A 144,179-nucleotide genomic window follows, 5' to 3' on the forward strand; every position below is an offset into this window, starting at 1 on the left:
GGAAATTGGGGAAATAAAAACCAAACTTTCTTGGAAACTCCAGAAGATTTCAATGTCAGGCACTGTTCTTAGTACTTTGTGTAGATAAACTCATTTAATCACCCAGGATAACCCTGAGACATGAACTATCAACATCACTTTACAGGGTAGGACACCAAGCTCCAGAGAGGTTAACTCACTGCTCAGCATCATGCTGATGATTGGTACACGGAAGAGCCAAGATTCAAATACAGGCAGTCTGGTTCTAAACACAGAGCTCTTTGCTGTTAGGCAGTACTTCACACCGAAGTGTTAAACTGATGCTTATATAATTTTCTCTTTCTTCTTCTTCTGTTTGCTGTTTTTTCTCATCTAATTTGTTGAAGTAAGTATACGAATATGAGAATTAAAGAAATATTGAGAAAAAAGAGGGTGCTTCCAAGAATCCAAATACTACACATATTGTTAACGGTGAATGAATGAATGAATGAATGAGTGAATGAAATGATAGCATAGCATGGAACATAGAGTCAGCTGAGCTGAGGTCGCATCCTTAACTCCCAGTTTTTGACTGTGAGACCTTGGGCAGGTTACCTAACTCTTTTGAGCTTCAGTTCTTTAACTGAGTTGGCAATAAAAATACTAACTTCATGATATTGATATAATTATACATAATAAATACAAAATATTTGGTATAAAATAAGTATATAAAAATATCATTTATGACTTTGTGAGAGATAGAGGATTGAATTGTATCCTAATTGAAGCATTCGCTCTATTTTGAAAATCAAAATGCAAGTATTCAGTAAGGTTTGACTCCCCTACCTGCTTCCACAAGACCCCCACTTCTGTTTTTACTATCCTAATATTTTCAGAGACTGTTTTGATTATACTTATTATGAAACCAAACAACTCTGTTCTTTGTATTTCAGAGATAAACTTGCAAACAGTCCTCCTGTCCACACCAAAAGTATTGTTTTAGTAATATTAAGAATGTCTCAGTTGGAAGAGGCCTAGAATATATGAGGAAGACTTGTGCAGGGGCATGAGGGAGATTGAAATGAGACTAGACAGTCTTTTTAATCTGGTCATTCATTTTCCTGTAAATGTTCTCTCTGTCAGCTATCTATCTATCTATTGAATTTGTTATAGCCATTTCATTACATATTTATGTAATATTTTAAATTTTTATCAAAGTAAAGCATATGCATGGTTTAAAGAGTAATACAGAATGCCTTACAATGAAAAGCCAGTCTCCTGTCCTAACTTTCTCCATTTCCATTATAGCCTTTCCTAAAGAGTCACTTTAAAGGTTTTAAACTGGTACTGATTTTCCTTTTTGGGGGGGATTACCACCATATTGTTAAACAACATATTTGTACATCTAGTTCTTATTTATTAATTTTGGATATTGTCAAAGACTTCCTACTATGGGAAATGCAGATATAGCTTACTTGTATAATTTCCTACACCTTTACCCAATATAGTTTTATCACTACTTTTAGTTTTTACATTGTCTTTTTAATTTTAAATAATACATTTTATATGTATTTCTTGATGCTTCAACCACATATAATATCATTTGATTTTACACTGTAGCTCTCTTCCTATCTTTCATCACCCAAACAGTAGTCTTTGTCTTTCTCTTCCCAAAATTGATAAATTGCTTTTTTAATTCATAAAATTAAGTTTATATATTTTTAATAAGCTGAATATGAAATTTATAATCACTAAGGTTTTAAAATTGTAACAATGCATATATTATTTATTGCACAACTATAATTATATTTCACCTTGTATAGCTTTTAGTTTTTCCTGCAGTTTCCCATTGCCTTTCTTTTTCCTTGAATTATCTTTTTTGTCTCCAGAAGTTTTGTACATTTTCAAGGATGGAATCAAATATTTGAAAGCTACTATTTGTCTAAAACCTCCTTCCATGAACTTTCACATTTTTTGCTCTAATATTGGCAAATTTATCTCCAAGTTGTCTGTACAACACATAGGCTGAGACAGCCCTTCATTATTTTTTGAACTGTAGTCAATGTTCTCTGCATCCGAGCTCATGTCATTCTTTTTTGGATCACCCCTCCTCACCCATTTTGCTCAAGTTATCTCCTAAGGCAGAGCATATGGAAGACAACTTTTCTGAGTCCCTCTTGTCTAAAAAATATTTTTTGTTCAGTTTTCACACTTTATTGATAATTTGGCTGGTTGTAGAGTTCAAGGTTTAAGATATTCATTCTCTATCTTTTACTGTGGCTGATTAGGAGACTAATTGACTTTGATACTTATTCTTTGTAAAGGTTCAGGGTTTTCCCCATTATGTAAAATTTCCTGTAGCTGAGAGCCCATAGATAGAGGCTGACAACTCCGTTATTACATTAAGAATTTATTAAGGGACTTACATACTAGGCATGTCTCAGAGGGCGGTGAGGTGACATGGATATACTATGCACCTTGTGACAGGTGCTAGGGGTTATATAGGACAGGGCAGAATGGATGAGATACTAGGGCAAGACTCACCACAGGTAATGGGAATAACAGACTGCATGCTTGTCCAGGGCAGGGCAACGACCTATTCCAGGAACCAGCACAAACCAGCTCACTATGAGGCATAGGGGAGGGGTTGACCAATCATACAGTCTTTTAAGGTATTTGGAGATGCAATGGCTGTTCTGTCTCTATCTAACCCAGTCTAGCACAAGGTTTCAGCAGCAGTTAGATCATGGAACAGTCACTCTTCCATTCCTTCTCTTGAAGCTTTTAGAGTCTTCTTCTCTCTATCCTCAGTGCTCTGTAATTTTAAAATAAGGTGTCTAATGTGAGTCTTCATTTATTCATTGTTCTGAACATTTAGTGGTTACTTTATAATTACTCGTGTCCTTCAACTCTAGTTGCCTTTTCTTTTTTGTTTCTGAAATTCTTGTTAGTTGGGATTTGGCTTCCAAGATTAACCCTTTCTTCCTTGCATTTCTTCTGTAGTTCCATTTATTTTCCTATTTGTTTTACTTTCTTTGAAATTTACTTAATTTTATTGTTCAGCCACTCAACTGATTTTGTAGCCTGAAAATCACATTTTAAATACCAAGAACACTTATTTATAATTTCTTTTTCATAGCATCCTATTCGTTTTTAGAGCAACCTGTTCTTATTTTACAGATATATTGTTTTCTAATCTTTCTGTGGAATGAATTAGAATTTTTAAGGATTTTGGTGGTGGTGTTCCTGAATTATGTTTCCTTCTAGGTGTTAATGTCTCTCTTTTCCCATTGCTCTTTATGACAGGCTTTCTTGTCTTTTTTTCATTCATGCTGTTGGCTTTTGTCAAAAGATTAGAGATACTTGGTTTCTGCTTATAGCTAGAAAACAGTAAAATGGCAGACTGGTAGCTCTCTGAACACAGGTAGGGTCTTATTTACTGAAAATTCAATTAACAAAATGTGATTGGAAGCTAGTCATTTTACTGAAGATCACACACTAACCATAACTTAGAGATCTTTGTTCTTGGGTGCCAATGCCACCACCAGCTTTCCTGATCCAATTCTGGCAATTTCTATAGAGAAGGTCCTTCATTATGTTTGTCTGAGAAACAGTAAAATGACGATACTCTCTGTATTGGAGTGGGGGCATTGATCATTTCATGCACAATTAAACACCTGTTTTTATCACACATCTCTCTTGTATCCATCTCACACTTGTCATTTCTGAATTCTGAGACTGACAGGGTTCCATGGGTGAGATTGGCCCCCTTTGTCTGTAATCACCTGGGCACATGTTCTAGGTAGTGGCTGATTTTTCCCTGGTTCATCAGTTGTCACTCTTCCATCCATTTTTCAACTCCCAAAACTTTTTCAAAGTCTCTTTTGCTTTTAGACTCTTCTAATGTTCTTTGTTCTATACCTTTAAAAGATGGTTTAAAATTTTTTATTACTGTTTTAGGAAGATCAAACTGCCCTATTGAACTAGAAGCTTTGTTTAAAAAAATTTAAACCTTTTTATATTGTTTATACTTTATTTCTGTTACACCTTATTTATTGCTTTTCATTGGCAGTTTCTTCTTAATCATGAACCTGAGTTTAATTTACAGTATAAGTACTGCATGCTAACTGATTGTGCCACTGGAGCTCCTAATTTACAGTATAAACTGAAAAGAAAGTCAGTTTTAAGACACAGTGTTTCGTGAATTGAATAACCAAACATAACTCTCTCCTTTTCAAACTTATGCTTCCTAATATGAAATGGATACAAAATGTTTATTTTTAGGGGGTCCTATGTTAGCGTTAAGAGCCTAGAAAAGACAATGTTGAATTTACTGAAATTTATTTATACTACACATTTTTTCAAAAGCTACTTTAAGAAACTAGAAAATCCTACTTGTTGCACAAGCATACACACCAACAGCTGGCATTCCATTACTAGATGTAAGTTTGATTACCAACAAACACAGAATCTTAGATCCTTCCTCAAAAGTATCTTCAATACTCTCACAATAGTCACAGCATTATACTTGATACTACAAATAATTTACAATCTTTGACCCTAATTCATCTTTTCACCTTATTGATCAGCTCCACAGGGATTGTGGTCATATCTATTTTTCACCTCTTCATCTCCAGTGCCTAGCACAGCTCTTGCACATTGTGGTCAAGTGTTATATACGTCAAGTAAACGCTGAACGAAGTATGTGTCCAAACAAGGTTCTCAAACTGATGCTCAGATTTGGGAAATCAGATGTATTAAGACATATTAGGAACAAGACTCTGCAGAGTGCAATAAATGTCATAGGAGGTCACCTGAGCAAGTGAAATAAAAGGCATTCAAAGTAGAGAAAGGTTGCTTTAAGCCAGAATGATTGCAATATCCAGTAGAAAACAAGGAATAGGATCTTGATGGGTTAAAATGAAAAGGGAAAAGCTTTACATGGCATAAAGGTTTAATTCAAAATAATATCCAGTTTATAGAATGTTTGCATTCATTCAATACATTTAACTTTAAAATAAACATCTAACTTACAGAATTCAAAAGTAATAATTTCATAAGTAAGCACTGAAGGCAGATCAGATTTTCTTTCTTCGATCAATTTTATAGTTTCAAAATATATTTAGACATAAACATTTTGGATATAAAACGACATTCTTGAGGCAAAGTTTAAGAGTTTCATATCATATCTGCTTGGCCTTGGAGTTGAATTAAAATATAAACTAATTCAATACATAAATGTCCCTTACTTATGTTGATTGTCTCTTTTGGAAATAAGGACAGATGTCTCTCATTCCTGATTGTTTTGACGATATCAGCTTGTAGCTCTTAGATTTTCTAAATGAAAATAGAATGCCTGGATATTTAACATTCTGTTTACAAATTATCCAGGTGCTTGCACTCTAATCAAATAAACCACAAAGTGGATCAGACAGAACTAAATGAATCTGGCTGAAATTCCAAAAATAGAGCATTGCCTGGGACAGACTGTAACACTCAGGGTGGGTCGGTGCACATACCTGAAACAGTGTTATCCGGGCACCCTTCAGAGCAAGTCTAATTTTCCTGATAAGAGAAAACAGCATCTCAAAAAAAGATAGGGATACACCTATTTGGAGAAAGAATGTAAGCAAGGAAAGAAGGGAGAAAATAATATATGATGAAATAATGTAATAGACAAGCACTCTTACGTTCTTTACTTGGATTAGTTCATTTAAGGAGAAAAGAGAAAGAAAGCAGCAGGGGGAAAGGGGGGTAGATATTTCTGATTTTAAAATGACACCACCTTTCCACTGCTGTCCTTGAGGAAGTACGATAAACTGACTGAACTGTCTTACCCGACAGTGGCTCTGAAGTTTTGGATCTGGTCCGAAATGTTTTGCTTCATATTTTACATGATAAAGGAGGCATTTACAGGTGTTCCCTGGAAACTCCACCAGGACAGCCAGGTGGGGAGAAATTCTAATGCCTTTAGATAGTGGGGTGTTGGGCACTCAAATTAATTATATTAATAAGTTTCAATGAAAATTCTCTATTTCTTACAAATGAAAACTGGAAAACCAAGTTGTTTTTAAGTTATTTATGAGCTATCCTATAACATGCTAAGTCTTCTTCTGAAAGGTGCAATCATGCTCTGAAATAGAATGAATGATCAGTGGCCTAGTGGCAAAACACACGCTGCTGAGGTAAGAGTCTTGGAAATGTAGACTCACCTCAGCTCTGGAAAGAATCACCTGTGTGAGGTTACCACACAGATGAAAGTTTTCCAGATACCATTAGTGTTGCCAGATACTCACATACTAGAGAGCTGCTAAATGCCCTTCCCCCACCCAGGTTATGCCTTTGAACTGACTTATATGGATTTAGCTTTGTTCTGATTTAAGATTGCTTTCTCCTTAATAAAATAGCTGAGATCAATGACTCTAGTTCTAAAGAAATAAGGTTATTGTGCCATTCAGAGCATCACATGAAGGAGCCCTGTGCTATTCAGGATGCATCTTGGCTGTGTAAATTCATTTTAAAAGGCAAAATTATACACGTGCTTTAGTGGAACCCCACATTAAAAGTCAATGTCTAAACCACCTGGTTATTTTAAATTTCAGACTGTGCTATATTTTTCCTATTTTACATAGCAGGGCTTACTGTTGCTCTAAAACATGCAAATCAAAGTCCAGCAAAATAATACAAGCTAATGGCAAAGCAGAAATAATTAAATATGCTTCTACAAAGTTTCAGCCTCTCTCAAAAGCACCAACTTTTTAAATGTTAGTCTCTTGTGTATCTCAAAGGGACTATACGGTCATTTTCTCATTTTAAGTAAGTCACCTTGAAAACTTTTAACCTACTTATTTTCAACTCCCCATAAACCTATGGCCATCCATACACAAAATTAAGAGACCAGTTGTCAGTAGTATTTTAGACCAATAGTTTTTAATTCTAGCAAAGCCAAATAACAGCAGAAGGCAGCTTTGAAGTTTGCAGCATTGCACAAACTGTGTTTGTGGCATACAGGTGCTGCTGTTAGTGAAGGAGTGTCTCTGGGCAGGAACACTCAGAACCCCCCATGCGTAAAGGAGCGGTACCTGGGAAGATTATGAGAGCATTTGCAGGCTGAGCACAGTACTAAAAGCTCTTCTGAATCGTGCCACTGTGGCTTGAGTCAGTAACAAATTGAAGCACTTTATAAAATTTGTAGCTCTTCAATAATTTTGAATCACTTTAAAGTTCTCACACTCCAAAGCATAAAGTCTTTCTTAACCACTGCAAATGCGTAAAAGCCACATCGTCGAAATGACAGTAATCAACTTCAATTTTAGGTGTGAAATTGTTTTGTTTTTTCTTTGTTTTTGTTGTTCACCAATTGCAATAATAATAATAATAATAATAATAATAATAATGGTCATAAGGACACAATGTACAAAGTCTTCAATTTTCAACAGCACAAAGTAATCAAAATTCTAAAAAAAGTTCTCAGATGAAAAAATATTTGGTTTGATATGATACCTTAAAGGTTGTGTGTGTTTCATCTGTCCAGGATCCCAAAATGAACTGAAAGAAGCCATTCCATACGTGCAGAGAAGACTCTGCTGATGCAAACCTTTGGGAATGCCATTAAAATAACACGAATCATATTGTCAGGGCAAGTAAGAGAAGGGATGGCAAAGGAAATAGATTACACACTTCATAGTGCTTGAGTTTGTGAGTGAAAATAAATTTTCTATGGTTTAAACCACTAACTGAAGAGAACTAAAACATTGTCATTTGGACACAACTTTCAAATTTGCTTTTATTTAAATTATTGAATTGATCTCACTCAGATTAGGCCCTTCTAGCTAATGGATCCTATCACCCCTGGTTCAGATTTGTTTACAACCAGACCAAATAAAGTCACATTTTAGTTTCTAAATGAAGGGGTCACATCAGACTAATGCAATAATATTTTCTATTTCTTCGGACAGTTGGAAATTATCTCAGTAACATTCTGTCTAGTTTTAGCACAACTCAAGTTTAGTGCACTTGAAAGCATTCATTAAAAATGGACATATCCACCTGGCTGGTGTGGCTCAGTTGGTTGGAGGGTTGTCCTGTAAACCAAAAGGTCACAGGTTCAATTTCTGGTGAGGGCACATGCCTGGGCTGCTGGTTTAGCCCCAGTAGGAGCATGTATGAGAGGCAAACTGATCAATATTTCTCTCTCACATCAATGTTTTTCTCCCTATCTCCCCCTTCCTCTCTCCTTCTCTCCCCCTTCCTCTCTCCCTAAAACATGTCCTCTGATGAGGATTAAAAATGAACATATTCTTACAAATTTGAGGCTGCGGTGACACGTATCACTTCTGTTCAGCTCTAGCTCTCATTAGCTGATAGAACCAGTCACATGGCCCCACCTGGCTTCAAGAGAGCTGGGAAGTGTGTGGGGGGGGAGGGCACTTACATATTTGGTAAGCAGTAAATTATCTCTGCCACCAGTTCTACCCAAAACAGCAGGTGCACCCCACTGTTCAAGACAGAAGGTTACTCTCAAGTCTCAGGTAATGATTCTTTATCAAACATAGCATGAGGTAAACTTTGTTTCTCCTACCTGTATATGTACTTGGTATATTTTTCTCCTCTAAAAAAAAGAACTCAAACCGTAAGGACAAAACACAAGCTTTTATTCTTTTGAGTTCAATGTGCAATGGACTGAATGTTTGCATCTCCCACACCCCCATCAATTCATGTTGAAATCCTAACCCTCGGTGTGATGGTATTAGTGGGCAGGGCCTTTGGGAACTAATTAGGTGATGAAGGGGAGTCTTCACGAATGGGATTAGTGCTCTTATAAAAAAGACCCCAGAGAGCTCTCATTCCCTCAGCCATGTGAAAAGATAGCAGAGGACAGCAGTTTGCAACCCAGAAGACAGCCCTCACTACAAAAATTTGACCATGCTGGCACCCTGATCTTGGACTTCCAGCCTTAAGGGCCATTAGAAATAAATTTCTGCTGTTCATATACAAACAACCCAGTCTTTGACATTCTGTCATAGCAGGGATTCTCACACAGGGGAAACTTGCCTTTTTAGGAAACAGCTGCAAATGCGTGCAAGGGCTTTGCTTTTGTTTTTAAGTTATTCCAAGTTTTGTGGGTAAGGGGGGAGGCCATGAGGGCGTTGGGAGGCTCTGATAACAATAGTCAGAAAAACAAAATATCTTACAGCAGTTGGGACAATCCTATAACAAAGAATTTCCTGTCATTCTGACTGGTGTGGCTCAGTTGGTTGGGTGTCATTCCACAAAACAAAAGGTCACTGGGTCGGATCTGGACACGTGCCTGGGTTGCGGGTTCTGTTCCGGGGTGGGGGGGGCATGTGTCTCTTTCACACTGATGTTTCCTTCCCTTTTTCCCTCCCTCGTCCTCTCTAAAAATATTTAAAACCTTACAAAGAAAGAACCTTCTGCTAAAAGATGTCAATAGTGCTTCAGTTGAGAAATACTAAGCTAAACAAATACAAATCTTATAAAATTGAAAACACTTACTTTTTGAATATCCTTCGGATGAAGCAGAACACTACCTATCATATACTCAGAGAAATGCAGACTAGTCTGTAAAAAGAGATGAAACACAGCAAGAGGTAGGAGGAAGTGGAGACCGAAGTTGGTAACATCTTAGGTTAGTTTTTATTGAGACATTGAAAAAGTAATCTTTGATACCTTCTTTCTGGATGATTCAGTCCTCAAAAGCATTAGTTGGGGTGAGAAAAGCATCCATTCTGTGGGGAGGGACACCCTCGTAGTTGGAAATATAGATTGCTGGATATGAAAACCTATATAACTGTAAATGTTTATGTATGTATATTTGTGTGTGTGCACGCACATGCGTGTGTGCACACTTAGGTATTTCATAGCTCTGTCCACTGCCCATTGAGGGGGTCTGGGAACAATGACAATCCAAAAGCAATAAACACACATAAATGTTCAGCTTGTGGTTTTCTTTTCTTCTTTTAAATCCTCACCTGAGGATATGTTTATTGATTTTTTAGAAGGGAAGAGAGAGAGGGTAGGGAGGAGGGGGAAGGAAGAGGGAGAGAGAGAGAAAGAGAGAGAGAGAGAGAGAGAGAGAGAGATGGAGAGACAGGTGAAACATCTATTGGTTGCCTCTTATATCCAACTGACTGGGGATCGAACCCGCAAGCTTTTGGTGTACAGGGTGACACTCCAACCAACCAAACCACCAGACCAGGGCTTGTGCTTCTTAAATAACATTCTCCACTTTAGAAAACTGGGGTTTCCTAGAGAAACGACTGATTCCAGATTAGGTGAAGTGCAAGGGGAGTCTGGAATGTCTTACTGTGCCAGCAAGCAAAGAAGTGCTCAAAGAATGATGTGGATTTTCACGTCATTGAAAGAACTTTCAATGGCAAAATGTGGGACAATTTAAGCATCAAAATAAATAATAGTAACTAATAGCAGCCCCTTTAATAAACATGATTTCATATGATTTAAATTAATAAATGGTAAGTTTGGTGAGAACTAAAATATTTACAATTTCAAGGCACCTCTCCAAAAAATACTTACTACAAAAGGATGAAGACCATTTTTATAGTGGCAGACACCACCCTAATCAAGGGATTAAAGTGAACATCATCAATAATTATGTGTTAGCTGATAGGAGACAATGAGAAAAGCAAGGTGTCACTGCTGTGGTAATCTTGCCAAAGTTAAATAACTTACGTTTACTCATAAGGAAACATCAGGCAAATCCAAACTGAGTCACCCTATAAAATAAATGGCCCGAAGTCTTCAAAAACGGTTAAGACCATAAAAGCCAAGAACAAATTAAGGAGTTATTTCAGATGGAGGGGCTGGAATAGACAACTTGATTTAGTGAATGAGTCTGCAGTGAATTACAACAAAGGCCATTATTGGGGCAACTGGCAAAAGAAGACTGTGGTTTCAAGTTCAGATGGGAGTCATGTATCAGTATGAAATTCTTGATTTTGATGGTTACATTGTGATTACAAGAATGTCCTTGCTTGGTATGAAAATACACTAAAGTATTAGGGAGTTAAGGGGCATTCTGTGAGCAATTTACTATCCAATAGTTCAGCTAAGTTTTTTTTCTCTTAAAGTCCTTTGTTCTGTACTTGAAAGTTTGTTGTAAATTTAAGATAGCTTCAAAATAACTATGATATTATTAATTTTTTTAAGGGCTTGCTGTAAAACAGGCTACTTGTTAAGTTCTAGGGATATAGTAGAAAAAACTTAGTTCTTGCCACCTGGTGCTCAATCTGACAGGGAAAACAAGAGTCGAACAAGTAATTAGAAGTGCAACAGAGGAAGCTGTTCAACTGCAGAGAGTGAATGAAGCCCCCACCCCACCCCCCAGCCCTTGAGAAAGTGACCTTTAAGCTAAGGATGTGATGATGCACAGGGCTAGCTGGGTGATGGGTGAATGAGTGTGTGGGGGGTGGCAGAAGTGGGGATTTTGGACTTTGGCAATAGGATAATCTCTACTACGATATCGCTGTCCAAAACTCACTAGACATGCAAAGAAACTGACTACTGATGACATCATCTATCAATACCAAAGGGCTTTAAAGTATAGATACTAATAGTATAAACTTTAAAACATGTGAGGGGTAGATTAAATTTTGAAAAAAAATGTTAGTAACACTTTGATTTTAAGGTCCCCTCCCTCAAATTCAACATATTTTCACTTAGTCAATTATTGAAACATTGCTGTTAGTTTTTGAAACTACTTTATACTTGAGGAAACTGAGGCAAATGACTTGACAAATTCATATTTTTAAGATTAATTTATTGTTCTATTACAGTTGTCCCATTTCCCCCCATTGTTCTCCCCCACCCCACCCACCCCTCCGCTCCCCAACAGTCAATCCTCACCCTGTTGTCCATGTCCATGGGTCATTCGCACTAATTCCTTGACTAAACCCTTCCCCTTCTTTCCCCACGTCTCCCCCTCACACCTTCCTCTGGTCACCGTCAGTCTGCTCCATTTCCGTGCCTCTGGTTCTATTTTGCTCATTTGTTTTGTTCATTAGGTTCCTGTATTAGGTGAGATCACATGGTATTTGTCTTTTGCAAATTCACATAATTTTTAAGGTATAGGGCCAGGACCATGTCCTTAATTTGTTTTCAATTATTTATTTTTAATATTATTTTGTATTAGTTTTGGACATATAGCGTAGTCGTTAGGCAATCCTATACTTTACAAAGTGTTCCCTGCTATTTCCAGTACCCACCTCACACCAATATTATTGACTATATTCCCTAGGCTGTACTTCACATCCGTATGACTATTTTAACTGCCAATTTGTACCTTGTTCTTAATCTTTTAACTCCTACTCCAATGCTTTCTAAAATTATTTGCATTGAAACTGTCCACCATATTCTCATGGCATGAAAAATATATTTTCATTGCAGAAACAAATATATTTACAAAGTATGAATAATACTGAACACTCAGTAAAAATATAATTATTTTGTCTAATCAGTGTCAACTTACTTTTTCTCACTATAACCTTACTGTCTTCTATCCCAGATCTTTTAGTTTTTAATGACTATTCTACTTCTAGAAAATTTCAGACCTTTCCTTTTGCAATTCACTCTCAGGTGTAAATGAGCTCCAAATTCAATGTTTCTTAACCTAGTTTTAGTTCCAGATCTCTGAGAATTATGAACCACTTCCTCAGAATATTAAGACAAAAACATTTGCATGGCGTTTTGAGCTTGCTGAGCACTCTCCCTTCTCAAGATCGTTCATGTGCCCCAGCTTATGAACCCCTGAATTTCTATGTGTCAGCCACTGATGATCCCAATTTTATTTTCATGACAACCCAGTATGGAAGGTTCTGTTACCTTCATTACACAGCAAAGGAAACTGGACCATATCAAGTAGTATAGCTGGGATTTGAATCAATGTGTCTTACTTTCCCTAGATCCTTTCACTCACATAGTCTTCCTTACAAGACCCTTAACCCCCCTAAATTCAGCCTCACAATACATCCAATCAGCTTCCTCCAAATGCCAAATCTTTTAAACATTTTCCCACTCATCTGAGAAAAATCAAGCTGCAAACTTCTCAGGAGGCTTATAGAATTATTTTTTAGCGATCTTCTTGCTATGTGTTTTTGGAGGCAGCTTCCTAAAAAACAAACTAAAAGTTCACTAGTAAGGGACAGTTCCTTTGTCCACAGCTTCTGTAACTGTGGGGCTGATGATAAAGAGGAATGTGGTTGGGCAAGGCTTTCTATGTTCTCAGTCTCCTGTCCTATTTACCTCCTGGGTGACAATGAATCCTCACCTCTAGAACTGTTCCTGTTCCTTTCATCCTCTCTCAGCACCAAAACTCGAATTATATGGTAGTCAGGCAGAATTTTGGAATAATATAACTGAAACTGGAGAGATGAAAACATTACTCCACCCAGGCAGTTACTTTTTAAAGATATGTATGTCCAAATGTGAAATAAAATTTTTACCTCCTTGTACTTCTCTGCACCAGCAGCCAGATGAACAAATTTATTATTGTTTGTCTGTTTAACTAACTGATTATTGGAGCAGACGGGAGGATGCATTAAAGTCCCATTAGATTAATTAAACATGGGCACATACAGGTTTGGTGGGTCCTGAAACAAACAACTGGGTGACTCTTTTTAAGAAAAATATGCAATTATGTATATAAAATTAGGTTAAAAATAAATAGCAACTTAAGAGCCACATCAAATCACAACCAATACAATGTTGAAAATATACAGAGATCAGAAAATAAAATAAAATAAATTTGTTAGGTGACATATCTCTGGCCCAGAATCTCATGACATGATGCTGTATGAATCAACACAGTGGGAGTTAGGTATATTCTAAGTCCATTCTATACAGAGTGACAGAAAAATACATAAACATACCTCACGAAACCTGAATGATGTGTGCCTGTAATTCAACATCCCTTGGCTGGATACTCCAGCCACTCCAATACCATCCAAACTCAGGAGTCAGCCATCTTAACTGAAAATTTTGCAGAATGTTAACATTGGAAGAGATCCAAGAAAACAGCAGCTACGCTTTTCTTCATTTTGCCTAGCAGCAAATTATCTTCTGAAATGATCGCATAGTGTTTGCCTTGGGGCTGTGGTCTCTGCTGTTAAGATTGTCACTCACTTTTTGCAGGATAGAACTCATCCCTTCCTCCACTGTCTCTAATCGGAACCCACCTCTAGATTCCTCTAGCTTTGTCTCTGGACAAATGTATGCTCTATACTTTGTTTTCTGCTCTGTGTTTCATTAGCAACTAAAGAGATAGAAGAGTTTTAGGAGAGACTGAGGCAGATCATCTATTTCCGCCCATTTATCTTATGATGAGATCTGGTGAATTCAAGGTGGTATGGCTGTAAACACCCCTCCCCTTTATCTTATTAATAAGGAACCCTGCTCAAAATTTATTATCTAGATTTCCCAGACTTCTAAAATAGTGGTTTAAATAGTGTTTGATACTGCTATCCCTATATCTATGATTCTAGAATACCTTTTCCTTCCAATATTATTTCAATGGCTAAGTTTGAAGTTCCTCTCTTATTACTATTGACATTGATAACTTCTAGCATCTTAGTTTCTTAACATCCAGTCACTCAGCTACACAAATTCCAACTTTCAAGGCAGACTTGTCCTTCATGAAGTTCTCTCTAAAAACAGAATGTGCATTAATCCCTAACAAAGCATTTACCACACTGTATGGCAACCATGCCTCTCAACTAGTTGAGCCACTTTAGGGCAAAGACTCTTGCTCACATTTAAATGCGCATCACACATTATAGTGGCAAATAGTAACCACCACATGTTTACTGAGAAAACTAATGCAGATTTGAATGAAGGGTACCTATCACTGAAACATACACTCATATTATAGAGCTATGACTATCAATGAGAACAGCTGGAACTTTGCCTTGCTTTTTTATAATAGCAGTTGTAGAAGTTGACAGAGGTTTAAATTACTTTCCATAACCTCAGAAGTGGAACTTCCAACTCTTGCAATTTAGGAAGAAAACACCCCAGCTCACTGTACCCTAAAACAAAAACCCAAGATAAACCTCTTTGGGTTCCATTATAAACAGATTTCTATCACTTACCTTCTGAATCCATTGCCCTGAAGCTCTTCATTTTTTACTTCAATGAAAGGAAAAAATTGATGAGCTCTTTTCTTGGATTCTGGACTTTGGAAAATCCTAGCATTTCCTTTTAACAGTGGATACTAGATGAGGTTAGGAAATCTTTGCTTTTATTTTACTGGGTTGTTCTGCTTTAATTTCCTTTGCTCAAGGTTGCCAAAAGTATCCGGAACCCATCTAGACTTTAAAATATATGTGGAAGTATTTTAAGAGAAACACCATACATTTTGGCTCTACCCAGCAGGAGTAGCAAATTTCTGAAAGTTTTCAGGAAACGAATTTGTCAATGCTGTGTGGCTCTCTGACTTTTTGATTTCAAGGCCCAATAAACAACATTTTATTGTAGTACTATAGTACATCAAATCTACTATTAGTATCATTTCAAAGGAGAAAATATCCTAACATTACAAACTCCAGAAACAACCTTAAAGAACAATCCTTTCAATTGTATCAATTTAGCTTCATGAAAACATGTCCTATTCTCCTTATCTTGCTACAGAAGAGCAAATACTCCATTACATTCACAGCCTATGAGCTCTGTTCTAACTCACTGAGCATTCCTGGAGACTAATATTTACATAATTTTAATAACCTGTAGATAAAATTCACATGTATTTTTGAAAAAACTTTTTCTTTTAAAATGGCTTTAAATTTACAGAACAATTGCACTGTCCAGAGTTCTGTATACTATACCTAGTGATTCCTATTAACATCTTTATCACAACTTATAAACTAACTTTGTTCAGATTTTCTTAAGTTTTTACCTAATGTCCTTGTTTTATTTCAGGATACCATCTAGGCTAACACATTACATTTAGTCATTATGTCTCTTTAGTCTCCTCTAGGCTGTTTCTCAGAATTTACTTAAAATTTTTTTTTTTTCATATTGTTAAAAGTTCTGAGAAGTACTGGTCAGGTGTTTTGTAAAATCTCTCTCAATTGCCATTTTTCTGACGTTTCCCTGACCAGACTCGTGTTAAGGGTTTTGGAGGAAAACCACTGAGGTAAAGTGGCATTCTCAGCACATTATATTAATACCACTTACTGCTGATGTTAATCTTGATCATTTGTTAGGTTTCTCCACCATAAGTAAGGTTAGCTATTTTTTCCCCTTTCCATACTGTACTCTATGTAAGAAGGTCACTATGCATGTGTTACTATCCTGAGTAGTATTCCACTGTACACATATATTAGTGAGTTTACCTATTCTACTATTGATGAACGCTTGGGCTATTTCCAATTTGGGGCTATTATGCATAAAGCTGCTATAAATATTTTTAAGAAGTCTTTTTGTGTTTACTTTGGTAAACACATAATAGAATTGCCGGGTTCTTCGTTAATTGTATTTTAGTGTTATAAGAAACTACTAGAACTTTTCATAAAGTGATTTTATCATCTCCAATGTAGCTGTACCACACAGTGGAACTCACAAAGTTCGAGAGTTCCAGTTGCCTCATATCTTTGTCAACATTTTAGTGTCAGAGCTTTTAATTTTAGCTATTCCATTGAGTACACAGTGGTATTTCATTGTGGTTTTAATCAGTATTTCTCTGATAAATGATATTCAGTTGACACATCTTTTAAAATAATATGTGAATGGAAGCCTGTCGCTGAACAGACTCTCAGTGGGGAACAAAAGGTCTCAAGTAAGAAGTTAAAACCTGAAGTGGGGACCTTCCCCTTCTAGCCAAGGTGAAGTTAACGGAGAATGGATGTAGTTTTCTATCTTACAGAACTAAAAAAGTGGACAAAAGTACATTAAACAAATTTTCAGATATTGAACAGGCAGCACAGAACAATGATCCCTGAAAGAAGGAAAATTATTCATGAACTCGACTGTTCCAGCTTTCTGACTGAAGTATCCAAGCCATAGCAGAGAACTGAAACTGTGCCCAGTGGTTCCCGAGTGGAGACTGTGGTGGAGAAGAGTATCAGAAAGAGAGATGCAGAGAGAGAACTCTAGAGATTAGCAGAATTCTGATCAACAAATGCATCTTGAGGAGATTACCCAATGTTGAAGAAAGAACCACCAGAAAGAAACAGGCAGAACAATCCCCAGGACTCAAATAGGGGTGGGAAGAGGCACCAGCCAAAATGAGAAAACTTTCCAATAGGTGGGGCACTGCTGGAGGACACAGAAGGGTATTTATTCAGTAGTGGGAAAAAAGTAGTTCTTGTCTTCAAAACAAGCCTCAAAAGAATCAAAACTAATCTCCCTAGGTCTATACGAAATGAAACAGAGAGAAGAAAAAAAACTGGAAAAAAACGAAGACTGTCAATGAATTGTGGGACAAATTCAATTTAATAACAGACAAAAATCTCTTTTAAAAAATTGCTTTACAAGTCAGCAACAAATACAGCTGAATAACTACAAATACGGTACTTCTAAATTCTCAAATGGAATGACAAGACCAGAATGCTAAAACTGAAATCCATTACCTCTGCCAAGAACTTTAATATTCTCAAGCATAATCAATACTTGAAGCAAAAAAAAAAAAAAAAAGCCCTACTATCGAATTTACTGCATATGCCTGACTATATAATTAGAAAGCTTTTTATGTTTAATCCAGTTAGTGCTATTACTTAGTATTTTATTTTTAAAAATATTTTATTTATTTTTAGAGAGAGAGGAAGGGAGGGAGAAAGATCGGGAGAGAAACATTGGTATGTGAAAGAAACAGATTAGTTGCCTTTCATACACACTCTGATCAGGGACCGAACCTGCAACCCAGGCATGGAACTGGCAACCTTTTGCTTTGCAGAACAATGCCCAACCAACACAGTCGCAGGTCAGGGCTATTTTATATTTTATGTAAGCATTCTACCTTTTAAGAATCTCCCACCCTTTTCTTTCATCACATTCTTCTGTAAAAGGGCTGTCAAAAAATTATTGTAAAATACAATAATATAGTAAATATTAGTCAGTCTGTAATTCAACCTGGGATAAAATCCAAACTCAGTGATCTGAGAACTTCAATACACTAGTACAAGAATAAAAGAAAACTGTAACAAGAAGGATCACCATATAAAAATTGCTAGATGTGGAGTACCTTCTATTGTGCTTTTTGGTCAATGTTGAGTGTCTCTCTAAATTTCTTGCTTGTTCTTTTTTTTTCTCTTATATATTCAGAACAAGCCCTTTGTCTCATGTTTTGCAAATATTTTATCTGGCGCTGTGACATCTTATTTTGTTTTTTGATGAGCAGAAGTTTTTAATTTCTATGGAATCTTTTATTAATAAAGTAAATTTTATGGTTGTTGCTTGTGTTCTAAGAAATTTTTATGGATTTAGCTTTTACAATGAGGCAAGTGGGCACCTCTGAATTAATTTTTATGTATAGTATGATGTAGGGATTGAGGTTCATTTTTAAACATGTGGATATCTAATTATTCTAGTGCCAAGTGTTGAAATGACTGTTTTCCCTATTGTTGCAATATTGCTTTCAAAATTTTACTAGTTAAGTTTTTAAAATTAATGATAAAACATTTAATGATTTAAAATTTAAATAAAATACTTTGGTATGTTTCTATAATTCAGTCCTTTTTCTGATGTTGATATTTGGTTTCAACAGACTATTCAGTTGACAGAGTATCAACTTTAGACATCAGTCAACATCAAAAATAGGTATGTGGGCCACCTACTATAATAATAAAAATTTAAATATGTGGAAAAAATTAATTTAATGCTTTAAGAAATTGTCAAAAATAGAAAAGAACAAGTAAATACACATAAATACAACTATAGTAATTCATATACCTTATCATTGCTATTTATTGGGGGTAATTCTAACATGGTTTCATTTGTTTAGTTTTTTAGAATTTTCTGTTCATAAGTATAATTGTTTTATTGTAGAATTATATTAAAAATGCATTCCAAATAAACAAAATAAATGCTAAACCTAATTTCTGTAGAGTACTATTTTAAAAAATACATCTCACTGATTTATAATACTTCAGAAATGGGTATTTATATACTCAAATTGTGCCATACACTTAAAATGCTAAAGTTGTCATAATTTGTCCTCAGCCATGTTACCCTCTGTGTAATTACCTTTGTTTAACAGATTATCTGACAGATTTAAGAACGATGAGTAAAATTTGTCTGCCAAATGGAAACACTGTATTGCTCTAGGGTCTTACAACTCTTCTAAAACCCTTTGAATCTTTAAAGGTTCTACTGAAATAAAAGAAAATGTAAAAAAGTACAAATTAATTTAAAAAGCACTTGACAGAGAAAATATAAAAGTGGACTTGTGAGATTATATTTGTGGCACGTTTTACTATTTATTAGCAAACAAACAGCACTTAACTCAATGACTATAATCCTTCCTATAAAATAAATAAACAGATAGGGGAATATGTAATATTGTCTATCTTTTAAAAAATTCCTTAAGGGATCTCACAAGTAGCAGATTCCAAGCAATCAGGGTGTTTTGTTGACCAATGAACTATAGTGATATAAGAAAACAACAGGGGGCTTCTGGCCAAGGTGGAGGTGTAGGCAGACATGCTATGTCTCCCTCACAACTAAGAAGGTATACCACTACCTCAAAACTGAAGACAATCAGAAGTTCCAGAAAATCGAGCTGTATGAAGTCCAACAAAGATATGAAGAAGAAATACTCATCCAGACAGGTAGGAGGGGCGGAGAGGATAGGGTGTGGAAGTGGCGGTGGTGGCAGCAACGCAGTGGTGATGGCAGTGGTGCTGGCAGCAGCTGTGGCCGGCCAGTGGAAAGCACAGTCGCACATTAAAAAAAGTAGTGAGGGGCACCTGGGGAGTACCCCTAGTACCAGACCAGATGGCATAGCTCATGGTTCCAGCACCAGTGAAAGTAAAGCCTCATTGCTTCTGACTGTGCAAACCAGTGGGAGTTGGGGTGGAAGAAGAAACCACTGGTCTCTCAGCAGAGTCCACTTATTTAGAGGCCCCCCCAGTGCTAGAATGTTGGCAGACCCACCCACTCTGGGAACCACAGCGAGGGCAGCAGCTAGAGAGGCACCAGTCCCATACAAGAAGTGGGAGAAAAGGCTGGAAAGGAAGCAAGTGCTGAGCAAGCAGTATTGTTCCCTCTCAGACCCCTCCTCCACATACAGCACCAAAACATGGTGAAACGGGTCACCCCACTGACAATACCTAAGGCTCTGTCCCTTATAATGTAACAGGTGTGACAGCTCGTACCTAAGATACAGAGGCAAACCCAGAAAGCTGTCAAGATGAGGAGACAGAGAAGTATGGCCCCAAAGGGGGTGCAGATCAAGATTCCAGTGGGAGAACTAGGGGACGAGGAGATAGTCAACCTAACAAGTGAAAAGTTCAAAACACTGGTGATAAAGATGCCCGCAGACTTGACAGATACGCTTGAGTATGGCAAACACAGAATGGAAGAAGTGAGAGCTATGGTAAGTGAAATGAAGGAAAATCCACATTAAACCAATGGTGAAGGTAAGAGAACTGGGGTTCAAACCAATGACTTGGAACATAAGGAAGAAATAAAATCAACCAGCACAGGGTGAAGAAACAAGAACTGAAAAAAACGAGGAGAGGCTTAGGAACGTCTGGGACAACTTTAAATGTGCCAACATCTGAATCATAGGGGTGCCAGAAGGAGAAGAGAAAGTGCAAGAAATTAAAAACTTACATGAAAGAAAACTTCCCTATTTTGGTGAAGGAAATAGACATATACAAGTCCAGGAAGCACAGAGAGCCCCCGACAAGCTAGACCCAAAAAGGACCATATCAAGATATATCAATTAAAGTGCCAAAGGTTAAAGATAAAGAGAGAATCTTAAAAGCAGCAAGAGAAAAGAAGAGAGTTAGCTACAAAGGGGTGCCTATATGACTATCAGCTGATTTCTCAAAAGAAACTTTGCAGGCAAAAAGGTACTGGCAAGAAGTATTTAATGTGATGAAAAGGAAGGACCTACAACCAAGACTACTCTACTCAGCAAAGCTATCATTTAGAATCGAAGGGCAGATAAAGTGCTTCCCAGACAAGGTAAAGCAAGAGGAGTTCATCATCACCAAGCCCTTATTAAATAAAATGTTAAAGGGACTTAAGAGAATCAAAATTATGAACAGTAAAATGACAACAAACTTACAGCTATGAACAATAGAACCTAAAAAAAAAAAAAAAAAAAAACAGAAAGAAACTAAGCAAATAACCAAAAAACCAGAATAGGAACAGAATCATAGGCATGGGGATCATTTGGGAGGGAGAAGGGGGAGAAATGGGGAAATGGTGCAAGTGTTAAGAAGCATAGTTGGTGGGTGCAGAATAAACAGGGGCATGTTAAAAATAGTACAGGAAAGGATGAAGCCAAAGAACTTATATGCATGACGCATGGACATGAACTAAGGGGGATGAATTGCTGGAAGGGGGTACTGGGCCGAGGGGAGCAAAGGGAAAAGAAATCGGGACAACTGTAACAGCATAATCAATAAAATATACTTAAAAAAAGAAAAAGAAAAAGAAAACAACAGTATGAAGGTCCCCGTTTCCTTCACAAACCACCTTCTCAGTGGGACGTTCCTTTAATTCTCTACTGAAAATTTTAACTTTATCCCTATCATCCAACTTCACGTTCCCCCTTTCCCTGATTAGCCCCACCTTCCTTTCACTCACGAGATCTTATCACTATCTAATATATCTTATATTTTACTCATACTTATCTTTGTTTAGTATCTGCATTTCCTCACTAGAGTTTAAGTTCCTGGAGGGCAGGGATGTTGATATTTTGTTCACTGTTGTATATAAGGCAGTCTTTGGAACATTATAGGCACTCAAATATTTTTTAAACAAGTAATAAAATGAATACAAAACTTTTCCTGGAGAAAACACTCCTTGTGAAGTAATTTTAACCTTGAGGCCAAAAATAGGTATTCTGTTTTTCTCATGCTAACACCGACAGAAATCAACAGCCAATTTAGAAATATGTGTAAACTGTTTATTTAACATGATAAAATCGAGGCAACAATGATAATTCAGTTCCGTTAATTAGTATGGGATGAATCCTAATAAGTACAAAAAGTACCTAATTATAGGCCGAAATGGGACGAGAAGAGATGTTTCTTGAGTCTTAACATTCTATTAAATTATGCTGCTACTTTATTTTAGAAAATGAAGTATTTTGCCAAATGAAAGAAAGGAGGGAAATAACCCCGTGTACGTAAAAAACAGAAAGAAAAAAAATGGTAGAGAAAAATAGAAACTCTCTGACCCATGAAAGATAGGCCCATCCAACATAAACAGTGTGTAGGTTAAAGGAGTCCCTTAGTAAGAGAAGACAGGCATAGGGACAAGCTATATCCGGCTTTTCTTTTTCTTATAAAGCAAACAGAAAATAGGTGAAAACGTTTACCATTTTAAAGAAGAGAAAGATTAACATTAGCCTTCTGACCATCATTAGTGTTCATGTCAGAATATTCATGGTATGTAACCAGCTCAGCTATAAACCGAGGTATGGGATGAATTGGGAATTAAAAGATGAAATTGTATGACTATCTGAGACACTGGGTACAAGGCCCTAGGATCATAAGTAAGTTTAAGTATGATTCTTTAAGCCACTAAAGCTCTGTGAAGACACAAGATGATCCACATTCAAAAATCACTTAGCTTTATTTTGCTGAATAGAGCCATATACCATGATAAAACATTTTCAATTATGAGATGGCTCAGAAAGTGTATATGAATTCAGAGAATATTGAGACCTATGCTTTACAGTACTGAGAATTTAATCTTTCATTTGAAAGAATAAAGTCTATCCAGTGAAGTTCCAATTATAATTTCATAATAAATTCTACTTATTGCTTCCTGGACCTATCAATTCCATTAATGGGTGAATATCTTTTCTGAATCATAACTCAAGAAATGCCAGTATTTTATCAATGATATTTATATCAGAAACAATAAGAGAATAAGTCCATTCTATTTGGATACACTGGTCATTTATACACAGCAACTGGAATTCTGGGGAAAATACCAAAGATAATCAATATGCATACAGATATTAGGATAAAGTAATATGCTTTTCATTTCAGAAAAACCAATGGTGGTAGGAGGGAGAATAGAGTTCTAAATTTTATAGTGCAGTGGGCAGGGAGGGGCAGGTGAAATGAACAAATTATCAAATAAAATTCCACGCATCATACAAAGTGAAATTATAAGGATTACTAGTTAATTTAGAAAAAAATATAATAAAAGTAACTCTCCATTGAAGCATATTACGTTGACTGGAGTCTAATATAAAAAATAAAAGAATTCTACTCAGTTCTACTTTAGGCTATTAAAATATAATTTGGAATCATTTCGCTATATATACATATATCAAATAATTATGCTGTACACCTTAAAGTAATACAATGTTAGATATCAATTGTATCTCTATTAAGAATATTACTTGGTTTACATAAAGTACAAACACCTTTTATACTTAAAGAACACAATTCTTGGTACAAAGACCAAATGCATAAATAAACCAACTAGTAGTTATAATCATCTTTTTCTTCTAGTTTGCTTTGAAAGGCTAAAGAAAAACAAAACAAACAAAAAAAACCTAAACTAAACCCATTACCGAATGTTCAGTTATCAAAATAGTAACTTTAATAATAATTTTTAAAATATACACTAGTTCTTTAATAAAACTGGTTATACCAGGTGAGATTTTTTCAAGTCCAACATGTGAGGACTTTCAAATACAAAATAAATGTTATACTTTGCTGTAATCTTATTATAAGATACTTATTTTAGTGATGCTAATCTATTTCAAAATATATATATGGAATGCTTCTTCTGAAAATACACATGGCATAATATCATTAGGCTATATCCACAATTTATTTCAACCAAAGAGTTTTTTATCTAACTTAAGCACTTATTATTCAGTCTTTAAAATATCAGCTATTTCCAAAATATTTAATCTACACCAAAATAAAGAAATTTGCTGTACTGAGATTATTTAAAAGTGAACCACACACTTTGAAAATAATTTCAAAACAAGTTTTTCAAAACTGCTTTCAATAGTAACAACAGCACTAAAACATAATATATTGCCTCTAAAGACAGTTATATGGAATTATATTTATTTATAAATTTTAGTATTTGTCAAAAAAAGAGATCTGTTTATCTAAATTAATTCTCTTTATAACGGTAACCTTTCACTTTGGGTGTTAGATGTAAAAAGCATTACAAATAATTTTATTATTTTTTATATCAAGTTTCTTTTAATTTTATTTAAAATTTTTCAATCAAATCACCTCAATTTCTGAAGCATAAAATACAAATTAAACATTTCTAATTCTGGACACTACAAATATAATACCAGTTCTATTTAACACAAATTTAAATGATATCTGCAGATTTGTTCAGAGTGGGAAAGAATCTGATTTTTTTAAATGACGGAAAAAAATTTTCATTTGGAAGAAATCACCTAAGTATTTATAAAATATAACTACTCTCACACAGGCAACAGAAATAAATTGCTTGTTCAAATAAACTTTCAAAATGTATTTTAATTTCATTCCAAAAAGAAAGAAAATTTCTAGATACAAATACACCTCATTCAATAATGTTTTAACATACATTCAGCAACTTAAAACATTATAAGGATCCAATATGTTTATCTTTCATAATCTCAATATATTATATATTTAATATATAATATATACAATACATACAGGTAGTCAGCAGGATTACAAAGTAATTTTTTAACAGTCTGATCAATACTGATAAATATTTTTAATTATTAAAAAGAATCATTTAGGATCATAAAATAAAATATGGGAGGCCCACACCTAACAGCAAGATTGCAAATATTCATATAGCCAGTCATTTTCAGAGATCTCTCAAGTTGTATAGAGTAAATTTTAAAACAATATTCTTGCTACTCTCAAGCAGCAGTACTTGTAAATATTAAGCATGTACATCTCCACTGAATTTAAAAATATTACGCAGCTTTCCTTACTGTAATATACAGTAGCTATTTCTTCCCTTCTGTTGGATTTTTTTTATTATTATTGTTTGAAGAGGGACTAATGTATTACCAACAGAAGCAACTTTTAGCTCCTTTACCTCCTCTAGAACATGGCTCAGTTTAGAGTGTTCTACAGGCAGCCACATGAATATTAACAGTACCTTAATACCATTAAGAGCAATCAATAACTGGAGTCATATAGAAAGTTTCAAAGACTTTTTCAGAGGTTTCTGTAAACCAAGGTAATCAGATGTATTACCCTTCTAGATAGCCCTCTCACATCAGTTAATACAAGGAGTTAAAATTTCCAACGCCACAGTATAGCACTTAACAATCTATTCTGTAATTTTACATATTATATCATTTATTCACCCTGAGAACACAGAGGAGGCATTTCAAACAAGATATTCTGATATGTTTCTTTTTTCCTGTGCATTTGTTTCCTTCTGGTTTTTGCCAGCCCTTCAAGGGCACAAATATTTGAATCCAAAGTGTGACTTGGATATCCTTTTTTTGTTAACTGAGATTCATGCCACAGTGAGATACTGGTGATAGAAAAGCCCAAAAAGGCTTGTAGTAAAGAGACAAGCAGCAATCCACCAGGTAAGAAAAGACAGAAGTCCTCGGAAGAGCAGAGGAGTGAAAATGTTTTTTAAGCTGCTCAGTGCCACTGTTATTTGTGTAACAGTTACCTTCATCTTCCCATCAGCAGATGGTGATTCAGAATAAACAGAATGGGAGGGTAGACTATTATCCACTGGCAAGGAAGAGATAGATTCTGGATAAATGCCCCAGGAATGATTACCTAGAAAATTCAAGACAAATAAAACTTGAAAAGTAGCGAATTCCAAGGTTTCTCATTAAAAGTAATAAATTCTTTTACTTATATTTGAAATTAAGAACAAGACTTTTAGTGGCACAACAAATCATTTTATGTTAAAAATAAAGAAAAATAATAATCTTCTGACATACTTGGAAAAAGTTCATTTAACTTGACCAGACTACATCTGGCCTCATCAGTGAAAGTACACATAAAAGCTACAAGTCTAATTTATTTTTAATAACTGCACTAAAATCTTCTAAAATAATAAAAACATTTTTCCTTATTTAATACATGAATCAACTACCTCTACTAGAGTGACAGGGACAGACTCAATAACTTCTTAGAAATCTTTTCTTCCTCTATAATATCAGAATAAATTTCTTTCTCAGAAACTATGTATGAGTTCACTGTGAGAGGCTATTAATAGCTTCTAGAAATTTTTCCATCATATACTTTCCAATGTTGGATCGGATATGAATCACATAATTTACAATTGAGCAACTCCTTTATGTTCCATAGATTCATAAAATTTCCATCAGCTCTATGGTCTACTAAGACCACCCAAATAATATTTTTAGTTTCTTTACTTCTTAAACCCCCACATTGGCATCGAGGGATATAATAAATACAACGATGGACAGTTCTTGAATAACATCACACAGGTACTTGAACTTTGGTAAACAGACTTACAGGAGAACTTTGTTCTCCCATGGAGAAATCTTTACTCTTTCAACATAAGTTATCTAAGAAGCAGAACTCACCAAAGGATTCTGTAATTCATATAAGTTTACAAGTACCTTGTAATAATTTAAATGTTAACCTCTAACAAAACCTTAAGTAGTTCTTTTATAACATAAAATAACTAAGATCAACAGTGCTCACTGAAGTTATTCAATAAATTTGGGAATTAAGCTTTAGTCAGGTTACAAGTAAAGTAGAACATAAAACCACATGGACATGAGTTTTCAGACTCAAAATGAGGAATCAACTTCTAAAGCTAAGTTTCCCACGTTTCCCTCATCAAACTTTTAAAGAGAGAAATGACTTTGAGAGGCATATTTCTTTGTAGGTAACGAGAAGCATTATTAACTAAAGGTAGAAAGTAAAACAAGTTTCCCAGTTGCCAGGGCATGCCTACCTAGAGTTTTCAAAAGCAGAGTTGTGTGAAGCAGCATTACCAGAGGCGCCACATACTGCAGGGCAATGACGCAAAGGTAGTAAAAGACTCGAGCCACCTGCAACCGACAACATACTTAAGTGTCTAGCATGGCTGACATGTCATGAGTGAATTAAACTTTCAAATAATTGTCAAACTGAATTGTTTAAAAGATAAATAATACCTTCATGGAAAAGAAACTAAATGGTAATAAGTTTATACTTAAATGCCCCCAAACTGATTTCAGAAAGGCTCAGTTAGATGTTTCTTAAAATGCAAAAATATTAAAATGATTTCCTTACAAAGTTCTTACGTGATTAGTATAAATAGAAGAAAATAACCACTAAAATTCAAATGGTATATATCCACTTACATTTCAAATATAAAACAAAATGATAAAATCTCTAAAGACAGACACCTTAAAAAATCAAACTAAATAACAGTAACAGGCAGAGTCATATATGGGCATAAAGCCCTCATAAATAAAAGAATTAATTCCCCATCCTCTATGAGCATATTCAACTATGGTCAAATTATAAAATATATGAAAGGAAAAACATATATATTTTTTATTAAATATATAAAAGGAAAAACACTCCTGATTTATAAATGAGAATCAAAAACAGGGTCTTTAACACCAAATCTCTAAAAAATAAGAAGACATGACAGGTTACAGGTCCAGTTCACTACAATGGCAGATGGATTCCTAGCACTTGCCTTCTCTGAAATCCCCATTAAATTAAATATTTGTTTCATGCTCAATCCTTAGAATAATGTTAAACGGAATAAATGTAGTTACTAAAATTAATATTTTCTACCCTTTAATTCATAAAGGCCGGACAACATATTAAAATGTCTTTCAAATCAATGAGGGCATTTCATTTTCGCAACAGGAGACACACCACAGCTTTACACCACACGACTGTATGATACTTAAGGCACTTAAGGCAGGAAGAGGAATGAAGACCCTTTCTTCACTTAGCACCCAAATCAGATCAAGGTCTCTTGATGTCTGTATAAAATCATCCCATTTATTTACAGTAAAATATTATAAAATCAAATTACAATCTGTTAAAGGAAATCAATTTTTTCTTACAACGTAATATTTGCTATTTTTCATTTTAACTATAGTATAAAACTTACCATTTTCTGTAGCTCAACTGTACTTATTCGCCCTGCTTCTTTCTTCATCTGATCCACACATTTCTGGGCTAAGTTTAAGTAAGCTTGCAGGTGACTGCGCATCATGGCCAACCGCAAAGCACACAGCAGAATTATTAACCAGAGTCGCAGAGTATCGAATGTAGCTTCTGTCATTCTACAGATCAAAAAGTTGACATGGTGCTCTCAAAGATCATATTATGCTAGCATGCTAGTTAATGTTCACCATATAACTTATACTTAGCTACAGTTGGAGATATAAAGCAAAAGTATCCCACTCTGCCATAGACTTACCTATATAATCCTTTCACTTGCATAATAAAGCCAGATAGACAAATGTATCATGGCAGTAAAGTAGTAATAAATACTTAAAGCAAAAAGTAGAGCAGTACTTGGGATCCTTTTCTCTATCTACTCTCCTCAACGGGGGAGAAAATCGGCTGTGAAAGGAAAAGAGAAGTTGGGTGCTCTTAAACTGGAGGCTGCCTGTGGAACTAAAAAGTAGGTTTACAGTTGTTCATGTGGAAAATAATACAATAAATAAATAATATAAGAATAAACTCTGTGTTTTGGGTGTTCACAACCGTAAACGTACTTTTACCCCACCCTGTTATGGTTAGAGTTTTCTCTGATCATATATATATATATTTGGATAAGATCTTCCACTCTGCTGAGTTATTGTTTGGGATCATTGGAAAAATCAAGGTTCTGATACATTATGAAGAAATAAGATGCTTCAGATTCCTCTTAAACAAGTCACTTAACCTGCTCTGTGCTGAAAGCTGGCTCAGTTTCTAAGCAATTTCTCAAGGCTAAGGTTAGGACTATAGGTGAGATGTGACCTTGGAGCATTTTTTTCAGAAACTAGACTCCCAGTGAGGATTCTTTAGAGGACTTTAGAAAGAAGAGGTAATTTCTGATGTTCTTTTGAGGTTTCATGTTCACAAAATACCATGGTTTCTGCTTTGATGAAGGATCATATTGCCATTTGAAAATAATGAGTAGACCATGCCAGGCATCTATTCTAATTTCTAGCACATATTGGATACTTAATATATGTTGAAATGTGAGAAGTGATCTGCCAGGTCGGATCTGGAACATACAAAGGTCCCCCTCAAATTTTTAAGACCATGAGGGAGGTATGGTTGACTTTAAAAAAAAAAACACATGGAAAAAGGTAAAACACCTTACAGCACTTTCCCCCCAGACAGGAATCACCCCTTCTTCCTTCTCTCCAGTTTAAGCACCCAGAAAAGGAACTATAACTACAATATAAGAGAGCTTGCCTGGGGATATAAAGTTGAAACAGGAAACAGAAAAAGCAGGGATTATGTGAAAGCATACAGTTTTGTATGAACCATTTATGAAATGGAGGTCAGAAGTGGGAATGGAACAGAGGCTTTATTATGTACGCTCTCCTTCGGTTTCCTTTTTACAAGGTCATAAGAGCACATGGACATAAAAATCCCAGTGGAAAAGCACTGCTGGTTAGGAAGAATAAAGGAGTAACATTTTATCCACACATTTCCATTATACTGAACAACGAGAGTAAGGAGACAGACATCTGAGACTGACAGAACACAAGCTGCAAGGCCACCCACAGCGTGTTCCCTGGAGCTGTGCAACCAGGAGGCTTGACTGTAGCATCTTGAAGACAGGTATTACACAGACTTTGAGGGTGACAAGTAATGGGAATGAAGGGAATAGAATAAAGTAGTGAATCAAAAAATATTCTGAGTTCAAAAGTTCAGGATTTATGATGATAGTCACTAAATAGTACCTTCTAATTCAGATTATTTAACTAACTTCATAAAGATTTGGTAAATTGATCTAATGGGGTTTCTCAGGAAGGAGGCTGAGCTGGGATAAAATATATAGGTAAAGAACAGGTAGAAGACATTTCTCCAAATTCCTGAAGTTATTCTAGGTTTCACTGTATATGTTCTCTTTTGATTTTCTTCTTATGAACTCACAAGCACACTCAAACTGCCCACCCACATTTTATTATTTTGATGTTAACTCAAAACACACGGATGGATTTAAATATATTTTCGGGTTGAAACTGCATTATAACCATTTTTGTTTCTGACTACAAATAAAGACATTTTGATAACCATTTAGTTCATGTAACAGGTGATAAACCTGTCAGTTGCTTTCTTCTTCATCTCATTTTCTTTGATTGAAGGGCAATCATTCTTTCTCAACCTACCACGTGGACTTCAGATTTTAAACAAAAATTAAAAATCACCTCTGTCTAATCATTTAATGTAATGGTCTGACAAGTAAGAGAATAGGATGGAGCAGAGACAAGACTGTAATTTAGTTTGAATTGCTTATAAAAAGGGTCAGATATTGGGATGGAACAAAGAAAAAAAGTTATAGGAAGAGGATCCTCAGTTATCATGTACAACGCATTTTTCTAATAATTTAATAAACACATAAGGGAAAAATTCTTTATCCCCATTTCCTTGAAGCATAGTTTTTGCTACTAACTTGCATGAAGTTTAGTTAGGCTGAGTGTGGGAAATGAATGTTGGTATAACCACTAAATGCTTTATATGTAACAAATCTGACTGAATAACCTTAGCCAAATTATTTAACTTCTGAGGCCATTACACACAGAATTACTACAAGAATAAATGAAATAACATATGTAAAGTATTGATACCTAGCATAATAACTGGTGTATAATGAACACATCATAAATGCTGATTTCCTGTTTTCCTAATTAAACTAAGGCGAATATAAAATCTGAGAACATAATAACAGGAGTGTAAAATACAACTTCTAAATCAAACTTCTAAAAAGACTGGGAATGCTTTTGGCATCAAAGATATGAGTTAGAAGTTTCTGAGATTTTGCCTAGAACTCTACAATTTTTAGGATATACTTTCTATTTTTTTTTTCAAATATAAGCAAAAGTTTATTCATAAAGTTACAGAATAAAAGAAGTAAGCTGAGGAAGAAGTGAGCCAGCTGGGCTGCATGGGCTCAGCAAACAAGATACAGAGGCAAAAGAAGGACCCACGGAGCTTAAGAGAAAGGCAGACAGACAAAGGTAATGTGCCTGAAGAAAGAAGAAACTGGAAAGGTGGGGGCATGCTCCAGAGAGAGCAGAGAGAGAGAAAGAGACTTTTAAATACCTATTGAATCTGTCAAGTTAAAGTTATCAGTAAGGCTTACTTGTGTGGGAAAATAACATTACAACTTCTGTGGATACTTCTTAGTTCAATAAGATTAACTCTTTTAAAAAAAGTTACAGTGATCACTGAACATATACTCTTAAGACAAATCTGTACCAGGATCTAAAAGAAATACATAACATAAAATGCATACTGGAGTCAATGACTAGTCAAGGTTTCTATTTTAATCTTGATGAGGCAAAGCAGGAGAAGGAGCATTTATTAAGCACTTACTTCCAGCTGGTTGTATTACATGTGTTCTCACATTTAATTCTAATAATAACTTTGTGAGGTAGATACTATTATCTTCATTTTTCAGATGGGGAAACAGAAGATCAGAAAAGTTAAATACTCTCCTTCGAGTGATACTTTTACTGAAGAGCAGAACTGGGGTGTAAACCAGCTCTATATGAGTCTTTCTATTACTCTAATTTAGTCATTTCACAAGGCTAATGAGTTAACATATCAAGTACAGTTATTAATGCCTTTTAATAAATTGTTTCTATGTTTCCTTTACCATCTTCTTATGTTAAAATATAGTTGTCTAAATGGGAAAATTGGACCTAATATTAGATAATAATGTTTAAGGCATTATCTTTAAATTTTGATAGGTGTGATAATATTGTAGAAAAATGTCCTTATTTTTTAGAGGTACATACTAAGGCATTCAGGAGTAACAATATTACAGTATTCCCTCTTATCGCGGGTATTATGTTCTAGACACCCCCTGCAAAGTAGGAACCTTACATTTATTCTACACTCTTAAACCTACATAACTTTAACAACATACGTATACAGTACTGCAAAATCCCACAATTTAGCAAAAAATCTGCGATAAATAATTGAATATATTTTTAAAAATCCTGCGATACAGTGAGGCCACGATAAGTGAACCGCGATATATAGAGAGGGACTACTGGATATCTCTAACTTACATGAAAAACTACATCAAAACAAAACAAAAAAAAGGGGTAAAGAAAATATGGAAAATGTTAATAACTAATATGGGGGCTTCATATATGAATTTCAATTTATATTACTTTTTCCTCCATGATTTTCACAATTAAAAAAAAAGAACTGCATAAAGCATCTTTAAAACAGGCACAATAACAAAAGAAAAATGTCAACAACTGGACAATAAGTAAAAAAGCAAAAAAACTTACAAGTGTATGAAATAATGTTAATGCAGGATAATAATCATCCACATTCATGAATAAATATTACAAAGAATTAAATGATGACCTGTAGCTTTAATTTTATAACACATCTGTTAGCACTTCTATTGTTTTAAAAATGCTGCCCTAATGTTCTCCTTAAAAACCTTAAATACAGTATAAGACACTTCAGATTTTGTAAGAAACAAAAATTAGCCCTCAAATACCCATACTTACAAAGGGACACTTTCTTTACCCAACGGTGGGTTCATAATGTAGTCTTTGGTAATTGGTTTTACCCAGAGCAGAACCATAAATAAAGGTGCCAAGAAGTTGATATGAAGTAATGTTCTGAAAGTATATAAGAAATAAATATAAAAATCCATAAACAAAATGCACTAATAAATTGCAGAAACTTGGGACTTACAAAATAAAGGTAAAAACTTATTTTCAGTATTTTACATATTTAAGGATCTACTGTCACCCTTATTTTATATTTATCATTATCACTCAACAATTATTTGAGCCCTTATAAAACTTCTTCATTGTCTTAATTTTTCAGATAAGAACATTTATATACAGAAAAGTTAAATGACTTGCTCAAGGCAACATTACAGGTTAGAGGCAATTCCAGCACTAAAATCTAAATCTGTTTACTTCTATTCTGTATCAACAATGCCCTCCTATCTGCCTGATTCTTTAACTTTACATAGTCAATGAATCCAAAGAATTTTCAGTATACAGGAATCCTCTTTTGATACTTTTCAGTGTTGCCAAAACAAAATGCCTCATTATTTACAAGTAAGAGATAGAAGGCAATATAGCAGATGAACTCTATTGCAACAACTTATAATTGAGGAACCTCTCAATATGTAATGATCATGTATATTGTTTTAAGTTGTTAAAATCATAAAGGATTCACATATTTTTATTTCTTCTTAAGAGTATTACAAACATACATGAAATTAATTTCCCTATCTTTTACTTAGGAAATTTACATTATTCCTAACAAGGCAATACACCTGAATGCAGAAAAAGGTTTCAGGTATGAGCTATAACTTCACTGTCAACTGTTGTCCCAAATTTGTACCCTGCAGAGATCAATGACTAGTAGGGAATTTTTCTTATTTTAGAAAAAAAGACAAATCCTTCAGATTATTTTATTACCTTGTACTGTTTTCACTATCATCCGCGCTGAAGGGCAAAACTGGAAGGTTTTAAATACACACACACACCCGTTTAAAATAATCACTACAGTACAAATGACAGTAATCTATGTGTGGAAACAGGGCTGGGTCTGGGAACCATAAACACCTGACAGAGAAAGGTGAAACTCTGGTTCTAAGCTCTGGCATTAGAACAAGTACTAGTACTTGGCCACGGGGATGAGGAGAACGTTGCTCTTTGTGCCAGTCATACTACACTCACAACAGAAATAGCTTGCCCACACCCTTGTACCGGGCAGAGTGCTACAACACAATGGGGGTTAGGGGGTATAATAAACTGAAAATAACTCCAAATCAGCAAAGTGAAAAATCTTAAAAAGAAGCCATGTTTTGCTGAAAAGAAAACTAAAATGTGCCTCTACCCCATCCCAAACCACCACTAAATGTTTTATATCTTTTTACAAAGTGATTCTTTCATCCCACAGGCTGGGTAAACCATCCGGTGTGGGGGAAGAAAGCAGCAGTATTAGGTATGCAGTGTTGCTAGGGAACACTCTAGTATTGAGGAGCAGCCCACAGCAGTTTCAGTAGCTGGTGAAGGACTCCCCTCCACCCACCCTTTCAGTTTATTTAAATAGTAACACTGGGGTTAGTGGACTGAAATGTGCATGTAGAGAAGGGGGAACCAGGTTTTGTTTTAAAAGAAGCCATTAGAGACACGATGGTGAGAGAAAGGCAGGACATAGCCAAGAACATGCTGAGCAAAAGGAGAAGGAAAAAGAGGGATAAAGGAGTGTGTACTGGGAGGTGAGAATAAGCAAACACACACAATGCATATGTAAACGAATGGAAGTAAGGAAAAAGCCCTAAACACTGTCAAAATTAAAACAAAGGAAAATGACATAGGTAAGAGAAATATTAATGTAAAAAGACTGGAGAATTGGCATCATTAAGTATGAAGTTTTAAAGAGCAGAAACGTTAAGAAATGATCACTCAGAAACTTAATGACTATACATACATATATCAAAAAGGACTATTCTCAATTTGGGTTTCTACTGCAAAACAAAAAGATGAGACGAGAATGTGGATGTGCATATGTTTGGAGATATAAACCTGTCATGCTGCCAAGGTGGTGTCTATAGCACCAAAAAAAAAAAACTATGATGACCACAAAAAATATATAAATAGGCTTTGAACTATATATATATATTTTTAAAATATTATTTCTCCATTTGAGAACTAAAATAGAATGATAGTTAAAAATAGTCTATGATATTTGACATTGTACAGTACTAACAATCCCAAAGTAAAACAACGTATCATTTTAACGAGTTGTAGTTGTACAAAACACCTCTTATGTAAAGATTTTACTTTAAAAATTTTTAAATATTTTAAATAAAAATATTTAAATAGAATTGTTTACATATAAAATTTAAATATTCCATCGATCCTTAGTTCAGCTGTAGAGATAACAATATCATAAATTGACCTAAGTTAAAAAGAATTAACATAAATAATGAATTTCCATTTTAACAGGTAAAGCAATTTAGCAATTGATGCTATATTTTTTAAACACAGGACTTAAAATTTAAAAGAGTAAAAGAACTTGCTTATAGTAGAAAGAGGAAGTAATGTGACATCAAATAGTTATTCATCAATTTTCAATACAATATTTATGATTTCATTACAATAATATACCTTCATTAAGATGGAAAACATATATTTATCTGCATGTGCTTATGTACATTTTCCGCTTACTGTGTAATTTTTTCTGTTGCCAAATTCAGGGCATCCAGATGCATTTGAGCCAGGCGTAATCCAGGAAACGTCAAAAAAGCCCCAATGAGTGAACAGAAAATAGCCAGGAAAAATTTGAAAGTAAGTTTTGAAACGGGACCCCTAAAAACAAAATTTTTTTAAAAGCTGATACATTTTTAAAATTAACCTTCTTGGAATTTTTCTTTCTTCTTTCTAATTAATTACTCTTTTTAAAAAAACACAATAATAACAGTAATACACAAACAAAAACTTCTACAAAAAGATTATGCTTATTCAATTATCTATAATAGACTTTAGTGAACTATAAACTAAAACAGGCATCTCTTTAGCTATATTTGTAACAATCCAACCACATCTTCAACACAGAATTTGATATAAACTTAACTTTAACCTCTAGTGGCAGAAGAATTAAATAAAATCCAGGTAAAAATCTATGCAAGATACTAACTTCATACAAACATAAAAATTACAAGAAAGAATATTTCAGTCCTTACTTAAAAAATAACTCTTTTCACTGATTAAAAACAAAGAACCACTTAAAGTAAATTTTGTTTACTAAAAATAGAAATATTTACATTAAAAAAAGAACTTACTGAGATTCTAAACCTTGCTTTTCAAGAAACTGCATCGCACTGTCTGAAAAATTTGTAAACCCTGTAAGGGAAAAAAAATTACTCTTAGGTACAATACAGAATCTTTCTGTGGAAATAAAATGCTAAAAAACAAAGCATCTTAAATTTTGAAGTGACTAGTATAGCTCTTTCATGTGCTAATTAGTATGCCATAATGCAATAAAATTTGGTAATTAGCAGGAACAGTCTTTGAAAACCAACCCTTTGATATTTGCACAATTCATGAGTGTGCATAAAATTTGCATTAAGATTTGGATGCTTATATGAGTAAACTTCAGCATTACAGAAACTCATTTAACAATAAGAAAAAAATGGAATGAGCAGCATTTCTAAAGAAAGGTAACAAAAAACTAAAACAACAAAAAGAAGACCTTACTTAAGAATAATAAAGGTTAACTATAACATTACAGAATATGCATCTCCACGTAATTTTAAAAACTTATCTGATATAAAACTTACTTGAATATCGAAGTCAAACATATTAACACTAGATAAAGCAAAACTGATTTTTAAAGTTGTATGAATTACCTGTTTCAAGCCCAAATTCCAGATAGTTTTCTGTTACAATCAAGACTGCCATTGCTTTCACGAAGAAAAAAAATCCAAAGGTAACACAGACAGATCTTTCACCACCATCTTTTACTTTAAAATAGTGTGTAGTTAATGAAAATAGAACTTTGCTGCAGAAGGAAAAGTTCAGGAAAAAAACCACAAATAACTTTGTGGGAGTTAAACACAACCATCTTTACAGGACTTGAATTCCAATAAAATTTGACCACAACGTTTACTTTGATTCTACAACATGCTTATCTGCAAGGTGCTCTTTGGAAAGAAGTGAAAAAAAGAAGGAAGGAATACAGGACATAAAAATGAAGCAAATCTAAATGAGGTCCATAACATTTATAATTAATAAAAAATGCATATGCACAGACTAAGTTGTAATTAGGGAAAGATGTATTTTTAGATTTTCTGACTCAAACTTCACTAGGAGGTTATTATAGTAATTTTTTGACATACCTTATCAGTGACATGAAAAGCTAAGGTAGAGGTTATGTTAGGGAACTATCTTTTATTAGGTAGGTTTATTAAGTAATTTATATTTAAACACACAAATCACAGAAGCCATCTATAAATCATTCAATAACTCAAAATTTGAGAATTCCTAATACCCACTGATAAGCTGTGATACAAAAACCAAGTATCTGGTTTACCATATGACAGTAGGATTAAAACAAAAAACAAATTTCAGATGAATACTCAAAAACACAACATGAATTCTAAGAAGCACCAACAAAAAATAGGAGTCACAAAAATGGGGAGACAGAGAAACAACCCCCCATCGAAAGGAAAGGTAGAATCCCCAGAAAGAGTGCTAAATGAAATAGAGGGGAGCAAACTATCAGATATGGAATTCAAAACATGGATTATGGAGAAGTTCAATGAGCTCAGCGGAAACTACAAGGAACTCCAGAAAAACTACAAGGAGCTTACTGAGAATTACACCAGCATGAAAAAGGACATAGAAGCTATCAATAAGAGCCAAGAGGAAATGAAGAATACGATCTCTGAATTGAAGAACACAGTAGAAGGAATTAAAAGCAGGCCAGAGGAAGCAGAAGACTGGATCAGCGAGCTGGAGGACAACGTAGACAAAAACTCCCAGACAGTGCAACAAAATGAAAAAAGACTGAACAAGACTGAAGAGGCTCTAAGACAGCTGCAGGACAACATGAAACGTAATAATATCCGTATCATAGGAATTCCAGAAGGAGAAGAAGAGCAAGGGATAGAAAACCTCTTGGAAAAACTAATGACAGAAAACTTCCCTAACATGAGGAGAGAAAGAATCATGCAAGTCCAGGAAGCACAGAGGGTCCCAATGAAGATGAACCCCAACAGGCCCACTTCAAGACACATCATAACTGAAATGACAACATTCAAAGACAAAGAGAGAACCCTAAAGGCAGCAAGAGAGAAACAACTAATAACATACAAGGGAGCTCCAATAAGGCGATCATCAGATTTCTCAGCAGAAACACTACAAGTCAGAAGAGAATGGCAAAAAATATTCCAAGCAATGGAAAACAAAGGCCTACAACCAAGAATACTCTACACAGCAAGACTCTCATTCAAAATGGAAAGTGAAATAAGGAGTTTCCAAGACAAAAGAAGGCTAAAAGAATACATCTCCACCAAACCAGCATTCCGAGAAATGCTAAAGGGTCTGCTTTAAGAAGATGAAGAAACAGAGAGAGACAGAGAGGAACACGAGTACAAAGGGGGAAAATGACAATGAATAAGTACTGAAAGAAAGAAGGAACTTCTACCATTTGCAACAACATGAATGGAACTAGAGAGAATTATGCTTAGCGAAATAAGCCAGGCAACGAAAGAAAAATGCCTTATGCTGTCACCTATTACGGGAAACTAATGAACAACACAAATAACTGAGCAAAATTGAACCAGAGGTATGTAAACAAGGAATAAACTAACAGTAACAAAGGGGGAGACAGGAGGGAGAGTAGGGGGTAAGAAGGGGAAGGGTCTAGTCCAAGAACATGTATAAATGACCCATGGACATGGACAACTGGGTGGGAACTGAATGTGGGAGAAGGAGGGGCAGGGTGCAGGGAAGCAAGAGGGGGAAAAAAGTGGGACAACTGTAATGGAAAAACAAACAAAAAAAATTTTTAGTGGGGGAAAAATGAAAATATAAGGAATGGAAATGCAAGTTCAGTGAGTATTAGAAGAACAAGGATTTTCCTTCACACTGTATATTTTTCTCCCTATCTGATCCCTCCAGAGTTTGGCATTCTAAAGAAGTAAGTAATGACATAAGTTTCTTTGCATAAAACTAGTAAGACCAGTTAATAGAGTTTTTTTTTTTTTTTTTTGACTAAGACTTTGGAATGTCATGCCTAAAGGAGACATGCTTGGGATTTGGTTGTTACTAAAAAGCCCTGAGGAACTGGGATTGACTTTCAAAGGTAATAAAAGTCCACGAGATAAAAGGCCTGGTACCTTGGATGGATGCGCGGTCCATGGCAATCTTTCCAGGGAAGGAATGAAGGTTGTTTTCCTGAAAGATGGCTAGAAGGGACCTTAAGGCACAATGGAAAACCTGAACGACTTGGAAAAGACAGGTGTTTACAGGCAAGGCTGAATGCCAGGTATGTGGTTCTGCTTCTGTGCCTTGAAGGGCAGACTGAAGGTCACCCTAAATGTTCCTTGCGTAAGTTCCAGCAAAGCAGAACTAAAGATCATAAGTGATCATTTGCTGCTCTTGTTGTGTTTATGCAAATGAACAGGATAAATTAAAACTGGACTTAATGCAGTCCCTTTAATGACAAGGAGGGTAATCTTAGGGAGAAAAATCGCGATTCAAGGAAAATCACAATGCTCAGTGGTAGACTATAAAGTAGTGCAGCTAACAGTCAAAACAAAAAACAAAAAAACACACCATGAAGACCTATTAAAAATTTAAAATACTTTTTTAACTTCATATGAAAATATTAAAGAGACCATTCTATCTGAACTCCCCCTCACTGACTGATCAAATCAAGATCAGATCAGTGAATGATCTAACCTAGAATCCAGATTTCCATTATGCCAAATAGTTCTCCTTAAAAGCAAAACCCACCAAACAAAATAAGGTGCTTTGCAAAATAAAGAAAAAGAAATTACACACACATACATACACACACATATGAAAGCTTCTTTTACATAAACTAAATGTCAAGCATGGAAAATAGTAACAACTGTCATGTACTACTTACTAACTGCTAAGCATTACCAACTAACTTTTCATTCTTGCATTAACCAACTCTTATCACTACTTCATAGATTAAAAAGAAAACTCTGGCATAGACAGATTAAGTAACTTACTAAAGATCACACAGCTAGATTTGAGGCAGTGTTTTTTTTAAATCTAGCCTGTCTGAATCCAGAGTCTGTTCACTTAAATCCTTATTCAGGAATGGCTGGGCAAGGACAAGGACATTAGTTTTTACTTCTTCAAAGGAAGCTATCCTTTGTTTTAAAATAGTTAACATAGTAATTTCCATTCTCTATTACTAAATATTACCTAGTATACTGGATATAAATCTAGATTCCCACCCAGCTGCTTCTAGCTATGGCACCTACCCTAAGTTAGGCAACTTGAAGGTATTAAAGATAGATGACTTTTTGGCATTTTTCAAATGAAACTTAAAAATGGAAATAAATCACTACTAGAATGTAAACTCCATATCAAAGATTCTTGTCTCTGGTTCACTGCTGCAGTCAGAGTACCAAGAAGAGTGCCTGGCACACAGTAGGTACTCAAACAATTGATAAATAAATTTTGCTACAGAAATAATGTTTTACACAGTAGTTTAGGTAAGCTGAAATAGTACTAACTGAATGCTTTAAAGGTAAATAGGCCTTTTGGCATTTTGAAGAACAATATCAAAAACAACAGTTTCCCTGGGACAATATACTCAAAGTAAAAATAATATAGGAAAGGTTTTAGTCTAAGATCTGTTTTTATCATTGGTAATAACGAAGATACAAATTATCTTCTACTCCTGGTTATAAGTTTAAAGGATTTCTGGGTTTTACAAATGCTAAGACTTTGGTAGCTATGTCCCCCTTTAAAATGTCAACAAGAAAAAAAATACAAAGTACTGCCTTGGTTGGCATAGCTCGGTTGGCTGGAATGACGTCCCATACACCAAAAGGCTACCAGTTCGATTCCTGGTCAGGGCACTTACAGAAGGCAACCATTAGATGTTTCTCTCTTACATTGAAGTTTCTGTCTCCCCCCGCTTCAACCCTCTCTAAAAATCAATAAATATGTCCTCAAATGAGAATTAAAAAAAACAAAATCAAAAACAAAGTACAGGAGTAGCTCATTATTACCCATATACTCCTGGGGCAACCAGGCCCTCAGAACAGTGTGTGATGGGAAGTATCTTCATTAACCTCCTGTAGTCAAGCACCTCATTTTTCAGTATCATTGCTTTACCTGCTCAGTTAATTCCACTCTTACTAAACTTCTTATCACACAAATCTCTCTGCTTTTTCTTAAATACCATGATATAAGATAAATATTTTCCATAATTACTCATTAGCAGTAACATAATGTTCCTTGAAAAGAGTATGGTCTTATGTGTTACACTATAGACCAAATGAACACTCATGAGCTAATCTTGCCTCCCTCCCCCAGAGGGGTCAGTTAGTTTCTCTTAAAAATTTTTTTATTTCCATGTATTTTAGAATACAATCTACATGTGAGTTGGAGGTACTACCTAAAAATTGCTGCACTAGGAAGTGGTTTCAACTTTTTAATATATTCATTAATAGACTATTATAATGTTACTTATAATGCTAGATTTTATAAAGTACCTTATTTGCTTCTAAGACAAAACAAAACTAGATAATGAAAAACTAGAGGTCATTTGATTAAGAAGACCTCTGCATGTTTTCATATTTGCTATAATGAATAGATGCTTTAAGATACACATAACCAAAAATCACACATCTAGAGCTTCGGTGTGCTTCAGCGTACACCTTCTGAAGATATTTACCTGGTATGTTATTTTCAGTGTAAATGTTTTATTATAGTTACCATAACTCAGGTTATACACACACACATACACACATATATATATATATATATATACATGTGTCCAGTATTTGAACAAATTACCTCCTTAGTATAAGAAATAACACTAATAAACAAGAAAATGCTACTGGTTTACAACTATTACCCCCACCAAATATTCAACAGCCTAACATAGAGTTATCTTGTCAATTTAACTCTGCAGTACTCTGGTTATAGAATAATACAGAAATCTCAAACTTTACTAAAGTAAAAAAAGCTAATCCACAGAGTATAAGTTTTCCCTAAACATATTTGTGAATCTCTTCCTATTTTGGCTAATAGCTACTAAATCATTCATATGCAATAACAGTATACTGCATCACTGCAGCAGTTGGCATGATTTTGTAATATTAAGCTTAAGAACGATTGTCAAATTAACAGGATATCAATTTCCATTAAAACGATTACTGGGGGTTTAACAAAGCACATTTATTTTCCATGTCATTTTAAGATACAATGAGAACTTTTAAAAACTTCTCCACAACTTAATCATTGCATACATCCTACTTCTATTTTTATCCTTTTCTATATGAATATAATTCATTTCAGAGTTTCTGCATACTTGCTCTCATATCAAAAACAAACACTAGTAGTCTCTAGTTGCTTCAAGTAAAAAGACTTTCCAAGGGGAAAAAAAATTATGAAGACCATATATCCAAGAGAGGATTCTGACAGTACTCAAGACTCTCCAGCCAGGACCTGCCCTACCATCAGTGCAAACCCATCCCATTAAACTAGGTGAAAATACATGGATTGTAATGACAGGAGCCAGCTGCGTATGTAGGCAGAAAAAAGGTTACAAATCATTAACCTAAACTATTTTGCATAATTTAAGCTTTTGTAATAGTTTTCTAATTAACCAAGATAATAAATACATTGTATTTTCAATTTACATTATGATTTTTCAGCAATTAATAAAGAAAAAATACAAAGTTAAAACTTCTCTGCTAAAACTTTCTAACTTCTCAGAAGAAAACACATGACTCTATTTACACAATTATTTAAAAATTAAGCAATTTAAAAAGTATAACCTCATTGTATTTATGATTAATAAGTATAAAAAATATTAAAAAACAAATAACAAATAAAAAATATGGTTTTTATATATAGGACTACTGCAACTTTTCCTCATGCAAATAGGAGTCTTTGTTATAATGATGTAGAGAATCTATCTCTGAGCACCAAGTTTCCTAAGAAAGCAAGTTAAGAACAATTTCACATTCTTAAACTTCATCTGACTTTCAACATTCAAGATGCAATTTATGAAACACAAAACACTATTTAAGAAGAGTGGTAATGAGAGTCTAGAATACAGGTACTCAAAATTTTCCCTTTAGGATATTCTAAATGTTCCTTACTTATTTCTTCTCTAGAACTTAAAAATAAAGAAATAAAGCTGGTGGTTCCTTTTACTAGTATCAAACACAAAAGGTTCATCTCTTTCTTGGCATTCTAAGGAAAAGCTTACATATTGGGAGACTAAGGAAAAAGAAACTAAAAAACAAAATATAAAAACTCCAGAACCACTACTGAACTGCTTTTGAGACTGAGCTGATTTCTTTCATAGCCTGAGGGCCCTACACCAGGTTGGAAAAACACTGCTTCATTTTTACTGAACATGGGTACTAGAATCTATAAAGTTACAATTTCCAACTCATTCACTTACACTAAAAAGCAAAATAACATCTTTAGTCAAAACTGATATCAAATGACCAAAATGCAATTTCTCAAGATGGTATACTTACCATCTCCTAAATGTTAACAGCTGTACACTCTTGAGTCATTATCTATTATCAGAACTACCCTCTTCCCTTCCATCTACCTAATTAGGTTCAGCTCTACATCCTTCACGAAATTTACCTTTCCCTCTCCATCCCAGACCATTACCTTCCTCTTCTAAACTCATAACACTTACTAATATAATTTACTTGCCAAGTACATCATACTGTAGTGTCAAAGAGTTGTAAAGAAAGCATTCTCTTGATCTAGACTGCCTGGAGGAAACTTGGTTCTACTCTTACTATGTGATCCTCCACCTGAAGTTCATTAATCTTTCTTTGTTTCCAATTTCTTTACTTGTAAAATGCAACTAATACATCTACCACCTCAGAGGGCTGTTTTTGAAAATTATAGATCTTAGTAGTTCTCAGCAATAACTTGATGTTTTCTATATTGAATAAAATACCAAACTTCTAATATCAAAAAGTAATACAGAAATATACACAAGGACAAAAAAGCTAAGTTAATTTCACTTTGGATACAATTCTTAATTGTGTTTAAATCTTTAACCTTTCCCATGAAAATGTATTGTAATTTAAGAAGTGCAAGATTCTACAAAACACAGTAGCATAGTAGAAGCTGAAAACAAGAGCTATGAGTTGTCCTCTATGTCAGTAGAAATTGGACTCCCAGCACCCCACTCCTATTACTTTCCTGTGTAACAAACTCCACTCTAACCCCAGCACAAGTCTAAGACTCAGCCTCTGAAGAAACCGAATTAGAGGGACAGTTGAGTCTGGATGAAGGCAACTGTACTCAAAACAGAACTCAAGTGAAAGTCAACATACTCAAAGGTATATTTACATAAGAAACACGTGCAACAGACTTATATACTCCAGACAGGAGATTAGAGACTCTCCTCTACAGAAACTGAAGGTCCAAAGAAAAAACCAATAGGTGATGACATTATGGGCTACCTAAAACAAAAGCAGCTTCCGCATTACCAAGTCATTCTGCAGTGAAGCTAACCAAGCCCTACTTACATAGTTTCCAAATTACTTGTTAGTGTCTGACTCTTAGATATGAAAGGAAAGCCAAGAATCCCCAGACATTAGAGCGGGGACCAGAAAACTTGTTCTGTAAAGGACCAGAGAGTAAATATTTTAGGCTTTGTGGGTCATATACAGTCTCTGTAGTATATTCTTCTGTTTTTTTGATTTTTCTAAACAATCCTTAAAAAAATTTTAAGCTATTCTCACATCAAGAGCTGTACAAAAACAGGGATCTGTCCAGACACAGCAAGCCACAGTTTACCAACCCCTGCGTTCCAGCACATCTTATGTAAAGGACAAAGAGAAAGAGCAAGAGCGGGTAAGTAACTTAGAGAAAAGAGAGATGACAAAGGCAACAGAATGTATCTCATATAGATACACACATGTTTTTTATACATAATCTAGATGAGATACATCTATGTTTCATAAAGCTAAAGAAAGATAAATTGACCTCTGGAACACGCACAAGATGCTACGGAAAAGGAATGGATATAAAAAATAAGCTCAGAAAAATTAAAAACAGGACATAAAAAAATTTTAAAACTATTTTTGGAAGATAAAATTGAGGAAAAATTACGTCAGGCTGAAAGGGTATTAAAATGAGAGGATCAGTCCAGGAGGTAAACCATCTGACTAATGAAAGATAGAGAAAAATGGCGTGGGGGAGATTACAGAAGGAAAGAAATTATCAGACACAGGAATAATTTCCTAACTCAAAGTTTCTAAATAAAAGAGCCTACCAAAAGCTCAGCATAAAGAATGAAAAAAAATAAAAATAAAAAAAATGAAAAATCCCAATAAGACACATGACCATAAACTTTCAGAAACCAGTTAAAAGTAAAAACTTCCTGAGAGGAAAAACAATGCCAACCAAGTCAAAAGCAAAGGTTAAATATCATGACATTGTATATTTTTAAGAGCCACTTTTGAGGTAGAGGACAATGGAGCAATGTCTTCAAAATTATGAAGAAAAATACTGACAACTTAGGGAGTACAGTATTTAAGCACTTTCAAAACTATGAAGTCTAAAACTAGTTAGGATCATTATCTCACATACACACTTTGGCAGAAAGCTCCACCAGAACATTCGAACAAACCAAATTAGAGAAAAACACTGCATCCTGGATATTGGAGACTGACCTTGGGAGAAAGGTAAAGGAAATCCCCGTTAATGACAACAAAGTCAGTCCCAGGATAACTGCACAGCAGGCCTGAACAGGAACCAGCCCAGGTAAAAATCAGAAAATTTAGGTCTACAAAAAGAGTAAATGAAACTAATACTATTGATAAATGACTGTGCAAAAGTATACTGAAAAGCCAGTGGAATTAATGACACACACACAAAAAGTGTATTTTTGTACAGCTCTTGATGTGAGAATAGCTTAAAAATCTTTTAAGGGTTGTTTAGAAAAATCTAAAAAACAGAAGAATACACTACAGAGACTGTATATGACCCACAAAGCCTAAAATATTTACTCTCTGGTCCTTTACAGAACAAGTTTTCTGGTCCCTGCTCTAATGTCTGGGGTTTCTTGGCTTTCCTTTCATATCTAAGAGTCAGACACTAAAGTACTTTTAGTTACTTCTGTCTATATAAACTGTATATACATATTATTTGTTAAAAAGTTAACATTTTAGGAAAAAACAATCTAAATTTTAAAAAAGTTTTGATCTACAATGTACTCCTCACTCTGTAAAAAGGACATTATATCCTGGAGTTTAATTGGACCTAAATTCACAAAGTACATTAGTAGTATGCTTCTACTAATCTTATCAATCTCATGTGCAGAGATTATTTCCACATCCTATGAATTAAAATAATAGTGAATGTTAATGATGATCTCTTCCAAGACTTATATTCTCCCTCCAAAAGGAAAACATCTGAGTATTTTCCAGCAATAACCCTAGTGCCTAACAGTTCATTCCTGGCCAAGAACTTAAGCAAAGATTTGCTGAACCAATTGAAGTCTATTTTGGGATTATGTTTTGTAGAATCATCATCATGCTTCAACTCAAACCTCAATTTTTTGCTTACATCAAATATTTAGAGCAAGATGCATTTTGTTCCATTTATTTGTAAGACCAAATAGCACATGGTAGTAGAATAAACAAAAACCTCCCAAAAAGAAAACAGATTTCTGTTAGCATTACATATATCAGAATATTATCTAGCTTTCTTTTTAAGACAGGTGAAATGACTACATTTTGATATCCCATTTAGTTACTCACTGACAACCTGTTAACTTTATTTTGAGATCATTTATAGACTTCCTGTACTAAGATAGTAACAAAGTTTCTTGTTGAGTTATTTATCCAATTTCTCTAATATGTATATAATTGTTTTGAAATAAGAAAACAAAAGCTTTTAATGCTCTAATACCATAAATATGCTTAACAGTAAGTTACACACACACTACACCTAAATTATTAGGTTGGCCAAAAAGTTTGGTTTTAAAGTAAAAATAAAAGACATTTTTTATTTTCACCAATAACTTTTTTGAACAACGGATCCACCGTTTTGTTCCACTATCTTCTGCCATCTTTCAGGCAACTTCCTAATTCCATCTTCCCAAAACTTCTTATCTTTTTGAGCAAAGAATTGTTCCAGTTGCCTTCTGCAGTCTTCCAGGGAATTATAATTCTTTCCATTAAGAGACCTTTGTAAAGACTGAAATAAATGGAAATCCAAAGATGCAATGGCTGGTGAATATGGGGGATAAATCAGAACTTCCCAGCTAAGCTGTACCAGTTTTTGCCTGGTCATCAAAGAAACATGTGGTCTTGCATTATCCTGATGGAAGATTGTGTTTTCTGTTGACTAATTCCAGATGCTTTTCGTCGAATACAACTTTCAATTGGCTTAACTGGGAGTAGTACTTGTTGAAATTGTTTGGTTTCCTGAAAGGAGCTCGTAATAGAGCACTCCCAATCCCACCATACATCATCTTTGGATGAAGACCAGCCTTTACTGTGGTGGGTGGTGGTTCATTGCACTTGACTGAAGCCCTTTTGTTCCACATTATTGTAAAGTATCCACTTATCATCATGTCTCAATCTGTTTTAAAAACAGAATGTTTTTATTATGTCCAAGTAGAGAATCACATGTGGAAATACAGTCAAGGTTTTATTTCAAATTTTATTTTATTGATTATGCTATTACAGGTGTCTCCATTTTTCCCCTCTAGCCCCACTCCACCCAGCACACCCAGTCTCTCAGGCCATCCCCACACCATTGTTCATGTCCATTTCCATAGGTCATGTGTATAGTAAGTTCTTTGGCTATTCTATTTCCTATAGCGTACTTTACACCCCCATGGCTATTCTGTAACTACCTACTTGTACTTCTTAATCCCCTCACCTCTTCACCCATTCTCCCACACCCTCCTCCCATCTGGCAGTCATCAAAATGCTTTGTATTCATGATTCTGTCTCTGTTCTTATTTGCTTAGTTCATTTTTTAGATTCAATTGCTATGTATTTTTGCTATTTTATTGTTCATAGTTTTGATCTTTTTCTTAAACAAGTCCCTTTAATATTTCATATATTAATGGTTTGGTGATGATGAATTCCTTTAGTTTTTTCTTGTCTGGGAAGCTCTTAGTCTGCCCTTTGATTCTAAATGATAGCTTGCTGGGTAGAGCTATCTTGGCTCTAGATACCTTCTTTTCGTGACTTTGAATATTTCTTGCCAATCTCTTCTAGCTTGCAAGGTTTATTTTGAGAAATCACCTTACAGTCTTATGGGAACTCCCCTGTAGGTAACTGCTTTTCTCTTGCTACTTTTAAGATTCTCTCTTTATCTTTAACCTCTATCATTTTAATTATGATATCTCAAAGTGGGCCTCTTTGGATCCATCTTTTTTAGGACTCTTTGTACTTCCTGGATTTGCATGTCTATTTCCTTCACCAAATTAGGGAAGTTTTCTTGCATTATTTTTTCAAATAAATTTCCAATTTCTTGCCTTTTCTCTTCTCCTTCTGGCACCCCTATAAAGCAAATGATGGAATGCCTGAAGTTGTCCCAGAGGGTGCTTACATTATCACTTGGTTTGGATTCTTTTTTATTCTTATTGTTCTCATTGGTTTTTTGCTTCCTTATGTTCCATATCATTGATTTGATTCTCGGCCTCATCCACTCTACTAGTAGTTTTCCTATAAATTGTTCTTTACTTTAATTAGTGAGTCTTTCACTTCTGACTGGATCTTTTTTATGCTACTGAGGTCCTCACTAAGTCCCTAGGGCATCCTTATAAACAGTGTTTTGAACTCTGCATCTGATAAGATTGCTTATTCCATTTCGATTAGTTCTTTTTCTGGAGTTTTGTGTTCTTTCACTTTGGCCATGCTTGTCTCCTCTTTTTTGGCAGTCTCCCTGTCTTTGTTTCTATGTATTTGGCAGAACTGTGATGACTTCTTGTCTTGGTAGTGTAGCCTAATGTAGCAGGTGTCCTATAGTGTCCAGTGGCACATCCTCCCTTATCACCCAAGCTGGGTACTTGAGGTGTGCCCTTTGTGTAGGCTATGTACAACCTTCTATTGTAGCTGAGTCTTGATTGCTGTTGGCAGATCAATGGGAAGGACTTACCCAGATAAGTCAGCTGCAAGGACTGGCTGTGATCATTGACCACCACCCTCTGCCCTTAGTAGAGGATCAGCTGTACAGGGGCAGGGTGGTGGTGCTCAGACATGGTCTGTAGCTGCCCACTGGGTATGCAGGATCTGGGACTTCCCAGGTGGTACAGGCCAAGGCCAACCCCCGCTATGCTCTGCCCAAGGCCACCCTGCCTGAACTATAGTGATTTGAGATGGCTGCTACTTGTACTGGGCTTGGGAGACTCCCAGACAAAGCCAAGTTGTGAACCTAGGCTGGTTGCTGTTAGTGTTATGCCTGGGGCCACTTAGCAAGAGGTATGGGGGCTGATGGCCTACTGAGGCTGGCTCTTGATTGTTTAAGAGATTTTAGGAATTTGTAAAGCATGAGCCAAGGCCAGCCATTCATATTGAAAAGTCATGGTTAACAGGTGGGTGGGCGCTTAAGTTAGATGGCACAGAGTCTCAGGGGATCTCCAGGGCGGGGCCAACAGTGTGTTAGCTGGGTTGATGGAGTCTGAGATATGGCACCCGAGCGGAAGCTCTGTGGTTCTCTGGGGTGAGGGTTCAGAAAAGGGACAATGGCCTCTGTCTGCCTTTTTGTCTGAAGAGAAGGCTGTCCCCAAGCTCCTGCCTTGATTCCAGACACACAGTTCCTCCCTGTGTGCCACTGGTGTCTCTCAAGCTGCTACTGACGTGCTGGAGCTCAGAGGGAGTGAGACTGAGTAAGTCCATATGTTGGTTCTTTAAGGGTAATTGCTTGTGACTCCAGAAGTTTCTTCCACCAACTCAATCCCTGCTGGTTTTTGCAGCCAAAACTTATGGGGACTTACCATCCTGGCACTGGAACCCTGGGCTGGGAGGCCTGGTGTGGGGCTGAGACTCCTTGCTCCTGAGATATCCTTCCTGTGTTTTTCTCCATCACACTTGGGTTTGGGACCGGCCCATTTCTCATCTCCAAATCTCTGCATCTCCTACCATACTGGATGGATGTGGTTTATTTTATTCTATAGTTGTTGGACTTCCTTTCAGCTCGATTTCTAATGGTTCTGAGTGACGGCTGTTCTATAGTTTAGTTGCAACTCTGATGTCGTTATGCAAGGAGGTGTTTACCTATGCCACCATCTTAACCACAAGTCAAGAAGGTTTTTCTTGTTTATCTTATGTGGAACCTAAGCGTCAAAGAGATTAACATAACCAAGCTGGTGCACATGATTTTCAACAATTGATGTGGATATTTTGAGTATATCCCATGTGCTATAATGTTGATTTTAATCAGTTAATGTCCCAATTTGATAGCTAATAACTTCAACTGGTCTACCCAACCATGGAGCATTGTCCAGTGAGAAACCTCCAACATGAAACTTTGCAAACCACTTCTGACATATTCAATCAGTCACAGCATCCCCTCTATACATTGAATAAATTTTTTGCATTTATTTGCATTTTTACCTTTCTTGAATAAAGCATAATATGCTGAAAATGTTGCATATTTTCTTCCACCTTCAATATTAAAATAGCTACAAACAACTTACCAATTTTGATAAGTTTTTAAAAACGCATGTTGATATGACAGCAGTCACAATACAATCTCATAAAGCCATTTTATAGAAAAGAAGAAGAAACTTTTTGGCCAACCCAATACCATAGGAGTAGACTTAAAATAAAATTTCTCTAAGAGCTATTTCACTTGAATACGTTTGTTCATAATTGTCCATTCTTTCCAAGTAAATTAGACAGACTTATTTTATATTTAAATACAACCTGATAATGTAAATAACATCTGATAAAATAGGGCTTCTATATTATGGACATGTATAACAAAAAACACTTACTAGGTAAAATCATGGCATTTATTTATATTTATGCCTTACTGGAAATAATAGGCAAGTACCTTCACTATGAGTAAACTTTCCCCACTTCCTTTAGCCCTCTGTTATTATCTTCATAGATCATTCTGTACACTTTCATAAAGAATATTATATTGATAAATATTCAAAATTGCATTTGCAAATAATCGTTTTCTTTTTATTTAATAATTCCCCCCCATTAACCTGTCAATCCTAGATGAATGGACCACCTACTTGAAGTGCTAACTTATTTTGCTTTATGTTACAAAATCTCAATCCTTAGAGTAAATAGAATGTTAGGAGTAATATAAAATTTTTTCCGCTACATAGCTGATTTATTTATTTATTTATTTCCTTACCTAAAATCATGCTTTTTGATTTTAGAGACAAGAGAAGAGAGGAAGAGAAGGAGAGAGCCATCAATGTGAAAAAGAAACACTGATTGGTTATCTTTTGTATGTGCCCCAACTAGGGACCAAACCTGCAACCTAGGTATGTCTCCTGATCAGGAATTGAACCTGAGACACCCATCCAACTGAGCTACACTGGCTAGGGCTACACAACTGATACTTTTAAAATTCTAATATAATATCAACATTTTTGCAACTGGTATTTGGCCATAATTTATGGATGCACATAAAAAAACTGTAATATGAAGGAAAAACCATGGACAGAAAGACTACTCAGTGGGAAGTATTTGAAATATATTTATCTTCAAGGTGAAAATAAGAGCTTTCAAATGATCAACAGGCTTACTATTTAGTTCTAAAATGGCAAATTTCTCTCAAACCTAGGATAACTTAACTAAAAAATATTTCTCAAGGTACTAATATGTTTTAACTTAGTTTGTATTTACAGTGCTTTAAAGACCCAATTCTTGTATTAAGAAAATGTCTTCTATAATTCAAGATATTTTATCAATGCTTTTTTGAAAAGGAAAGAAACAGAACAAGATTATATTTTAAGAAATATTCTGATGCCCACAAATTTAATAGTCTCTTAAGGAATAAACACATAAGTTTTCAAACATTTCTCAAAATTTCACAAAATTTATCATTATCTATTAAAATATACCACATTTCGACTCAACTAAGTGATTTTCTTGTAAACTGAAAGTTTTTCTACACTGTTAAAGGTTATATTCTTGTTTTTGCTACTAACAATTTTAAAAACTTGTTTTTTCCCTACTCCTATGGTTAAACCTCCTATAACCCTTTTCCCATAAGAAAAGGCAACTAAAATACCCAAAATACATTATACTATGCAGTTTCTCTGCAAATAAACCTAGAAACTATACCAAGAATCTGCTATAGTGGATATACTGAAAACTAACAATGAGTAATATCAATCCTCATGACATGGCAAGTAAAATCCTTTTAAAAACAATCTAATCCTGTCTTCTAATGTTTTAGACAAAACAAAACAACCAACTTGGATTATTTCTAAAATATTTTTCATATTTTCTTTGAAATAAAGGTTTAGTATATTTTAGTTAAAAAGAAAAGAAACAGAACCTAAAATTTTCTCAGATATAAGCTAGAAACTACTATGCATATGTAAATTCCATCCCACAAGATGCTTATAGCCAGCCATCTTCAACTTAGCCAGACTGGAAGAGAATAATAGCCAAAGATTTTTGAAATCATAATACACAGCCTTTATTTAAAAATAAAAGCAAACAGCAACAAAAACCCTATTATCTAATTTCCTGGATTAAAATAAAACAAAACAACAGAAGTTATCTGTCAATTTTCAGATTCAGAAGGAAAATGATCACTGCCAAGCTAAAATAAGTCCTTCTTCATTATAAATTAATAAACAGAATCATAATCCTATCTCAATTAAGTTCCTGAAAGGTGAATCAATTGGGGAGCATTAATGTCACAGAAGATCTCCAAAAGTTTATAAGAGAAACAAAGATTTGATACCACATGCTATGCAAAAATTTTCAAGACGAAACAAGTACCTTGGCTCAGATTCAATATCTTTGACTCTTGTTTCTTTCTCACTAGGAGACTTGATATCTTATGCAGTTTACTTCAGGATTTAGTGTTTTGTTTTTCTTATTAATCTAAAGCAAAATATTTTTAAAAGTACAAATAATTTAGAATCTTTTAAGAGATTTAGAAAAGGTGATTTATGTTTGCTGTAGTTGTCTACTTCCTACAGCAAACCAATACAGCAGGTAAATTACAGACCTTTAATTTACAAATCTACATACAGAACTGAATATTTAACACAGAAAACCTTAGAATTTATTTGTTTGAATCAATTCACGGCTTTTTGTCTTGTATAAATTTACATGTCTGGAAACCAAAGCAAATTAAAAATTTTAAATATAGCCTTAGAAACATACATAATAGGATTTTGTATCTTAAACTATCCACATTGTAAAATACAAGTGCTGTGGAAATGTGACTAATGATCCAGTCCTTTAACCAAATATAATAGGATCACTGAGAAGCTTTATCACTTTGTAAAATAGCTTTCTTCTCACTCAAATTCATGTATTTGACTCAATATTACTCTGTGATACAGCTTATTCATAAGAAAAGGGTCTTTAAAAAATTGAATGTAGAGTACATTAGTTTTTAAAAGTTCCACTTCCACCCAAAAATGTTTTCTTCAAAAACCACTTTTACCTTTTCACTTTTCCTTCATCAGAAATTTAAAAAATATGCTTCACATTATAATATCAGTAGCACTTCTCCAGTGTCTAAGACTTCATGGGCCATCAAACAAAAAAGACAATTACTACAACCGCTCCATCCTGACTTTAAGGTTTCTTTACTCTTTACCTTCCCAATACCATGTAACTTGCCATAAATGGAATCGGAACACAAAGACTTGGACGAATAGATGGTTAGAATTACAAACAGGTGGGAGAGTATTAGTTTAGGTTTAGGAGTAAGATTGCAAGCAGGTGTGATAGCTGAGATGCCTGTACAACTTAGCTGAAGCTGAAAACAGGGATGATGACAAGAAGTGCTGTTTTATGTTCCAGGATTTAAGTACTGCACATTTTTAAAAAGTCATTCTCATAATTTTAGAACTTTAAAGATTCTCTAAAAATTATAATTGTTGTCACACCTAAGTATGTCAAATAAAACTAATGGGAGGATAACCATGGAAATAAAACATTTTCTTCCTCACTTTTAAGTGAACCAAGTTACACGTGTCTAATTTGGGGACTACTTTAACAAAGGACATTTCATCAGTAACAACTGCAGAGCATTTCTGAATCAACTGATGTATGTGTGACTCTGCAATTAAGTGGAGCTATTGTCCTATGTAATCAATGGAGACATGTGTTTGACTAATAAGTAGGCAGATACAATAAGAAAGTAAAGAGAAGCCAGACAGAGGTCACTGCAGCTAGACTCTGTTCGTAGTCTATGAAAGGCATACCAGATCCGTTATAACTAAGATGAAAGATAGGCTATAAACAGACTCCTCCTTGGAATTAATCTGGAGATCTGGCATTTAATTCTAGTTTCCTGCATGCTGTTGAAGGCAGGTCATTTTCTCACATGGTACAAGTTCAAAGGAAAATCACGTATCCAAACACAGACACAATTCTACTTTGCTTCTTCTTCCCTACCCTCTTTGTTGGAGGGTCAAAGTTGGGAGAAAATAGCTTGCATTCTAAAGCCCATCAGCCCTTTCTGTCTTCTCTGGGATGGACAGACAGCTACTAGATTCTTGCAGGGATGCTATTGTTTGGTGCCTTTCACAAGTACACTACTGCAGAGCCAGTTCAGTCCTGAAGACAGTGTGGGACCTTTGCTCTCAGGTTTCTAGGCATTACTGAGGGAAATGAAAGATGAAATTTATTCACACAAACAATAACTGGAATAGCTATTTAAGTAAATTTTTCTAATTTCTCTGGGAAGCAGGTATTAAGGGCTATATATACATTAAATAAAACTGAATATTAAGAATATGCATTTCTATGTAAATATCATGGATACAATTTTAATATATCTATAAACCATGAAGAAATGAAGCAAAGATAAGAATATTCTGTAATAAACAATATTTCAGACCATGAGAACTTAAAGTTTGAAAAAATTAATATGACATAAAGTACTAATTATCAAGTTAAAATATTTTTCATGTGTTTCACATCACCTGATATCTAGAGATGGGTCTTTATTCTGACTAAATGATATTTTCACATATTTAATACTATAGAATTAGATAGTAGATAGTAATATTTAAATGCCTGAATTTAACTGGCTCTTGAAATTAACAGACAATTGGATATTTCTCTACTGGCACACATGATCAGTATTTCTACCCAGTGCAATATATATTTTGTAAAGATGTTGACTCTTAAGGCTTTGCTCTAGCTTTTTTGGTTTAAATTATACCTAAATCAATCCAAAAGAGTCAACAGAGAAATTGCACAGTGGTGTTGAATGTCAAATCATATCGCATAATTTAAATAAAATCCTCTTACAGCTTTAAAATAAGTTTAGCAGTCTCTAGTTGAATATAAAAGATATAAGATATGCATTTACACTGCTTATTCCCAAAATATGACTAAATAAACCACACAGGAAAGTAAAAATACCCAAAAACAAAGAATAGGAACAGAAATGACAACAGAAAAGAGATTTCAACAAAATTTGGAAGCCATACTGATTTAGGTTTCAGCTTTCTTTGCTATGCTGGGTCTACAATAGGAGGAGCCCAGTAAAAAGACAATTCATTCATAATATACCCTGGAAGTCAGAAATTGGAGACAGCAGGTACCTCTGAAGGCAAGGTTGCAGAATGGATGAAAACACAATGTCTATGAGTAGTCATCAGAATTCCCAGATCTCTGTCTTGCCTAATCAAATAGTTTAGGAGATGGTCCTCTGGCAGAACCCAGCAGTATTCATGTTAAACCATAGAAGACTGGGCTTAGGAGTAACTAGATAGAACTCGGTGATAATGAAGAGCTGAAAACAAGAGGGCAGAGGGAGGGGATTAGTACACAGACTGACTCACATTTAAATTACTGCCTGCATACTCAATGCTGAGTGTCGCTGAGTCTCTGAGTCTTCTTCCCCAACCAGCTCCTACAACACTGACTGTCAGACTTATACCACACAGATGAGAAAATAAACAATTTTTCTCTTGAAAAAATGATAGCCTCAACAACCTGAAGACATTGATATTTATAAGTTCCTCCAAGAATACTGCCAGGTCCCCACTCATCATCCAGTAAAAGACCTACCAATCAATAAGTTCCAGTCACTTGCACAAAACCTCCAATTTTTTCATACCACCTTCGTGAATATAACCAGATACCCGAAGATCATGAGAAATTTAAGAACAATTTTTAATATGACTGTGATTAAAGCAAAAAGGGGGACTCAAAATAAACAATACAAGGGTCAAATTAAAACTGAAAAGATATTAATATCCTTAGAAAAAGAGTATATACATCCAAGTCACATAAATGCTATAAAAATGGAATATTAAAATAAAAAGTTTAAAAATTAGAAAATAAGAGTTGATACAAAAATTTCAAGGGTTAAAAGAGAAAATTAAGAGAAAAACCAAAATATAATATAAATGAATGGGGGAGATAAAAAATTAAAAAGTCATTCAAAGAAATCAAACACCTCACTAACAAGTTTCTGAAAAAGACACAACAGAATCTTATCAAAAAGACAATATAAACCTATGGATAAAAACAACAGATTGAGCACATTTGCTTACGTCTTGTCCTCTCCCCAACCCACACCAAAATGACTGTAAAAGAATGTTTCTGTTTTTAAATAAATAAATACAGTGAATGAAAGAAAAACAGCAGTAAAATTTTGGAGGCTAGAAAGCAGCTAAATAAGTGGTAAATGACTAAACAGAATGAGGAAGCTTAATCAGAAAGCCAAGATGAAGATCTTATTGCAGAACTCCCCCCCAAAAAAGAAAGAACTGGTCAGATTTGGGTGAAAGTGTGAGTGTGTGTGGCTGCAGTAGCATTAGGAAAAAAGCACTACTAAAAATAATAATTTAAAAAAGAAAGTAATCATTTAAAACTTTCCCCATGTGAAAGAAGTCTGGAGATTCATGCTTTGGAGAAAGTAAAAAGGAGGCGCTCTGGCCTATCCAGATGATTCATCAACTTGCTGAGGCACATGCTCAGAGCTTCCAGTGTTCTAATGCCTCACACTTAAATATAAACAGGCAAATATCACCAGATCTCTCAAAGAAAAGTCACTAACATGAAAGACAGCAACCAAACCAAACAAAAACTTAGGGGAAAAAGATACTTGGCATTAAGAAAACCTTTACAAAAATCTATCAATATCTTAAATATACTCAAAACAAGGTAATCATAAAACAAGTAGAATTCCATAATCAGAAATAAGTGCTCTTAAAAATTAAAAATTATAGCAGAAATTAAAAACTCAACTAAAGAATTGGGGAAGGTTGAGAAAGTCTCCCAGAAAATTAAAAATATAAAAATATAAAAATAAACATACAAGAAGATGAGAGTCTTAGAGAGCCAGTCTAAAAAATCCAATGTCTAAACAGTACACATTCCAGAAACAGAGAAAATGAAGGAAAGAAAATAACTAATAAAATAATTCAAAAAAATTTTCTGTAAGTTAAGACCATGAGTTTCCAGATTGGTGAAGTCCCAGCATAATAAATGAAAACAGATCCTCAACAAGGCACATAATAATACATTTCAACACACTGGGTGGCTAAAAAGAAGGTGGTAAAGATTCACAGAGAAAAAATACAGGACATACAAAAAAACTGAGAAATCAAATGGCAAACTCTTAAAGAGCGAGAATGGAACTTCAAAGATAATAAAGTAATACCTGCCAAATTATTAAAGAGAATTTTAAACCTGGATTTCCATTCTTAATCAAAGGATCAATTAACATTCAGATAGAACAAAAGTATTTGCAGACATGCAAAGTCACAAAAAAATGCATTTCCCATGCAACCTTTCAGAAAATAATACTGGGGCATATGTTCCACCAGTATGAGAAAGTAAACCAAGTAAGAGTCAGATATAAAATATAAGAAAAAGAGCACCAATTCAAGAGATGCAAAAAAGAATACCTAAGAAGTAATTAGTGCTACCTGGGGGATAGCTGTGTATTAGTTGGGAAGGTTAATCAACCCAGACTAAGGCTCCAGAAGAACTCTCTCCAAGAAGACAAAACTGACATACTACCTGATGCTTTTGAACATATTGAAGGATTTATACAGAAGAGTTTGAAGCTGAATTAATGGTATGTACAAAGAAAACAATGCAAATGAAAACTTAAGTATCTATCTGTGAATAGTCTACATGATCATAACATAAACACTCAATATTCTTCTTATAAATGACATTTACTATACCCAAAAGATGAGGTGAATGAGAAATGATCAGAGGTAGGTGACAACCCAGACGGATATGCAATGTCCTCATTTCCAGAAGAAATAACAATAGTTAAAGCCTAAAATTGAAATCAAGCAGTGGGTTTGTATACATATGGAAATACAGATGTGAACATCAAACAGAAAGGGGCTGGGAGAAGCTGCTGCTGGGGAGGTGAAAATGGGGGAATGCTTAATTTAATAAAAATAAGAAAAAAATAAAATTATTGCCCAGTAGTAACGAAAATGAGTTTCCATATTTAAAAGATAAGCCTAGAACTTAGCACAATTAATGATGAAACTTCAGGATACCAAAAGGATAATGAGAAAAAGCTTCTGGAGGGGGTATGTAAGAGGGAGAGGGCAACATAGGCCAATGGCAAGAGGGTAGCCAATCTTTCATCTTCAAAACTCTAAGGAAAAATTCTTTCTTTCTTACAAATAGTGCTGAGCTAAACTAGCAACTGATTATTGGGGGAGGGAGAATAAAGGAAAGTTCAGGCATGTAAAAAGTTTTGTGAAAGTGCCCTCCTTTTCTAAGGACACTATAGAAGAATACATTCTGCCAAGGAGAGTAAACCAAAGAAGAGAAGATGATCTGATCCAAAAAGAGGCACAGGGAATTCTTAGGAAGATAGTGAAGAAAATCCCAGGACTAACAGATATGCAGGAAGTTTAAAAACTGAGAGTTCTAAGTGTCTAAATATCTTCTGTAAGAGAGTATTTCCATGGGAAACAAAATAGAACTGATGTATATGAACTACTGAGGTATAGCTATCTTAAGAATAAGAATAAAAAACTCTTCAAGGAAGGGAATAACATACTATAAGGCTTAGCTATAATTATTTTCATAGGTGTAACTAAAACCAATAACTGATTTAATTTAAAAAGTCTTTACTTTCTTGAAATAAGAAAAAGGACGAGAATGAGCAATAGTATCTAACATTAAAAAAATACCATTATCACCTAACATTTAAATGCATGAAAGAAATCCTAATAGAGGTAAAAGTGGCTCAACATGAGACTTAGGAAAAGAAAGGCAGGGAACTGGCTTCTTTCCTTGCATTTCAGCTTTTAAACTATTTACCTCCACTGTGAAATGTTTTCAATTAAATAAAGAGGATTTCAAGAAAGAAAAATTCTCTAATAATCTAAAATCTTCAAATCAGAGATGAGATCTAATGATGATAGCTGCAAATGGAAAACAAATTTATAAATCAACACTAAGAATGTTTTGAAGGATACATTGCAAAAGACAAAACAAGCAGGCACCAGACTAAGCTGATATTCATTTCTTGTGTGGGCTTCATAAAATTGTAGTAGACTTCAGTTACTAGATACACAACTGTAGCAGCCACTGTGAAATCCACCAGCCACTGGTACTCTGGAAAGTAATGCAATGCTGAAAAATAAAGGTCAAAAACAAAATTTTACTTAAAACTTTCATAAACAGCTTAGAAGAACTTATAATTAACTATAAACATGCTAGACATTACTCTATTTGGTGATTTGCAATGTAAGGATATATGAGAATCTAAAAATGTAGAAAACAGATCAAGAATGTTGGCATTTAAAACTAAATTTCAATACCACATAAATTAAATAATTAAAATAATCCTGAAATGATTACCAATTATTAAATTGTTATAAAAATATGATTGCAAAATGAATTGGTATTTTCTTAGCTGATTATTTTTTTACAAAAATTATACTTTAGAACAATGATTTTCAATCTTTTTAATCTCATGGCACATATAAACTAATTACTAAAATTCTGTGGCACACCAAAAAATATATTTTTTGCCCATCTGACAAAAAAAGAGAGGTATAATTTGATTCATTCACACCGAATGGTTACTGTTCGATTGGCTGTTGTCTTTTTTTAAAATGTGACAATCTAAGGGAAAAGAAGTCAGGATCCCTGACTAAGTAGTCAGGTATTGCATACGTGAAAAATTCTTGTGGCACATTGGTTGAAAATTGGTTTTAGGACACAACCCAATGTAGACTACTACAGCTTTACTTACATTCATTTCTGCGAAGAATGCTAAACTTTTTGTTACATTTATTTAACTGCACTAATGGAAAGTTAGTAATTTTGAGTTAATGCAGATTAAAATAACAAATTAAATACATCTACTTCCTCCTGTAAGAAAAGCTGATAAAGTACCTAGCTATTTTCAATAAAACTACACCCTTTCAACAAACCATTTCATTCTTAAGGGTTTACATTAAAATTAATATTCTCTGAAAATAAATATGATTCCATCTCCTTTTTCATTTCAGATATTCTGGTTTATTTCTGCCAGAGTGTAGTCCAAATATCAACGTCATTTTATAGAAGACTTCCTAAAAATGTGGAATAAATCACATCATAAACATTAATTTGTATGTTCTCACTGGCACATAATAAAACAATCTACATTGCTTTGGAAAATTTTTAGTTGTAAAATATAATACCTAAGGCTATTTAAAAACACACTAAAAACATTTTTAAAATACCAAAGTAGATTTATTTAAAATATCAAAAATTAACCAAACTTACATCATCTCTGTGAGGTGGACAGCAAAAATTACAAATCCTTTTATGATTGAGTAAATTTTTTATTTGCTTGAAGTTATTTTAATTGCTTTAGTGAGTGTGTGTGTGTGTGTGTGTGTGTGTGTGCGTGTGTGTGTGTGATGTTTAGCTACTAACATCAATATGAAAAATTTACCCTAAAATGGTTGTAGGATTCCTACCCTCTCTCCCCAGCCCATACTCACAGGTTACCTCCACGGAACTTAACAGCAAACAGCCAAGAGACACTCAAATGTTCCTATATTCTTTAAGAGGAACTTATAATGAATAGCTAATACAAACTGAGATATACTTTTAAGATAGTTATTCAGATATCAATAATATATCGTCGGCAGCCGTCCGTCTCGAGAGAGGATGGTGTAGCTTCTTAAGAGTCTATCTGCACCGCCAAGAATGGCTGTGCAGTCCGACTCGGGAGTGACACGGTATCTGTCTCCTCCCGTGTTGAATCGACATCTTGCGATGACGCTGGAGTGTCCTCTCCAGTGGAGCTGAAGCTACAGAGCCTGGGCAGGGTGATATGGAGGGTCTGCTGTTGCCCATGCAGCAGACCCCCCTCTCTTCGCAGCTGAAGGATCCAAGGGAAAGACGGAGTCAATACAGCTTGGCTTCAGGTGCGCTGCAGGAGTTGCCGGTGTTGACTACAAGGTCAAACCGCCTTAGGGACTCCGGCTCCGGATTTTCTGTCGGGGTTTACTCCCTTAGCCTTTCCCCTGAAGAGGTATGCCGCAAGGCAGCGGAGGTTTTTTGGAATCAGAGTTTTCCTTCTCTGATATGCCCTGACTGGAAGATCGAACCAGCAACACTTGGCTCGCAGGCCGACGCTCAATCCACTGAGCCAAACCAGCCAGGGTTTCAATAATATATACATTCAGCAAAAGTACAAATTATGCATATTCTTTGCTATATATTTAACCCAAGTATTACATTCTTCTTTTTGGATTCAATAATATAATTATACACCTGCTCTTGTCATAGGATACTGGAATCGAAAGAAAACCTAAGAGTTTATCAAACCTAGTAATTTCCATTAAGATCGTGAGAGTACTTAAAAGTTCAGGCATAAAATTCACTACTTTTACTTAAACACATAAACACAGAATGCATTCATAAATAAATATATCAATATAAACATAAACAAAACATCTCCCCATTATTCTGAAGAACTGAAATGTTCTTGATGTTTTGTGGCCAATTGTTAAACTAGTACCATTTGTAATTAGTTCTCAAAATTGTACAAGTGAAGCAAAACAATGATTAAGCTGTGTTCTGAAGCCACATTAACCTAACTTAATTTTTAAGTTCAATAGCCTAGTTTTCACTGACTATCTCTACCATGTTTGGTGTGTAATCCTGTCCAAGTGAAAAAATGTAACCTCTATCTAATGAGTTTGTTTTTTAAAGCTTGATAATCGCTCTACTTCTTATAGAATTGTGAGGATGCATAAATACAAGTAAAGTACTTACAACAATAGCTGACAAATATGGACTTTTAAGCTATTATTAAAGCTAATTAACTGATAATTATTCAATAAACATTAGTTATTAATAAAGGTGACAAAAAACCTGTACTTAGAAATCAGGAGATACGTATATTCTTGTATTAATACATGTCTGTGAACATTTTATATAAGTAAGCATATGAATAGTATAGTAAAATAAATGTGATAATAAAAATTCAAAGTGCTTTTAAATATTTTAAATTTTGCATGAAAAATAGTTTCAAAGAAAAAAAGAATGACATAACCAATCTTAATGATACTAGACAATTGACTTAAATTGATTCTCAGTGACATTTCTGGGTTCTAGGACACCCTTTCCCCATATAGATAGAAAATCTTTGTAGATGTAGAATCAACTTTCAAATACATCGAAGCCACTTTGAGTCACAAACTAATTCTATATTATATAGATGCTAAATGAATATGAAGGTTTTTCTGGGGTCGTATAATTTAACACAAGAAGGGACAAATTTCATAATGATACTTTATATAACACTACCAAAATTATTTTTTAACATGTTATTTTAACTCCTCACATAATGGAAGCCTGCTCAAAAATCTGAACCACTTTGAACATTTTTAAAAATACAAGTTCCAAGAACCCACACTTTAATATTTACTGACTCTCCAATGGTAAGTATGCAAATTCTTTTATTTTTAAAGAGTCTCTTTAGTGATTCTGAGTCAGGTTTGAAAACCAGTGTTTTAAATAATATCATATTAGATTCCTTTCTCTTCTAGGATTAAAATAAGTTCACTTTAAATTTAAAATCATTATAGTTATATGAAAATCAATTTATTATTCTACAATCTCTTTTCTACTAATGTGAGCATAAACTGAATTTTTGTAAATATTGGTAATTCAATACAAATATACAAATGCATTTTTGCAAGCCATATTATAAAAGCAACAGATTGAGATAGATGGCAAAAAGTCCAGAATTCAAAATAATGGAAACTGACTCTGATCTTAGTACGAACAGAAACTTGTAACAAATTTATGTAAGCTAGTCTCTGCTGAAAAATGGAAAAAATAATGCTCACTATAAGTTAGGTGACTTGAAAGAGAAATGCAATTCAAGAAGCCATTTTGAGCTTCAAAACTGACAAAGATTTCATATTTTATATAATGAACTTAATGATTAGAAATACAATAAAAAAGTCTAGGCACAACAGATAAAATGAAAGTACTTTCACTAGCATAATATACAACTGAGGTTTACAGAACACCTTACCAAGATTTTCCTTACCAAAAGTATCCACTTCTGTAACTGACTTTGTTTCTAGATGGAGGTCAATGTCCTTTGGAATGGTTAGTGGCTTATTTTCAATGTGACCATTATATTTCCTATAAAAATCAGACAAGTCACACAAAAAAACAAGTTACCTACACTGTTATCCACGTGCTTGGATCAAACTACAAATGAGGTTTCAAATTTCATACTGAAAAAGAAGCAGGATTTCTAATATTTCATCAAAAAGAAGATAAGGCACTCAAAAGTAGTTTTTAATAGGGGGACTACAAAATGTGGATGTAAATTATTATCTGAATATAAAGGTAACCAGGAAAAGTTATGTACATTGGTGACAGAAATAAAATCTTAATTGCTAGCTTATCATTTCATTCATTTCTCCTACTGTCTCTTCTGTAGATTTAAAGACAGCCTAACAACTCTTTCTTTAGGAAAAAGAGTAAAAGCAAATAAATAAAAAGCTCATTTATTTTTGAAATTACACATGTACGCAATACATACATATAAACAGATCTGTAGCTATAAACAAGAGTTAAAGAAATATATTAAGATTTATGTGCATGAGAAATTCAGAAACAAGAAAGGCCAACTTAAGAGTTGCTTTTACAAGGAAACATGAATGGAGGAACACAACACAATTCTTCCAAGTGCACACACATGTGTCACTCCCAAATTTAATTTTTAAAGAGAAACATATTTTGAAAGTAATAAACTGGATTTCAATAATATTAATTACAATGACAAAAAAATAATTTTCCATTATTCTGCAATAAATATAAACTGGGAAAACCTCAGTAAAAACATTAATTCACGTCAATAAATCAAATAATTATTGCTACCAGGAACAAGACTATCACTTAGTGCATCTTTTCGTAACTGCAAAATATTTTCAACATATAGAAATTACTGTAAAAATAACAAAATTACTGACTACAAAGCATACAGTAAGAACTAAATGTCTGTAGAATAAATACTATATTACATAACTAAATTTTGGTCTCCCCTAATCTACCCCAGCCCCACCCACTGATTTTTAATATGATGGCTCTTTGTTTTCATTGCTGAAACACAGAGAAGACTATAGTTGACTACGTAGGAGAACAATTTTTAACATAATTCCTGTTGAGTTAGATTTTTCAGCTGTTTTAGACTTAAAGAGGCATGCTGATTTCAAAACTGCAGTTAGTTTTCTTCTATCATGTCAAGTTTTTCTCTACAGCTTATCTTAATGCAACCACTCTAGGCTGGATTGAGCCTGGACTGAGGGAAGCACTACTGTTCTCCTACTGGCTGAGGGCAAACCTCCCCTGAGTGGGGAAGGGTGGGGGACGACTTTGGAGACCAGTGACAGGTTCATACTTGTCTAGGCTATTCAGTTACACATGAGGCAGTGTGGTGAGAGGTTGTGTGCCACTCTATATAGTGAATCATATTCCGAAGTGTAGTCCGAATTCTTGTCTGTATACAAGGAGTTAGCAGAATTTATTATTTTATCTATATACATACTTATTTCCTTTCCTTCAGAACATGTCTGCCTCTGCTATTTCCCATCATAAGTGCCTAAACAACCCTGATTCATTTTGTTGTATCTGTGGCAGTTTCACCATTCCCAGTCAAAGGGCAAACGTCAGTGCATTTGTCAGCCAAGCCTATTTTGCATATTTTAAAGTAAAACTTGGTGATCAAGATAAGTCTTGGGCCCCTCGCAAGCTGTGCTAGCAGTGTGTCAAGAGTTTACGACTATGGACAAAGGCAACACGTGATAAATTGCCATTTGGTATACCTATGGTTTCGCGAGAGCCCAGAGATCATTCAAGTGACTGTTACTTTTGTATAGTGAAAACGTCAGGACAGAACAAGAAAAATAAATGTAAAATAGAGTATCCTAGTCTACCATCAGCTATATGCCCAGTGCCTCATTCAGCTGAAATCCCAGTGCTAGTTTTCACTGAACTACCCTCTTTCAAAAAACAGGAGTATGGTGAAGAACTAAGTGACAGCAACAATGATTTTGAAACTGAAGATGACTCAGTTCATAAAGGATTTGATCAGCATGAGTTAAATGATTTGGCACAAGATTTGGGACTATCCAAGAAAGCATCAGAACTCCTAGCATCAAGACTGCACAAGAAAAACTTGCTTTAAAAAGGACCGAAAGTATCCTACTTTCAATCAAGAGAAAGTGCATTTCTGCAGTACTTTCGAAGTGACAGTGGCTTTGTGTATTGCCATAACATACACGGTTTAATGGAGGAATTGGGAAATTCCAATCTAGAGCACAACTGAATGGTGACTGTACATCGATAGCTCAAAGCGGAGCTTGAAGTGTGTCCTCCTCCACAATGGCAATTTATTTGGTGCAGTCCCAATTGGCCATTCAGTTTGTTTCATGAAGAATATGAAGACATAAAGAGAGTCATTGATCTGCTGCAATATCACAAGCACAATTGGATCATCTGTGTTGAACCTTAAAATGGTCTGCTTCCTTCTTGGTCAGCAACGTGGATATACCAAGTATCCCTGTTTCCTGTGTATGTGGGACAGCAGAGCTCATGAGAAGCATTGGGTGGAGTCCAATTGGCCTCCAAGATCTGACCTCAAACCTGGTGATCCAAACATTCTACATCAGCCACTTGTTGACAGAAAGAACATTATATTCCCACCTCTGCACATAAAACTGGGTCTCAGGAAGCAATTTGTTAAAGCTTTGCCAACTGAAGGAGACTGTTTCAAGTATCTCATTTTGGCATTTCCTAGCCTGTCGTTTGAAAAGATAAAATACTTTAATATGTATATTTGGTAGCAGAACTTTACTACTTGTACACAATTTGACTTACAGTAACAATATATAGCCTTTACATGAATAAAATAACTCTAAATAAACAGGTAATTTTTTCTTTATTTTCCCTTGTATGTACATTTTGTATGATTTTTGGGTCAAAGGGAGGGTATCCTGTACCTTAAAAAGTTCACGTGATAAAGAAAAACTGGGGTCATTTTTGAATTCAGATGCCAAAAGTTAGTCAAAAACAAGTGTCATATCTAATTCAATGAAAACTGTGTTCCCCAGGGAGTTATTCTTAAGTAAAATAATCACTTTTGTGCTTATATATTAGATTACCACATATGGGGTTTTCTTAAAGGGTGATTCAATTATTATTTTAGATCATGGGTTTTGATCTCAAATTTATCAGCTGTTTATAGTGAGATCGGTAAATATTCCTTTAACCAAAGTACAAAACTATACTTACATAAAATTGTGTCAAATATTTAACACTACAAAGTCAATAATATAACTTACCTATCTCTTTTGCTTTTCCCTTTTTGCTGCTTCCCTGCAAGAATTCTTAATTCTTCTTCTGTAGGATGTTGATACCATCTTAAACTAAGAAAAGAGAAATCTTTCTAAATAAAACAATTAAAAACGTCAGAATTATTAATTTATTCTACAACTATTTGTTCCATTTCCTATTTGTGGAGACACTGCTGGGAACAATCAGGTGAAAACTCTAATCTGAAACAGATACTACTGCTGAAGCCTTAAAAGGATTTATTTAGATTCAAATCCAACAAACACCAAGCACTTAGTAAATAGATGCCAGACCCTGAAATGCTCTTTGTAGGTACATTTCTTACAACTAACAATGTATTAATATATATTAAGATGATACAGGCTTACTATTAAAAATAAATGAGGTAAACTGCAGGAAACCAGCAGCTGCACAATAAAATTCTCCACCCAACCCTTCATTTATACAAATGTCTTTAAAATAAAGTCCTTTGAATGCCCCCCACAACACAAGCAGTCTTCACTTTGCTTTCCTTATTTCCTTTAATTTGGTTGGAGAATTCTCAAATTTTATGTGTACAAGAATTAGAGTACATCATTGTTATATAAAAACCGCTTTACTCTTAGGTATACATAACCCTCTTCAGTTATGGCTCCAACACAACTGTGTGTAGTTACTTCCACCACCCAGTGAAAACATCCAAACATTTTCACTTATTCCCTCCCAAGTACCCAGTCTCAATCTCCTGTCTCACCTAAACCTTCTATCAGCCAGCCACCTAAATTTGAGATTCAGGTTTTATCTTTAATGTACCCTCTCCACATGCTATTAAACCTGATCCTTAACTCTTAAAAATTCTATTGCCAGCCTCCAGGCAAGGACCTTAGTTCAGACTTCTTTTAGCCTGTCTTCCTCTCTACCTCTCCCTATGGTGAAACTCTCCAACTGGTCTCCTTGCTTTTCCTCTGACACTCTCCTATTTACATTCTGATCCCACCGTTAGTTATTTTTCCATGATGCAAATCTTATTAAATCCTTTCCAAGATCCCTCACAGGGTAAAGCAGTGAGTAAGGAAGGTAGGCAAAGACGTTGACCAAGGTCCTGTTGTCATAAGGTAGAAACATACAGTTAGTATTGCTAGACCTTGCAATTTTTCAATTACAAAAATCTAGATTTTTAAAGTGAAATATGCCAATTAAAAAAATATTAGCAACTGATATGCTGTTTTTAAAAACACTGGAGAACTAACAATTTGAGTAATGACTGGAAATTTTATGTTAAAAATCTTTTTAGTGATAATTGTTAATTTTTTTAAAGCTCATATATTTTCAAGATAACTGAAATATCTATGAATGAAAGAATATTTGCTACAAATAATATCTTGGGGGTGGAGGAGAGATGAAGGGAAACACATGAAACAAATCGACAACCAGCTCTTAATTGGTATGAGTACATAGGAGCTCATGATATTCATTATATATGTACTATATTATTCTGTCTACTCTTTATATATGTTTGGAAATTTTCATTAAAATTAAAACACATAAGGCCCAAATGTGTATATGGTTTGTGACCTCCTGTTTCCACAGCATTTCATGATTCTACTAACTACTTCACTAGACTCACCTTCAACAATCCCCTCTTCAAACATGACATTCTGCTAGAATGAATGACATTTTATTTCACAACTGTTTCATTCCTTGGCATTCTGGCATATATTCTCTTTTCTGCTTGTAAACACCTATGCCCCTACCAGGCAAATTCCACATTTACTTTTTACTTATAAGGCAGTTTCCCTGTGCTATAATAAAGAATATATCTGGTCACTGTTTTCAGTTCTTGGAACACAGTTCAAAAGCTCTTAGAATTTCCTGAGTAACAGGGCATGTCTTTGCTATGCTAATGAGGGGATTCCTGGTATGCTTTAGGTTGGAGGCTGGTCACCAGAAACAGCAACCACATAAAGGAGAGGGAGCCAGAGATTAAATTCAATCATGTGGTCAATGATATCTATATGACCAGTCATACCTCTGTAATGAAATGCCACAAAATCTCTGGACACTAAAGCTCCTGAGCTTCCTGGTGCATCAACACACTGATGTCCCTGGAGGGTGAGATACCCTGACTTCACAGGAGGAGACAATGAAAATTCTTTGCTCCTTCCAAAAGCTCATCCTATGTGCAATCTTATAATAAAACTGTAATCATAACACTTACTAAGCTCTAGTCATTTTAGCAAACTACTAAATCTGAGGTGGTTGTGAAAATGCACTTACTGATGGCTATCAGCTGGTTATCCAAATATGGGTAAGCCTGTGTATTCCAAGAACCTGCAGCTGGCATCTGAAGCTTGGGCATTCTTATGGAGGATTCTGCCCTTAATCTGTGAGGTCTGTGCTAACTGTAGGTAGTGTCAAAATTTAATTGCAGTTGGTATCAGACCAGTTGAGTTAAAATGGAACATTCCACTAACTGAAAAATTCCTTGAGTAAAGATTTCATGTGTGTTTTTTTGTTTTTGTATATTTCCAACTAGTACAGTTACTGGCAGATAGCAAGTGCTCAAAAAGAATCATTGAATCAAAATAAATTCAGTTTTACTGTCAGTTTAAAGATTTTTAAATAAAATATGTATCCTAACCAAAAAAGTCCCTACACTATAATTAACATGGGTGAAGAGGCACATCCTGACACTTCTACTGAAGTCCAGAATCTTAACTTACAGTCAATTCTCATTATTTGCGGTAGTTATATTCTATAAAGTTGCTGCAAACATTGACCCATTGCTCCTAGGGGAAATATAGGGTTACATTCCTGAGAGCATCCTGTAGTAACATTTCATCAGCCAATCAATAACGTAATCTTGTTTTATGTGTGCTTATGTTTAAAGATACCTTATTTAATATATAGTTCATTAACATTAAATTCACAGCCAGAACAAAGCTTATCTAATAATTGTAATAATAAATACAGTAATGCATTTTCCTGAGTTTTATGAATATTTGTGCAAATTTTCTCTGTAAGGCACATGACAGCCTTCTTGTAATTAGGAACACTATTCCCCATTTCAGTACTATGCTTGGGGGTCATTTTAAACAGTGGAGTCACTAACAAAAAGCAAAAATGCGAAAACAGTAGCACTAATTAGACCTTGAAAAGGACACCTGATTACAATATGAGAGGTAAAACAACAAGGAATCACTTGCTGGGAAAAATGGGCCCAGGGCCATTCAATTTTTTCCCCATTCTGCACATTTATGAACTTCCTAGAAAGTATCATAACTATCAATTTTATGGTGCTTTAATGAATAATTTTACATATAAATTTTAACAAGTAGGCAAATCACAAATACAGACTTTCCAACTGATGAGAATTGAGTGCATAACATTTAGAAGAACATTTAAATGAGCAATAACTTATTTCAGAGACTAAAATTAGTTGTTTAGCTTTGAGAAATAATAATCAGTGGGAAAAAACTTTTATTATAGGGAAACTTAGGTTACACTTAGAGTCCTATAATAATAAAATATTTTAAGATCCTTACATTTTCTAGGACCTACTTTCTTTTCAAATATATTCAAGCTTGTTTTTCTCTTACTTTGTAAACCCATTTTCTAAAATGCATTGCACTTATTACCCTTTTAATAGTCAAGTCAGGTCATCTTCATTAGTAATAACTATTGTTCAAAGTTGGAATTTAAGGATGCTGGGTGCTCTCAGGGTCACTTCTAGTCATTCATCAGACATTTACAGGGCCCACTGTGGTCAAGTACTCTACTAGGCAATGGAGATATAACCACATACAATAAAGCCTGAGCTCCTGCTTTCCTGACTCTCATATTTCAGTTGGGGCAGAATTTAACCAATAAAAAATGACAAAAAAAATCATAAATTGGATACAATGCAAAAATCAAACAAGTGGTGCTAGTGAGAGACATAAGCCTTACATATTTGGTTAGAAAAACCTCTCTGAAATGACATTTACCCAGCAAGCTAAAGGATGAGAAGAACAGAGGGGAAGAGCATTCCAGGAGAACAGCATGTCCAAAAGCACAAAGATATGAAAGAACACTGGAGTAAATAAAAGGCCAAAGAGGCAGCAGCACCATGTACAAGGAGAAACACATGAGGGAGGCTGAAAAGAGAAGGGAACAAATCAAGAAAAACCTCCTGGGTCATGGTATGAAGTTTAGATTTTATGCTGAAGTAATAGTCTCAAGGTGGGGGGAAAGGCTTGCTTTACATTTTAAGATCCCTTTTGCTGCCCTGTGAATTAAGAGGGAGGAAAGAATGGCAGAGAGATATATTCTGGACAACGAATCAACGGGTCTTGCTAATAGACTAAAGGTAGGAAATAAAAATATCGTAAGGAATGAAGGATGACGTCTACATCTTCAATCTGAGGAAGATGGTAGTATTTTTCTGAAATATGGAGTAGAGTAGGAAGGAATCAAGAATTTAAACATACTGAATTTTTAAGTACTTATGAGACATCAACTTAAAATTTCAAGAGGGTAACTGTATATTAGAGTCTACAACTCAGAAATAACTTGAGGTCATTACATAATTGTGGTTTTTAAATCTATAGTAATTAATAAGATCTCTAAGGAGAAAATAAAACATGGTAGAAAGCTAAACAGTTAATAAGAAAGTGAGAAAACGGAGTTTATGAAGGCAATGCATGGAACAAATCTGGCTATAAAGGAAATCAAAGATATAAGGCAAAAACTAAGAAATGGATATAAAAAGGGTTTTTTTTAAGGAGGAAGAGATGGGGGGTTGTGGCTCCTTTTTATTTGTTATTGTTGTTACTTCTAATGAGAGGTTATTTTTTAAGTGCTGTGCTAAAAGAACTAATCCCAAAGAAAGGAAGCAACAGATAGAGAAGAAAGAAATTGCCAAAGAAGCAGTTTGGGTGAAGGTTAGAAGGAATGGGGTACAGAGTTCAAGTGCACGAATTAAGCCCTGACAGACAAAATATTTCCTTCTCAGACAAAAATTAAATTACATAAACAAAGAAGGAGGAGGAGGAGGAGGAGAAGAAGGGGAAGGAGGAGGAGGAGAGGAGGAAGAGGAGGAGAAGGAGAAGGAGGAGGAGGAGAAGGAAGAAGAAGAAGAGTGAGGAGGAGGAGGAGGAGGAGAAGGAAGAAGGGAGAAGGAAGAAGAAGAAGAAGAGGAGGAGGAGGAGTTACACATGTAATGAAGTTTGTGGCTTGGTCATCTGAAGATAAGAGTAACTGGCTCGGTTTTCAAGAGCTCAGAGTAAGGCTGAGGCAGGCAGGCAGGCATGTTTCAGGAGAAAGATTTGGGTTGAAAAAAGGTGTCTATGAAGTGGAGCATACAAAGACTGCCAGGCAGTATCGAGTGGCCATAGAAGGTCTGAGATCATGAATTCAAACTCAAACTTAGAAATACAGCTGCATAACTTTTTTTCAACGGTTAGTACTTCAAACACAATTTAATTCCCTACCATATGGTTCCCACCTACTATACTTTAAGTTCTGGTCTCAATTATTGCTTCCTTTCCTGTTAGTTGGTATATGTATTTCAGCAAAATGATATGTAATATGCATGGCTGCACCATGCCTTTCTAACAGCGGGTTGGCAGACAGATACAAAAGTTGATTACTTTAGATTCTATGTAGCAGTTAATAATGGTTAAAAAATACAATTAGAGAAAAATGCTTTATGTTAATATGTGAAGCAAAAGGAACATGATGCAAAATTGCACATATAATACATATAATATAATCACAACCATGAAGGTAAAATATGAAAAGATTAGAAAGAAATGTAACAAAATTTACAGTGATTATCTTTGGTCGATGGGAATATAGTCCATTAACTCTTTCTTTTTATCAATTTACCATCATATTCTACATCACAGACATGTATTGCTTATGTAGTAAAAAATAAATGTTTTTAAAAATAAAAAATTAAGTGCTCACTTCAGCAGCACATATAAAAAAATTGAAATGATACAAAGAAGATTATCATGGCCCCTGAACAAGGATGACACACAAATTCATGAAGTATGTCATATTTATTAAAAAGTATTAATGAGATCTCACTAAAAAACTCAACCTCTAGTCCTTCAGCTAAGTATTTTATAACAACTCAGTAGCTTTTTCTCTTACATTCAGATTTTCAGCAGAATCTCAGATGTTATACACAACAAAATTATTAAAATAATTTTTCAATGATTTTCTTATATAAACCTCTCATAAAATATGACTATAACCTCTTACTGAAGCAATTCAATAGCACTGAAAAAAATATGTAACAGAAAATATAGAATGTATTGACCCGGACTCTTTAAAAACTTTAAGCTACAAAGTCATTGAAAGCAAACCACTTAAACATTTTTCAGAAGTAAAAATTCCAGAAATTTAAAATGGAAATCTGAGCATAAACAAATATAGGAAAACTGAGTACCCAGAGCAAGCTGAAAAGCTTTAATATATAAACAACTATACAAAACTCTATTTCAAAGTACGCAAAGTAGGTAACTAAAGACAGCTTTAGTTTCCATTCTAAATCTCCATAATTTTAACAAGTGGGAAAAAAAAACTTAAGAGAAAGCAAATATCACTTAAAACTTAGAAAATGGTTCAGTATAAGTAGCTAAAATATTATTTATAATACAAATACAGTCTTCTGTCAATAACTGGATATTTTAATGGAACATCATGACATTCTGAAACTGGAAATTAAGACAGCTAATGCAAGGAGAGCAAGGACTCAGGCATTCCATACAGAGGGTAGCAGCTGAAGGTTTAAACCTTTCCCTTAGGTCATAGGTCCCACCTACTGTGCATTTGAATAGTAGGTTTTCCTCACCAAAGGGAACTTGTAGATTCGTGAATCAGGCAACATGCAAAAGAGAACAGGCAAAAAGAATTAGAGCAATTGAATATGAAGGTGTTGTTACACCCTCTTTACCCAATATTGTACAAGACAAAAATCAGAATAAATCAGACCACGACATTTTCGATAAGGGAATATGAAGGGAAGGTGCCGACTAAAGTGAGAGCCTAGGGAGGCAAAGGGATAGAGAAAAATGCATAAGGTTTGAGCTAAACAATCAGGAAAATGGAGAGCAGGTTCATCAAAGAAGCTATTAAGGAGAAAAAGCAAAACCCTACTCCTCATGCAAAACCCACTATTCAAATGTACAAAGAATGTAACCTATCACTTACCTCTCCATGAACAGAGGGGCCAAGCAAACTTCAAAACAGAAAGGAACTTGAATTACAATAGAAAGTAGAACACTTTGGCTACAAATCAGTGGTATGCTGAACTCGTACATAGCTAACATCTTTAGGTGATCTGAGCAACTGTTAAACAAGTGTTCCTTATGTCAGAGAAAGCAGTTCACACTAAACATACAAAAACACCAGGAATTTTCTTCCTTTGGGGGATGCAGAGAGAACTAGGGCAATTTGAGAGCCCGAGGTTTCTTCAGAGTTGAGTGTTTCAAGGTCACAGCTGAGATTTCCATGTTCACACATTACAGGCAAAAGAAATCTTACTACTTAAGTTCTTGTTAAAGCAGAAACCCCTTCAACAATATCTGACTGTCATATAAAAAGACATGAAAAAAATAACTTTTCTAGAAGAAAAGTATTTCCTATTTAAAAAACTGGAAGAATGAAATATAAAATACTGATAATTTAGTAATGTTGAATAAAGTTAATCTCAAATTGTGAGAGGTATAATTTGAATACATGATACTTCTTAAACTCTATTTCATACTTGGCATGCTCTTGGTAATTAAAATCAATGTGTATATACCTGCTAATTTAATTTAGGACTAAAGGTGGCTATGTAGCCATAGAAAAGCCCTAAGAATACAGTAAGCAAAGAGAAACCATGTGCTACTTATAACCTGAAGGATATTTTCTAAAAGGCCAAGTACAGCTAAGAAGACAGGTAGAAAAAAGAAAATCTTAAATAAATTACTCTGGAATCTGCCAACAGAAGTCACAGTGGTTGTAGAAAAGTTCACCTTCACCAAATTCAAATTTCTTTTCAAATAGGTTAGTTCTAGGACAAGGTCTCAAGTGGATGAGCAACCAAAAATCAAATAAATAATAGACTGTGTCTGATTTCTAACATAAGAGGCTTGGATCTGATTCATTTTTCACAATGTGACCATGACTAAAGTTAAAACTTCGTTTTCTCAATCGTAAAAATGGAAACAGTATTACTTACAGCAGAGGACTAGACACTCATCTATCCTGCTTTCTAAGTAAAATGAAAACTACATTTCCCAGCCTCTCTTGCACTTTGGCCTAATCTAGTCATAGGGCCCTTCAACCCTATGTAATGTGGGCAGAAATAATACATTTACTTCTAAGCTAGGCTCCTAGAATCTCCAGAAAGATGCACAGCTCCCCACCCCCCACCCCTTGACGTGCCAACTGGCACAGCATCTAACAGAGGACTTGAAGGCAGCAGGAGAAACAGTGGTGCCACAAGACAGTTTACAATCCCTAAGTCACCATTTGAAGGACAGCTGAATATTTAATACCATTTTGGGAAGGATCTACCTGGAGAGCTGCTCAACACACTCTCTGATTCCCCTATTTGACCCTTCCTCCTATCTGACGTAACTGAATGAGAAACTTTTATTAAATCCACACACTGAGATTTCTGAGGTCATAACATACCCCAGTTACATATCCTCTCATATCTAGCTCAGAATGTATAAATCCAGATGAGATAGCAGAAATAAATATTTTATCAGGATGAAGTTTTATAACATTGTAAAAGTAATATAATATTAATGGAATTAAGACTGATTAAAGACTATTCAGTTAAAAACAAACAAAAAAACCTAAAGATGTACAACAGTAACGGTAATATATAAATGTTACTTATCAAGAGCCAGAAAACTAGTTATTTTTTTCATACTAAAAATCACCAGGCTGCTAAGTTACAAGCAAAAATTGCTTATTGATTCAGTGGATTTACTTATTTAGGAAAATGGCTGGTTTACTCATTAAATCAACCAAAAAAGAATCAGGTGCCACTTCGAACACACCATTCCAAAAGAGAAAGAGGTTGCTGAGATATGGACAAAAAGTAATCTATAGAATACAAAAAAAGAAGTCATAATGTTAAAGAAAAATAAAATATTTATTTATAATGTGAAGATTTTATACTATTGGAATAAATATTAAAATGATATATACAGAAGTCAAAAAGAAATTTTTTCTGTCATACTCATTCTTAACCTATGTGGTTAATACACACATAGATTAATACACATCTAATCACTTAAATAGTTCTATTAAATAGTTCTATTCAATATAGTCACCCCCAAGCCATCCTACACTATTCATAATTTTAAAACTCCTCATGATCCCTTCCTCTTAAAGTCCTTCAAGCATTTTATAGATGATAAAGAACGCCTTCAGATCTTTTTCTTCAACTCAGCAGCAGCATGATATGGTTTAAAATGCGAACTGTCATTTCTAATCAATAAATGTTTACATAAGCAATTTATAAGGGATTTTAGATTTTTCTCAATATTAAAAGTTTCATACCATATTACAAAAGGTTTGTAAAACAATAATTATCCCAAAAGAGTAAAATAAATTATCTTATTTGATGGAGTTAGGAAACAACATTTAGCAATTTGGCTTCATGACCTAAAAATTTCAGGATTAACATTAAAGAAAGCTGGATGATCACAAAAACATAAAACAAAACGGAGGAAATGTAACTATAGCAGAAGAATAACTATTACTAGAAAATTCTAAATGGTACTCTTAGAACCTGATTCGGAATTCAGGAGAGCATTAATTAACACTAACTTTAATCTGTTTACAAAAGCAAATAAAGAATATTTAAAATACCAACTTCATTATTATTTTTAAATGCTAAGCTGCTTCTCAAATTAGTGGTATGTATATTTATGACACATACTTGTCAAGATTTAAAAGTACATTATTCTAGTATTAACAGTGAATCAGATTTGTGGGGAACTGCCCCTTGTGGTTTTGGAAATTGTAACCTTAGCCGTGAGCCTGACTTGTCCCCGCCCACCCCCACACCCCACCCCTTGTCTTTAAGTCTCAACAGAAGCTGTGCAGGAGAAATAACCAAAAACCATTCAGAGGGTTTCAATGGGGATTGGATTTTAAAAATGCTTATTATGCTTTGGAACTTGCTCTGCTTTTCTTATCTCTTAGTTAACTATAAACAATCTCTAGCAAGGAATGTATGAAACCTTGCACCTAATGCCAGTGTGGCATCAAGATGTTTAACAGACCCTGACACAGACTGGTCACTGTGCCCTCTGTACTGGTACTTGTAATCTGTAATTGTCAACTGTAATCTAGGTGCCTAAAAGCTATGATGATTCATGAATTTTGACCTTGTATCTCCCATGCATACCCTTCTCAATAAAAAGCATGAGGAACGGAGGTCTTGCGTTTTCTCCACTAGAGGGAACAGTCGCCTCCCTTACCCCCCAGACAAAATACAGTGTCCTGGATAAGTTTGTTCAGCCGTGGTCGTGAAACCTCTGCTAGACAGAGTAGTTTCCAACCGAGCCTAGGGTGCTGGAGGCAGTCCACCTCACAGGTTTACAATCTTAGTTTTTACCTGTAAATGTTTTATAGAAACAACTGAAAAAATCAAGTTATGTAAAAACATGGAAATTACCCTATGACTTAAATGGGACAAGACTGCAAAGATTTACAGCCAAAAGAGATCTAGATGTCTCAATGGAGACTCGTCATAAACAGACTCTACAAATGTGTAATTCTCAGTAGAAAATAATGCATTTTATCTGGTTTATTAATTCAGATTCCATTTATTTAGAATTAATAATAATTTGCTCAGCCGATGTTTACTTTTTTATGATCTATGGCTAAGGGTTTCCTAAACAAAAAAAGTAAACAAGATTACACAGAGTATAACCTTACATAGTTAAAGACTAGCTATTGATGGTTGATTTTTTTTTTTTACTTATAAATAGCTCTGATAGATGCTTTCAACTTTACTTAATTTGAGTCATTATTTATTTTGCTAATAAAATATACATGTTCAAATAGCTGTTCTCTCACACTTTACACACATTTATCAGTATTCAAAAAATTTTAAGCAGTCTGAATAATATTTTTCTATGGTTAAACACTGATATGGAAAAAGTATAAGCATACAAAAAGAACATAAATAATTAAAACTACAAAATAAAATCTATGGAGGAAATTCAAGCTTTATGAATAGCATGGCCCTGAATTAAAGGCCTATTGTTTATCTTGTAGTATATAAAGTAATTAGGAATGTAAGCGCTATCCATTGTTTCCTAACTTAAAAGGTCTAAACAAAAGAAAATAAGACATAGAAATCAATAATAGAATTTGGTTATTTATTGGAGATGAGTAATTGGAGTAAAACTATAGTTATGGTACCAAATCTATAACTTACCTTTCATAATTACACAGGATTTTGACATGTATTTCTGTGTGCAGAGCTTTCCTGCTTTTGCCTCACTTTATCTCCTATATTTAATTTTACTTTTCATTTTATTGTGTTACTGTACAAATTTAAGCAAGGCAACTTAGCTGCTTTGTGAAGGAGTGGGGATAGTAGTAAGCTTATAGTGCAGTAGAAAAAATTAAAATCATTCAAAGTAACTTCACCCCTTCCTTGATAAAAGTTTAAAATTCTTTGCAGTAAAAGAACCCTTTACTCATAGAAAACTCTCAGTCAATAATAGGTCATGTGAGTCATTTTTTCCAACAATTGTGAAAATAGTTAAGCACTTCAATTCACATGTCTCATCCTTTTGTTGACCAGCTTTCAAAAAGGTAACTAGAAAAGTCATGTGGTTATTTTCAGTGGCCATGGACAAAAGGGGAAAGTGAAGGGGAGAAGGACTGAACTCTTGACTGTGACTTTATTATCTTTATATTAAACAGATAAACTACTAACATTGCAAGAGAAATAAGGAAGTTAAATTATTCTCATAACTTTCCTTTGTCATATTTTTAGAAAACAGGAATTAGCACTTAACTACCTAGGAAGTTAATCAGCATGGTAAACTAAGTAGAGATTTGTAGTGCCAGTCACAATCAACCTACACTTGACTTACCTGCCATTACAGAGTAGCCATCGAGCAAGAGAATAGTGAGGTATAATCTTCTGCATGATACTGGCCATCACCATGGTAACAACCAGCTGTATACCTATTACACCCTGTGTAAAAGAACAAGTTTAACAATAAATGAATTTAGATGTGAGGACACTACTGGAAAACTTTCTATACATTTGAAAATGAAACTTTGAGAAAATGGAGTTATTATTAAACAACCTATTATTCTTGGCATTTAGACATTCAGGATCATATATGTTTAAACTTAAAATATGCAATCTCATCTTATAACCCTCTACACGTTACACAAGAGTCACATACATGTGAACAAAAGTTAAATGAACTAACATAAACATTCAAAAATCTATTCTCAAGAAATGTTCTCCATTATGTAAGGGTATCAAATGAAGTGAAAATTCGTGATTTTTTTAAATCCTTCTCCAAATTTCTATTCAACACACATAAAATACTATTTTGGCAAGTGTTAAAAGCAGTATGTATATTTTTAATTCTTGGATGGTAGTGAATGATTTTAAAGTATTAATTATAGAGTGTGATACAGCAGAATTGGCCTGAAAGTCACCTTCTAGAAAATTTTTGCTGCCATCACCAAGTTCCAGTGGGTAGGCCTTCAACAATGTCCAAAATCCCATTAGATTGACCTCATCAATCTCTCTTCTGTTCTCCATGATAGCTAAAATTTAAATCTTCTCTCTTCACACCTCCAGCCTCCCTCAAAGTTATAACTCTCCACTCTGTAGAGGACAGACATTTCCAGAGAAAATACACACCACCGACTATGAACTCTTACTTGCCACCAAGCTCACAATCACTTGTATCTACTACGCTAGTCTTTCCACACCCTCTGAAAACAGGGTGGTTCTAAACCAGAGGTTCTCAACCCATGGGTTGCGACCCCTTTGGGGGTCAAATGACCCTTTCACAGGGATCGCCTAAGACCATCGGAAAACACATAAATAATTACATATTGTTTTTGTGATTAATCACTATGCTTTAATTATGTTCAATTTGTAACAAATACATCCTGCATATCAGATATTTACATTATGCTTCATAACAGTAGCAAAATTACAGTTATGAAGTAGCAACAAAAATAATTTTATGGGTGGGGGTCACAATATGAGGAACTATATTAAAGGGTCGTGGCATTAGGAAGGTTGAGAACCACTGGTCTAAACAAAGCAAATCTCTACGTCTGTGCTTCAGAGCCCATCCGCTCTTTGATTTTCAGGAACCTTAACCACTGAAGAGCTTCCTTCCTGTGTCTTATTTAATCTCTTTGCTATTTAAGTCTTTCCTATAAGCACTGCAACACCTCTAAGTCTTTTATTTTTTCTAAAAAAAAATAATTATTTTCCCTTACTCTATAGTCCTCCTCCCTCCTCATATTCACAGCCATTTTTCAAGACTTATTCTTACTTCTACATTCTCATAACCCACCCAAGTTCCCATCTGACTTCTGCTTCAGCCTATTCTACTGAAACACCTACTACCAAAATCACTTCATCTTGCCAAATTATATTTCCTATCATAAATCTCAGCAGTTTTCCACAAGGTCTACCACAACCTTGCTTTACTTCCACCTTGATGATTAATTCCTCAGCTGGTTCCTTTATCCTAGTAGTCCAAAAATAAGGATGAATTCCAACCTCAAACCTAATTTACCAAATAAATACATACAAAATATAAAATGTTTACAAAGAAGCAGTATAGCACATTGGGTTAAGAGCTGAGATTCCAAACCCAAACTCCATGGAACAGAATTCACCATCCACTAGTTGTGTGCTCTGAACAGTTAATTTAAACATTTTGATTCTTGTATGCGCCCTGATGGGGGATCAAACCCTCTACCCTGGCATATCGGGACAACGCTCCAACCAACTGAGCTACCCCCTCAGGGTGGTAATTTAAACATTTTGTGCCTCCATTTCCTCTTTTATAATATTAAGCTTATAATTTAATTACCTTATAAAGCTACAGTTAGGAATTGTGCCTGGTACAGAGAAAAAAGTCAACAAGTTAGTACTATTTGTTGTTATTGTCATCGTTATCACTATTATTATAAAAAAGCGTTTGTTTTTAATATAAAGAATAAAGGTCTTTCAAAAATATTAGTCTATGAGACAGTTGAAAAAAATCTAATTTCATTGATTGTAACAAATTGTTTGATCTGTTGTTCATCATTGTAATAAATGTATTACTGTGGTGTAGGATAGCCACATGGGAAGGTTTTGCACATGTAAGGACAGGGATATATATAAGAACTCCCTATATTTTCCTACTTATTTTGCTGTGAACCTAAAACTGCTCTAAAAAATAAAGTCTATTAATTAAAAGAAAATTTCTACATAGAGAAACAATATAAACAATTTCAAAGACTAACTGGGAAAAAGCATTTATAACTCACATCACAAATGGATTATTTAACTTATTAGATATTGTATAGAGTGCTTATAAATTAATTAGCAAAAGACTAAATGCCTAAATAAAAAGGAACAAATACGTACAGGCAGTTGTGAAAATAAAACAAAACAAAAACAAAAACAACTGCCCTGGTGGGTGTGGCTCAGTGAACTGAGCACAAGCCTGCAAACCAAAGGGTCCCCAGTTCAATTCCCAGTCAGGGCACATGCCTGGGTTGCAGGCAAGGTCCAGCATCTGGGGACGTGCAAGAGGCAACCAATTGATGTATCACTCACACATCAATGTTTCTCTCCTCTTCCCCCTCTCTAAAAAATACATAAAATCTTTTTTAAAATTAAAAAAAATCACACACACACACACACTAAAAATGGCTCCTAAATAGGGCTGTTTTATTTATTTATTTATTTTTAAGATTTCATTTATTTTTGTCAAGAGAAAGGGGAATGGAGAGAGAGAGAGAGAGAGGAAAAGAAACATCAATGTGCTGTTGCCTCTCACACGCCCCCAACTGGGGACCTGGCCCATAACCTAGGCATGTGCCTTGACTGAGAATTGAACCAGCAACCCTTTGGTTCACAGGCCAGCACTCAATTCACTGAACCACACCAGCCAGGGCTATTTTAAAAATGTCTTTGAAACCTAAGTCAACTATGGTTTTACTGTAAATATTTTAATGCCTTAAATTCTACCAACTGGGTTAAGGCTCAGACCACTTATATTCACCTAACATCAAAGGTTACATTTTCACATTTTTTCCTTTCACATTTTCTATCACTCAAATTTACTATCCCAGTTTTGTTGTTTTTTTAATGCTGAGAACACAACATTTATTTTGATATTTTTTAATAGTATAGTGTGCTATGTATTTTTATTGAATCTACTGGGGTGGCACTGGTTAATAAAATTATATACATTTCAGATGGACAATTCTATAACACATCAACTATATATTGTGTTCACCACCCCAAGTCAAGTCTTCTTCCATCACCATTTATCCCCTTTAAACCCTCTTCTACTTCCCCCCACGCCCCTTCTCCTCTGGTAATCACCATAATCACCATGCTGTTGTCTGTGTCTATGAGTTTTATCTTTTTTGCTCAATTCCTTCACCTTTTTTCACCCAGCACCTCAATCGCCACCCCGGACAGCTGTCAGTCTCTTCTATATCTATGGTTGTGTTTCCATTTTGTTAGTTTACTTCATTCATTAGATTCCACATGGGTGAAATCATATGGTACTTGTCTTTTTCTGACTGTCTTATTTCACTTAGCATAAGGCTCTCCGGGTCTGTCTATGCTGTTGCAAAGGATAAGATTTCCTTCTTTTTGATGGCAGAGTAGTATTCCATTGCGTAATTGTATCACAGCTTTTTTATCAACTCATCTACTGATGGACACTTGCGCAGCTTCCAAATCTTCGCTATTGATAATAACACCACAATGTATATAAGGGTTCATATGTTATATTCTTTTGAATTAGTGTTTCAAGTTGCTTTGGATATATTCCCAGAAGTAGAACTGGCTCATAAGGCAGTTTCACTGTTAATATTTTGAGGTAGTTCCACACTGCTTTCTACAGTAGCTGCAACAATCTGCATTCTCACCAACAGTGTACAAGGGTTCCATTTTCTCTTATTGTTTCTTAACTTACTGATAACCATTTTCTCTTATTGTTTCTTAACTTACTGATAACCATTCTGACTGATCGGAGGTGATATCTCATTGGGTTTTAATTTGCATTTCTCTAATGACTAGTGATGTTGAGTATCTTTTAATATGTCTATTGGCTCCCTGTATGTCCTCTTTGGAGAGGTGTCTGTTCAGGTCCTTTGCCCAGTTTTTAATTGGACTGTTTCTCTGGTGTTGAGTTTTATAAGTTCTTTATAAATTTTGGATATTAATCCCTTATCCAATGTATCGTTGGCAGATATGTTCTCCCATTCAGTGGGTTCCCTTTTCATTTTGTTAATGGTTTCCTTTGCTGTGCAAAAAATTTTTAGTTTGATGTAGTCCCATTTGTTTATTTTTTCTTTTGTTTCTCTTGTCTGAGGCGATAATCAGAAAAAAATACTGCTATAAGAAATATCTGAGATTTTACTGCCAATGTTTTCTTCTAGGATTTTTATGGTTGTGAGTCTAAAATTTAAGTCCTTAATCCATATTGAGTTTATTTTGGTGTATGATGCAAGAAGGCGGTCTGGTTGCATTTTTCTGCACATATCTGTCCAATTTGAAAACACAATTTACTGAAGAGACTGTGTTTGCCCCATTGTGTCTTTCTATGTAGTTTTTGATAGAAGTTCTATAATCTTCATGCAATGAATGCCATCACAAAGAACTCTTTCAGGCAGAACAAGGCCAAGAAATATATGAGGAAGTATATCAGAAGGCTGGTGTATTTGAGATTATAGACTTAAAAGCAAAAGATATTTTTTAGTTAGAAAAAGTTCTATGAACAAAGTGAACCTTAGTCTGGCCTTGAAAGAAGTGATAGTATCACAGAATCTTCAAGGTCATCTAGTAGAGTATCTCACAAACATATGTAACAATGGATTAGTGTGTAAACTCCTTCATAGCAAAAATCATAGCCAAGTCACATCTAATAAATGTTACAGGTACAAAATGGCAGTTCAGAAAGACTAATCTGGAAGACCGATATGGCAGAATGTGAAGAACTGAGGAAGAGAGGCATCTTGCTGAACTCCCCTCTTACCCAAATCACTAAGCATAATGAGATGGTGCTGATATACCCCTTATTTAACATGTAAACTATATGAAGGCTAAACAAACAAAAATCAACAAACTGGACTGACTAGAATTAGAAATATTAACTATGTTTATGCAATAATCCCGATCAGAAATGACAAAACTTTACAGTGATATCTCTGGTACTCAGTAAAGTTATAAAGATATTGTTGCAAAATCCAGAGACTGATCAAATATGGAGGCAAAGGAAGAATTAAAGAGGCCAATACTGAGAAAGGCAAACAGCATAATACAGCTGACATATTATCAGTGTTGTAGTTGATGCTTGACTAAAGAAATGTTCAATGCAAAAGTGTAACCTTACTGCATTTTTTTACTTTACTATGCTATGTCCATAGTTTTAAATAAAGTTGAAATACTTTCTCAATACCTCATCTATGAACTGTGCTAAACATACAATAGGAATATTCCCCAAATTTCTAATAGAAGTCAATAAATCTTTCCTAGAATGTATCATCTGTTAGGGGACTACCTATATATGTGCTATTGAAAGAAAAGATCACTTTTATCCCAATAAAGGAATCTACCTAATCTTTGAGGGGTAATTTTTAAATTATGTGACAAATATTTCATCAAGGTTATTCCTCTTCATATAGATTCAGGAAAAAATCCTTGGAATAGATTTTCAAAATGGCAATCATTTTACAGAATTATATATTACCAATTTAATACAATATTAATACTAAATTTATATCAACTTTTGAGACATTACTATGCAATCTATAATTAGAGTGTACACACCAGAGTAACATTATGTAAAATGTAATAATAAAATATAAAGTATTCAATTCATTAACTAAGAGACACAACTATCTGAAGTTTTAAAACAAACCATTTTAATAAAATGACTTCACTGCCCAACTTAATACCTATATATAAATTTATACTAAAGCAGAATTTTCTAAATGTTTAAGTTAAAAGTCAAATTTCCTAAATATTTTTCCTTATTTTTTAATTAAAGCAAATATGTAAATAAGTTTAACCATAAACAAACATAAATCTCACAACACAGAACTGTTAAACTGGACAGAGATGCAGGAAGCTACAAAGCCTATCATGGCTTAAGTCTCAAATACACAACCGTGTGGGTCACTGATAAGTAGCCTTAATGGTTTTATTAGCGCTTTAAAACAATAACTTGATCAAAGAGAGAGTTTCTGTTTGGATTAATTGCCCCCAGACCCTGATTCTCTTCATAACTGGAATTGGGAAAAGTCATTTCTGAAACAAGCTCTGAAGTACCCAAGAAGGGTGAAACACTGGGGAACCTTGGATTTCAACCTTTCCCATATCTATTAACCTGAGGCCATGAATAGCAAAAAAAAAAAAAAAAAAAAAAGTTATTTGTCTTTAGTCTCTAGAAGAATGATCATTTCCATTTTTGTCAGTAATCATTTCTAGGTAAGTTAAAAAAATTATTACCAAGGAAAATTAAACAATTCACTAACAAAATTTGTCAAATGGCAACATTTTATCTTGCTTGTCAATATTAAAAACAAAATTCCCCAAACTTAAATACAAATGGGCTGCAATTTTAAAATTCAAACTTGGAATAGTGTATCTTCAGTGGACTTGACATTTGCTTTCTTTCATTAAACTAGCTCTCCTGCTGACAAGCACACTGAAACAAGGCATACATTGTTTGCTACTAGAAGGCATAATTGCAAATATACTTCAGACTCAGACCACCCCAACAGCTTCAGTTATCTTCTCCCAAATAAGTCAGAAGAGAGCGAAAGGAAAGAGGACATTATCCACTGACCTATTTTTTGTTTCTTAACATTTTCATATTTTAGTGATAGCCAGACATGTTAAGACAAACTTCTTAGAGATGCTCAAATAATTTAAAGGTCTAAATTTTGTTATTTCAAGCTAGATTTATATAAAACTTAGAATTCAAACTTAGAGCATTTAAACAAACCATCTCTAACTATATACAAAAAAGGAAATTAGATTCAAAACAACCAAGATCACAGAACTACCTAATTCATTCATCCAGAACCCAGACCTCTAATTTCCAAAACAATGCTTTTTCCATTGATTCAGTGCATTCAATGAACATTTATTGAACAACATACAATATGTGCTGAGCATCAGACCACTTGCACGCAACAGGGAGAAACAGCAGTCCCTACCATCAATGAGCAAGCATCCAGTCCACTAGGAGAGTAAACGGATCATTACAATACAGACAAGAGGATAGGCAGGAGATTCCATGAGGACTCAGCAAAAAGAGAAAGATAAATTATTAAGGGCAAAAACCTGTGAAAGGAACATTTCCGAAGGTAAAGCATGAATCAAGACCGAGTGGAACTCAGTTTGGTGAACCATCAATGACATCTGCCTCAAATGGGGGAACAGTAGGTTTGGATGAGATATTGAATGGCAAAACTAATGAGTTTATAACTTAACCTGAAGGCAATAGGTAACCCATAAAAAGTAATATGATCAGCTCAGTATTCAAGAAAAATCTCTCTGGGTACCATATAAAGAATGAATGATGAATAGACCAATAGAGCTAAGGCAATTGCCCAGGTGTGAGAGGAAGACCTGTACTAAGGTAGGAACAGTACTGCAGGAAACAGGGGTGCAGCTTCTCTTACTTTGGTGATAAGAACTATAAATCGCTATATATTGTGACAAAAGAATCAGGGCCTCAGTCAAACAATGTTAACATCACTGTAAATTCAAATTATGTCACTATAAAAGTTACTTATATCTATTAATGATGAAAGCAAATGAAAATTTAATTAACAAACAGAGGTTGTCTGATTAACATGCATTGAATATCTTGCTGGCTGTTATCGGGTACTTTGCAAAGAATTTTTGAGTTTCAGTGACTGTTACATCCCAAATACTTAGCACAATGACATTTAATAGGTCAAGGCACATAGTAGGACACTTTCTATCTGCTAATGAATGAATGTTATTACTAAAAAAGAATCTGTCGTAACAGAATATGATCATCTAAGACACAAGTACATATATTACGACAATACTGCAACCCAATTTCATATGAACACCAGGTTACAGGAATTCAAAAATTTGGGTATGAAACTTTCACAGAGGAAAGGAGATGAGATACAAGGTAGAAAATGAAATCACATAAATGGAAGAGTAAAAGGAAAGAAATTCTAGGCTAAATGACAAATGTGAACATACCGTAACCATGGGACAGCAAAGAGCCTAGCTCAACCAAACCAGACTTTAGTATATGAAAAAGAATTATAAGAAATAAGATGACAGAATTTTGGATTGCTAAAGAACACTCAAGGAAAAGAGGCAAGCGCTGGGCAAACTGCCAGAAGCCAGGCAGTAGCATTTTCTACTCTCTAGCCCCCAACCACAAACAGCCAGAGTGATGAAGCAGGTGGCCAGCCCTGCCGATTACCTAAGGCTCACCCCACACAATTTACAGGTGCCTTTGCTACATACACCACACTACTAAGGTAGGGAGTAAAGGCAGCTCTACCTAATACACAGAAGCAAACAGAGGGAGGTTGCCAAGTTGAGGAGGCAAAGAAATATGGCCCAAATGAAAGAATAGAACAAAACCCCAGAAAAAGAACTAAATGAAACGGAGATAGCTAATCTATCAGATGCAGAGTTTAAAACACTGGTAATAATGATGCTCAGAGAATTCATAGAGGATGACCAAAAAAATAAAGGAAGAAATGACGGTTGCACAAAATGAAATAAAGAAAAATATACAGGCCAACAACAGTGAAGGGAAGGAAGCCAGGATTCAAATCAACAATTTGGAACAAAAGGAAGAAATAAACATTCAACCAGAACAGAAAGAAGAAACAAGAATGCAAAAAAACGAGGAGAGGCATAGGAACCTCTGGGACAACTTTAAACGTGCCAACATCCGAATCACAGGCATGCCAGAAGAAGAAGAAGAGCAAGAAATTGAAATCTTACTTGAAAAAATAATGAAGAAAACACCTCTAATTTTGCAAAGGAAATAGACATACAAGTCCAGGAATCACAGAGTCCCAAACAAGCTGGACCCAAAGAGGACCACACCAAGACACATCATAATCAAAATGCCAAAGGTTAAAGATAAAGAGAGAATCTTAAAAGCAGCAAGAGAAAATCAGAGTTACCTACAAAGGAGTTCCCAGAAGACTGTCAGCTGATCCCTCACAAGAAACTTTGCAGGCAAGAAGGGACTGGCAAGAAATATTCAAAGTGATGAAAAGCAGGCAAGAAGGGACTGGCAAGAAGTATTCAAAGTGATGAAAAGCAAGGACCTACAACCTAGATTACTCTATCCAGTAAAGCTATCATTTAGAATGGAAGGGCAGATAAAGTGCTTCCCAGGCAAGGTAAAGCTAAAGGAATTTATCATCACCAAGCCATTATTACTTGAAATGTTAAAGGGACTTAATAAAAAGAAAATCAAAACTATGAACATTAAAATGACAACAAATTCACAACTATCAACAACTGAATCTAAAAATAAAAACTAAGCAAACAACCAGAACAGGAATAGAATCACAGATACGGAGGGTTATCAGCCGGGGGAGGGAAGCGGGAGAATGCTGGAAATGGTGCAGGGATTAAGAAGCATAATTGGTAGGAACAAAACAGACCGGGGGGTGTTAAGAATATTGGAAAAAGAGAAGCCAAAGAATTTACACACACAACCCATGGACATGAATTAAGGGGTGGGGTGGGGGGCTGCTGGAGGGAAAGGAGTACCAGGTGGAGGGGGGCAACTGAGGGGAAAATTGGGACAACTGTAAGAGCATAATCAATAAAATACACTTAAAAAATGATTACTTCCAAAGAGTTCTTTAATAGGATTGAGGGCTGTCTAGATTTAATCCAGAAAAGAAATTCTTCCATATAATGTCAAAACATCATAAAGCAATTATAAACAGGCAAGACTTCCTGCCCATAGACCACCTCTAAAATCCCAGGGTTGATTACATGGGCTATTCTGGCCTTTATCTAGTTTTATACCATAACTCCATAAACATGCCTGAAAATAAGAAAAGGAGGCCTTTGCTAAATAAAACAAAAGGTTTTGGTAGGGAAGCAGCGAAAGTATATTAATAAGGTCACCTATTGATATTTCATATAAATTTACTGATTTAATCATATGAAGTCACATGTATTTAACTGTTTGACCTACAAAATGGCAATTTCATCTAGTTCAAATTCAAAATACATACAGAATTTTATATATAAGAAGGTAAATGAGTGAAAGGGAACTGTTACATGTAATTATAAAGAGCTATGATTTTGAACTCAAGTACAAAGGTTTTTACATTTAATTTTTTACCCAATTAGGTTGGTTTGCCAGCATCAATGTTTCATAGCAAAAAATAATTTTTAATTTCTTTAAAGTAATAAATAAAAGCAGACATTTTGCTACTTTCCAACTCAAAAGTAAGAAATTTAATGTACGTTAAGGTCAAAAGTCATAAACTCTCAATAAAATGCCTAGGTACATCCTAAATATCTTACTCTGATTTACAATACAGTAGAATGCATGAATTTGACATAACTACATTCAAAAACAGCACTCCAGACTTCTGCTGAAGATGATGAGGTAAAGCCCTTTTCAGAGTTTGATTAAATTTAGAAATAAACATTTTCTTCAATATAAATTGATAAGACAAAGTGGAAGAAAGACCAACAGCAAATAGAGAGCAAGGATACATACTTTTTCCCAAGAGAAAAAGATACTGTAATTAAATCTAAGTCATAAAACATTTTAACATATTAGTGTTGAAAGTAATAGTTGTTTATTTTAAAAAATAATTTTCCAGATAAAGTAGTTTGAATGAATTATGTGCTCTCATACAAAGCAATACCAGTCACTAAAATGTTGGTGAATAAAATATCTTTAAAGATGTTAACAAACAACTTCATCTCTAGCCAAAACGTGAATAACTGTTTCATTATAAGTACTGATAGTAACGAACGAAAGGTTCAGTGGAAGAAGGCATCCCAAATTCTGCCATTCTTCCGTAACTGTATTTTCTGACATTACAGAAAATTTCCCTACAGATCTATACTCAAGGAGGCTATTAGTCAAAACTAATACATTTAAACTAGACATTTACAAGTCACCTTGTTCAAATCAATCCCTACTCATTCCCCAATCATCACCTCCTTTAAAACCGTACTTGTTAAGAAACATATTCATAACTCCAAAACAGTCTTTAACATACTCAACTTGACCACTGATTTAAGGGTCTCACCCCACTAAAACTGTATTCATCTAATTTCTTCAGTCCCATTCTAGCAGTTTTCAATAATAGTTGAACGTTTAGCTTTTAGATAAAATTAAAGGATAAAGCATGAATTTGCCCACTGTTCTTCAACTACATTCAGCTTCCCACTATGTGCCAAGCAATAAACTTTAGCATAAAAAAGAAAATTATTTACTTCAAGACCAAAAGACAATCTATTGTGCTTTCTACATTATCTCAGAAGGCAGTGATATACCTATTTTTACGAGAACCCTCTCAATTTATTGCCATAGGTATTTGTGTTAAAATACTTTCTTTAAAACAAACTAAAAATTACAACTTTGTTAAGTGCACTAATAAAGCTTCATTAAACAAATTTAAACTAAAAATTTTAGCTTAATTCTAAATTTTAAGCCTTATACAAAAGCCAAGAAATTTAATGTGCACCTCTAATGTTAACTATTAGAAAGATACATTCATTATGACTATCTTAATGTGCTAAATAATTAAACATACTAGAGGCACAATGGTTCTGTCACTAACTAGCTACACAGCAATTAGATAAGCCCTTTCTGGGACTCATTCTTTATCTAAAAAATTATAAGAGTCAGCAAATGATTGCCAGATCTTAAAAGATCTTATAATATTGATGATTGCAATATTTTAATTAAGTACACAATAGATTGTTAGTGTTTACATATTTCCCATTTCTAAACTACCATCAAAGCCTTTAACATGTAGTTACTGCTTATAGGAACAAATGATTAATTACCCTTTCCTCATAAGGATTAAATGAGCGAACATTTATAGAAGACCTGAAAGGAAATCAGAGCTCCAAGTTAATGTAAAGGAGTACACCTAGACCACTCACTGCACAGCATTCTCAACTCAATTAGTGATTTATGGGAATTTCTCTCAGGAGATTTGTGAATGGCCATAGTTCTACAGTTTTTGTTTTACTTTAATTTATCTCAGATACTCAGCCAATTCTCTCCTATTAAATGGTATATTTTCTTTAAAATCTGAAAAATTTTAGTGACCATAAAGAGAAAGAACTATGGTAGCTCAGTTGGTTAGAGCATCATCTCAATACGCCAAGGTTGTGGAGTTCAGTCCCCGGTCAGGGTACATAATAGAATCAACCAATAAATGCATTAAGTAGGCGAAACAACAAATCTCTCTCTCTCTTGCTCTTTCTCTCCCCACTCTTTCATTCTCTCTAAAATCAGTAAATTAAAAATAGAGAAATAACCTTGATGACCATAAATACTTCTGATTGAATGAATGAGAAGCTGTCTTTTAAAAACCAAGAAGAATGTTAGTTGAAATCAAATTAGAAAAGTTTTAGTCTTAAAGAACTACTTCCCAATTGAAGTTGACTTAACAATGAATGCTACCAAAGCTTTCTATCTGTCCCTCCTGATTAAATCAGACAACATATTTTTCTGGCAATTAACTCTAATTTCAGTTATCCAGATTCTTGGCTAGTTTTTTTGTTGTTTCTTTTAAAGACTGGATTAGGAAAAGATTGGTACGTATATTAAATACGAACATCTGATCAACCCAAAGAACTAAGCTGTCTAGTGATAAATGATAAAGCAAGGCTTCATTGTCGTAATGTTAATTAATCTCATAGGGCACAGGAGAGGGAGGTAGTAAGCATAAATTTAAGCAGAAGTAAAATTCTACAAATGAATTTAACCAATAAGAAATACAAATAAAGCCCTGGCTGCTGTGGCTCAGTGGTTTGAGTGTCGACCTGCGAGCCAAGTGTCGCTGGTTCGATTCCCGGTCAGGGCACATGACTAGGTTGCACATCAGGTCCCCAGTTGGCGGCACGAGTGAGAGGCAACAACACAGTGATGTTTCTCTCCCTCTCTTTCCCCTTCCCTCTCTCTCTAAAAATAAAATAAACAAGAAACAAATAAATAAATTATTTTTTAAAAAATGAAATACAAATAAATACAAAACTTTTAGGGAAAAGACATCAGGTTTCTCTTTTGAGTAAGACTGTATCCAGAAACTAGTTCTAGTCATGAAACTTATACTTGAAAACATAAACCATAAAAAAATTGGAACCATTTTCTAATCAACCATTTATACTAATCATAAAAAAGGCCAAAGTCATCTTAAATGACAAAAATACTCAATAAACATTCAAGGAAATGAAGTTTTGATGAGCAGAATCCTCCAGTATAACTTCTTTAAGAAAAAGAAAGAAGGAAACTATGGTATTGCATTTCCTATGTGGATCATTACACTTGGGCAAATGCTGGCAGTTGACAGGTTAAAGATAACAAAATACAGCTAAGCAATGTATAAAGGGCAGACATAGACAATGATATAAAAAAAAAAATAAGCAGTTCAGATTAATACTTCAAAAGGCTTCTACTACTTATCACAAAAGATAAAAATATGAAATAATTAAGAAAAGAAAAACAGCCACTGCTTTTGTGACATTAACCAATGGCAGTCTTTATAATCATATATTTATAACATGAAAGAGAACAGCTTGCTGAAGTTCCTTTATCATTAAGTCACTTATACTGGTAGAGAAAAGTCTCCCTTTCTCTCTTCAATGACCCCTTAGTATTTCCATCTCATCTCTTCTTCACAATTCAAACCTCTCTACTTACAAGAACCTATTGCAAGGACCCATCATTATCATCTACAGCATCTTATTTTTTCCATTAAGAGGCTTTATGATAAATGAAATAAGGTGAAAGAAATGTGAAGGAATCCTTATTATGACTTACAGAGTGTTTGGTATCTGAGCTAGAAAGGTCAATAAACAGTACTATGTATGATAGTAATAATTTCTCTAACATTATCTGTGATGTAGTATCAGGCATTAACTGGATTAGGAAGGATTTTCTAGAAATATATAATCAGTAACTATAATATTATTATTTCTACAGGAAAATGTTTTTAAAACTTAATCTCTTTATAAGTTGAAACTTACCAAAGATAAACAATAAGAGTGGCACAACAGTAGTGTCCAAACAGCCTGGGTTAAAGCCAAATTCCAAGCCGTAAGACTTTGGATCAGTTACTCTAATCTTGCTGTGCCTCCATTTCTACAATATATCTATAAAATATGACCCAGAAATTCCACTTCTGGGTATTTATCCAAAAAATCCAAAACACTAATTTGAAAAGACCTATGTACCCCTTTGTCCACCACAGCATTATTTACAATAGCCAAGATACGGAAGCAACCTAAGTGTCCTTCAACAGATGACTGAACAAAGAGGGTGTAGTACATATATAAAATGAAATATCAGCCATAAAAAGAATGAAATCTTACCATTTACGACAACATGAACAGACTTAAAACAGTATTACATTAAGTAAATAAATCACACAAATAAAGACAAATACCATATAGTTGCACTTATATGTGGAATCTAAAAAAACAAAGTCATAGACACAGAGGACATTTTAATGGTGGTCATATTAGGCGGTGAGGGGTTTGGGGGAATGGGTGAAAAAAAGGGAAGGAGTTAAGAGGTACAAATTGCCAGATACAAAAACAGTAACAGGTATATAAAGTACAGCCTAGAGAATATAGTCAATGACATTGTAACAAAAATGTATGTTGTCAAATGAATACCAGGCCTATCAAGGTGATTACTTTGTAGGTTATATAAGTGGCTAATCACTATGTTGTACATCTGAGACTAATTAATATTGTATGTCAACTGTAATTGGAAAATAAAAAATTAAAATGTTTTTAAAAGGACAGGAGAAAAACAGGTAAAGAGAATCCCCAAGATTTAACTACTTCATAAAGATTTAAATGAGTTAATATAAGTAGAGTAGATAAATATTAATCAATAAGTGTAGCTATTATTGTTACTGTGGGGAAAAATAAAATTCAACTTCCTAACCACCATCTGACATACGCCTCTACTTACCCTTAAAGGCCTAGCCCAATCAATCCTTTATGAAACTCTTCTTAAACGTAATACAAATTGAACATTCCTTCCTTTGTCTCCTCAATGTACATTCAACTAAATGTACATCAATAATATTCACAAATTCACATATTCAGAATCACAAAACCTTGAGCCAAACCATCAAGGTCATCTAGTTCTAGTTCAAGCTGACTATTTATTCAAGTCATATATTTATTGTACTATCTAGTTCAGATCATATATTTATTGTACTTTTCCTAAAGTCATTTTTAAAGATATGCTTGTATGAGCAGATTGGTTTTCATAACATCTAAAGATTTTTTCCTTTATTTTTATTGTTGACACTATGACAGATGTCCCTATTCCCCCCTCCCTTTGCCCACCTCTCCTCTATCCTCTGCCCCTCTTCCCTCTAGCCATCACCACACTGTTGTCGTCTGTGTCTATAAGTCTAAAGATTAAAAAAAAAAAAAAAAAGTTATAATTAGACATTAAGATCCTGAGTCTCAATATCAAAGTATCAAAAGCTGAAATTGTTTCAGTTTTCTAAATCTTTTGTTTAAGGCCAATCCATGAAATATAATTGAATCTATTTTAACCACAGAATTACTAAGTCTGTGTTATGTAAGTAAAAGATATGACTCTAACATCAGGATATTTTAAGTGAATGAGCTATATTCTCTCAAACTGTAATAATTTAAAAAACTGAAATTATGTAGCACAAAAATGCAATTTATGCAATAAAACATAATATCACTTACTATAGGATTTATATATTTTAAAAAACATTTCTATTATTTTCCTGTTCACTGTTTAGAAAAAATAATAACATATAACTTTAGCAAAAGAATTACTACAATAAATTTTTAGGGTGCAGTTCATAAATATATAGATATCTGGCATACAGACTGTCCCAATAAAACATAAGCCCCATAAAAGAATTAGTTGTGTTTTATAGTTATATCCCTGATGTCGAAAACAATATCTAACATAGATAGCACATTCATTAATGACTGAAAATACTTTTGAGATAAAAGCATGATTTTTAAATGTTTGGTGAAACAAAAGATACAATCATTTCAATCAAAACCAAGCAAATGTTCATTTCACCCAGACAGGCAATTTATAGACAAGTTTATTTTTTCAAAGTTCCTTTGGGGCAAGTTGTGTTCATTCCTGATTTTGTAACATGGGCAAAACCATGGCAAAACAGTAAAAAAATAATAAATTCTCTATTAGAAACGAACACTAGAATATCATCTGATTTTTCTAAAATTGATTAAATTTGTTTTAAGCTTTTATCCCAGAGAAAATTAAAACACACACACACACACACACACAGATTATTTAAAAAGTGGACTAAAACCCAAAGTATAAACCAGTCTTACAAATTAAACCAGAATCAACCGAAAACTAACCAAGAGAACAGTCTCTACTATTAGTTGAACTAAGCCTCTTTTGGAAAGAAGTAGTAAATGAAAGAAGTCAGAGGAAAAGTTAGAAAACTGAAAAGAAACCCGAATCTCAGCCATTATGTGATTAACTAATGAAACCTGACCAGGATCCATCCTTCACCAAGACAGATCACATTTTGGGCCATAAAACATACCTTTAGCAAATTTCAAAAAACAGAAATCATACAATATCTGCTCTCAGAATAACAGAAAGATAATTGAAAAATTCCCCCAAAATGTGGATTAAACATTTTTAAATAACACATGGTTCAACGAGGAAATCTTAAGAGAAATTTAAAATATTTTGAACTAAATGAAAATAAAAACACAATTTATCAAAATTTGTGGGATGCAGCAAAAGCAGTGCTTAGAGGAAAATTTATAACATTGAATATATATGAGTATATTAGGAAATATGTAGAATCAATCACCTAAAGTTCCACCTTAGGGAGCTAGAAAGAGCAAATTAAATCAAAAGTAAGCAGAAGAAAAAGGTATATAATAAGAATTAGAGCAAAATTCAATAAAATTGAAAACAGGAACTTAATAGATAAAAATTAATGAGACCAAAAACTGGTTGTTTGCAGGGATCAGTAAAATCAATGAGCCTCTAGCCAGAATAACTAAGATGAAAAGGAATGACTGAAATTACTGTTATTGGAAATAAAAGAAGGGACATCGCAGTTCCCATGGACATTAAAAGGCTCATAAATGAATACTATGAACAACTCTATGGCCGCAAATTTTAAAACCTAGGTAAAACAGACCAATTCTTTGAAAGACACAATTTGCCAATACTGACAACGAAATAGACAATCTGAATAGGTCTGTATCTATTAAATTGAATCAATAATTAATAACCTTCCAAACAGAATGTACCAGACCTAGATAGGTTCACTGGTAAATTCTACCAAACATTTAAGGAAGAAATTACACCAATTCTCTACACTTTCTTTCAGTGCATAGAAGCAAAGGGAATACTTACAAACCAATTCTATTAGGCAAGGACATAATAGTAAAAAAAACAAACTGAAGAACATTTTTCAATAAATGTAAAAACTCCTAAACAAAATATTAGGAAATGAAATCTATCGACCTATATACCACAACTAAGTGGGATTTATTCCAGGTATATGAAGCTAGTTCAACAGTCAAAAATCAATTAAACTAACCCACCACATCAACAAACTGAACATGTCTGATTATCACTAAGCACAAAAACCTCCAATATCTTCACCAAAGTCTCTAATGTCTGCACTACAGTTCACTCAAAGTGTGGTTTAAGGACCACCAGTTTCAGACTTAACTGTAAAACTCATTAAAATAAGATTCTGAAACTTCAACCTTCTATAATGGGCCCCAGATAAGCATTTTTATCAAGCATCATAGGTGAATACTAAGCAAACTCAAATTTGAGAACAAGTGTCCTAACCCACTTTTCAAAACTCACCTGAAATCACCTACAACCATGACCCCCTCTCCAGTTAGAATTTCTTCCCTCTGTACTCTTTGAGCACATTAGATGCATTTCCCTTATAACATTTACCACATTCTCTTCCCAACATGTCTTCTCACCTCCCACAAGGAAAACTTTCTCATAAACTTTAAAGTAGAGAGGTTTACAACTTTACCCCCCAACAGACCATAGCTCAATTCCATCAGTAAAAGTTATCAGAGTGCTATATAGATAAAACAAGCCAAATACCTTCAATTCCAGGAGCTAGCTCTAATCTACTTTTCTCCCAGTCTAAACGGTGAAAAGATCTATTTGGCTAAAGCTGGACTGTAAGTTTCAACAAGAAAAATAATAAAACAGATAAGTTTTATTCCTCCAGTGAATACAGTTATTTTTAGTGTGGGTCATAATCCTATTGTTATTTGCTCACAAAAGAAGAATCTTATTACGTGCACAGGCATTTACTGCATTTTGATCTACATAATGTATCAGAGAATATGAGAAAACAGAAATAAAATCAAGGTGTCCCAAGGCTTTGTTTTCCATTTGGGAGGAGTACTTAAAACAGTAATGAAATACTTGGTCAAACATGTGGACAAATTTCAAGTATTACCTACATGACATATAAAAAAAATGAAAACAAGAATGATAAAAGAAACCAAAGCTGAGAAATCAACACAGAAAGAAAGTGGAAATAAGACTAAATCTTATTTAATCAAAAAAATGTACCTATTCTGAAAAATGTCCAGAGTGAAGTCATAGAATCATAAATACAAGTTAGGTGCTGTGATTCCTATTAAGTCCCACTCCTATTATCTAAGAGAAAATTAAACTCTTATCTAGTTGGGTGATTTTGCCAAACTAATAATGGGCAGAATCTGGTCTTCTGAATTCAAGTACTGCATAGTTTTCATTATATCATTAGGCCAGACAGTATAAAAGTTTTCAATTCAACCAAGCTGAATCCTAAATAAATTCAACACTTAACCTCATTTAATGGCTAAACCTTTCCTTTTGAAGGATTCCAAGCATTGACTACACTTACATATGCAGACATTACCAGTTTCAAGCTTGGAAAGTGAAAGTGGAGTTAAATACATTAACTTAGAAATGTAAGCAATACCGGAATGGAGAAAGTCAACTACCTGGCTCCTGGTGACATTCTCTAAGTGACATTCCCTTAAGTGACATTTTGAGAAACAGCATGAGTTTGTTTACCTTAGCTTAAAACAATTTTTTTTTTTTTTAAGATAGTTTCTACTTCTAGCGTTACAGAATACTGGGAATAAGTTCACATCCAGCTTCGCTGTGATTAGTATGAATTCAAGGATTTTAATTACACTGAATCTTAACCTTCAAGACCAGGGAGTCAAAAACAGCTTAAATTTAAGAAGTGGAGATCTGAGTTTTAATCCAGGTTATGCCAACCGTTGTTACTTTAGGTAAATCACTACCTATTTCTAAAACTCTGTAAAATTGATAGTGGGGTGGAGGGGTTGGACTAATTATCATCTTTGGTTCCCTCTGGTTTTACAGTTCCCTATTCCTGTCTAATTTTATTGATATTAAAGGAAAAAAATGATACATACTGTATTATTCACTAAGATCAACACACACACACACACACACACACACAGTGCCTAAAAGAGTCAGAGGTTAGTAGTCACAGCATAATAGTGCACCAAGAACCACATTATTTGAAGGTTCTTTTGTTTCGCATTCAGTTAAGTTTCTAAAAGTCATTCAAAAGCCAATCATTACATACAATAGCTGAACAATGTCAATATTCAGTTTTGAAAAAGCATGGCAAACTAAAGTTAAATTCCAAAATAGACTCCCTTCCAGATGAGGATTTGAAATCTTTTAATACAGTCAAGTAATTGACAATACTGAATTTTACTGGACCACTGTGATCTTGGGAAACAAAGGTTAAGAAATTCCCCCACCCTTACCCCACCCTTCTGTGTTCTGGAAAAGGCTTACTGCAAAGAACCACTGGTCCCCGTAGGACTTGGGTAAATCTGAGGGATGACCCTCTTGTTTACCCATGACAAGGCCAGAGACAAACCTGCAAATTCATTCTTTGCTTCAAAAATGATAGCTGAACTGCTTGTCCCTGTAGATTGTAATAAAAACGTCTGTTACCCAAACTCTGGTTAAGATTCTCTTCCTCCAGGTTCCTGAACAGTGGCCCACCCTCAGTCTGAAACAACATACAGCTCCTTAACAGCTCCTTTACAGAATAGGCTGATATGAGGGTAAAACAATCTCTGATATATCAAAACCATACTACTCTTTCATCTCACTTCCCCACATCTGGTTCTTTTTAGCCTTGCTTACTCCTCTCTATAAAAGAAAAATCCCTCTTGCTTAACCTTTGAGACTCTTGCAGATATTACGGTCAGGGCTTTCTCCCTATTGTAATAGCCCCTTCCTCCCACGCCCTTGCAATATTCCCTTCGAATAAAGTATTTCCTTACTAAATCCGGATTTTTTGTTTGACACCCTTTCCAATTCCAAAAGGGCTGAGTTTGAAAGATAAACTGACCTTGCCGTTTCTTTAAGGGACAAGTGTTCATCCTGGAAAGGCTAAAGGCATTACTAAGATCTGAAGTTTTGGTCCACTGCCCTGCAGCTAATGAGGGAGAGGAGATGATCAACCAGACTACCTCAATTCTGGGACCACCCGAGACGACCAACAGAGCAAGGTCAACTCTGGGACCATGCGCCATACACTGTGAATGGGCCACGAACATTTTCGCTACCTACTCCATACTCCAGGACAAAACTCGTGGTTGGACAGGACAGATATTCAGATACCGCTTCCCTAGGGGCTCAAGGCCCTCCCGCGCTCCAGGGCAGGTGGGGGGTCCTGCCCCGCGGTTCATCCCACTGTTCCCGCCCGCTCCATCCTCAGCAGGGAACTCGACCGGCTCCCTTCACAGGACTGACCTCCGGGCCCTTCCTCCCCTGTGTTGTTACTCCAGCCCTCACAGGAAGACTCACCATAGCGCCAAGCACAGGTAGTGGACAAGACGTCCCGGAGTTACCGTGACCGTCCCGGACACCGCCCCCACCCCACCGAGAAGCCAAGAACCTCTTGACACTGCGAAGGAGAGGGTCTTCCTGCTCTTCCGGAAGTCCTGCCCGCGCGGGACAGGAAGTCCCGCCTCTCTCCTCAACGGCGGCGACCCCACGCCCGCCACGCAGAGGTGAGGTACGCAAGATGTCCTCTACTGCCTCTTCACTTGGTTCTGAGTTAGAGGCAGGGGGCGGTGCTGACCTTGAGAGCCCGCGGGGGAGGCGCAGGCGCAGCACAGGTAGGTGGGCGGGCGGCTCCCCATTGTGGCGCCTGCGAGATCCCGAGGCAGGTCGGGTGGTTTGCACGTCAGCGCATCCTCACTATGGGAGATGATGGAGGTGAGGCGCAGGTTCGTGATTGGGGTAGGAGTCCACCGCAGACCCAGCGGATTTACGGAAGGATAAAACCTCGGGCGTGTTCGGGCTGAGAAAATATATTAATTGCTTCAGTTCAGCCACGGCCTTTTTCTTTTTACCTTTTTGGGTTTTCTTTTTTTTGTTGTTCGTTTTTGTTTTGTTTTGGCTGGCCCTTTTTGGAGACTATGGATCTTAAGAGACCTGTGTTTCAGTCATCTTCGCTCCCTGCTTACTGGGTCCTCAGCTCTACCCTTTTTCAGGGCAGTGGAATTTGAGCGTGAGTTGCTTCACTATTCACAGATACCAGCTGACGTCAGAAGAACAGCTACCAACTGCGGAGAAACCAGGAAGAGAATTCTCCCTATTTACTACTTTACAATATGGACAGTTTCCTTTTAGTTTAAATATATAATCAGCTTGAAGACAGTGAAACTCCCATATACCTCTTCATTTTGTGTCATCCCCACCCCCACCCCCAAAATCTGCTACCCATCAACTGTTTACAACATTTGGCTCTAATAAGAGAGTACTGGAGGCAGGTTTGAAATGGATATGTAGAGTACCTTTATCCCCTAAATTAATTTCACAACCTGGAGATCCTTAGCTTAAGTCGAGACTGTATCTGCCGTTTCATTTATAGGATCTGTTTTTGTCGTAGTGTTTAGTTTTGTTATTTATCTGGAATTGAGGAGGGGAACTAGGACTCTTGGGACGTTAAGAATGGGCAAGCAGAGGTGGCTATAGATGTTACATTTCACCTTCCTTTTCAAACAGACTATCCAGAAAGCATGATATCCAAGCTATAAATAAATGGTCAAAAGACCCTGAGAATCAAGTTTTGGGCCATCCAAAGGAAGCATGCATAGGGCAGTTGCTTTATACAGAAAAGGGGCTGGAGACTGAGTGTATGGGTTGGGTTAGGGTTGTGTTTTGTCAGCAGATGAATCGCGTAACAGTCAGAATATACAGGAATCATAAGCACTAACATTGGAAACAGCTAGAGAAGGGTGGGGCTAAGAAATTGTGAAACAGATCCTGCTGTGGATGAATCCAGAACTTCCCTGAAGGTTCCACCTCTGTTGTAGAGGGACAAGATTGTAAATAGACAAGACCCGGGGCATCTGCAGATGGTAAGTGGTAGAGAGGGATCTGAGTGGTCTGCTTTCCGGTGTGTATCTGTAGGAAGTAGCTGCTATCCTTAAGGAAGAAAAGGTGAGGAAGGAAAATAGCTGTCAGTGACAACACATCTTGTGAAGTCTTACTCTTTCATTTCTGACACTGTGGTTCTTAACTTGTGTCCTAAACATGGCAGCCTCATTGAGATTCCCAAAGCATGTCCTATGTGACAGTAAGACTGGAATTTTTATCAAGGTGGAATCCATCCCTGCTACGATACAACCATGAAAGAAAATCACAGTCAGCATTTGTTATTTGCTTATTATTTTTAATAGGTCAGGGGGTTTATGTTCCTTATTTAGTGTATGACAAGTTGATAACCCTTGGTTAATATTCTTTAATGTTTTTGTGTCTATTACTTTTTTAAAGATTAAAATGCATACAATATATGTTTTAAGACAGCATTTCCCAGTTTTTAAAAAGATATCCTACAGAATAATTATAATGTTTTGTATTGGTTACATGCCTTGAAGTAGACAGATTTACCTATTTCCATTACTTAAAATAGATGAGAGTCTGACAAAGGCATAAAGAAAGGGGAGAATTATGGAAGGGAAAAAGATGTGGATAATAGAGATTAAAAAGAAATTTGGAAGCGCTGGCTGCTGTGGCTCAGTGAATTTAGCGTTGGCCTGTGAACCAAGTGTTGCTGGTTGGACAGTCAGGGCACATGACTAGGTTGCAGGTCAGTTCCCCAGTTGGAGGCACAAGTGAGAGGCAACCAAACAGTGATGTTTCCCTCTCTCTCTTTCTCCTTTCCCCTCTCTAAAAATAAATAAATAAATAATTTAAAAAAAAGAAATTTGGTAGTTCTTGGCAGGGGACTTAGGAGTCCAAACTTTGATAGAAGTCTTGGTTGCTTAATTACTGTGATGAGAGCTTCTTGAATGAGAAAACACCAACTGAAATTTACTTAAGAACACCAACAACCCTGACTGGTGTGACTCAGTGGATTGAGTGCCAGCCTGCAAACCAAAGGGTCGCCAGTTTGATTTACAGTCAGGACACATGCCTGGGTTGCAGGCCAGGTCCCCAGGTGGGGATGTGCAAGAGGCAACCACACATTGATGTTTCTCTTCCTTTCTTTATCCTTCCCTTTCCATCTCTAAAAATGAATAAAACCTTTACAAAAAGGAAAAAGAACATCATCAAAAAGTTACCTCATCCTTCAGCACCCACAGTCACCTGGAACATTTTCAACCATTAAGACCTATCACTTTTCCAAGTCCAGTTCCATATTCTTTGCAAAATGTTTTTCTGATGAGCCCCTCCTTCTAAGAAATTTCTATTACTTTTCTTTCATTTAATAAAATGATTATTACATGCTTTCTTATACAGTGCCTTTGTCATCCCCACTCCCACGTATATTTTCCTAATTAGACATAAACCCCTGGTAAGCTGGGACTTTTTTGTATTGTCTGCCCCCTTCCCCTGAAGAAATAACATTTAAATAAATATTAAGGACAAGTGTTAGTTGTAGCAATAATTAGGTAAAAAATTAGGAGCAGTTTTTAACAGAGATGGGTCAAATTCTATCATGTATACTTAGTGAAATATACTAGAGCTATTTTTAAAAAGCCATTATGATAGGAGAGATCTGATCAGATCACTGGGGAGAACTAGGAGGGGCTGTAGGAGGAGTTTGCTGAGGCAATGGAAAGCAGTCTAGGACGGGATTGGCCGTGAAGCTGAATGCCTCCAGAACTCGGGCTCTCTGGCTCTCTGGCTTTTCTTCCTTGAGGATGCCTGGATGATGGTGCTGCAGCTGCCTGCATTTCCCAACGGATGGTATTTTGGATGGAAGGAACTCCAGGCACAGCCTAGGATCAGGCTTGCCTGGCAGACGGTGGCAGGTTTATTCTTTGGGTGTTTTAGAGGGAGCAGGCTCAGGCAGAAGCCTTCCCTTCCAAATGTATGTAGCTTTTGTACCTTATATTTTAGTTTGTAAACTAACCCTATAGATATAATATAATTAAAACTAAGTGGGGGAGTGGTGGGAGAACTTAAGTGTTAAAGGGTTTACCTTTAATTGATAGGCCAAAGTGACAAATTCATGTGTAAAGCTGTTAATTCTAAAATAGTGAAGCTTTTGAATAAACACTCCTTTCCGTATCACCAAACCTTTGCATCTGGAATTTTGCCTAGAGGGTGGTGGCAGGCAGCAGGACCCCAATTGCTGTTTGGTAATAATTAGTCTTTCAAATAGAAAATGTTTATTTTCTAAATTAAAAGAGGATCATGCAAAATTGTGACCAGTATGATTTCTTTGATGTGAAAATAATCCTGAGCATGGGACAAAGAGTAAAAAAGGAAGTAACCAAAATAATATCGATTACCACTCCTGGAATTACCACTCTAAACCTTCCTATAAGGGGGTAATTAAAATATATATATTTTATTTTCCTTCAGAACAGGTAAAAGCTTTTTTAATGCTTTATAACATACACCTGTAGTACTCTCATCATCCTAATTTGGGACAAACATGTTCTTCAGAAACATAGTGCAACCCTTTAATAATTCAGTAGTGTGGCCTTCCTCTGAACCTTTCCTTTTTTACATGTACCATAGTTATATCTAGGACTACACCATATATCTGATTAATTGATGGAATAACTCCTGCAATTTTTACACAAATTATACAATGCACATTTTCAAGAATCACTAGCATACATAAATGGAACCTTGATATCATTTTGCTGTTAGGAAAGTCTTTGAACAACCACCACCAAGACAGTGAACATACAAAACCATAAGAAAGTGCCTATCTGTCTAAAATGCAAATTACCTTTATTCATTCATTAAGTATTTATTGAGCAATCTACTTTCCCAGTCACTGTACTAGACTTGATGAAACAGTGGTAAATAGACATGATTCCTACTATCAGGGAATTTACATTTTAGTGGTAATAGGCCATAAATAAATAAAATATAAGACATAGTACTGAGCAGAAAATTAAAATGACTTTTAGATTTGATGACTAAGGAAAGCTTCTAAGAAAGTGCCATTTAAGTTGCTATTTGACAGGATAATTCAGCTTTGCAAAAATTGGGTAAACCGTTGCTTACATTTTTTCAGGAACCGAAAGAAGGCCTGCCTAGCTGGAGCATAGTGACTAAGAATAGTAAGTTTGGGGGTCGGAAAGAGCTAAATTATGTTGATATTGAAAGCCAGAAAAGGGTTTGGATTCTATTCTAAATGCAATGGAAAAAGCATAGTAACCCGAGGACTGAAATGAAATATTTAAAATCTATTCTGGTGTACTTTAATTGGAATGTTTAGTCCTTTTACATGTAACACAATCACTAATATACTTGGATTTAAATCTACTACCATATTATTCTTTTGTGCCTTCTTTTAGATTAGTTATTTTTACTTATTCCATTTTCCCATGAGGGTGGGAGAAATGAAATAAGTAAAAATAATTTGTATTGTACCTCTTCCTAGGCAATGTAAGAACCTGAGAACACAACTTAATTTACTACCTCACCCCATCTTATACTCACATATATTGTGTATATTTCATCTATATTTTATAAATTCTTTAAAACATGTTTATACAATTAAGTTTTGATATTTATACTATTCAAACATTTACTTTATCTATTGTGTTTCATGACTTTGAGTTTGAGCTTCCATCTGGGATCACATATCATCCTACAGAACATGCTTTAGTACTCCCTTTTGTAAGTGTCTGCTGGTGACAAATTCAGTTTTTCTCTCCTGTAACTATTTATTTCACCTTTATTTTCAAAGAACATTTTTACTGAATTAACAGCTATTTTATCATTTTGAAGATATATTCTTTTGCTTCTGGATTCCATAATTTTTTTTTTGAGAAATAATGTCTCTTATTTTTGCTCCTTTAAAGATAATTTATGTTTTCTTCTGATTGCTTTTAAGACGTTCTCTTAAACCTGAAGCAGTTTTATTGTTTTAACTAAATGTTATTTTCTTTGTTTTTCAGGTTTGTAATTCTTTAATCTAGGATATGATGTCATTATGTTTTGGAAAATTCTCTGCTCTTGTTTCATCAGATATTGCTTCTGCCCTTCTTCTATCCAGGTATTCCACTTGAATGTATGTTAGATCATTTGACTTTACTCCTTGTTTCCATTCATACGTCTCTTTGTGGTTCATTCTGGATAATTCTTACATTTTTTTCAGTTCACTGTTTTCTCTTAATTTATTTTTTAAATATTTTATTTATTTATTTTTAGAGAGGAGAACAAGGGAAGAAAGAGAGGAAGAAACATTGATGTGGGAGAGAAATATTGATCGGTTGCCTCTCGTATGCATCTGCAACCCAGGCATGTGCCCTGACCTGAAACTGAACCAGTTATCTATATCAATCTGATTTTTTATTTTCTCAAACATATTGAACATAATTATATTACAGCCTCTGTCTAGTATTGGGTTGGCCAGAAAGTCCATTTAGTTTTTTTGGTAAAATAAAGGACATTTTTTTTCATTTTCACCAATAACTTTATTGATTTAGATATTTTGAATATGTTGGCTATCTCCTGCTATTGGCTTCTAGTGGGTAGAGGTCACAAGATGTTATTGAAAGGCTTTAAAGAATATCTAATAAAAAGAAAACTATACCATGGTCAAGTATTAAGAAACTCTAGAATTAAAATGGCAATTCTAGGAACACACTAAAGGCAATAATAATAAAAATTCCAAGTGAATTTTTCCAGAAACTTGACAAACTGATTCTCCAAAGTGTCAAGAATTTCAAGATACTTAACTCCAGCAGCAGATTTAAGATGAAGAGAATTAACTTGTCAAATAGCAAGAATTATTTTTAAATTGTATTAATTGGGTGTTTGTAATAGCCTAAAGGTGAAAATAACACAAGTCTCCATCAGTTAATTAAAGGATAAGTTATATATATATATCCATAGAGTGGAATATCATTTAGATGGCTGAATGAAGTACCAATGACTTGCTATTATGTGAATGATTCTTGAAAATATGCTAAGTGAAAGAAGCCAATCACACACACGCACACACACAGAACACACATTACATAATTCTATTCATGAGAAATGTTCACAAAAGGAATTATAGAGAGAGTAAATTAGTGGTTGCTTAGGGATGGTGAGGTTTACAAAGATAAGGACATAGAGTAGTGACAGCTAAAGGATATGGGGTTCCTCTTTGAGGTGATGAGAATGTTCTAAAATTGTGATGGTTGCATATAAAGGAATATACTAAAAACTATCCATAATACACTTTAAATGAGTGAATTGTATAGTATGTGAATTATACCACAATAAATCTATTAAAGCTATATAGTAATTAGCATAGTGTATATAGTATTAGAGATAGAAGAACTGATTTATACTGGAATACAAGCCTAGAAATAAATGTGCTCTTATAAGGAATCTTGATTTAAGATAGAGATGACATTGCAAGCCAGTTGGAAGAATAAGAGTATTTCAAATTGTGCTGGATATCCATATGAAAGAAAATTAAATTGTACATCCTTAATACCATACAGAAAAATCAGTTTCAGGTGAGTTAACTGTGAAACAAAATCCTGTTAAACCTCTAGAAGACAAGATAGAAAGACATCTTTATGACCTTATAGTAGGTAAGTGCAAACAATATAAAGAAAAAATATATATTCAAATGCACTAAAAACCTTTGTTCCATAAGCTCTTGGAGTAGTAGTTGATTTCGGTTAGGAATAGGAATTATATTGAACTTGTAACATTTTGATGTGCAACATAGCAAAGAAGCTATTGTAGACAACTAGGATCCTGTCAGATGGACTCAAGAGAACTGAAAAGCATTCCACTGGTTAAAGTTAGGACAATGTGAGTATTAGTAAAGACACACAGGTTCACTGAAATTCTGAAATTTACCTGAGCACAGGTTGGAACATCAAATACAATGAATTGGAACATATCAAATTTAATAATGCCTTAAATCCATGAATTCATAATGATAGTAAAGCTAACAAGAAGTATCTAGTGATCAACGAAGGAGGATGCCATGGAATCAATTCATTATTTTGAAAACCAGTAATAAATAAATAAATAACCATTTGTCCTGCCTTTCCTATAAGAACTGTACCAAAGTTAACTGAATAGTAAATAAGGAGACATTCTCTGTATACATATATTAATACACGAAGAAGGAATGATAGAAAATTGCGATTTTGAGATTTGTAATGAATAAACGAATTTATTCATTTTATATTAACATGACGAACAAGGAAACTATGCCTCTTAATGGAAAAACACACCATCACCTATTTAAAAATCTTGCCCCCCAAAATTGAACCTGATTAGGAAATATAAAGAACATGTTAAACAGCATGGCTATGCAATCAGGAAAATTCAATCTATGGAAAAATCACAGGACAAATGAACTTCAACCAATAGGTTGTAGGAGAAAAGGAAAAAAGGTGGAGAACAGTGTAGCTTGAAAGAGGCTTACTTAAAATACATATGAAGAAATGTGTGAACTTATATTAGGTTTCTATTGTTGTGTAACAAATTAGTGTAACACTAAAAATATTTATCTCACAGCTTCTGAGAGTCAGGAATCCATGAGAGGCTTAGCTAGGTGTTCTGGCCCAGGATCTTATAGGTTTGCAGTCAAGCCACTGGCTGGGTTGCAGTCTTTCAAAGGTGACAGAAGATGGGTGATAGAAGATCCATTTCCAAGATGGCTCACTCACAGGGCTTCTTGAGTGTCTACAACATGGCATCTGGCTTTCCCCAGAACAAGTGATCCAAGCGAAAGAAGTCAAAATCACTCAAACTGATAAAACATTACTTCTGTATTCTATTAATCCCAAAAATGATTGCTGATACAATGTGGCAGGGAACTACATAAAAGCACAAATACCAGGAGGCTGGCTAACACAATTTTGCCTTCAAAGATTCACATGCTTCCTGTATACAAAACACTCATCCTCTCCCAAAATTCTCCCACTCATCCCCTTACAACATTAGCTAAAAACCTAGAAATTGAAAACCAAGGCCAGGTATGAATGTGGCTTTTCAGGTGTACTTCCTTAAGCACAGCTCCTTAAATAGAGTTCCTCTTAATAAAGGACCTGTAAACAAAGACACACAGCATTTGCTTCCACAACCTAATATAAAATGGGTAGGATAACCATGTATATTTAAAAGGGGGGGATGAGGCACACAAGTTTACAGAAACTTTGAAATCCACCTGGGCAACCTGATTGGTAGTTCTTCGATTAAAATTCAAAACCTGAGAGTAATTCTCCATGACCCTTAACTTGGCATTGTAGTCTCTTGGATTCACTCACTGAATCATCCTTCCTTTTCCATGTTTAAAGTTGTGTAGTTCTCTGCCTGTAGCAGCTTGGGTGTTCAAAGCCTATTTTTATTTGGTTCTCCGTTCCTTCCAGCCCAGGCTGGCAAACAGCTTGCTAATATAATGCTTTTAAAAAGCCTCTTAAAAATTATATTCTGCTAATATAATTCTCTTAAATAAACTTTGTGGGTCTCCTGTGAATTTTATTTGAGTTCACACCATTAAACAAAGCAACACTCATAAATCTCTTTCATATAAACCCTTTTCTACATGGGTTTTTCATGTACCACACCCTTAAACTTAGGAGCCCTGTAATTTGATTAAGAGGTTGTGAGGCACACCCTTTATGTTTGAATGAAAAGACTCTGAGTTACCACATTAGATATTTTTGAGGTCTTAAAGGGCTTTACAACTACACCCTCAATTTCATATCTTCTTGTTAGTGCCCTGGATTTGTTATTTGTTCCAAGCCATTTCCTAACTTTATATCTGTCACCTGAAGAGGCTGGGAATCTTCAAATCTCGCAAGGTCTGGCTCCTCTGGAACAGCCCTTTAACTTATCTCTCTCCTTACACTTTACTATAAGCAACAAGAAAAAACCAGGTGACATCTGGCTGGAAATCTTAGCTAGACCACCCATTCATTAGGCATATTTTCTATTGTACTATGCACATAACTGCAGATGACAAAGTTGCAAAACTTTCTGCCACTTTTCTCCAATTTCCAGTAAAACTATTCTAATCTGTCAAGACTTCATCTGCAGCCTCCTAAGTGTTATCATGCATCTACAATTACTTTAAGGCTCTTCAAACTCCTTATCACTCTCCTTCAAGTCCTTCTACCTTCTGTCCTCTGCCACTTCCAAAGCAACTCTTACATTTTAGGTTTTTATGTAACCATTCCACTTTTAAGCACCAAAGACTCTTATTAATTTTCTATTGCTTTATAACAAATACAACAGTGGGAAAAAATGTATTGCAAATCCATGGACATGGATACATCCAACAATGATAAGCAACAAACCAATTCACAAAATATTATAACAGGATTCCGCCTCTATAAAGGATAAAAAAAAGTAAAACAAACGTCTTGTTCAAGGGTGCAAATATAAATAAATCTATAAATTCAAGCAAAAGTGATAATCACAAAATCAAGGTAGTGATTTTCTCTAGCTACTGGAGGTAGGGAATAGGCTAAGGAAAGAGCACACAAGGAATGTAAAAGTAGTATGATTTTACTTGTTGGTTTAGCTGAAACAATCCTGGTTTGCCTATTTTTCTGGTATAGTAATAGCACTCTTTGACTCTCAAAAGTGTACTGGTTTGGGTAATAAATTATATGTTTATCCTTTTTAAAGTAACTTTTTACCTTTAAACTGGATAGAGGCATTTGGATCTTTATTGTACAGTTCTTCCTTATATAATACAAGTGTTTTACAAATATTCATTTGAAACTAGCCAATATTTGATAATACAATTTAAAATTTAGGCAGTGACAACATTAAAAAAATAAATATGCGTGTAGGATAAATGTATATAGGATTTGAATGAAATCCTCATCTTCGGTGGATGTGGAGATAAATAACATACTCATGTCTGGCATTGTGTTAGCCCTTTACAGATATTACTTCATCTTCATAGCAAAATTTTTAGATAAATATTATTTCCATTTTACACATGAAGAATCTGAGGCACAAAAGAAGTATACGTAATTTAGTCAAAGTCATACTGTGACAGAAAAATCTGAACCCAAGCAATGTAACACCAGACTACATACTCCTAACTAGAATTCCAGAGTCCACCATAGGTATTCTTAATCTTTTCTTGTGCCATGGATCCTTTTGGCAGTCTGATAAAGTCTAGAAGGCCCTTTTTTTAGAATCACATTTTAAATGCATAAAATATGTATAATATTATAAATGAAACCAATTATACTAAAATACAGTAATCAAGATGTTCTACAAAAGTATGCTACACATATACCTTTTAAAGTGCATTATACATATGCTTCTTATTTGTTATGCACCAAATAAAATATAGCAGAGGATCTAATAATATCTATAGTTTTTAAGTAATGAACACCAATTGTATGCTATCTTGAGATTTCTACAACTATAGTAAAGTAGTGGGAAAATACCTGTGATTTTTATTGGTGAAAAAGTCACCAATATTTCTAATAACATTGGTTTATTACCTATGTTTACAGTTAAAAGAAATGCTGAATTTCACTTTGAGGTTAGCAAAAATTAAGGTGCAATGCTTTTCCCATTGAAATTCATAACCCTTAGTTTTAAGACCTTTATACATAGACTTCAAAAAAATTCTTCAGCTGACTTTTTAAAAATTAATTAATTAATTTGTTTATTTATTTTTAGAGAGAGGGGAAATGAGAAAGAGAGGGAGAGAAACATCACTGTGTGGTTGCCCCTCACTTGCGCCGCCAGCTGGGGACCTGATGTGCAACCTAGTCATGTGCCCTGACTGGGAATCGAACCAGTGACACTTGGCTCGCAGGCCGATGCTCAATCCACTGAGCCACAGCAGCCAGCACTCTTTATTTTGAAATACACTTTCTAAAAAAACAATACATTTTCTGTGGGGATGACAAATATCAGTATTAGAAAATCCAATTACACAAAAAATACTATATCTAGTCAAGGGAAGATATATTTATTTTTTGGTAACATACATTAAATGGCACTAATTACAGGGTGACTATAAGGTAACTAACATGAAACCATGCAACTGTAACTTTGCCACAGCTACATGGACTTGGGCCTTTCTGGCTGAGCATATTTTGAAAAAACTGGATGCCCATTCCAGATCTATGCCAATGAAATCTGTTCAGGAATAAAGTTCTGAAGTGGTGACTCACCAAAGTATCTTGCAGCTGACAGATGACTGGCAAGTCATGTTAGCTATGAAGTAGTTACAGCCTAATTCACAAATGTTACCATGTTACCGTTTCTTTCTAGAAAGAACAAAGGAGTTAAGAAATTCCTTAAATCAGCACCTGGTGTGTCAAGTGGGTATGCAGAGGAGGGCTGTTAAGAGCAGTGTCAGAAGGACCCCTGCGGGTCAGGTGGGTAGGACATCATTCATTAATAATCATGGTTGGCTTCTAAATACTGGTAGCAAGATGACTTCCGATTTGTAATCTTAGGTAAATTATAGCTAAATAAAAAAGGCCAGTAACCATACCCTAAGATTAAGAAACAGCACTTCAAAATTAGCTGCATTAGTGTCGTGCTTGCAGCAGGGTTTCACAAGACAAGGCACCCAGATTTTTTCCTCCGATGCTTGACTTGCAGAGCAGCTCTCGTGGCCATTTCAAAAACCTCCCACACTCCGTCTTTGGTCTTCACTGAACACTCCACGTACCCAAAAGCGCCAATCACGCTTGCCATATCTCTGCCTTCTTCCGGCTCTACTGGCTCCTGCTTCATCTTGGCCAGTTCCCGCATCATGTGCGCATTATACCGAAGATCCTTCTTGTTCCCAACCAAGATGGTGGGCACGTTGGGACAGAAATCCTTGACTTCTGGAGTCCATTTTTCTGGGATGTTTTCTAAACTATTGGGGCTGTCAATGGAGAAGCACATCAGTATGACATCGGTGTTGGGGTAGGAGAGGGCCCTCAAGCGATTATAATCTTCATGCCCGGCTGTGTCCCACAAAGCCAGCTGTACCTGCTTTCCATCCACTTCGATATCTGCCACGTGGTTCTCAAACACCGTCGGTACATACGCCTCAGGGAACTGGCCCCTGCTAAAGACGATGAGCAAGCAAGTCTTGCCACAGGCTCCATCACCAACGATCACCAATTTCTTCCGGATGGCAGCCATCACTTACAAATGTGCTACAAGACCTCGGCGTTTGTGGCAGAAGTTCTACAAAGTGCCTTGAACTTCTCAGGTGAAAGGCACTCAGGGAACGGCTCCGACTCAGGCCTCTCTGGCTGAGGATGCCTGTCTGTGAGTCGAAAGGCTCGGTGACTAGGTGGGTGTCTGAGGCTGCGATGGACTAACGAAAGAACCGAAAGAACCAAAAGAACCAAAAGAACCGACAGGAGGGCAGTGGGGCGCGGGCTGTGAGTGTGGGTGAACCAGGATGGGGAGCAATGTCTCAATTCATAGACTTTCTGACATATATTTTACTTCAGAGAGGTGATATTCTCGACCCCTCTTTCACTTTCTGGTTTGGAGTTATAGTCAAAATGAGATACACAAATAACTTAGTTTACTAGAAATAAATATTTATCTATGTGGTGTGCTTAGGTTGGGTTTGAGAAACAAAATGTTAGAATGAAGAGGTGAGTGTATAGAAAATGGGAAGCTTGGAAATGCTTTAGATGTTTTATTTGGTTCCAATCATTTACATTGCACATAAAGTTATTCATATAAGAATTCATTATTGATACCACTATGCATTGTGGTATTTTATTTGTCACTACCTGTAGCAATGCAATAATCAAAAAAGAAAAAAAAATAGCTTGACACTTTTTAAAAGTTTCCTTGGGCTAAAAGAAAAACATCTGACAAATTTTTGATTTGCCTTTCTCATGATTTGATGTCCCAGCAGAGCAACTGGGGAACCTAATTCTGACCAACAAGGAGGAATTGCTTGGCTAATTGGAAGTGACAGAGACCTTGGGAGAAAACAACCACATACCAAGGATAATTATAAGAAGGTAACATGGGCCCTAAAGGATAGTGTCAAGAAACCTGAAGCCTCCAAATGAGGTGAGACTTGCAAAAAATGCTAAAATAGGACAAAGAATGGGCTTTTTAAAATTCTGTTCAGAGCCAGAGGATGATCAAGGAAAGGAAAAACCCACTTGCAGTTTCTGGTGTAAGGTTTGAGCTGACAGAGAAAGCAGAGCTCCCTAAATATTATTTTGCTTCATTCTCTACAAAGGAAACTTAAGTGGGTTGACATACTAGAAAGAGCTAGGTGATTTGTGGGGTCAGGCAGACCTGGGTTTAATTCTCCTTTTCAACACTTACTAGTTATATTAACCTGGATCTCCTTTTTCTCATCTGCAAAATGGAAATAACTGTATCTTTCTAATAGGATTATTCTGAGTAATGGAAGCAACACACCCAAAATACTGAGCCAGGCTCACAGTCTTGACTCAGTAAATAGCAACTTACTAATATTATTGAAAAGAGCAGTATAAATATTAACAAGAAGCAATACTCTTCCCAAATAGGGGAAAACATTTTAAAAAACCTAACAGTTCCAATTTAGATTCTCTCATCTGATATGAGTGACTTATCTTGAAGGCTTTTGAGGTAGGAGGTGGGGAGTACAAATGAGACCTGAGAACAATTGTCTTCATCTGTGAGGAATTATGGGAAACAGAATAGGTGCTAAAACACCAAGTGCAGGCAAATGTCTGTTTTCAGGGTAAAAAGTGGAAATCTAAAACCTGTAATTATTTACTTTTTGACTCAGTGATATTTTCTCCCATTGGTGTAGTATTCATTTGCCCAGGGAAGGGGAAATGCAAAAAAAAAAAAAAAAAAAAAAGCAACTAAAGCAAGAGAATAGATTGGATTTTCCAAAGGAGTGTTTAAGTGAAGACACATGTCTTGAAACCTAAGATAGTAAAAAAAAAAAAAAAAAAAAAAAACTGGTTTCTTGAATAACTTCAATGCTTTGAGAGGTAAACCTTGAAGGAAGAAGGAAAAAATTGTATCCTAAAGCTAGATGTAGTGGATTGAATGGTCCCATCCAAAAAGATATGTTCATGTCCTAATTCCTGGAACCTGTGAATGCTACCTTATTTGAAAAAAGGGTCTTTGCAGATATAAGTAAGTTAAGGACCTTGAGATGAAATCAGTCACTCTAGATTGTCTTCTGGTCTGTAAATTTAATGACAAGTATCCTTATGTGACAAAAGAAGAAACATAGAGAAGGCAATGTGACCACGGAGGCTAAGACTGGAGTAATGTGGCAGTAAGTGAAGGAATGCCAACAACTACCAAAAGCTGGAAGAGGCAAAAAACAGGTTCTCCCCTATGTCCTTCAGAGGAAGTGCAGCCCTGATAGCACATTGATTTCAGACTTCTGGCCTCAAAACTAATATAAGAAGGTAAATTTCTGTTGTTTTAAGCCACCATTTTATGGTTTTTTGTTACGGTAGCCCTACATAGTTACTCCATAGAACCTAAAGGGAATCAAGTGATATCTCTTATAGATTATGTTGTCTTGGGTTGGAAGGAATGAGGGGTTGTGAAATGGGTAGTGGAGGGTGCAGAAGGTCTGAGGGACTCTTGGAAGAAATATGTAAACTAGAGTGGAGTTAGCAATTTACAGAGTACATGGTCTGGGCTTTTACAGGTTGTCAACTTGAGAGAGAACTGACAGGGTTACCATGCATTGCCAGAACCAGGAAGTCATGTGGCAGGCAGCTAATCAATATTTGAAGTTTCCCCCCAAAGTAATTCATGTCATCAGAGAGAGTTTCTGTTTGATTGACAAATACTTTCCACTCTGTAGCAGAAGTAACTGCTGTCTATATGCTGATACTTTTTACTCAATCCTATCCAAACTTCTTATAGGAAAAAGAGTATCTTTTCAATATCCTCTGGCAGCCTCAAACACTCAGAATAAAGAAAGGATCATGGACAATTAAAGGGGTTCCAGTGATATAGAATGGAATACATATCACTTGGAAAACTTTCCTTTAATCTTTATTTGACTGGTACTTTATCCATTCAATTGGGAGTCCCACCTCTAATCCCCAACTGGGACCACATTGATCCTAGGCAAGAACCTAAAAGGAATTATTAAAAGGGTGCTATGGGAGCATCTATGAGAAAGCAGTGCCATGGCCAGGTAGCCCAGTTGATTAGGGTGCCATCCCAATGTGCCAAGGTTTTGGTTTGATCTCTGGTCAGGTCACATATAAGAATCAACCAATGAATGCATAAATAAGTAGAACAACAAATAAATCTCTCTCTCTCTCTTTCCCACCCCACTCTCTCTTTCTCAACCAACAAATAAATAAAGTATTTTTTAAAAGAAAAAGCAGTTTGAGTTTACCAAGCAGAACTAATTTGTTCTATTTTATTTTCTTCCTCACAGGATTACTAGACTAGTACACCAATGAAATGCAGTAGACAATATTTATTGTATCTGTGCCCAATAGGCATTGACATTTTTTATCATATCCTTATGTATAAGTTGGGGAAGACAAAGGGTTAGGTGATAGACTGACTCCTGGATAGCAGTCAGCTTCTGCCGAGGTTTTTAGTGTAGAAGCACAGTCCCTCACTAAGTCAACACTATATTTCATTGACTTGATAAAATATACTCACATAGAATTCATATTTATCAAAATTTTACCTGATTCAAAGATGAAAATGATAGGGTGTTTTACAAACCTTAGAACAGTTTGATGTTGAGTCTGGGCTAAAGTCTAGATAGCCATATTTAGAATTATAAAATTTTAAGATTCTAACCATGTAAGCAGCCCAACAAACTAATATGGATTTTTAAGTTTATTCACTCATTTAGGTGTCACAAGTTAATGGAACATCTACTCTGTGTAAATGTCTATGTTGGGCTTTAGAAATTTAATTAAGGTATGGTTCTTGGAATGCAGGTGTTTAATATCTGGTGAGTGAAACAGACTTGTAAAGAGATAATATATATTACAAATAAATTAAATAAATACTCATTGTAAGGCCTTATATTTAGTAAAAATTAAAAAACAACTACAGGTACCAGTCATATAATATGGTACTTATATAGCACGGTTTTGCTCTAACACGATATGACTGTAGAAGATATCCAGGAATTACTGGTAGAAGAAGAAATTGATGAAGCAGTTTTGGTGGAAATGACATCTGGAATGTGCCAAGATAACTTAGGGGATGATAGCACTGATGAAAATGAAGAAATTGAACAGTTTACTCTAAAAAAGCATAAAGGCCTAGACGTAGCCTAACAGTTAGTCATATTTCTTAAATGAAGATCCTTGCACTGAAAGGAGCACAAAGTTTAAGGAAGAACTTCAAAAGTGCTTAGCACCGTAGAACAAAATTTATAAAGATTTCTCAGCTAAAAGCAGGCAATCTAAAGTAACAGATTTTTTGCAAAAAGTACAGCATGGAAATCAAGATAATGCTGAAGAAAGTTCAGGGGATGAGGATATCTTGTCAAAAAGAAAATGCATTGAGTTAATGGAACTTAGTACTGATGATGAAGAAAACATTACTTAATTCACATTAATATGTAATACTTTTGATGAAATTGCTTTAATAAATATATTTCTCTTAATTATAAAAATATAGCATGGTTTGTTTTTTTTTTTAATTTTTGGAACCTAACCCCCCTTCTTGTACCAGTTCTTTGTTTCGTATAACACAGCTTCACATAACACAGCATTTGTTAGGAACCTAACAACCGTGTTGTACAATGGTTACCTGTACATTTAGTCCTGGCCAGTGTGGCTCAGTTGGTTGGGCATCCCACAAACCAAAAGGTCACTGGTCAGGACGTGGCTGGGTTGCAGGTTCAGTCCCCAGTTGGAGCTTGTATGGAAGACAGCCCATCGATGTTTCTTTCTCACATCAATGTTTTTATCCCTCTCCTTCTCCCTACCTTACCCTCTCTTTAAAATCAAAAATCAAAATAAAATTTATTAAAAAATAAAAACAACTACATTCAGTTGTTTTGGATGGACTGGCACTAACATGTGGACACCTTTAAGAATGGAAAAGAAGGGAGATCCAAGATGGTGGAGGAGTAGGTGGAAGCTACACTAACCTCTGCCCAGGACCAATCTGGAATTACAACTTAATTGTGGAGAAATCATCTGGAATAACCAACTGAACACTAGCTGGAGAGAAGTTCTAAAACCACGGAGAGACAAAAAAAGCCGCTTCATCACAACATGACTGGTAGGAAGTGAGGAGACGTGAAAGGGCTGGTTAGGCTCCCACGGGTGGCAGCTGAAGGGACTGAGAAACAGCTCAGCAGCTGGGGCTTCCCCCTGAGAAGGGCAGGGTCTAAATCCTTAGCTGGGCTTCCCAGCCTACAGCAACAGAGTGGAAAGTAAAATAGCATCCAGGTGTGAAAAGCAGAAAGCCACAGGGTTTTTTGCTGGCCTGAAAGAAACAGCTAGAGACAAAGAGCTCAGCTCTTACAATGGATCATGTACAAAAATATTTTTGCACCCACTTACCCTAGGCTCAAGCAGACGGAGGGCAGAGAGGATTAGAGACGCTTGGGAAGAATTTGGGGCAGTGGCTTTGAGGAGAGAAATGAGGGAGCAGCCAACTGGGTCCCAGTGCTGAATCATTCGCCATATTGCAGGCAGACCATTCCCCTCCAAGTGTCATCAGCCTGAGGAGAAGCAAAAGCCCCACCTGCAGGAATTAATCTGCCCCACCCTTAGTGCTTAAGCCTGACAGCTGATCACAGATTGAATAGATTAACAACTAAATGAGACAGACACAGGTAGTAGATCTCTGGTAGTCTCCAACAGGCTGCCTAAGCCCAGACTGGTACATAGTCTGATACCACCGGGTCAGATCCAGGAAATGCAGATCAATCTAAAAAGCAGCAACAAATAACAAGAGTCACAAAAATGGGAAAATGGGGGGGGGGGGAAACCCATCGAAAGGAAAGGAGGAATCCCCAGAAAGAGTGCTAAATGAAATAGAGGAAAGCAAACTATCAGACATGGAATTTAAAACATGGATTATAGGGAGGCTCAATGAACTCAGCAAGCTCAAAGAAAACTACGAAGAACTTGAGGGAAACTCCAGGGAACTCCAGGTAAACTACAAGGAACTTACTGAGAATTACACCAGCATGTAAAATGACATACAAGCTATCAATAAGAGCCAGAAGGAAATGAAAAATACATTTCTGAATTGAAGAACACAGTAGAAGGAATTAAAAGCAGGCTTGAGGAAGAAGAAGATCAGGTCAGTGAGCTGGAGGACAATGTAGAAAAAAATTTCCAGACAGTGCAACAAAATGGAAAAAGACTGAAAATGAATGAAGAGGTTTTAAGAGAGCTGCAGGACAACATGAAACGTAATAATATCCGTATCATAGGAATACCAGAAGAAGAAGAGGAGCAAGGGATAGAAAACCTGTATAGAAAACTAATGACAGAAAACATCCTTAACTTGATGAGAGAAAAAGTCACACAAGTCCAGGAAGCACAGAGGGTCCCAATGAAGATGAACCCAAAAAGGTCTACTTCAAGACACATCATAATTAAAATGGCAACATTCTAAGACAAAGAGAGAATCCTAAAAGCAGCAGGAGAGATACAGCTAATAACATACAAGGGAGCTCCAATAAGGCTATCATCAGATTTCTCAACAGAAACACCATAAGCCAGAAGGGAATGGCAAAAAATATTCCAAGCAAAGAAAAACAAAGGCCTACAACCAGAACTACTATACCCAGCAAGGCTCTAATTCAAAATGGAAGGTGAAATAAGGAGTTTCCCAGACAAAAGAAGGCTAAAAGAATACATCTCCAATAAATCAGTATGGCAAGAGATGCTAAAGGATCTGCTTTAAGAAGATGAAGAAACAGAGAGAGAGAGATAGAGGAACACATATACAAAGGGGGAAAATGACAATGAATAAGTACCTATCAATAATAACCTTAAATGTAAATGGATTAAATGCACCAATTAAAAGACATAAGGTATTGTTTTGAGACACACCTCAAAACAAAAGATTTACACAGACTGAAAGTGAAGGGATGGAAAAAAGTATTCCAAGCAAATAGACATGAAAAAACAGCTGGGATAGCAATACTTATATCAGACAAAATGGATTTCATAGCAATGGCCATAAAAACAGACAAAGAATGGCATTTCACAATACTTAAAGGAACAATCCGTCAAGAAGATATAACCCTGGTAAACATATATGCACCCACAAAGGAGCACTCAAATATATAAGGAAAATAATAGAAGACTACAAGAAGGACATCAACAGCAACACACTCATAGCAGGGAACTTTAACACCCCATTATCAACAATGGACAGATCTTTGAAGCAAAGAAACACCAAGGATACTGAGGTATTGAACAACACTCTAGATCAAATAGACTTCATTGATTATATATATATATATATATATATATATATATATATATATATATATATATATAACTTTTCACCCTAAACAAGCAAAATATACATTCTTTTCAAGTGTACATAGAATATTCTCAAAGATAGACCACATGGTAGAACACAAAACACGCCTCAACAAATTCAAGAAAATTGAAATTATATCAAGCATGTTCTCAGATCACAATGGCTTGCAACTGGAAATCAACCTCAAAGAAAATACTCTAAAACATTCAAACTCATGGAAAATAAATAACATGCTATTAAATAATGAATGGGTTAACAATGACATCAAGGAAGAAATCAAAAAGTTTCTTGAAACAAAGGATCATGAACACACAACAACCCAAAACCTGTCGGATACAGCGAAAGCAGTCCTGAGAGGAAAGTTCATGGCAATAGAGGCCTACCTAAAAAGGATAGAATAATCTCTAATAAAAAATCTAACCTTACAGCTACAAGAACTAGTGGAACAACAACAAACAAAGCCCAGAGCAAGTAGAAGGAAGGAATTCATCAAGATCAGAGCATAATTAAATGACATAGAGACTGAACAAACAATTCAAAATATCAATAAAACCAGGAGCTGGTTCTTTGAAAAGATAAACAAAATCAACAAGCCTTTAACCAGGCTCATCAAGAAAAAAAGAGAGGGCCCAAATAAATAAAATCAGAAATGAAAGAGAAATCGATACCACAGAAATACAAAGGATTGCAAAGAATTATTACAAACAACTATATCGCAAGAAATTTGACAACCAAGATGAAATGGACAAATTTCTGGAAACATAATCTCCCAAAACTGAATCAAGAGGAAGCAGAAAGCCTAAACAGACCAATAACAACTAGTGAAATTGAAGCAGTAATCAAAAAACTTCCGGCACACAAAAGCCCTGGACCAGATGGCTTCACAGGTGAATTTTACAAAACATTTAGGAAAGAACTAACTCCTACCCTTCTCAAACTATTTCAGAAAATCCAAGAAGAGGGAAGACTCCCAAACTCGTTCTATGAAGCCAGTATTGCCCTAATTCCAAAACCAGGTCAAGACTCAACGAAGAAAGAAAACTACAGGCCAATTATCACTGCTTAACATAGATGCTAAAATCCTCAACAAAATATTGGCAAACCAGATCCAGCCACACATTAGAAAGATCATACACCTGATCAAATGGGATTCATTCCAGAGATGCAAGGATGGTTTAATATTCGCAAATCAATAAACGTAATACACCACATAAACAAAATGAAAGACAAAAACCACATGATCATATCAATAGATGCTGAAAAGGCATTTGATAAAGTACAACACCCATTTATGATGAAAACTCTCAGCAAAATGGGAATAGAGGGAGCATACCTCAACATAATTAGGGCTATGTATGAGAAACCAGAAGCCAACATTATACTCAATGGACAAAAACTGAAAGCATTCCTTCTGAGATCAGAAACAAGACAAGGATGTCCACTCTCTCCACTCCTACTCAACATATTTTAGAAATTCTAGCCACACCAATCAGAGAAGAAAGAGAAAAAAAAGGCATTCAAATTGGAAAAGAGGAAGTAAAAATGTCATTATTTGCAGATGACATGATAATATACATAGAAAACGCTATAGACTCCCTGAAAAAGCTACTTGACCTAAAAAGTGAATTTGGCAAAATATCAGGTACAAAGTCAATATTCAGAAATTGAAGACATTTCTGTACACCAACAATAAAATATCAGAAATCTAGAAAAAAAATCCCATTTACTATAGCAACAAGAAAAATAAAGTATCTAGGAATAAACTTAATCAAGGTGGGAAAAGACCTGTACTCAGAAAACTACTTAACACTGAAGAAAAAAATTAAGAAAGATACGAATAAATGGAAGTATATACCATGTTCATAGATGGGAAGAATCAATATCATTAAAATCATACTACCCAAAGCAATTTACAGATTCCATGCAATCCCTATTAAAATACCAATGACATATTTCACAGACATAGAACAAGAACTTCAAAAATTTATTGGAATGAAAAAAGACCCCAAATAGCCAAAGCAATCTGGAAGAAGAAAAACAGAGTAGGAGGAATCACAATACCTGATACCAAACTATACTACAAGGCCATGGTAATCAAAACAGTCTGGTACTGGCATAAGAACAGACATATAGATCAATGGAACAGAATAGAGAGCCCAGAAATAAACCCAAGTCTATATGGTCAACTATTTGACAAAGAGGGAAGGAACATAAAATGGAGTGAAAAGAGCCTCTTCAACAAATGGTGTTCGGAGAACTGGACAAAGACATGCAAAAAAATGAAACTCTAGACCACCAACGTACACCACACAGCAGAATAAACTCAACATGGATCAAAGATTTAAATGTAAGCCATGACACCATAAAAGTCCTAGAGGCAAACACAGGCAGTAAAGTTTCAGATATCCCATGTAGCAAGATTTTCACTGATATATCTTCTAAGTCAAGGGACATGAAGGAAAACATAAACAAATGGGACTACATCAAACTGAAGAGTTTCTGCTCAGCAAAAGAAAACTTCAGCAAGATGAAAAGGGAACCAATCATATGGGAAAATATATTTGCCAATGATACCTCAGACAAGGGATTGATCTCCAAAATATATAAAGAACTTATGCTACTCAACACCAAGAAGACAGACAAACCAATTAAAAATGGGAAAAGGACCTGAACAAACACTTCTCCAAAGAGGACATACAGAGGGTCCATAGGCATATGAAAGAATGCTCAATATCACTAGCCACCAGAGAGATACAAATTAAAGCCACAATGAGATACCACCTCACACCAGCCAGAATGGCCATCATCAACAAATCAACAAGTAATGTGTACTGGTGAGAATGCAGAGGAAAGGGAACCCTAGTCCACTGCTGGTGGGAATGCAGACTGGTGCAGCCACTATGGAAAACAGTATGGAATTTCCTCAAAAAACTAAAAATGTCTCTGCCTTTTGAACCAGCAATTCCATTGCTAGAATTATATCTGAAAAATCCCGAAACATTACTTCTAAAGAACCTATGCACCCCTATGTTCATAGCAGCACTATTTACAATAACCAAGTGCTGGAAACAGCCTAAGTGCCCATCTGTAGATGAGTGGGTAAAAAAAACTGTGATACATCTACACAATGGAGTCCTATGTAGCAGAAAGAAAGAAGGAATTTCTACCATTTGCAACAATATGGATGGAACTAGAAAGAATTATGCTTAACGAAATAAGCCAGGCAATGAAAGAAAAACACCATATGCTATCATCTATTACAGGAGACTAATGAAAACACAAACAAACAAGCAAAATTGACCCAGAGGCATGTAAACAAGGAGTAGACTAACAGTGACAAGGGGGGAAGGGGGAGGGAGAGAAGGGGCATAAGAAGGGGAAGGGTCTAGTCAAAGAACATGTATAAATGACCCATGGACATGGACAACTGGGTGGGGAACGACTGTAGGAGAAGGGGTGGACAGAGTGCGGAGAAGCAATAGGGAAAAAAGTGGGACAACTGCCATAGAAAAACAAACAGAAATTTTTAGTGGGGGGGTGAAAGCAAAATAAATTAATAAATGAACCAGCCAATACCTCCTCCCCAACAACAACAAAAATACCTTCACATGTAGGAAAGTGAAAAAATATATAAAGTATGGAAATGCAATTTTAGTGAATATTAGAAGCACAAGGATTTCTCTTCACACTGTATATTTTTTTCCCTACCTGCTCCCTCCAGAATTTGGCATTCTGACGAAGTAAGTAATAACATAAGGTTCTTTGCATAAAACTAATAAGACCAGTTGTTAATAGAGGTTTTGTTGACCAAAACTTTGACTGGAATGTCATGCCTAAAAGAGGTATGCTTGGTCTCTGGTTGTTACCAAAAATCCCTGAGGAATTGGAATTAAGTCTCATAGGTGATAAAAGTCCATAAGAAAAAAGGCCTGGTACCTTGGTTGGTTGTGTGGTTCATGGCAATCTTTCCAGGGAAGGAACAAAGGTTGTTTTCCTGAAAGAAGGCCAGAAGAGACCCTAAGACACAATGGAAAACCTGAAGGACCTGGAAAAGACAGGTGTTTACAGGCAAGGCTGAATATCAGGTATCTGGCTCAGCCTCTGTGCCCTGAAGGGCAGACTGAAAGTCACCCTAAAGATTCCTGTGTAAGTCCCAGCAAAGCAGACTTAAAGATCATATGTGATCATTTGCTGCTCTTGTTGTGTTTATGCAAATGAACAGGATAAATTAAAACTGGACTTAATGCAGTCCCTTTAATGACAAGGAGGGTAATCTTAGGGAGAAAAATCGTGATTTAAGGAAAAGCACAATGCTCAATGGTAGACTATAAAGTAGTGCAGCTAACTGTCTCTAAAGTTTATTTTCATTTAAAGTTTGTTTTAATTTGAAAGTTAAACTAGGTTTGTGACATCATCAAATATGCTTAATTTACAGGTAAGAAGAATGTGAAATGACTTTTAACTGGTTGTCTTCCCATTAAGACATCTTGCAGATTTAGAGACTGGTTTGTGGGTTATATTGTGTAAATTAACATGTGTGTTCTGTTTTCATAGGGCATAAGCCTATAATCTCATTACCTGAGTGATTGTCTGTTAGTACAGGCCTCACTTAATCCTGCCTGCATCGCTGCCTCCTGGGACTCAACAGTTTGGCTGAACTAAGTGGTTGGTGAAGTACAGAATGGTCTGTGGACTTCAGTTTAAAACTTGTTTCTCTTTTCCATCCTAATGGCTTGGACGGAAAGGGCCCAGAGGTCTGAGAGGGAAGGAAACACTAAAATATCCCCCTTAGCCCAAACTACGTATAGTGGGCAAAAGGGCTTTGGACAGGTGTGATGTGCCTTGCACACCTTCCTCCAAAGAAGCCTTTATTTTTTCCTAATGTGGCACTTTGAAAAATTTATCCCTGCCTTTTGTCACCTAGTGGTTATGGATTGAATGATGCATTTTAACCCTGTTGCCAATTCTGTTGCCACCAGGATACAACAAGGATGGCAGCCTGTTAAACCAAGCATGCCGTTGTCCAGGGACAGCCAACTGACCTGGAGTCTGCACGATCCTTCCCCATGTGGAAAGTCCACCCTCCCCTCCACACCTCCACTCTTATTAGGGATTTCTGGACCCAAGAGTAGGTAGGACAACAACCATATCCAGCTTGAAGCATTTAGAGGAGCATGAGACCTTCGCCCATTGTCCTTTATAAGATTATAGAGCATCTTAAGTCTGAGAGGGGGAAACTGTTACAAAGCAGGGGTCCCCCCCCAAATATAAGTAAATAAATAAATAAAATAAAAATAAAAATAAAAATAAAAAAGATTTTAAAAAGTGGAAAAAATATTTGCCAAGAATATCAGGGTTTATTTTCTAAAAATTAACAAGTATTTAAAGGAGGAAACACAAAAAGTCAATAAAGATATAGAAATATTTTAAAAATCTATTCTCATTGTAAGCAAATCAAGGTCACAAATTTAAAAAAAAAAGTGTTTCATGCTTACAAAGTTGTGGTGAGATGGACACTTAAAAAATTACTTTATATTTCAATTACAGTTGACATTCAATATTATATTAATTTAAGGTATACACTCCACTGAATATACATTATGTAACAAAGTGATTATCCTGCTAAATCTTATACCCATATGACATCATACATAGTTACTAGAATATTATTGACTATATTCCCTATGCTGTCTTACTTTACATCCCCATGACTATTCTATAACAACCAATTTTTACTTCTTAATCCCTTTACTTTTTTCACCCAACCCCTCAACCTTTCTCCCATCTGTCAAAATGTTCTCTGTATTTATGAGTTTATTTCTGTTCTGCTTGTTCATTTATTTTGTCTTTTAGATTCAATTTTCAATAGATATGTATTTATTGGCATTTTATTATTCATAGTTTTTATCTTATTTTTCTTTCTTCTTCTTAAGGCAGGCCCTTTAACATTTCTTGTAATACTGGTTTGGTGGTGACAAATTTTATTAGCTTTTTCTTGTCTGGGAAGCTCTTTAGATGTCCTTCGAGTCTAAATGATAGCTTTGGTGTGTAGAGTAATCTTGGTTGTAGGCCCTTGCTTTTGATCACTTTGAATATTTCTTGCCACTCCCTTCTGGCTTGCAAAGTTGTTTCTCTTGAGAAATCAGCTGACAGTCTTATGGGACCTCCCTTGTAGGTAACTAACTGCTTTTCTCTTGCTGCTTTTAAGATTCTCTGTCATTAACCTTTTGCATTTTAATTATAATATGTCTTGGTATGGGCCTCCTTGGGTTTATATTGTTTGGGACTCTCTGCACTTCCTGAACTTCTGTGTCTATTACCTTCAGCAGGTTAGGAAATTTTTGTCATCATTTTTTCAAATAGTTTTCAATTTCTTGCTCTCTCTTTTCTCCTTCCACACTCCCACACCCATGATGCAATGTTGGTACACTGGAAGTGCTCCTTACACTATCCTCATTGTTTTGTATTCTTTTTTCTTTTTCTGTTCTGATTGGATGTTTTTTGTTTCCTTTTATTTGAAATCACTGATTTGATTCTCAGCTTCATCTACTCTACTGTTGATTCCCTGTAAATTATTCTTCATTTTATTTAGCATATCCTTCATCTCTGACTGGTTCTTCTTTATGGTTCCCATGCCCTTTTTTATATTGTTGAAGTTCTCACTGAGTTCATTGAGCACCCTTATAATTGGTGTTTTGAACTCTGCATCTAATAGATTGCGTGTCTCCATTTTATTTAGTTCTTTATCTGGAGTTTTTTTCTGTTCTTTCATTTGGGACATGTTTCTTCTTCATCTCCTTATTTTGAAAGCCTCCCTGTGTTTGCATCTATGTATTAGGTGGAAAGGGGTGGGGTCTCAAGGAATCACCAGAGTGGGCCTGACAATGTGCGCCAGGTTGTTGGAGCCTCAGATACAGCTCCGTCATAGGGATCTCAGAAAAAAAGTAAAGGCCTCTGTCAGCACTTTTTTCTGATAGAAAGCTGCCCCTCTGGCTCTCATCCTGATGCCAGACAGTTCAGTTCCTCCCTACATTTCTCTGGTGCCTTTTGAGCTGATGACCCAGTGCTGGAGCTGAAAGCAAGTGAGTTCAAATAAGTTTGTGCCTGTGCCTTTTAAAAGAAGCTGCCTGGGACTCTAGTAGCCCTCTGTCTCTGTCAGGCAAAAATCCAGCTGGTTTTTACAACCACGAGTTATAAGCTCTTTATTTCTTGGCACTGGAACCCAGGTTGGGTGTGTGGTGTGAGGCTGGGACCCCTACCTCCTCAGGGGGGCATCTGCAGGAAGATATCCCTCCTAATTTTAATCTGCCACACATGGGTGTTGGACCAGCCCATTCGGCATCTTTGCCTCTTCTGCTGGACTTGACATGGAAGCTTCTTTAAATCATTGTAGAACTTCCATTTAGCTAGACTTCAGGTGGTTCTGAATGATGGTTTTCTGTAGTTTAGTTGTAATTTTGATGTGGTTGTGGGAGGATGTGAGTACTGTGTTTACCTGCACTGCCATCTTGACTGGATGCCTCAAAATGGACACCTACATATGGATGGTGCAAACATAAAACGGTAATTTTGTGGAAAGTTATTATATACAAGTCATACTATGCAAAGCAGCTATTTTTATAGGACTCTACTTTAAATAATAATCTAAAATAAATACATGGGGAAGTCTATAACAACATTATGAGAGCCAAAAAATTTAAGGTGAATGATTAAAAAGATATGTACAATCATATGATAGAATATCATAATTATAATCAAGATTGTGTTTTTAAAAGAGGTTGCCTGCTATATTGTATGTTATAGTATATTCAATTATAAGGCTAGAGATAATGACATTTTCACTGTAAACTCTCTTGGGTGTTTTGAATTTTGGGCCATGTAAATGTAATACATCTGAAAAATAAACGCAATTTAAAAATAAAATATTCAGTTTAAATTTTTAAAAATACATTTACAAATAGTTTTTCATGATGTTAGGAAATATACTACACAGGGAAATTTTATTAATTTCTCCAATTAATATGTATAGTTAGAAAATGTATGTTCTGTGGCTGTGTTACTAGAAATATTTTGTTAAGTATTTTGCACCATAAGAAATCTGGGATTAGTTTACCTATAAACAAGAAGGATGATAAAGAAGCTCCTCTAAGGAATTGGAGGGAAATGTGATTGTTCAGCCTGGTGTATATTTTGAAAGCATGTTGGCTCTCCTCAAGTATCTAAAGTAGTATCATGTAGAAAAAGGATCACACTTCCTCAGGAAAGTCTCAGAGGATGAAGCTAGACCCATTGGTAGGACCTATTGTAAGCCATTCAGTTCAGTGTGAAAATACTTACAGACTTGTTTACTTGTTTATAAGTCATTTCAGTTCAATGTCAAGAAATACTTCCTAATAGGACTGGGCAAATAGTGAGTGAATTCCGTCACTTGAAAAATTCAAGCATAATTTGCCACCTACTTGACTGGACACTGTAGAGGAGGACCAAGCATCGGGAGTGTGGTTTTTGGTATGATTCCAGCTGTGTGAGCAGTTATTTTACCTCTTTGGGATTCAGTTCTCTGTACAACAGGGAAGTTTGGCTAAATTCCTGCCATGTTCCTTTTGAGTTTTAAATTGCTTTGATTCTGCAGTAGTGTATTACGTTTTGCTGTGGTTTTTTTTCCAGATTTACATAATACTGGCCTTCCATCATTTGACATATACTTCACTATACTTATGAGAATTACTTGAGATGTTTTAAAACGTAGTTGTAAAAATTCAAAACACTATGTAAGTATAAGACATCATTATAGTTCAACATCATTGGCCATTAGGAAAATGCAAATTACTACCAAATTAGATATCACTATACACCTATTAGAATGGCTGAGACAACAACAACAGAAAATAATACTGATGATACCAAATGCTGACAAGTTGCAGAACAACTATATCTCTCATAATTTGTTGATGGGAATAAAAATTGGTACACACACCCCAGAAAACACTTTGGCAGTTTTTTATGAAGTTAAACATATTCTTAACATGAGACTCAGTAATCCAACTACTGACATTTACTCTAGGTAAATAAAGACATATGTTCACAAAACATCTCTACATAAGTGATTATAGTAGCTTTATTTGTGATATTTAAAAATTTTATACAACCCAGATATCCTCCAATGGGTGAATAAATGACCTATGGTACATCCATATCATAGGATACTTTTCAGTAATAAAAAGGAACAAACTTGATACACACAGCAATTTGCATGGATCTCAAGACCATTATGCTGATTGAAAAGCCAATCTCAAAATGTTACATATAGTCTGATTTCACATACATAACATTCTTAAAATGGCAACATTATAGTGATGAACACATCAGTGGTGCCTAGTGTTAGAGTTGGCGGAGGGTGTGACTATAAAGGGGTTACTTTGGAGTGATGGAATAATTCTATATCCTAATTGTGATCACTACATGAATCTATTACATATCATAAAATTATATACACTAATGCACCAAAAAATTATGTTTATCTTCAAGGTTCTGGATAACAGGAAATTTATATCTCTATTCACTTTTTGTTTTCACTGAAACATTTTCATTCCTGAAGAATACCATAGAAATAATGATGTGAGGTATAATTATTTGATGGCAATTTACTCCTTTTCTATAAAGAAGTAAGTGGCCAAATGTCAAAGTAAATTCGAGCAAAGCTCACTTTTATTTATATTTTATTCTTAGTTTTAAATTTTACAATCCCATTTTCAAGGAAGCCCTTGGAAAAAGATTTTTACATAAATTTTCACAGCTCAGTCAAATGTGATATATTCTTTGTTATTTATGAAGAGACTCTCAGCCTTGCCAGATTCTACTGTAGCTACTGATTTTGTTTATATGTAACTAAATTTACTTGTATTCATATTGCATAATAAACACAGGAGTTTACAGTTAATTCCTGTCCTAGGATAAGATCTATTCTGAGAGTTTGTCCCAAGAGTAAAATTCTCTTCGAAGATGATCATTCTGGATACTAAAATATTAGTCTCTCACAGACAGTGTAAGAGTGTTCTTGTGGCTGACATTCAATGCTCACTAATATTTTCAATCTTTTCCCTTTTTTGGATCTGTACAATTCACTTCTCCTACTTGCAATTTCTCTATCCATGGTTTCAGTTACCTATGGTAAACTGAAGTCCAAAGCAGTGAATGAAAAATCCCAGAGATAAACAATTCATAAGTTTTAAATTGTGTGATGTTTTAAGTAGCTCCTTTCCATCCTGGACGTGAATCATTCTTTTGTCTAGCATGTCCACACTGTATATACTACCTGCCCATCAGTCTCTTAGTAGCCATCTGGGTTGTCAGATTGATTGACTGCTGAGGTATTGCAGTGCTTATGTTCAAGGAACCCTTATTTCACTTAATAATTGCCCCCAAATGCTAGTGATGCCAGCATTTTGGTATGTCAGAGAGGATCCATAAAGTGAAGTGCTTCCTGTAAGTGAAAAGGTGAGAACAGTACAATTAGATATTTTGAGAGAGGGAGAGAGAGAGAGAGACAGAGAGAGAGAGAGACCACATTCACATAACTTTTATTCTAGTATAATGTTATAATTGTTCTATTTTATTATTGTTGTTTTTAATCTCTTACTATGCCTAATTTATAAATTAAACTTTATCATGGGTATGTATGTACAGTATAGAAAAAAACAGTGTATATAGGGTTTGGTACTGTGGATGGTTTAAGGTACTCTCTGGGGTCTTGGAACATATCCCCTACAAATAAGTGGGGACTACTGTAAAAGGTTACATTTAAAAAAAAAATATTATATTCTGTTGATTATGCTATCCCAATTTCCTTTCCTTCTCCCCCTACCACCCAGCACCCCTCAGTCTCTCAGGCAATCCCCACACCATTGTTCATGTCCATGGATCATACATATGAGTTATTTGGCCACCCCATTTCCTATACTGTGCTTTACATGGCTATTCTGTAACTACCAATTTGTACTTTTTAATCCTCTCACCTCTTCACCCAAAAAGTTACATTTCTTAGTTCTGCAATTAGATAGGGCCACACGACTAGTTCTATTTATGGACACGACCAGAGGTAATGTGTTACTTCCAGGCCTAAGGATTTAAGAGTCAGGACAAGATTCACCATGCTGTCTTTCCTAGCACAAAGAACGTTCAGGCATCACGTTGAGATCAAGACACCAGAAGAAGGAAGCAATTTGAAATGTTGAGCTGCATCATAAAGGGCTATCCTGAAGAAACTTTTGGACTCTTTGCTGATTTGCTTGAATAAGAAAATTTTATGTGATAAACCTCTGATATATTGGTAGTTTATTACTGCACTATCATCTAGCCTATCTTGACAAATAGAATCTGTATTCTAACTTTGTCTATATTAAAAGTTTTCATGGCCTTTTGTGCTTTCCATACATCAGATAAATAGTTATATATAAATTGTCAGTTTTTCCAATATAAAAAATATTTAATATGATAAATATTTAAATTATTATGTCATTAGTTTCCACCACCAAGCTTAAGTTTTGAAATTTTTAATCTAAATAAATAATAATACTTTGAATTATGTATACCTTTATCTCAAACATTTATATTTTATGTTAATTATTACAAACCAATAAAAAGGATGCATTTTTAATGTAGTCTTTTAATTCACTAAATAACCAATGGTTTTCTGGTCATGTTCCCTGGGAAGGAGAACCTGAAATACAGATTTGCACAGAGGAAGATTTATTAGGAAATTCTTATGGATCAAGTCTTGTAGTGAAATAGAGGATTGGATAGAGCAAGAAATTGGGCTGTGATATGGTTACAACAAAATCTAAGCCAACTTTATGGGTGGCTCTTATAAGCTAGGATGGCCATTCACAAGCGTTCCAAGTTGAGGCAAGGGGCTGGGCCTTTTTATACCTATCAATGTGCAGCTATTGGATAAAGACTGCCCTCAGTAAGTGGACATGGCATTGAGTAAGTTGAGTAAGGCAATTCCTGGATGGAGCTGACATCTATAGAGCTGTGAGCCAACAGCATCCCCAGCAGCTGGACCAACAAGTTCTTTGGTCCTGAATAGAAATCTGGTGTCAGTGGAGTCTAACTCAGTGTCCAGTACAACCGATAATCATAAAGAGGTATCTATCCGAAGTTGTTAAATGATCACCGCCACCTTTACTACTGTCATCATCACCACTAGCACCACCATCACCATCATCACATTCACTTGCAACTTTGCTATGTGTCCAGCATTTGTTCTAAGTCCTTTGAAATTATTAACTTGTAAATTATCAAAATAAAATAACCCTATAATATAATCTTAATTATTTGTCTTCAAAAATAAAAATCAATGTAGCTGCTTTCTGCTGCATACCCCAATGTTACAAATGCTTTGCTAATGAACATTCAGCAATTTTTATTGTAAGTTACTTCATCCAGTCTGAGCAGCCCCATTTGGGGATTGTCATTTGCCAGGGTAGTTACTTTTTTCATGGGTTGCACCTTCTGAATCATGGATGGTATTATGATGTCTGTAATTTATTTTAAAATAATTGAGCATAGCTAACATGATATTGTGTATGAATATATATTAATTTAGGCTACATCATAAGTGCTGTTGCTTGCCATAATTAAGAATTCATACTCTCAGGCATGGTCAGCTAATATTTAATCCAAAGACCACACTCCAGAGGAAGCTTTGACAAGTAATTTAGTAATATTTATCTTGAACAATGCCAGAAATTTTCTAATTAACATGAATATTAGCAATGGGTTTTCACTGGTGAAATTAGTGTTTTTCAAGATATGTGCATTGGCTAATATCTTTTAGACATTTCACTTTTGCACAATAGGGTATAAACATCTAGCAACCATCATAATTTGTATCCTTAGGAAAGGTGCCAAGGTTTGAGGCTGAAAACATCCTGTATCCAATTATTGATTCACTGGATTCTGGTTGCCTGAATCCTGCCTCAAATATTGCTGCATCTTCCTTAAGTGAACTTTACATGCATGTTGTTGTCATGTGGTAACCAGTCTTCACATTGGCCCTCAATGACATTAATACCAATCATCTTTACTATTCTGCCTTTTGCATTGTTCTCTCCTACAATAAATAGAGATTACTTATGGAAGCAATAAGGTATTCTGGAAATGGAGATACATGATTTCCAAGGTTAAGTCTTCAAAGACATTGCAGACACTGCCTTGTTCTCTCTTGGATTACCTATTCTTTTTTTTTTTTTTAAGTCAAAATTAGAAACTTTATTTTTATATAGATGCAGCAAACGTTTTTTTTAAGTATATTTTATTGATTATATTGTTACAATAGTTCCAATTTTTTCCCCTTTGCTCCCCTCCACCCAGCTATTCTTGATGAAGGTAGCCACTAAGTTGTGAAGCTGTTCAAGCAACATTACAGACAGCGCTATATAGGGAGGAACTCAGGTCTCCTGTCAGTAGTCAACACTAACTCATCAACCATGTGATTGCGCCATTTTGGAAGCAAACCATCCAGCCCCACTCAAGCCTTCATGTATTAATAACACCAGCTAACATCTTGACTCATCAGAAACTGTGAACCAAAACTACCCAGACAATTTGATCTATCAATGTTTGTTGCTGTTTTAATCCAATGAGTTTTGAGGTAATTTGTTATGCAGCACTAGATAACTATAATAGTACATCATAGTACATAAAAAGACAGAGAGCTGGAACTTAATTGGGCTTATTAGAAGAGATTGTATGAACTATTGTATGGAAGCCTCTTTGTTTATAACCATTTACTTTTAAAACGTTTGCTTATATGACAGAATTTGTCTGAGATTTGATTTCATTGTAACTTAGTAACAAGGTTGTGTCAAAGTGACTACCTATTTCACAAGTTGGTCGCTATTTTTAGCTGTCAAAAAGAACGCAATAATTATGCATAATCAAATTGGTTTAGATCATTTTGTAAGAGAGTCCTATTGGTTTTTCTCCATACTATAGCTGATTCTATCCACTTCTTTTTATCACCATCATCGATGTAGTCCAGGCTACCTTCATCTCTCACCTAGACCACTATAACAATCTTCTCACTTGTTTATTCATATCTATTGGCCTTGTTCTATTCATTGTCAATATTAAAGTTATTTTTATATATTTATCTATTTATCCTCACTTGAGGGCATTTTTTCACTACATTGAGAGAGAAAGAGAGTCAGAGAGAGAGAGAGAGAGAGAGAGAGAGAGAGAGAGAGAGAGAGAGATGTGTGTGAGAGAGAGAGATGTGAGAGAGAAACATCAATTTTTCTCATATGTGCCTTGACAGGGGATCAACCTACAACATGGGTATGTATCCTGACCAGGAATCAAACCTGTGACCTTTTGGTATATGAGACAGAGCTCTAACCAACTGAGCCACACTGGCCAGGGCAATATTAAAGTTAGAGTCACCTTTTTAAACCGTATCTATTTATTTGATTTCACGACTACTTCTGCCCCCATAAGACAGAAATTGAAGGCAGAGTTTAAAAGTCTTTTAGGGCTATCTGGCTTTCACTAAGGTGTAAGATGCTGATGTTAACTTCTATATCACTGGTGTTTATTTGATAGTTCACTATTGATACAAAAACACCAAGAAAACTGAGTTTAAATTAAATAAGACTATCAAAGAGTTCTATACCTATCTTTTACTAGGGCATAATTTATGCACCAAAAAGATTGAGCCCACTCTTTCTCTCTGATTTTTTTTTTTTTTGCATTGGTTACTTACTTGCATTTCAAAGAATGGTAACATAGCAACATAATGTATACTGTAATATTCTTGGGCTGTTAGAATCAATACTCTGAGGCACTGACTTGAAATTGACTTTAACTACAGTTAAGGCTGCAGGTTTGTAAATTTTGGGCACCATATGTCATAAACCATTGAAATGGTATCTCCTTTTATTTGAGAGTGGAAACATTCTCCATGTTCAGTGCAAAGGCAGCAATGGTTGGACCTTGTTTAGCTGCTAATTCTTTTTACAGAAATATCAAATGCTGGCATTTTATTATATTTTAGTTTCCCCCACAAACAGGTCCATAAAATGACATTAATTTGGGAAATAGGTCATAAAACAAAAGGGTTACTTATTGGTAAGTGTTGTTAATGATGCATTCTGTTCTTTGTTTACTTTCAACCACAAAAATACAACACTTTGTACTTTCCAGAGAAACTGAGATCACCCAGTCCTTGCAACTTAGGTCATTTCAGTCTGGGAGGGAAAAAAAAAAAAAAAAAAAGAACTCTTTTCAACTCTTTGCCAGTTCCTTCTGGCTTTTTGAGAAGGAGAAACCTCTAAAAGAAAATAGATCAAAGTTACATGGGACTAAGGGCAGTTCAGATAGCTACACTTTGTAGTCTGCTGAAAACAGAACTAGCTTTGCTGGGAAAGAGATCATGTATTATAGTTATAAGGAGCAGAGGAAAGGTTAGAGAGAAGGTTACTAGCCTAAAAAAACCAACTCCATTCCTTTACCTGTTTGTCAGACCTTAAAACTCCATCATTAGAAATTAATTTGTTTGCATTTAAAAATATTATTTCTGAAATCAGTTACCTGTGTGGGAGGGTAGGGGAGGGGTTGGGGGGAGTGTAGTTCTCTATCATTTATTTTCCTGAAAGTGATATTTGAAATCAGTAAGACCAAGAGGTAACACAAACTCCTCAAAGCTCTGATTTGACTGTAGGAGTACTGTGGAGAGAGAAGGTTGGAAGAGCACAAACTGTATTTGAAAAGAGGCTAGAGGGAAATCTCTTTGGCTATAGTAGACAGTGATTTCAATGTGTGATGACTATAAGGAGAAAGAGAAAAAATAAGTGGGATTTTCTTTTTCCATTTGTTGCTCTGGGCATCTACCATAGAAGAAAGAAAATACATTATTATATGATGAGATAGAAGAAAGTGACAGACAAAATAGGAAAATCATGCCCCTGTCATGCTTAGAATATGAGAGCAACTTCACTTTCTTAAATATTTTGGTCGTTAGATTTTTTTCTGACCATAATTACACTAAATTCATTTTTTACTTATAAAGTAATGCAAAGTACCTTGGGGTAATACAGATTTTAAGTTTTCTGTCTTTGAGAAGCTCTCTACCTGTCTTTTCTCCTAGTAAATCACTCATCAATGTACAAATTGTTTACCTTTTAAACTGAATATTATAGGTTGAGGCTCCCTTCATTAATAAGTAAGGAAACACAGGTCTTTTTGTTTGTTTGTTTGTTTGTTTTCCACAGGATGGCCCTAGTAGCACTTAGTTGTCTTTAACATCATTCAAAACAATTTTCGTAAATTGTATTGTAACAGCTGTCATGTCAGTGTCCATTTAAAAAAATCTATCAAAATAGGCGAATTGTTGAGTAGCCATTTTAATATTGAAGATGGAAGAAAATATGCAACACTTTTGGCATAGTATGCTTTATTAGTTCAAGAAAGGTAAAAACACAATTGAAATGCAACAAAAGATTTGTGCACCGTCTGAAGAAGGTGCTGTGACTGATTGCAAGTGTCACAAGTTGTTTGCTAAGTTTCATGCTGAAGATTGCTCGATGGGTGATGCTCCACAGTCAGGCAGACCAGTTGAAGTTGTTAACAATCGAATCAAGACCCTGAGAACAATCAACGTTATACCACATGGGAGATAGCCAACATACTAAAAAATATACAACTCAATAAAGTTATTGGTGAAAATGTAAAACATGTTCTTTAATTTATGGGAAAAACTAAATGAAAATTTTGGCCAACCCAATAACAAGGAACCAAGAAAAATACCAAAAGTAAAGGTCTGATGCATAGATAAAAAAAGGAGGCACTGGTACAGATATACTTATTTGTTTTTTATTATAGTTTTTCAATTACAGCTGTCCCATATTCCCCCATTGCTCCCCCCCACCCAGCCCACCTCTTCTCCTACAGTCATACCCCACCCCGTCGTCCATGTCCATGTGTCATTTATACATGTTCCTTGACTAGACCCTTCCCCTACTTATCCCCCTTTTCTCCCTCCTCCTTCCCCCCTGATAACTGTTATTCTGTTCCTTGTTCAATTTTGTTCATTTGTTTATGTTGTTCTTTAGTTTCCTGTATTAGGTGATATCATGTGGTATTTTTCTTTCTTTGCCTGGCTTATTTCACTAAGCATAAGTCTCTCTAGTTCTATCCATATTGTCACAAATCATAGGAGTTCCTTCTTTCTTTCTGCTGCATAGTATTCCATTGTGTAGATGTACAACATTTTTTTAATCCACTCATCTACAAATGGGTACTTACGCTGTTTCCAGCACTTGGCTATTGTAAATAGTGCTGCTATGAACATAGGGGTGCATAGATTCTTTTGAATTGGGGTTTCAGAATTCTTTCGATATAATCCTAGCAGTGGAATCGCTGGTTCAAAAGGCAGTTCCATATTTAGTTTTTTGAGGTAATTCCATACTGTTTTCCATAGTGGCTGCACCAGTCTGCACTCCTACCAACAGTGTACTAGGTTCCTGTTTCTCCACATTCTCGCCACCATTTGTTGTTTGTTGATTTGTTGATGATGGCAATTCTGACAGGTGTAAAGTAGTATGTCATCATGGTTTTTATTTGCATTTCTCTGATGGCTAGTGATGTTGAGCATTCTTTCAGATGTCTATGGACCCTCTGTGTATTCTCCTTGAGTGTTTGTTCAGGTACTTTTCCCATTTTTTAATTGAGCTGTCTGTCTTCTTGGTGTGGAGATGTGTAAGTTCTTTATATATTTTGGAGATCAATCTCTTGTCTGAGGTATCATTGGCAAATATATTTTCCCATATGGTTGGTTTCTTTTCATCTTGCTAATGTTTTTTTTTTTTTTTTTTTTTTTTTTTTTTTTTTTTTTTTTTTTTTTTGCTGAGCAGAAACTCTTTAGTTCAATGTAGCCCCGTTTGTTTATTCTTTCTTTTATTTTCCCTGCCTTAGGAGACGTATCTGTGAAAATATTGCTACATGGGATATCTGAAATTTTCCTGTCTATGTTTTGCTCTAGAACTTTTGTGGTGTCACGGCTTACATTTAAGTCTTTGATCCATGTTGAGTTTATTCTGGTGTGTGGTATAAGTTGGTGGTCTAGTTTCATTTTTGTGCACATCTCTGTCCAGTTCTCCCAGCACCATTTGTTGAAGAGGCTCTTCTCACTCTATTTTATGCTCCTTCCTCCTTTGTCAAATATTAGTTAACTGTATAGACTTGGGTTTATTTCTGGGCTCCCTATTCTGTTCCATTGATCTATATGCCTGTTCTCATGCCACTGCCAGACTGTTTTGATCACAGTGGCTTTGTAGTATAGTTCGATGTCTGTTATTGTGATTCTTCTTGCTGTGTTCTTCTATCTCAAGATTGCTTTGGCTGTTCGGGGTCTTTTTTGGTTCCATACAAATTTTTGAAGTATTTGTTCTAGGTTTGTGAAAAATGTCATTGGTATTTTAATAGGAATTGCATTGAATCTGTAAATTGCTTTGGGTAGTATTGACATTTTAATGATGTTGATTCTTCTCATCCATGAACATGGTATTTGATTCCACTTATTTGTATCATCCTTAATTTCTTTCTTCAGTGTTACATAGATTTCCGAGTACAGGTCTTTCATCTCTTTGGTTAAGTTTATTCCTAGGCACTTTATTTTTCTTGTTGCTATAGTAAGTGGGATTTCTTTTTAGTTTCTATCTCTGATATTTTATTGTTGGGTACAGAAATGCCTTAGATTTTTGTATATTTAGTTTGTGCCCTGCTATTCTGTCAAATTAGCTTACAATGTTGAGTAGTTTTTTAGTGGAGTCTATAGGGTTTTCTATGTATACTGTCATGTCATCTGCAAATAATGACACTTTTACTTCTTCTTTCCCAATTTAGATACCTTTTATTTCTTTTTCTTGTCTGATTGCTGTGGCTAGAACTTCCAACACTATGTTGAATAGGAGTGGAGAGAGTGGACATCCTTGTGTTGTTCCTGATCTCAGGAGGAATGCTTTCAGTTTTTGTCCAATGAGTATGATGTCGGCTTCAGGTTTCTTGTATATAGCCTTAATTTTGTTGAGGTATGATCACTCTATTCCCATTTTTCTGAGTGTTTTTATCATAAATGGATATTGTAGTTTATCAAATGTTTTTTTCTGCATCTATTGATATAATCATGTGAGTTTTGTCTTTTATTTTGTTTATGTAGTGTATTCTATTTATTGATTTGCAAATTTTAATCCATCCTTGCATCCCTGGGATGAATCTCACTTGATTGTGGTGTACGATCTTTTTAATGTGTTGCTGGACCCTGTTTGCCAATATTTTGTTGAGCGTTTTAGCATCTATGTTCATCTGTGATATTGGCCTGTAGTTTTCTTTCTTTGTTGTGCCTTGACCTGGTTTTGGAACTAGGGTGATACTGGCTTCATAGAAAGAGTTTGGGATTTTTCTATCTTCTTGGTTTTTTTGGAATAGTTTGAGAAGAGTAGGAGTTAGTTCTTCCCTAAATGTTTTGTAAAATTCACCCATGAAGCCATCCATCCAGGATTTTTGTGTGCCAGGAGTTTTTTGATTATTGTTTCAATTTCACTCCTTGTTATTGGTCTGTTCAGACTTTCTACTTCTTCTTGATTCAGTTTTGGAAGATTATATGTTTCCAGAAATTTGTCCATTACATCTAGGTTGTCAAGTTTCTTGCCATACAGTTGTTTGTAGTAATTGCTTACAATACTTTGTATTTCTGTGATATCAGTTCTGATTTGTCCTCTTTCATTTCTAATTTTGTTTATTTGTGTCTTCTCTCTTTTTTTCTTGATGAGCCTGGCTAAACACTTGTCAAATTTTGTTTATTTTTTCAAAGAACCAGCTCCAACTTATGTTGATCTTTTGAATTGTTTGTTTAGTCTCTATGTCCTTTAATTCTGCTCTGATCTTGATGATTTCCTTTCTTCTACTCACCCTGGGCTTTGTTTGTTGTTGTTGTTCTCGTTCTTGTAGCTGTAGGGTTAGATTTTTTTTTTTTTTTTTTTGAGATCCTTTTATCATTTTCAGGTAGGTGTGTATTGTTATGAACTTTCCTCTCAGGACTGCTTTTGCTGTGTCCCATAGGTTTTAGGCTGTTGCGTGTTCATTATCATGTTTCCAGAAACTTTTTGATTTCTTCCTTGATGTCATTGTTAACCTATTCGTTATTTAATATCATGTTATTCATTCTCCATGAGTTTGAATGTTCTTTAATTTTTTCCTTGAGGTTGATATCTAGTTTCATGGCATTGTGGTCTGAGAAGATGTTTGATATAATTTCAATTTTCTTGAATTTGCTGAGGCTTGTTTTGTGTCCTATCATGTGGTTTATCTTTGAAAATGTCCCATGTGCATTTGAAAAGACTATATTTTGCTTCTTTGGGGTGAAAATTTATATATATATATATATATATATATATATATATATATATATATATATAATCAGTTAAGTCCATTTGATCTAGTGTGTTGTTCAAAGCCTCAATAACCTTGGTGTTTCTTTGCTTCAAAGATCTGTCTGTTGTTGATAATGTGGTGTTAAAGTCCCCTATTATGAGTATGTTGCTGTTGATACCCTTCTGGTAGTCTTCTAGTATTTCCCTTATATATTTGGTTGCTCTTATGTTGGGTGCATATATGTTTACTAGGGTTATAGATTCTTCTCTTAAGTATTATGAAATGTCCTTCTTTGTCTGTTTTTATGGCCTTTGCTATGAAATCCATTTTGTCTGATATAAGTATTGCTACACCAGCCTTTTTTTTTTTTATGTCCATTTTCTTGGAATACTTTTTTCCATCCCTTCACTTTCAGTCTTTGTAAATCTTTTGTTTTGAGGTGTGTCTCTTGTAGACAGCATATATGTGGGTCATGATTTTGCATTCATTCCACTACCCTATGTCTTTTGATTAGAGCATTTAATCCATTTACATTTAAGATTATTATTGACTGGTGTTTATTCATTTCCTTTTGTACCTGTGTTCCTCTCCCTCTCTTTTTTTCTTCTTTTTTTTTTAAGCATTCCCTTTAGCATCTCTTGTAATGCTGGTTTGCTGGAGATGTATTCTTTTAGTTTTCTTTTGTCTGAGAAACTCTGTATTTCACCTTCCATTTTGAATGAGAGCCTTGCTAGATAAAGTATTCTTGATTGTAGGTCTTTGTTTTTCATTGCTTGAAATATTTTTTGCCATTCTCTTCTGGCTTGTAATGTTTCTGGTGAGAAATCTTTTGATAGCCTTATTGGAGCTCCCTGTATGTTATTTGTGTTTTCCTCTTGTCAGTTTTGGATTCTCACTTTGTCTTTGAATGTTGCCATTTTAATCATGATGTGCCCTGGAGTGGGTCTTTTCTGGTTCATATTCATTGGGACCCTCTGTGCTTTCTGGACTTGCATGACTTTTTCTCTCATCAAGTTAGGAAAATTTTCTGTCATTATTTTTTCAGTGGATTGAGCATCGGCCTGTGAGCTAAGTGTCACTGGTTCGATCTTCCAGTCAGGGCACATCAGAGAAGGAAAATTCTGACTCCAAAAAACCTCCGCTGCCTTGTGGCATACCTCTTCAGGGGAAAGGCTAAGGGAGTAAACCCTGACAGAAAATCCGGAGCCGGAGTCCCTAAGGCGGTTTGACATTGTAGTCAACACCGGCAACTCCTGCGGCGCACCTGAAGCCAAGCTGTATTGACTCCGTCTTTCCCTTGGACCCTTCAGCTGCGAAGAGAGGGGGGGTCTGCTGCATGGGCAACAGCAGACCCTCCATATCACCCTGCCCAGGCTCTGTAGCTTCAGCTTCACTGGAGAGGACACTCCAGCGTCATCGCAAGATGTCGATTCAACACGGGAGGAGACAGATACCGTGTCACTCCCGAGTTGGACTGCACAGCCATTCTCGGCGGTGCAGATAGACTTTTAAGAAGCTACACCATCGTCTCTCGAGACAGACGGGCATGGGCAACAGCAGACCCTCCATATCACCCTGCCCAGGCTCTGTAGCTTCAGCTTCACTGGAGAGGACACTCCAGTGTCATCGCAAGATGTCGATTTAACACGGGAGGAGACAGATACCGTGTCACTCCCGAGTCGGACTGCACAGCCATTCTCGGCGGTGCAGATAGACTCTTAAGAAGCTACACCATCGTCTCTCGAGACGGACGGCTGCCGACGACGATTTTTTCAGTCCAGTTTTCTATCCTTTGCTCCTCCTCTTCTCCTTCTTGTATCCCTACGATCCTAATGTTGTTTAGTCTCATGATGTCCTGTTTTTCTCTTAAACCCTCTTCATTCTTTTTTAATCTTTTTTCACTTTGTTGTATTGTCTGGGAATTTTTTTCTACATTGTCCTCTAACTCACCAATCTGATCCTCTGCTTCATTTATCCTGCTTTTGATTGATTCTACTCTTGTTCAGTTCAGAAATTGTATTCTTCATTTCTTCCTGGTTCTTATTGATAGTTTTTATATCTCTTTTTATGCTGATGTAGTTCTCTGTAAGTTCCTTGTAGCTTCCCTGCAATTCTTTGTAGTTTCCCTGGAGTTCCTTGTAATTCCCCTGGAGTTTGTTGTAGTTTTCTTTGAGTTTGTCAAGTTCATTGTGCTTCCTTATAACCATTCTTTTGAATTCCATGTCTCATAGTTGGTTTATGTCTATTCTATCTATTTCTCTTTCTGGAAACTCCTATTTTCCTTTCATTGGGAGGTTGTTTCTGTGTCTCCCCATGTTGGATTCTTCTTGTTTGTTTGTTTTTATTAGACTTGTCTGCTTTGATTTCCCACCTTTTGGTACGAGATTCTGTATAGAAGACCTAGGGGATTCATTGGTGCAGTCTCTTTGATCTCCTAATCCTGATGCTCTTGGGATGCCCTTTATGCTGTTTGTTTAAGATGTCTGGTTGTATTTCAGTTACTCTTTGGTGGATCCTTTCCTCTGCCTGGTTGATTGAGAGTCATTCTGCCACCTTGTCTTGAGCTGCTGTTAAAACATAAACACACAACCCAGGCAAGAAACCCACACCCTCCAAAATATCCCCCACCCACAATCCCACTCTCAGCAGCAAATGAGCCAGTATTAATATAAATGTTGAGGTGTTGAGACTATTATGCTATAGGAGAAACAGATAAGATTTGTTTTAAATGAAAGAAAGATGTTTTTTGAGAAGGAAGATGATAGAATAATAATAGTAGCAAGTAGGGTCAAGGCTATGCGAGACAGTAACTAATATTTCCATTGTATGTTGAAAAAGGGAAGGAAGAATGCAGAATGAAGTGAGAAAGTGGAAGTGTATAGTATTAGGTTTATAGAGCAGTTATATGCTATATGTTTAGTGTGAGAGGGAGGATAAACAAAACAAACAAAAATTAAAGCAGAAGAAGAAGAAGAGAGAGAAAGAAGGTAGAAAACAGATTAAAGAAAGAGTTTTTACCTTGTAGAAACTTTGGGCACTGTCTTCTTTTTCTGGACCCACCCCTGGTCAAAATTCCAGGGTTTCAAATCTTTCTGGATGGCTGGCTGTGAGGAGATCCAGCTTGATTCTGGGGTTGCTAGTCTCTCACTCGTGCGCCTGCTGCCGCTCTGCTGTGAGCCACTCTTAGTTGAGTCCCCTCTCCCCTGGCCCTGCGGCACCCTCAGCCCTTCTCAGACTTGTCTAGCAATGCTGTTCTGCTGGTGGGCAAGCGTGCACATGCCAATAGTCCTTGCCCAGCCTCAAGTCCTCTCTCTGTTCCTCCAAAAAAGTCTCTGT

General features: G+C 35.3%; 2 protein-coding genes, 1 long non-coding RNA gene and 1 other non-coding gene across 6 annotated transcripts; 2 read left to right on the forward strand and 2 right to left on the reverse strand.

The window, feature by feature from the left end:
* Window positions 1-24,609: 24,609 nt before the first annotated feature.
* TMEM161B (transmembrane protein 161B) lies at window positions 24,610-100,423 on the reverse strand. 2 transcript variants are annotated; one of them, XM_090276456.1, is made up of 12 exons: window positions 100,365-100,423; window positions 79,113-79,216; window positions 67,014-67,097; window positions 63,710-63,807; window positions 59,622-59,778; window positions 36,673-36,824; window positions 36,106-36,166; window positions 35,492-35,632; window positions 32,804-32,917; window positions 28,213-28,387; window positions 27,052-27,148; window positions 24,610-25,895 (listed from the first exon to the last, which is right to left on the reverse strand). In XM_090276456.1, the coding sequence occupies exons 1-12, from the start codon at window positions 100,365-100,367 to the stop codon at window positions 25,618-25,620; spliced, it is 1,464 nt and encodes a 487-aa protein (XP_090132582.1). In that variant the 5' UTR covers window positions 100,368-100,423; the 3' UTR covers window positions 24,610-25,617. The 2 variants fall into 2 exon arrangements, with proteins under 2 accessions (XP_090132582.1, XP_090132583.1); XM_090276457.1 differs by lacking the exons at window positions 63,710-63,807; window positions 67,014-67,097; window positions 79,113-79,216; window positions 100,365-100,423 and having other exon boundaries at window positions 36,673-36,786; window positions 59,622-59,662.
* Window positions 72,944-73,050, forward strand: LOC150008666 (U6 spliceosomal RNA). The gene has a single exon (XR_016511453.1). It is a non-coding gene; the product is annotated as a U6 spliceosomal RNA (small nuclear RNA).
* A 98-nt stretch (window positions 100,424-100,521) lies between the features above and the next one.
* On the forward strand, window positions 100,522-106,441 carry LOC150008667 (uncharacterized). Its single transcript, XR_016511127.1, has 3 exons — window positions 100,522-100,678; window positions 105,938-106,035; window positions 106,191-106,441. It is a non-coding gene; the product is annotated as an uncharacterized LOC150008667 (long non-coding RNA).
* A 6,094-nt stretch (window positions 106,442-112,535) lies between these two features.
* Window positions 112,536-113,125, reverse strand: LOC150008668 (transforming protein RhoA-like). Of its 2 annotated transcripts, XM_090278993.1 has the most exons (2): window positions 112,962-113,125; window positions 112,536-112,709 (listed from the first exon to the last, which is right to left on the reverse strand). In XM_090278993.1, the coding sequence occupies exons 1-2, from the start codon at window positions 113,115-113,117 to the stop codon at window positions 112,536-112,538; spliced, it is 330 nt and encodes a 109-aa protein (XP_090135119.1). In that variant the 5' UTR covers window positions 113,118-113,125. The 2 variants fall into 2 exon arrangements, with proteins under 2 accessions (XP_090135119.1, XP_090135118.1); XM_090278992.1 differs by having other exon boundaries at window positions 112,536-113,125.
* Between the last annotated feature and the right edge of the window lie 31,054 nt (window positions 113,126-144,179).

The sequence above is a fragment of the Furipterus horrens genome, unplaced genomic scaffold (assembly GCF_987537825.1).
Source record: "Furipterus horrens unplaced genomic scaffold, mFurHor1.1.pri manual_scaffold_5, whole genome shotgun sequence".
NCBI lineage: Eukaryota > Metazoa > Chordata > Mammalia > Chiroptera > Furipteridae > Furipterus > Furipterus horrens.

Coding starts and splice junctions, on each gene's coding strand:
- LOC150008668 (XM_090278992.1), bottom strand. CDS start 113,117: ATGGCTGCCATCCGGAAGAAATTGGTGATCGTTGGTGATGGAGCCTGT.
- TMEM161B (XM_090276456.1), bottom strand. Junction 32,918..35,491: donor GCAACAGAAAAAATTACACA/GTAAGCGGAAAA, acceptor ATATACTTTCAG/AACATTACTTCATATCAACT. Junction 25,896..27,051: donor TCTGCTTTTGAAAACTCTAG/GTAGGCATGCCC, acceptor TGAATTTTCTAG/GTAATCATTCCTGGGGCATT.